Here is a 106,878-nt window from a genome sequence, read left to right as displayed (position 1 = left end):
GGAGTTCGGAACTCTACATTTTCCTACCTGTGAATGCTGTTACTCCCTTGGCATAATTTCCTTGCTCTTCCTACCCAACTCTGCCTTTCCTGAGGTGATACAAAAACCTCTCCTGCAATCAGGCTTAGTGCTCCCATCTGCATAAATCCATTTCCTCACTCAACAGATGTGTGATGTGTAAGAGTCACTGCAGACAGCAGCAAAATCTCCATTCAGCAAAAGTCATCAAACTTCTGCTTACAACCAAAAAGGCTCAGTTCTCAACAGCCTCTTCTGGATTCATACACAGCTGCTGGCTCTTACCACATCCTGTGTGCTTGGTTCTCGCCCACACACTACAAAAGTGTCAGCAAAGCTGTAGGCACTTGCTAAATCTTACAGTACTGATGTCCTGAGTTGATTAACAAATTATTAGTAATTGTTTTAGTAGGTTGATGGCCCTTGGCTGTTCTTGGCATGGAAGAGTGTCCTTGCTCAGGCAGCTAGGCTAAAGTTAAGCTCATACCAGTTTAACCTCTGTGTCCCTTTTGGAAAGAAATTTGTTCATTTATTTGGGCTCATCTTAACTTGATCATGTTTTTCACATTATCTGAGTTACTCCTGGCTTTGGGGCTTGAGTGCCTGTAATGGGGTCTTCATCTCTCTTTTCCATGCTCGCCCTTCCCATTCCATTTAGAGGCTGGAATGCTGTTAAAATCCACGTGTGATGAAATTAGGTCATCATCTTCCTCTCAGCTGTTTGTTTCTGGCAGCTGGTTGTCCACAGCAATGCACCAATGGGGCAGGTCAGTAAAAAGCTATGAGTGTGAGGAAAAGATGAGGAGAACTTCTGCAAAACCTGGGATGCCTCCTGGGGTAAGAAAGGCCCTGTGGTTTTTGTCATTGGAGCCTTTCTGAAGCAGAGCCAGCCACATCTCACAGCCAGAAAGCAAGCTGGGTCAGAAAGTTGGCAGGGCTTTTGGTTCTGTTTTGGTCGCTGTCCGAAGCTGATGGGCTGTGAATGAACTCTGAAATCAGAGCTCTCCTTCCCACTGCTGCGCTTGGAGGATTGAAGTGTTTATGGTGCTGGGTGTGGGATTGAAAAGGGTTTGGGTGGAAAGCTGAGCTACTGGGTTACACTGGTGTGGGACAAGCTGTAGGGATAGGAGGCCATGTCTCCTCCCTAGTCACAAGCTTTGAAGTGTGGGAGAATATCCTCTAGAGAAAATAGTTTTCCATGTGGTGTTTTCCTCACCATAGGGCTGCAGATGCTCACTTTCCTTGTGCCACCACCTGCACATGAGGCCAGACACCAACAGCAGCTAATTTGCAAACCCCAGTGGCTGAAGCGCAAAAGAAGGGATAGTATTGCCATGGAGATTTTCATTCTTAGAGTTCAAATGAAGTGGGCAGGATGCAGGGAGAATGTAGCTTAAGAACAGTTGTTAAACTGATATTTTTATAGAGTTGTGGAGGGGGAAAATATCCTTCTTGTATACAGTCCTAATTTATTGCTTTTGTCTCTTATTCCCATTTTTGTTTCTTGGGGTGACACTTTGAAGACATATTTCTCTTAATTAACATGGCTTGTTGTCCTCAGAAACACTGGAATACAATGAGCAGTTTTCCACTGCCATTGTGCCCAGTTAAGTCTGCATGTTTCATCCTCCTGCAGTAATTTCATCATGCACAAGTTTCTGGTATTTCCCTTTCTCTCCTCTACCCTCTGGCTTTGCTCTCTGCAGCTCAAACAGATATGTACATCCCAGACATTTGCATGGATCCAAAATATTTTGAACAAGAAGCTTTGGGTTACACATTCTTGTAATTTGCTCACAAATTAACACCTAGAAAACTCTGCTGCGATGTCAGTCTGGCTGTTCTTGCAAAGCAGTCCTCACACAAGGGCAGATTTTTATAGTCCACATTATTACATAGTTGAGCAGGTATCTTAGAAGTTCTCCTTTTATTTTAGCCCTCCCTTCAGCCTACTTGGCTTGGCTGTGACCAGCCAGGGGTTTAGGCTCTCACTGTTGTGCTGAGCCCTTCACCCACATCCATGGGAGCAGGCAGCTTCCCAGAGCCTCTAGCAGGCAGCTAATACTACCGAAAATTGTCTTTTTGTGCTTTTCCCTTTCCCACTCACAGCTTAGAACTAATTTTTCAAAGCAACAAAATCCTTTAGTTCAGCTGGACATTTCCTGTTTATGGCTCTTTTTGCCTTATTTTGACTTTATTCACCCTTAATGCTTTTCTTTGAAGACAGAAATATAGAGGGAGAAAAAAATGGGCTTGAATCAAGTCTAGTTTATTGATCCTTAGGAATATTTGCTGCCTTGCTGCACTAATGATGGCTGGTTTGTATGAGATATGATGTATTTCTGTGGCATCCACACAACCTTTGGGTGCAAAGGTTAGCCCAAACCTTTTAAATGCCAACTTGAAGGTAACTGTCTGCAGAGCTAAGACAGACACAATTCTCAAGAAAACCCTAGTACGAGACAATCTGAAACATTAAGAGCAGTGATTGTGACTGGGCCAAGAGAGAAGATAGAAATTGATAGATAGACAGATAGAAAGATGATCCGTCACCAGTGTCATGCTGCTTTCATATCAGGAAAAGCATGCTTGCTGCTCTGTATTTCAATTGTGAAGGGCTCACCAGGGCTTTGGCAGCATCTGAGTGTCAAATACACCAAGCCTCTCTCAGCACAAGCTTGGATTGCCCAACACATGCTGAATGCCAAATTATTTTACTGAAATTGGTAAAGGCTGCAGTAAATCAGGGATGACTGAAGAGTAACCACATATGAACTAGTTTGCCAGTGTGTTGTGCTATTAATGATTACCTGCCCTTCGTTAGAGAATAGCACAACCAGCACAGCTGGTGTATCTAACCATTAGCCAACTGATGTTTTTGCTTCTGTTCTGACTGAACCTCTGAGGGGGGAAGGTGCTCTTAGGGTTACACATTAGCCCCATTGTGCCATCAGTCCCTGGAGTGGGAGCTTGATGCCTCAGGGGAATTGTCACCCCAGCTCCAAACCAGTGCTGCTGGGGACAAAGAGTCACCCACGCCAGCTCAGGGAGGAAGTGAGAATTCTGGGATGGATGGGTGTGTGGTAAGACAGAGAGGAAAAATGCTTAGAAGAGAAGGCAGCAAGCCAGCAATGAATGGCACAGAGGCTAGGGTTGTCCTGTCCAGGCCACATGTGGGAGTGTTCAGACAGCACTCCTCAAACGTTTCCTCTCCTCTGCAGAGGCGCTTGGCTGGCGATGGGGCTGACCTCAGCTGATGGACACACTGACAAAAATCAGGGCAGGTACTGAACAAACAGGAGCCCTCCTGAGCTGCTCCTTGGCTGCTCCTTAGTGCTGGCCTGAAACCCAGGACAGGATCTGGAGGGTTGCCTCAGAAAGAGAAGCAGAAAGCAACAGTGGGGTGAGGCCATGCTGATGCATCCCTGGGCCAGTTTCTGTGCTGTGCCTGCTCTGACACCACGACTGACAGTCTGATTGCTTGTACGGGCTGCTCAGCTTGGAAAGGCGTTATCCCAAGGGTAATATTTCATACACATTCTTGTAATTCATTGAACCCCCCCTTGCTCTCATGGCAACAAGCCACCTACATGTATTTAATCCAAAAATAAGTGTTGTAGATTATAAATAGCTCCTGCACACACTAGGAATGTATTTCAAGGAAATATTTTGACAGAACGCCTGAAAGAAGAGTCAGTTAGGAAAAGCAGCTTAGTTCAGCTAAGTGCCAAGGTATGCATTGCTAATTTCCCCTGTTGTTCAGTGGAAATGAGTTACTATCATTATTGCTCCTTTGCTTGCTTTTTTTCCTGGCCATTATTTTTTAGACTGAAAAATAGATTACCTAACTTTGGTAAGTAATGGCTGCCAGAAGTATAATAGAAAAACATAATTTTCTGTAGTATTGAGATGCCCCTCATCTCTTTAAGAAATCAAACTAAACTAAATATCACTCCGCAGATACTTTTTTTTCCTCTGTATGTATGTCTTTTTTGCTCTTTGGGTTTTGTTATTTGTTTTGGTTTTGGTTTTTTTTTTTGACTGAAATACAGACTTGAAAAAAGCTATTGCTTCATATATGGTAAAAAAAAGAGAAACACAATTTTGAAATACAGTATTCTGGCTGCAAAAGAACATGTGTAAGTGTAACTTAATTCTCCAGTGTTTTAGTCCTTTGAGACCGCTGCTGAGAGATGCTGAACATTGTAAAGGACTTTCATAGAGCTGATTGATTTATTTTTTCTTTCACAAGAACTTGGGTCGCTGTTATCACAGTGCCCCAAGGCCTTAGAGACCTCACTGTGTATTTCCTTGAGGACACCTGGAACATGCACATCATGAATCACTGGGCACTGCCAGACATTTTGAGTGACCTTCTTGCAAGATGCAGGAGATCAAGCCCTGCCTACTTGCAGTATTAAAGGACCTGCAAAAGGGTAAATGTGGAAAGAATGTATCTCAGATTCATTGGTGTAAAGCACGCACAATTTTTCCTTGTGGCAAATCAGCCACCCAGTGACAGGCAAGGATTAGGACTCTTCTAGCCTGAAGTCAAACCAGATGTAAATTGCTTGTTTTGGAGAGAAAGGTCCTTCTCAAGGCAAAATTCTGTATTTATCCTAACAATTAACACCTCAACAAATGGACATCTGGATGTGGATTTTCCCCTTTTCTGGCAGGAAAATTATCTTTCCCAACATGCTCAGTTTGCTTCCTGCCTGCTCTTGACAGACTCTGAAATCTCCCACATCCATCACAGAAAACAGAAATTCAGCACTTTACAAGCTCAAAATAATAGATTTTTACAATTCTTTTTCATCATCGATTTTCTTCCCTGCAAGTGTCCCACACCACTGACTTAAACTTCTTTGTCTCTGGACATCCACTGCAGGGATCAGGCCAGAAGCAGTACCATTAATCATGAAATAAACACTGAGAGATTTAGATTATTTCATGTACATTTCACACAGCCATCCACAGAATTAAGAAGAATTCACTTTTAATCATAGAGGGTGCCTGGAGATTCATTTTCCTGCAATGAATGTGCCAGGGCCTATTTCTGAGTAATTTACTGCTGATTTGTCAGAGTGGTCAGTCCTCATAGAAAATAGTCTTTTATCTCTGACACAACCAGCACAGTTTTAATGGGAAGGGACTCTTTAGCTGAGACAGTTTAAAAACACTTGCCTTTTGACCCCTTTCTTTGAGATGTGATTGAATGTGTGGAGTGTTTTTGCAAGGAGTGCAGAATAAATAAGCAGTGAGTGAGCTGTCACAAGCTGTGGAGTGAAGGTCGTATTCTTCTTCTTCTTCTTTTTTTTTTGCTTGTGTTTTGCCAGATTAACTTCAATGAGAAGGGTGACTGGTCTGAATCAAGCCCTTTTCTGTGATGAGTTACATGTGTTGCTCTGTATGGCAGAATGAAACTCCTCAGTTGAAGCTTTCCTTATTTAGAAGGAAATAAGATGGAAAAAAATGTATCAGAACTAATAAGGCAACAAAACCATCATGCAGGAGATGAAAAGCATGAAACATGCAACCATGTCAGGGAAAACTGCAATGTTAGTGCAAAACTGTTGCTTCCACTTTATGTCAGGTTGATTTTCAGTTTAAATAACCTGTCCAAGTCTGTGAGTGTGGGGGGCTATACCGGTGTAAAGTTAATTTGCTGACTTATAAATTACATGCAAGTGAAAACATTCCTTCCTCGTTAGATTTAAAGGTAAGGGTCGTGGAGTTGTGCTTGCATGAATGTGTGACCCAGCTTTTCCAAGGAGGGCAGGTGCAGTCAGCCCCCCAGGAGAGGCAGACCTCAACCTGTGGCATACCAATCATCTCTCAAGCCTCCCTGCACCTGGCTTTGCCCATAGCTACAAGAACTATGATTCCCTAGCCATATGAACAAGGAATTTTTGCTCCCCAAGAGCACTCAAAAACTTTGGGATTTTTATCGAGTTGCATCTGTGTTAATGGATCTACCACTGGAGAGTGCCCAGGGCTCCACAGGAGCCTGAGCCAAAGAAAACACATCTGGGAGGAGATGCCACAGCAGGGACACGTGCACAGAGTCTCCAGGCTGCATTTGCTTTGGCACAGGCTCCAAGGATTGCCATGAGCAGAGCAGCATGAGGGTTGCTTTTCTTTCCCCTGTGTCACAGGCCTTCCTCAGCTCCCCTGTGCAGCTCCAAGCGTGGGAGCACTCCGAAGGAATGCTGCAGTGAGCTGTGGAGGGGCAGCTTTCTCACAGGTGTAGCTACAGCTACCTGAGCTGCCTGGAGCTGCATCAGGCCATAGCTGCAAAACAGCTGCACAGCCCATGAGATAATGTTTCCTGCTCTGCAGGTGGGGTGGCAAATCTGTGGGAGGCTCCATCTACATGGACCAGATACCTGAGCTGTCTGCAACTTGCTGTGGATGGGCTCACAACGGAATAATTTTGGTTTAGCAGCTAGGATGGGCAGTGTGCAGCACTCCTTGAAGAAATCTGCACTGGGGCAGGTAGGAAACTATTACTACATGTCCTCATATTCTATAGTGTGAAACATAACTTCTATAAATATCCAATATTTTTTCACTTTTAGAGGTGTCTTTTTTATTAACTAGATACTGCCATCAGAACAAATAAATACTTGAGAGTTTACATAAGCCACAGGTGTGGCTTGACACCTTAGTCATTGGAACATTTTTCCTAACATTTGCAAACCACTGCAAGAAGCTATATTCTTCTATGAACAGTATTCTATACTACAAAATAAAGGGTTGTCAGTTAATGATATATAATTAAAAAAAACCAAAATACCTCACCCTTTATTTGTAAAACTTCAGTTACCAAGGATTTGTCACTAAGGTTTTTCTCTTGCTCAAGTCTCTGTGTCTAGTCTCTGCAGTATTTGGTACAGAGTTTGCAAAATAAACCCCAACACCTTGCTGGGGACCCATCATAATCCTAAATAGGCTGATGGTGTCAGAGTCTGGCCATTTACAGGCTGTTTCCGTGGCAGGCACACACAGCAGTCTTGAGTATTGCACTTCCTTTGCCAACAGCTTGCATGCAAGAGCAGGGCTCCCACAGCTTCTTTTAGTCAAAGGACACCTTTGGCTTGTGGAAGGAATACTTCCCGGGACTACCTTCCTCCATGCACCACAATGTACCTCTGCAAATAAAAGAGCAAGTGCTCAAATCTTAGTTCAGTTTGTATCATCAGATCTAGTTTCCCACCTACTCAGTTTCTTCTACATACATGTGGGAAATGCCTGTTGTTAAAGAGTGATTTCTGGGTCAGTGACCTTCCTCCTCAACACCCAGGGCTTCTAGAACATGACACTGGCATGAGATGCTCATCAAAGGAGCAATTTAGGTGGATAACCTTGTAAACTTCAGAGGCACAGCGCATTAATTTAGACTCTTACAAAGACTAGGTAGAAGGGATCTGTTTATCTTGCTGTCCATGCACCTAGAGCAGTGTTCCAGGCCTTTCAAAGGAGCCCAGACTGAAAAGGAGCACACATGATCTGCAGAGGTTGATGGTGTTTGATAGCTGGGATGCCATGGAAGATTTCACATTCTTCAGCTCTAATCTCTTATAACAAAATGGAATTCAAACCTAACCCCCAAAAAAATAAGTCAGGTCTGGTTAGTGTGATGCCATGTCCCATGTATCTGCCAGGATTTGTTTTTGGTGGATTAGTGCTCTCATTTACGTGTTTTCTTCTTGGTCAGCAGTGTTATTGTTTTAGCTGATACTTTCAAAAGGTGTTTATTTTTGCTGCTAATCTAAGATGAGCCCTGTAATTATCTGTGAAATAGAAGCAATTCCTTTCTGTAGCTGTGATGCTCTCTGGAGGCAATGCCTGATGTTTTCTGTTTTCTGACATGCCTTTTTCCATGGCTATTTTCAAAACAGTTGCATCACATTTCAACTGTCTTGGTCCTTTGTGGATGTGTTTTACCAAAAATACCTCAGACAAAAAGCAAAGACTTTTTGTCTCCTAGATGGATTAAGTGCCATTCTAGTGTTTGTGATGAGAAGTATCTTTCTCTGCCTCAATATTTTTATTTAATACAAGTTTTGTTGGGTATTTTACATGTTGGGCTATAGTACAGAGTAAGATAGCCCCTTGAACTTACGAAGCAAAATAAATAAAATATTTTAATTTCCTCAGTTTCACACCTTTTCAAGTGGTAAAAGAATGGCTGGAACAAAGAGGAAAGAAGAACAGCCTTTCTCCGGTTTTTAGCCCTTTTTCACCTTCTCCTCTGCTCTTTACCTCCCAAACATAACTTGGAGTTGCTGTGGCTATGCCACTGTTTTCTCACGTTTTTGTACATTTTCCCTGCTCTGACGGATGCTTTGCTGGGTGCTCTGCCATCAGCTTTCAGGATCTAAACCCTGGGCAGACCTTATGGTTCCCTAACATTTCTTCAGCCTTTTTTCTTCCCTAGATTACCTCTTCTTCTTCCTCTCTTTTTGCTCACTTTCTCTCTCTTCCTTCCTGCTCCAGACCTGCTTCTAGGGGATCATTTCTGAGAGCTTTTGCATTCAGTCCTAGCTTTTGCCCTGCCTGTTTATTCCTTGCTTCCCACAGCCTTTTACAGAGTGGGTAACTGTTGATGATGTAGAGGTTAGGAAGAAGTTTCATCTCTATCTAGAGAGAGAGAGAGAGATAATCATTCAGGAATTTTTTTTACTCTCTCTGTTATCTGATTCTGGATGTTTTTCTGAGATGGAACATTGCTCTGGGTGCCTCCTGGATTTCCAATGGTGTGGGAAATTTTTATGCTGCCTAAGCTTGGGTGAGTGTGTAGCAGTTGAGCTTGGATTGTGCAATATTCCTTGAAAGTGGAAGTCTGGGTCTGGACTTCCAGGTTCAGTTCAGGCATTAACCTGGGAGGGAGCCTAATCCATGAATGACCAACGTGAGGCCTTTCAAAGTATCCATTCAAGATGTTCTCGCAAATCTCTGTTTTCTCTCTGTTTACACCTTCAGCCTTGCTCTGATGCCCCTGAACATGTCAGTGCTGACAGCTGGAGACCTGGTACTTGGTGCAAACACAATGCTGTAGTGGGATTAAGACCATTTACAATAACTGGTTACTTGCTTTGTGTTTGAAGAAGATGGAAAATACACCAATGAAAATGTCGTTTGTAAATGGATCAAGAACAATCACAGTGCATACTTCTGAAGACTGCAGTGAAACATCTTAAAAAAACAGCCAACTAATAAAAAAATCCCTGTGCTCCCCTACCCCCACCCTTCCTCCCCAGGCATCATGGTCATAGTTCTTTTAAAGGTGGGAGTAGAAAGGAGGTAAAATGATCTTCTGTTTAGGATCACTATCAAAGTTTCAAATCTCTTGCATGCATTTCTTGCATGTACTGAGCCTAATACAATTGCCCTGGTGGAGATCAATGATAATTAATAACAGCTCAAGATCTTCGTGCATGCAAATAACCTCTGTATTTCTAAGGAGTCAGGGTTACTCTGAACACTCTTCTCATCATGTTCAGAGGCTGTGCCTTTCCACTACAGAAAAAGCCTCTTTGGAGGCAGTAATCAAGGTTTGCTTCTAGGCTATTCCAGTTACCAGCAATATCCAGAAAGGAACTTGAATTTGTATTATTAATTCAACAACATCATTATGAATGAACTGCAGGAAACAATGCATCTTCTTCCTATGTAAACAGTGTAAATAAAATTTCTGATAAGCACTTTGCTGCATTGAATTCCTCATTCTTTCCTTTGAGAGCGTTCCAAAGTTTAGTGTGCAGCTTAATCAACTTCATACGTGCTTGAGTTGGGCAAGTCAAAACTAACATGACCCCGTACAAGAAAAAGCATCCCTCGCACGAGAAATCCCATTCTGCTTATTTACTATATATGAAAACAGCCCCAGCCATTCCTTCCCTGAGGCAACAGGAACTTTTCCATGTTTCCTTAACCACCATCACCCTTCAACACTTTTCAGGACGAAAGCCTTGTTCTCAGGATGACCCTGGCTGCGTGGTCATTAAAACTGAGATGGAGCTGATGAAGCAAAATGACCAAACCTCCAACTTTAGTGTATTCAGCTCCAATATAGTTACCAACTGCAAAGTACGGTGCTGTCTAACCTCTCTTTTTTTTCAACTATTGACCACATTAAAATTCTTTTGAATATGAAACTTTGGGCCCTGCTTTGGCAAAGAGTTGAGCACAGGATTAGCTTCATCTGCAGGTTACCATCTCTAAATTAGCAAGGCTGTTAGCATGGGTTAAATAAATACATATGTAAGTTAATAATAATATTTTTTAATTAAAAAGATAGCAGTGTGTTGATACAGTGCTATGTGGGTGGCAAGGATTAAAGAATAGGCAGGGAGAGAAGTAAAGTAGTTTAGGTAGTGAATCAGATCTTCACTGAGTGGCAAAAGTTCTGGAAGAAAACCACCTTTTTGGAAGCATACTTATGCCAGGCCTATATTAAGGCCTTTTAAAATCAAAGTTCTTCTGCATTCACGGCACTTGGGTCTGGGCTGGAAATCATCCAAAGGATTTCGGCTCTGTGCTGTGGGATTCAATCTCTTTAAAAAAAGAAGCATTTTGGGAGGGTCAGTGACCACTTCTGGAATGTGTTAAATTAAATCCTTTGTTATCTATAGACAGACATCACAGGGGTTACAGCAGTGCAAACCTCTCTTCATTTCAGGCCTTGTCACTGGATACTTTCTGCTTGGAGCAGGAGGGTAAGGAACATGGTAGGGAGACAGGTGTCTCCTGAGCTCTGGGGTCCAGGCACCCAGGTCCTGCTTTTGTTCCTGTTATCTCCAGATCAGGAGGGGCTGCCTGGGAGAGGTGAGGGCTTAGCCCTGTGAGAAAGACCTACAGCTTTCTCTGGCTTCAAGACAGCGAGTCCTGCCTTTGCTTACTCATTATTTGTATAAAGGAAAAAGAAGTAATTATGACAGAATAAACATCTGAAACATCCTCTTGAGAGCAAAAGCCAAAACAAGTGGGGGAAAAAAGTCTGCCATGAAGCACTCCTTTGCTTAACTGAGCACAGGAGTACAGACAGTGTGCAGTGTTGCCTAGAGGAGAGAAATACCTTGAAGCTGGCAGTTCACAGCACAGTCAGCAGACCATGATGACAGTGGGTGATGTGAAACTCAGGAAAAACTTCTGAACAATCCAATAATTTCCCAGTTCATCTATAGTTAGTTTTTTTCCGGACAGCATACCAAAGGGATTAACAGTTTAATCATAGCTGGTTCATGTATGGGGATCTGCATTGTTTATTTATTTATTTTGTTATCAGGAACTTCCTCTTAGAGACATAGAAAACTGAGGCACAGAATGGTGAAATTACTTGTTTAATTGGTGCCTGTGGCAGGGGGAAAAATAGAAGTGTGTTTCTCAATCTTACACCCTTTTATTACTCCTGTGCTGGTTTAACAGAGGAATTACAGCTCCTTGCATAATCCTGACTCTTCTGGCTACAATGATATATGAGTACAATCCATTGCTCACATTTCCCTAGTTTTTCTGACTGCAAAATGAGGTCTTTTATACTGCAGGTGAAAGTGCTGGAAAGGCTGATTAGCATCCTGTCATGTCCCTGGAGCTTTTGGTACTTGTAGGAAGTTACGTGATGATCAAAGCTAGTGCATCTGCCCAGGATATTGCAAAGGCACGGTGGTTCTGCAGGTTTGCTCCCCTGGTCCCAAGCAGTTTAACCGTGAAAGCAAGATTTGGTAAAGTGGGCCGGATCTGATGCGCTGCTTTATCGGAGTCTGCTGTCATTAATCTCCGTCTTTATGAATGGTAGGGAAGCGGCAGCTGTACACAAGGATAAACAGCCGTCGCAGCAGAGATGCTTTGAACTGCTCTGCTCCTTTGGGGAAGAGATTTGAGATAAAGCCGAATCTGGAAAGCATCAGTGGTGGTGCGCCGAGAGCCGCTGATCGCCCCCGCCGCTCCGGACCTTTCCACCACCTTCAGCCCCCTTCACCCTGGGGAGGGCACCCTTCTCCCCCACTTCCCTGCGCTGCCCGCAGCCGGGGGGTCGGGAGAGGAGCGTGGCTTTGCGGAGCTGTGTGTTGATGTCCCCTCACTCCCACCGCACATCTGCCGCGACCCTGACACATCTGGCTGCCGCCCCGCCGCGGGGCAGCATCTGCCGGCACATCTGGGCGCGCGTGGCCCCTCCCCGCGGGCACATCTGTCGGCGGCGGGGGGCGGCCCCGCGGCGGGGCGGGAGGAGCGCGGGTCGGCGCAGCCCCGCCGCCGGCCGGGGCGGGCAGAGCCGGCGCGGCGCGGAGGGGAGCGACGGCCCGATGGGGCGGCCGACCGGCAGCCTGGCCCCGCTCCGGCTGCTGCTGCTCCTGGCTCTGGGACACGCCTGGACCTACCGGGAGGAGCCGCAGGACGGCGACAGGTGGGTGTTGCGATAGCGAGGCTGCCTCTGTGCGTGTCCTCCCCGTCTACCACCTTCTTTTTCTTTTTTCCCACCCTTTGGAGTCTTTTTTAACACTCCGACTCCCCGCCTTGCAGGGAGGTTTGCTCCGAGAACAAAATCGCCACCACCCGGTACCCCTGCCTGAAGCCCACGGGAGAGCTCACCACCTGCTTCAGGTGAGCGCCGCAGCCGCGGAGAACGCGGGGCAGAGGGGGCGCGGGGCTCACGCGTGTCCGCGGCTGGAGACTCGCTGCCCGCGGGGAAGGCGGGGGGGACACACGCGTGTGGGTGCCAGGCGCAGGGACGGCAGCTGTGCCAGCTGTTTGTCTCCCCCCTGCTCTGTGCTAGCCCACCCCGGCATTCCCGCGACCCCGTGGACCGCGGAGCAGGTAACTTGGTCACATCCCTCCCGAGTTCCTCATCTCCCCTGGCAAATCCTGCAGTTGTCCCAGGGAAGGGTTTCGGTAACTCGCTGCAAACGCCACCCCCTAGACATCACTGGAGAGAGAGGGCGCGTGTGGTTCTCATTGCTGTACCGAAGCCACCGACAGTTTTTGATACGGTGAGAGAGGCTTCCTCTGACCTGGGTGTCCGGGACCACATTGGAGCTATAGCTGCATCAGTTGCAGGATAATTAACGAGATCATCTGGACTTCTGCTATGCAAAATATATCTGAAGTTAGGTAGATGATTTGCTCTCAGAATTGGTAACTTCAGCAACCAGCTCTGGGGGAGAAATTCAGCAGAGGCCTCTGAAATTAAGTAAGATGAATCTAATCTCGAGTTTTCATTTTTCAGCTGTGTGTTTGAGAAACATCATCTGTTTTAATAATGACAGCTGTCCCGAGCTGTCAGTGGTTGACAGTAGATGTGCTTTTTTGAAGAGCTGTACACAAAGTACGAGCACACACACATCCCTTCACTGATGCCCTCAGGTTAGCTTCGTCCCCACAGACGAGATGTTTCATGTATGAAAGCTGCTTCTTATGAGAGGCTGCTTTGTGGAGGCAACTGTGTGTGTATGCTTGCATGTGACAAGGAGCCACCTCTGTGTACCAAAATTACAGTAATTACAGTAAGTGTAGAAAGTGTTACAGAGAGTGTCCACTCCTCAGAGAGTCCATCTCTTCTGTTTGGCATTAGTTCAAAGAGCTGTAGACAAATGTTGCAGCAGCATTGTCCCTCTCCTCCTATGTTTTCAGGCTTGTTCATTCCCTCTGGCAGCCACAGCCACCTGGGACAGTGTCCTGCCACTGCCCAATTCTTAGGAGCATTAGCTTCCTCCCAGTCCTTGGGAAGGGCTCTGCAGGAAATGAAGACCACCCTTCCCTGCATCCCTTATCTTGTCTCTCTCCTCTCTCTGTGAAGGTGAGGCAGAGCCCTCTTACAAGCAGTTCTGTAGCACCAGCGGCAACACATTTTGGAGAGGGACGACAGTGTGCAGCTTTTGCAGGTTCTTGGTTGAACCTGCAGTATTTCTCTGGTTTGGGGGCAGAGCACTGGGGGCGGACAAGACTGTTCTGAGTGGGAAGTTACTGAATGAACAAGCCAGAGTGGGAGCTTTGTAAGGCAGCACACACATGACCATCCGGCTCCTTTGTGTATCCCAAAATCCATCTGAGGAAAGTGATTCTGCTTTGCGCATGACAGAGGAGGAACACACAGGCTCCACTGGCTGCTATGGACCACTGTGCAAAGAAAGCAGGACTCTGTCCAGCTGCCAAGTCCCACTTGTGCCTGTTTCATCCTTCCTGAGGTATTTCTGACCTTTGGGCTCTGGTTGTGATGAGCCTTCCTCCCCAGCTCCCCCTCTGCACAATCACAAGTGATATTCATTGTCCCAAATCAGCACAGTCTGTGTGGATGAGAATTTGGACATTGCTGCATCGACCTCTTGATTGTTTTAGTTCAAACATTTTCTGTATGACTTCTAAGTCTCCTTTGCTTTAAAAAAGAAAAAAAAATCCATTTCTGTGTAACCATGTATTTTTAAGGTTTTACCTTTAGGCTTGGGTGAGGGCTCCATTCCCCAGCCTGCAAGGTCTCTTTCGTGAGAGATGCACAAGAGCAGGGCAGCAACTCTGAGGGGGAGCAGTTCTGCTCAGCAGAGCAGCTCTGCCCTGTGCACAGACCTGAGCTGCAATGTGCTGGCAGTCCTGCCCCTCGGAGCTGTGGCATGCTCTGGCAAGGACCTGCAGCATCACCCACCCGAGGTGTTGAACCCCAGGGGCAGAACACCACCCCCATTTCTCCGGGTAGCAAGGTGTGCTCTCAGCAGGCACATGGGATTACCCTTGGCAGAACACATTTTAACATAAGATTCATTAATATTTTGAGGTTGAGGCTGTTAACAAGACCACAGGAAACTTGCAAGTGTTGACTAATCCTGTGGTGCCTCAAGGCGGATTTTGTTTCATAGGACATTCAGGAGCTTAAGGATTCAGTTTTCATCTCTGGAATGACAACCAACTCTTAAAGAACTTCAGCTTGGTGGAAACTCAGCTGTGGCTTTTAGGAGCTTTCACTCCATGTTTCAGATAAACTTGATTTTGCTGTTCTATAGTTTATTCTTACAACACTTCATTTTTTATCTTCTACATATCTTTATCACAGTATTTCATAATGACAATAGTTATGTAATTTATATACATCGTTAGAGGTAGATAAAGGGATAGTTAATGTCAGCTCCTATTTACTATTAGCGGACACACCTAACTTCTTTTCTAGGTCAAAGTACCATTTTGTAGAAATTATACAAACTGACACAAAATTTATCTTAATATATTAGGCGTAAGGCAACATGCACCACTACTGATGATTTGTTGTGAAATATGTTAAATAAAATAAGGAATACATATGAAGCTAGACATCAAAATTCCTGACCAAAATGCTTGATAGAAAGTAATATCATCCTTTTATTCCTCCTGCTGGAATTTGTCATGAAAATCAGCATGTTTTTAGAGCACTTCAGTAAAAATAGCATCTTTTCATCACAAAAAGTATTTCTTTATTTTATTTTTTTAAACCAGATTTACTCATGATTAAAGATGATCCAAGTGGAGGACCAAGCCAGAAGTGGGGCCAAGCACTGAGAATATACTGGCTTTTTTCCCTGTGGTCATAGCAACCACGTACACAATCAGACGTATTTTTTTGCTTTTGAATGTGTGCAGTCTGGCCCTTGGTTTAGTTTGATTTGTGATTTTTTTTATATGTCCTCTGTATTTGTTTTCATAAGAGTACAAAAGAACAGATGCAAAAAGAAGAGGGAGCTTATACAAAATCTTTTCTGTGGAAATCTCATTTAAACTTTTGTATGTAACTGCACAAAGTACCCAGTACTGGTGTCCTCATCAGGTAGGTATGGAGAAGAATTTCTGCAGATTTGTTGATAGTGGTATGGTCCAATAAGACTTTGAATTCCTACTGTATGCCAAAATTCATCTAATTTTAGGAAATTTGGGCAGCATGAGAATATGAAGTCCCAGTCTTTTCTTACTGTCTTCTCCAGTTGTTTGGATGTGATGTTAACCTGTTTCACTCTCATACAGACTTCTAAACACTTTGTTGGCATGAAAAATTACACAAATGTTGCATTTTTCTCCAGTGCCTGTGGCAATTCAGTTTGTGCATCCTTGCAGCAGTCCTTTTCATTACAGTCCTTCCTTCATTTCCATTTTGAACAGTGCTCCTGTATGGTTTTTGCTCTGGTCCAGAAGGAAAAGCAGCATCTGGGACAGGTATCCCCTTGCTTCATCCTGATTGTGGAGCTGGTTATGTCATTCTGAGTTCAGGAGGATCACCTCTAATTTGGTACAATTTATTAATTGGAGTTTCCCCCTTTTTAAAAACGAACAAGCTTGATTGCTGCAGTAACTGTTGTATATTAGGAGAGCTAAATATTTTACTCAGTTAGAATTCAGAGAGTGTAGTGAATTATCCAGAATTATTCAATATATGTACTTAGAAATGTTTTCCAGTGGGAAGCTGTTAGAAGTTGTAGGAAGGTTCAAGCATGAAATGTGGGAAAACAAGAATATTTTTATTACCTGACTGTGCCCATCTCTTTGCCTACTAGACACTTAAATATTGTTGTAAGTTGGCATGAAAGAAATAATCTTGCTGCTCCTCAGAAAAATTGTATAAAACGTTAAATTAAGGAAATCAGCAGCTGTAAGTCAGGGAGCTGCTGATTTGAACCTGGATCTGCACATCTGGGAAGAACACTTTAGCCATTGGCTTCATGGGTGAAGGGAAGATTTGGGGTTTTTTTCTTTTATTCAGATGAAACTGTTAGTCTAAATTAGTTGACAAAATTGATTATTTTAAAAACAAGTAGACAATTGATATGTAAGATAAATTATCCATCTTTCTCTGGCATCACCATAAGTAGTCTACTCCATTTTTTGCTGAAGATGAAGCATGCAAGGACAGGTTATACCCTAATTTTGTATTCAGTGATGGAGACTTCTCCTGGTCCTTCCTTCTGCAGGACCAGCAGGGAGTAAACAGTTTAGAGTTAGGGTGCTGAGCGCAACAGTTCTAGCTAATGATGGTGAAATCTTTGGGAAGATGAGCCAAGTCTTTATATATATCTCCAAGCAAGCTCCATGTTGTGGAACTTAAATCTTGGCTAAGGACTCAATCTGTAACTTCGTTTTTTTTTTTTTAGTATTTTGCAAGAAAGATCTTTTAAATAGGATGAACACATTTCAGTGTATGTTGTCAGCTTCTTCATCTGATAGTTAGCAGCTACAAGTATTTTGCATAAGCCCTTCCAGCACTTCAGGTTTCAAATTATGCTGTAAAAAATTGCTTTGCACTTCCTAACAAAAAGAAAATTCCAATGTATTGGGAAAGAGAATGAATATATATTTATACCTTACTTTGTTCTGATACTAAACAGAGATCACAAGCATTTCTTTTTACCCTCTTCAACGCCGATACTGCTGGTGAAGCCTACTATTTTTTTATAGACTGTATAATTTTGCACATTCTTAAAAGATAAAAGTAATTGCAAAGAAGTTGGGTTGTAGCTGTTTCACAAAGAGCAGCACTTTCACTAATATGCCCTTGGGGACCATATGCAATTCTTCGTTCCCAGATACTCAGAGAGCATGTAGCAGAGCTTTCCAACATGAGAAAAAATTGCTGTACATAGTTTTGGAGCTTTCAGCTGGAGCAAGCAGGGATAATCTTTGGTCATCTTATCTTCTGACTTTACTTTTCATAAATTTCTTTTTTATAGTTGCTATTGCATTTCCTCTCTAAAGTTTTGCTGACTATTCCATATCATTGAAAGTCCCCCAACTGATATAATGTAACAGTTAAACAAGAAACTAACCTGATTAGAGCAAACTTCTGCCTAATCTCCTGTTATCTTGAAGGGAAATACACTCCATAGCAGAATTTTGCTGAAAATTTAGAGAGAATATGATTTCAAACTTTGTATTGGTTTCAGAAAACTAAACATACAGAATATGCATATATATTCACATTTAAAAAAAAAAGTCTTCCAGGGAATTGTCATTACAGGTAGAACTTTGTGCATATCTATGAATAAAATTTTCTTCAATACAGTACTTTTTTTACAAAACAGTGTATGCTACAATGGTGCCAAGAGATGCTTCCTAACTTTCCTAGATTTTTTTTTCACTATTGCTTTGGAAATAGCACTTTCAAGTTGTATGGTTCTGACTGCATTCAGCCCTGAGTTTCATTCATTTTTCTTTGCTGTGATTGCCAAAGGAGCAGATTGCTCATAGCTACTGAGACACATTGTGAATGTCTGCTGGTGAAGAGTAACACCAAGGCCACACAGTTGCCTTTAGGCTTCCATACTATGCTTGGGTGCCTGTGACTTTCTGTGTCACTTTTCTGTCTCAGGTGCTAAGAAAAAGAAACCTAATTATTTCTGGGTTTTGGTGATGTTAGGGACACCTGAGGGCTCAGAAAATGTGGATGATACTGGCTGCAGCAGAGATTCCTGCAGCAAAACGTGGTGCTCCTGTGGGTTTCCTGTGCAGTGTCTCCTCTGTACAGCCAATTCACTACAAAATGAAACAATTTAATTGATGGTCTTAAAGAACGTTGTGTAATTACTGTGAGTGGTGCTCTCAGGTACGATGTGCTAATTAAAGGATGAGGTCAGGCAAGTGGTCGTTCACGTAGTCCAGGAGTTTTTGATGTTCACATCAAAGCAGTTTGGAGAATTTTAGAACTGGCAAGCCAAGAGCTTTATGATAAGTGCCCTGCTTGGTGGTTTGATTGATAATGAAACCCAGGTGCTTTGCATTATGGTTTTCATCTACAGAATATAGGGTTAAATATGAACTGACTTTGCTGGCCATGTCTCTAGCTCAGAGACTCCAGACAAACAAAATAGTAGCCCCAGGGCCTCCCATGCCTGATACGAAATAGGTAATAAAAATAGGCCGCCAAAGGGAACATGACATTTGTAATTATCTTAAGTATTGTATATGTTCCCTGAGGTCAGGCTGTTTTGTCCTTAAAAAAGTGATTGTAGTCTCTCCTGCTAACAGCAGGATGTTATTAATACTTGTATTACTGCTCCCATTGTGGTAGACACCCATTGAGCTGAGTCGTGCTGTACTGATTGCAGACAAAACAGGCAAGGCAGAAAAGGCAGGAATGGAAGGATAAAGATATGGAGCAGCAGTGAAGAGAAAGGACAAAACACCCAGGGGCATGGAGCAAGCAGAAAAAAGAACTGATACAGCCATAAAAAGACAAAAATTCTGTCTTTGTGGTGGTTTGTGTGACAGATACGTGTGTGACAGAAGGGAGGTAATCACTCCCCAAAGAAGTATAATTTAAATGCTTCCAGGCTTCTATTTAAGTTGAACCCATAAAAACAAAACGTCAGCCAAAATCAGACAAAAACCCACACGCACGCACTCCTGGGAGGATTCCTGTTCTCCCAGAAAGACTTGGAGCTAAGCTACAGGCCCTGATGCATCTTCCCTTGACAGCCTCTCCCCTTCCTTCCTTCCTCAGTCTGGAAATCTCTCTCCCTCTCTGTCCCTCTCTGTAAAGTGTGTGTCTGTGCAGGGGCAGGAGGGACAACTTACAGGCAGATATTTAAATTTTCCTTCCAGTCCTTACTCTGTTCAGATTGCCTGCATTCCTTGTCATAGCAAAGAGTTTTTGGGAAGAAGTTAAGCATGAAATATTTAAACTACTTGGGGAAAAGTAGATCAGGCTTGCTAAAGATCCCAGGTAAGACAGGATTGCCCATATTCTGCTGTGAAAGCCATTGCCCAGTACAAAGAACGTGTGAACAACAGGTCTTTTGAGACCTCTGCTTTTCTGCCATTGCACATGTGGAAGGGAAGTTACTGCATGTGGGGAGCAAGGTCACACGAAGCAGGTATGAGGGAGATGCCTGATGTTGATGTACAGATAAGCAGTTACCCTGTACCTGGGATAGATCTCATTTCAGATTTCACTCCCACTTGGGCAGTGCTGGTCATTTTGGCAGGTGTGATTTTGGGTTTCGTTGAGATTGTGGTGAATTCTCACAGTCTTGAGTTGAATATTTTGGTTTTGCCTCCACCTCAGTGCCCTGAGATGACTTTTGTCTCAAAGTGTGAGTCACTGCTAAATGCTCAATACCCATGTCACTCCAGCTGGAGCTGTTGGGGATGGCACAGGCCTTTGTCTAAAGTCAGTGACAGGGAGATGGGTCTCTCCTCTCTGAGACCTTGTGTTGCTTACATCTTACACAGACCACATGTATCACTCCAGGGTTCCTCTTTTTAATTGTGCCCACCACCCCAAACAAGCAAAGCTGACTTTGATTTGCAGTAAAAAAATGCTTTCTCCAAAGTCTGCTCAGATTTTTTTTCTCTGTGTTGTCCATTTTCTGTTTGCTCGGCTTCGGTTTTCAAACTAATAGGAGCTTCTTTTGTAAACTAACAGTAGCAAATGTCACCCTGCTGCTCAACTTCACCAGTTCTTCTATGTGGTTCCAATTGTAAGCAGAAACAATGGAAAGCAGAATCCATGCAGTGCTGACTCGATTTCTTCTTGGCCTAGTTAATAAAAGCAATTTGTTTGCATCTCCTCGAGAGTAGCTCTGTTTAACAGTTGAGGAGAAAAACAATTTCAGTTTTAGACAGTAATCTCAGAGCTTAATGTTTGGAAAATCCTTCTCCCTTAAAGAGTGTTTTCCATTGTGTTGTGTTGATTTCATTGCTGATCCTGGTTCAAAAAATGAAGTACAAGACCATCAAACATTTAGCATACATCCAGCTATTGTAAATAATTTCTTCTGAGTTTCTTTGTTAGTTTCAAGTTCTAACCACATTTGTTTTAATTGACAATCTGTGCTGTAATTAAAATGAGGTGAAATACACAGTGTTTGTACTAACTGTATTAATTTTAGCAGCCATTCAGTGGTAAACACACATTAAACAGAATTCTTCTCCTTCCTTTTCAAATGGGCTGGGAGATAAAGTGGTGCAGACACAATGTTTCAAGTGGGAAAGAGACGCAAAATCCAAGTTTTTAAGTGGATCATTTTTGGAAAAATGAATAAGCATATTATAGGTCAATAGCAAGTTGTTGTAGATCGTGAGTTTGGAGAAATATAAAACAATATTCATCTGGGCTAGAAAACATATTATTTCTCTTTCTACAGAAAAATTATTGGTTCATAGCTTCCACCATAAAGAAGCAGCGTTCATGTTGGCTTCATTATCTCATTATCAACCCTCAAGGAGGAAGGTTGACCACCTAATTCTCTGTAACAAAGTGTGCACATCCAAGAAGTCACTGAACAGTGTTCAAAATGGATGAAGAAATACATAAAATATTATCATAATATCTCATGAGAAATGGATGAATGCTGAAAATATAGAAATTTGTGAAAGTACACCCAGAAAAAAAAGTGTGCTCAGAACTCTGTATAAGAGAGAGAAAATAACTTTATTGGGTGCATTTTTGCTTTGTAAATAACTTCCTGCCCAGAGCTCCAATGTCTCTGTGGAATGTCAATATTTCTGCGATCACATTCAACGCTTTCAATGTATGTTGTAAACTGGACATCTTGCCTACTCAATAAGATGTTATTATCATACTCAATTTTCACTAAAGAGTTTATTATTATAGCTTCACTAAAATAGTGGTGTCATTTCCTAAACACTGCTCTCTGGAATTCTGACAAAACCCCTTAGTTTAGAGATTATTGCCTTGGAGAGTTGAAACAAAAATAGCCAAAGGGAAAATTATTTAATCTTTAAAACAGCATCTGTGGGAAGAAGAAAAAAACAGGTGAAAACAGGTGTTTTGGTAGTTTTTAGATAGTTCTTGGTGGTTGAAAAGTGGAGAGTGAGAAAAACACTTGAGGGACCAGGACTAGAGCTACTGTTTGGTAAATGCTTAATCCTGCTGGGAATATGTGCTTTTAACTGCAGCTTCCTAAGGCAGGAGTAAGGAGCAGTGGCAGACAGACAATGCTGGCAGCCTGGGCTGATCTTTGGAATTCTGTAGCATGATGAACCCAGCTGCTGGTCTGCACAGTGGCCTGGGCAGTCTAAGGGGAAGGGCTCCTGTGGTGCCTCAGACATTGATTTCTTGATGTATTACTTAGTGGGCTGCTTGTATGCAAAATACTATGTATGCTTAGGCAGTTGTATGAAGGTTATTTTGATGCATATTTGGATTTCGAAACCTTATTAGGTTTTTTTTATTTGTTTTGTTTTCCCCAAGGAAAGTATATGTCTATTCTACTGGACTTGCCTGGAGGCCTGGAGAGATAAGGATCCTATTGCAAATAGGTTATTGGGGGGGCTTTGTGGCTTTTTTTGTTGTTTGGTTTCGTTTGGGACTTTTTGCTTCTTTGGTTTTTTTTTTGTTTGTTTGTTTCTTTGTTTTGTTAGTTTGTTTGGCTTGTGAGGGTTTGTTCATTTTTAATTTAATGGGCTTTGGGAGTTTTTTTAGAGTTTTGGTGCAAAAGTATTCATTTCAAGCTCTCTCATTTTAAAATTAAGAAACATAAAATGGAATGGGAAATGTAATTAGAAATAGAAAATGTGGGATTTGTTTTTATTCTACCTTATCCTGCTCGCCTTCTAGTTTGTCTAGTAGCAAACCAGAAGATGCTGAACATGCTACTTCAAAGAGTGTTGCCCTGCCCAGTGTCACACTTCAGTTCCCTACATTTCTAACTTCCATCAATGCACAGTAAATTAGGGATGACAGAGGGAATTGGGACAATCTGACACATCCCAGTTTTCAGACATTTCTGTTCACAGTCTGCATCAGGAGTTCAGGCACCAGTTCTTTTGACTGTATGTGGTCAATGAGGAGAAAGGGAAAGCTTGCTTCACAGCAAGCTAACATGATATTTCCTCTTAGTTTTAAAATTTAAAGAGAAATGGAAATTTTGCTGTCATATAACCTCAGCAAACAGCTTTATCCACAAGGCTTTTTAAAGACAGACTTGCATTCCTGAATCTCCTCTGGGTTTGAAGTTAATACAAAGTGCAATCAAACCTTCTCCTTATGTTTGATCTTAAATTAGGCCCTTTTCCTGCAGAAATTTCTCTGTGCGGCACAGGAGCTTAAGAACATTTTATGATTGTGTCTGCAGGACTGGCCCCTTTTCGATTTTTCTTGGAAGCTCACCTCTGTTAAAAGATGTCTCTCTTGGTCCCTGCATGGGTACTAAAGAGATTATATGAAAAGGTTTGCAGAGATTTGCACTTCCATAGCTCTGCTGACTTCCCTGGACCTACACCAAAGTAAAGTGCGTCAGTTGGGGAATTCTTCATAATTATTCTTAGCATTCCATGAAAAAAAAAAAAAAAAAAAAGAAGAATGCAGAAGGAAGATGTTAAAGCAGATTGAATGCATCTTACCAACGAAGCAAATTCTCTGCCTGGTTTTCCAAGCTGAGATTCTTGGCCAGAGTCCTGTTTTTGCTGTTTGTTGTCCTCGTGCTGACCCATACTTGAATTTGCGGTTTTATTGACCATGCCCGGAAGGGTCCTGGACTGTGCCCCTCCAGATCTACATCAGTGGGAGCGCTGTGATCCAGGGAGGCAGAGGGGTTTAACCTTAGGAGGGCCTTGCCAGGAGTCGAATTCTAGGTCCTAGGCTTAATTTCTCTGCTCCTCAAGGAGCTGTATCATGCCAAATTCTGCTTTCAGTTACCCACTAAAGTTCTCTATAAGATGTCAGTATTACCTAATTCTCTAGCCATAAAATGGAGGGGAAAGCCTAATTTATGCCTCACAGGAAGAAAGAGAACCTGAAAGCTTATGCTGAAGATGTAGCATTCCTATTACAGCAAAGAAGATTGTTGTAAATCAAATGTTCAAATAACTTGCTAGACTTTGTTTACTTTGGTGATTTGCTGTCACTCCAGTTCAACAAAATACTACTGTTTGAGATAAGAAGAAAAAATGCACATTTTTAAAAGTATATTTTTTCATATCCAACAAGAGACAAATTAGATTTTTGAGATGTTTTCTTATGTTTCAAAAGTATCCAGAGTATTTCCACAGTGGGAGTAAGCTAATGGTACATCACTGGAACATCTCCAGTGAAAATAACTGTGGCAGAGTGAAAAGAGCAGTAGAAAATAAGTAGTCAGGAACAACAATGGCAAAAATACACATATATTTATTTATACATCCTTGTTTGCAGTATAGACCTCTGGATATTTTTAAATACCAGTAAAAGTAGACCTCAAACATTTTCATTGACCTTACAGTCATTACACTTATAAGTAGTTCCAATGAAAAGAAAACTCTTCCAAGAAATTTTCCTCAAGGACTTGACAAAGATTTAATACAGGACAAATATATATTCAGGATGGAATCAGAGGGAAAACTTTCCTGTGTTCAGATTCCTCTTAATTGTGTATTAGGTCTGAAGATCCTGGCTGTATTCCATATTGTTCCATTTGTTGCTTGCCTCTGTAAGGCTTCTCTTTTGGAAGAAAGAAAGAAACAAATCTAGCAACCCTTTTATTAAATGCCATCTTGACCTTGCTTCCTGGAAATATAATGGCCCAAAGGATGAAAAATTACAGCAAGTGTTTATTACTGAAATCCAGTCTCAGTTGTGAGAAGATTAAGTGTTTCAAAAGATTTAATATCCTGCCTACTTCAATGGGATGCATGTGGAAAAGAGCTGCAAAGCATCAGAAAACTGGAAATGGCTGTGTGATGTCTTGCTCTGTAGGCATGTGGTTGATATTTGTGGGAAATGCTTGAGAACATGAGTTTTAGAGCTGATCCTAACCACATCCTGATTTCCCTATCAGGCTGCTGTGGGGAAGACTTGGACCATGTATCCTTACATCATCCCAAACTGTCTGATGACAATGCAGAGATAAGAAGAGACTCCCAAAATATGGGTTTGAAAGTCAAGTGTCAATTTGGTGTTTTGCAGCTGGATATCAACAGCTGAACAAAAAGTAACCTTAATCCTGATTTTTTTGTTGTTGTTGTTAAACTGTAGTACCTAAGCCCATTTGTATGTATAAAAAAGTTTGTCGATGAGGAAGGTTTATTTGGAGAAGCAGAATCTTGATAAATAGAGAAGTAGATGCTAATTTCTATTAAAAATAAATTTTATTTTTAAATGGACTAAACTGCAGATTTTAAATAATTCCAAGTTTTTCCTTGTTCCTGGAGACAAAATGAAGTTGTTTGTCTTTGGAGATCCTTTTCCATCTTTTACTGCATTGTAGGAAAACATTCCCCATTTGAAAGACTCCCTGAGACATTTCATGATACCTTTATGAAATGTAGCTTAGCTGATTGGGCAGAACATTTCTTTTGCAGCCCTTCCTGAAATACAAGTTTTATGAGCAGATGGAAGATGTTTTTCATTATTTGGTAGCAGATACACAGAGCATGGCAGATTATCTGCCTGCTTTACTCAGACTAAATGCACATCTTTGAAAGACTTTGAGAGGCACAGACACCTGCTGCCTTTGGTTTGCATTTTTTCATACTACTTCATTTTATAAATTTCCTTCTTAAAGAGTAAATTTTCCTCAATGTATTTTTATGTTAAACTGCTCTGAGGTAATCCATAGGCTACATTTGGATGTTTCACCATTCTCTTTGTAAAGTCAATGTTTAGAAGGAGGATTAGCCACCCTGAGGTTTTCTTTTACAGTATAGGGTTGAAAACCATAACAAAAAGAAATTATTTATAAACTTACCGTCTCAGCTCTTGAAGTTAGAAAGGTTCTGACAATCTTTTAGCTGCCTGCAATGGCAAAGTATGGATTCTCTTGGAAGAAATTTAGGCTGAGATATGACAGCATGTACACATAAAAATGGTGCATAAATTACTCTCTCATCCAAGTGACCGTGAATACTTTGTGTTTGGGTTTAATGCCTGTGTACAAAAAAATTAGCTAAAGTCAAAACCTGTTTTGTACCACTAGTGCAAACTGGATATAGTTCCACTGGATTTGATTGAACTTCTCTAGATTTATGCTGCTTTAAAGAATGCTGAAAATAAGATTTTGTCCCTGAAATTCAACTTTTGTGAGGTCTCCCAGTTCCCATCAGGATGAAGCAATTTGATTGTATTTAACAATGAATCATCTAACTCAGCAATTGCTGTGTATGAGCAATTAAGTTCTGGTTTTTTAGAACTCTTCTGTCTCACCATAGATTTTTAAAGTTATTTTTGATTGTTGGTTATGCAAGATTAAAGGGAAAAAAAACAGCAAGAGAAAAAAACCCCAACAAAAAACTAGAAAAACCCAGGTTTCTTGCATAATTTGTTTGGCTGATCAGCACTTCTCACTGCTTCTAAATAAATAAATAACATATATGCAATTATTCTAAAAAGTTGGAAATCCTCAATGAACTAATGTATCTTCTCTAGAACAAATGAGACTTTGCATTTTTAGTCCTGTCCTGTCAAGATCAGTGTAAGTTTATTCTTAGCCCTGTGATGCCCTAAGAGATGGATGATCAAACCATTTGGATGCTTCAACCCATTGAGTTTGGTAGGAGTCCAGTGCCTATGTCTCATCTGCCTGTGATCAAGTAAAGAGTACTTGGAAGTAAAGTATTAGGAGGGAGCAGTTAATTCTGGTTATGTGGTAGAACTTTGCAGCTTGCTGATGTGAAAAACAAAACAAAACCAACAGGTCACAAATACCATTTTAGAATGTGGTCAAGTCTGTGTTCAATATTTTTGTCAGGTCAAACAGGAGGATGCTCTGTATTCTCTCACCTTCACATCACTTTCTTGGTTCTCTGTATTCTCCTGCATTTATCAGCATCCCTGAATTGCAGAGAGTAGAAAAGATAATTGATTTTAGGATTGAGTCTGCTCCTTCCAGATGCCGAGGCAGAGCATACTCTCTCTTTTCCCTTGTTAATTATCCAGTAGGCTCAGCAGTGGTTTTTGTTATAGGTCTGGTTTTTTGCCTTCCTAAATGTGTCATTTTAACTCATGAAGTTTTGTGTAGATCCCTGCAAAGTTACCTCAGAATTTTCTTTTTCATTTGCTTGCAAACACCATAAGTTAGCTAGAAAAGTGCTGCAAGTAAGCAGAGAGATGGAAAACACTTCAGCCTTATCAGGAGTCTGGGGAGAGTGTGTAAGTCTGACAAAGCAGGAATTGGATATGCCCAGGAGAGAAGCCCCGCCAGCATTGGAACATGGCAGGATTACACTGTCCCTGTTCCATGCTGTGTGACATGGAACCATGCAGTGAGTCTGAGAGGAAATTAAAGACATGGATCTGATCACAAATGTAAAACTGCATTTGCGATCTTGATTTTGAACAGAAAATTAATTGTTGGTAATTTTTCTGGGACACATAGATTTGGAAATGTAGAGATGCAGGACAAGCATCCCTGAAACCACTAGTCTGTCATGGCAGTGACAAGGAAAAAACCCATTAACTTGAATAAATAAGGGGAGATTTATGTCTTTGAAAACTTTGGACTTCTTGTTAGAATTCAGAGAAAAACAGAGTGCTTTCCCTGGGGTACCCAGGACTGTGAGGAGGTGGTCCTTGTTCTGTCATCTGAGAAGAGCCAAAGTATATGCATCACAGGCAAAACAACTGCACGTTCTGTCTGCTTTAGAGATGTCATTCTAGTCAGACTTTCTTTAGTGTTTTCTTAGAGGAATATATGCAATCGCTGGAATGTTTGTGCTTTTCTAACACTCTTGCTTGGTGGATCATCGCCTCTGGTACTTAACAGTCTGGAAATGAGAGAAAATAAATAGTCGTCTAAACTTGGCAGCAATTGATCCCCAACAGGGATTACCTAAACTATTTGCTGTTCCATGTATCCTTCAAAGAAGCAGCCTGTTGTAGGTAAAATAAATTAATCCTCTAGTGGGAGTGTTGGGGGCAGTTGTCTTTTTAAGGAGATGGCACTGCAAGTGAGAAGCTTATCAGCTGGACAAGGCACAGGAGGAAAGGTTTGGTTGCTGGACTACCAGGAACTGGAAATAAGAAAGTCAAGTGTGGTGCCACAGTCTGCATGGTGAAGTCTTTTCAGAAGTAGTGAGAAATTTTTAACACTACTGTACAAACCCTTGACAAGACCTTAGCTGGAAGAGCTGAGTAATCCGGTCATTAACTTGCGAGGATGAGGAGGCATACCTAGCACAAGGCTTTCAGAAACAGAGACAGCCTGATGGCAAGAGGGAAGTGGTAAAGTGATAGAAAGAAGCAATAACCCTCTTGGAAAGGTAGAAGGCACTCCTAGTTAAAAAATGATGTAGTTATTTGAGTGATGATGAGTACCAAGCTTGAAAACACGGGTCTTGTTAGAACTAGTGCCATATTAATGTGAAAAACATCTTCTGCATTTGGGACTGGTTTGCATGGGGAATCCTGGACATGGTGACAACACCTTGCAGGCATCTTTATGCAAGCACCCAGCTTAGAGTTGCCTTCCTTCTACTGCATAGCTCAGATGCTTTCACTAGCCAGCAAAACTGTACCCTTATTTGTGTCATGTAGCAAACTCTCTAGTGGCCACGCTGAGCCAGCGTACTCCCAGCTCTCACGGGAAGTCCCAGTGCCACCTTCATATGTCAGAAACCAACAGCCCCCTGTGGTTCTGCTTGCTCCAGCCTGGAGGTGGTTTGTGTCAGCACAGGTAGGGTGTTTGGGACACAACCTCAACCCTTCACACTTGCACCCGTACCTGTTGTTCTACCACTGATTACTTCAGCAGGATGGAAGCCCTCAGGCTCACACAGTCATCATCTGGTGCCTTAAAATCATGGGCTCCTTCCTTTTTGGCATTTTAGCCTTGTTATTGAATGTAGTGAATGTGGGAAATCTTATCTCTTGTCCGAATGACTTCCATGGCTGCCCTCAACATCCTGTGATGGCGCTGCCTCTTTATGAACGTCTCCCTTGTCATTGTTAGCAGGGAACAAATATCCCTGGAAATAAACAAAACAAGGAAATATAGAAAATACTTGCTATAAACCAGAGCTGTGTTTAAACTGAAGGTTTTCCCAAGGAGCTTACTAATTCCCATTTCGAGCAGAGCATTCTTTGTCTAGTCCTGAATGTTGACTTTTCGAATCCTAGCAGGATAACATGGGGAGTTTGAAATGTCAAGAGTCTCTTTCATGGATGTAAATCATGACAAGTCTTTTGTACAGAATTATTTAAAACCTGAAATGGAATTAGAGCCCTAATGTCATGACCATGAACAAATTCTTGAAAAATTAATTTTTTAATTAGAAATTGAATTGTATGACATTGCACTACTTTTTGAGGGTGGGGAGAACTTTTCTCAGTACCTGATCAACAGATTTTAACAACAATTAAACAGTATCTCCAGGGACACAGTTTTGGGTAATAGCCATGATGTTGTTCAAAGAACAGAACTTTTGCTCTTTATGTTGTTGTTCCAAGTGACAGTTTTGGGATTAAAAATCACATGACACATGTAAAAAGAAAATTTTTGTATGCATGCTGCCTGCTCAAATCTAGTCTGGAGGTTGCTGGTACACAAGCTGGAATAGTTTGCTTTGCTGCCTTCCATTAGGAGAGTGAAGAAATGGGCTGTCTTGTTAAGGTGATTTTCAGAGATTCTCGTTACCAGATAATAAGAGAGAGAAGACTTAATCTGGAGGTTGACTCTCCAGTGACCCTTAAAGTTGGAATAACTGAGAAAGCAGCAGTTGCACCAGTAAAAGCTGGAAGTTAGTTGAGGGCTAAGAAAAGGGAGATTGTTGCTGTAAGAAGAACTGAACCGATGCCAGCAGAAAGCTGATACAGCAGCGACGTGGGCGATGTTATCTCCCCAACAGTCGTGACTGCATTCCAGAGGCTGCAGGGTCAGACCCTGGGTTTGCTTAAGGCTACATGAAGACAAAATACATCCTTTCTCTATGACTGTAAACAGGGATCTGAAACAGGATAATTAACATTATTACAATGAGCTCTCTGCTTTGTTGGACTTCTTAGTGCATCTCTCATCCAAGAAGGACAGAAGAGTCTTTGAAAACATAATTTCCACCAAGTGTAAATGACTCAATGGCCAGAAAGAAAGTGGCTATGGCTCAATTTTCCATAATTTGTAGAAATTGCTCTATCTAGATTATTTTTACCATGGGTAGGATTTTACTATTGAGCGAGGATTTATAGGATGAAGTCAAGGCAAGCCTGTCCCAGCCATCCAATCAACTTTCAACACAACATTTAGAGCTGTTTTCTCCCAGCCTTCTGTATTTAAGGGTCATTACCATAAATGCCAGAGATTTGGGGGCAGATTCTGCCCTTTTTATTATTTTTTAGGTCCTTGGGACATGAATGAAGAACAGTGCAATCATGAGTCATGGCAGCAGACCACCACCAAAAGCATTATGACCACTTAACAGAAAGAAGGCAAATATTGCCAAGCTTGCCATATTTCCAAGTTACTGGCACAGTTTAGTCCTAGGCAGAGACATGGCTAATTCTTTAGAAATAGCCACCACATGAGCTGGTGACTAGCTGCCAGGAGGACTCAGGGTGCTGGAAGATACTGGAAGAATAACGCTGCCTCACAGGTGCTTGGTTTTGGCACGTGCCACATGGTGACAATGCTGTAACTTCATATATAAAACAGACAGAATGGAAAAATGCAAGTAAATAAACAAAACCAAGGGTTTGGTTTTTATCGTATCCTGATGAAATTGTTAAGTGAAATTTAATATTCTGTGTGAATTTATCAACCTGACAAGTCTTACACCAGGAGATACAATGAGCTAAATAAAAAGATTTATAGAAAAGCAAAGCAGTGGATTTCATCTTGAGGGGATATTTTGGGTTTTATGTTTACTTTTCAAAAAAATTAGGATGCTAATGTGATGAAGTTATGTGCTGTGGGTCAATGTGTTCCCAAATGCAATTTTGAAATAAAACAAATCCCACGCCTAAACTCCCTGAGTTTGGCCAGAGGAACTTGTGAGAATACCAGCAAGATTCACTGACACCCCAGTGCCACTGAGGAGCCAAGCCACCTTTTCAGATGGGTCAGGTGGCTGGAAGTGCTTCCCACAATTGTATCCTATCTCATTCTCCAATTTTGCTTTTGCAGTTTGATTTTTTGTTGTTTCTCAGTACAGAGATACTTTTTTTTGCGCGTCGCACCTAGAAAAGGAAGACAGAAATAAGCCAAATATTTTTTCTGCCATTAATTGTTACAGGCTTAGAGCAGTTACTGTGTCTAGGTCAGGATCTGAAAATATAGTTCCAGTTCTAAAGCCAATAGCTGTATCTCATGCTGTTATTTTGGCAGGGATTTCCAGAGGGGGTACAGTTTAGCAAAAATGGGTGGAGATCTCAAGAAACATTAACTTTCTTGGAAAAGTCAAAAATGAACAAACAGTATGGGAGAAAATAGAAGAACATGAATTATTGTCACTCTCTGGAGAGGTATCCATAATAAGGTTTTCTCAGACAATATATGCTCTCTTTTATTTATCAATTGAAATGAAAATCCAAAGATAAAATCAGGGCTGCAAAGGACTTTGTAGGCTCTGACACCCCCCAATATCTGTAATTTTTACCTGGGTTATAGGAAAATGTCAAAGAATATTTTCAGCTGTGACAGATGTAAGCTTGCTGTAATGTTTAAAAGAGCAAAGAGCCACAATTTTAATAGGTTTTAGGATCTCTGTTCCACTTGTCTTGAATATGATCTTGAGTCACAATGCAGAGTAAAATCAGCACAGGAAACACTGTTTTTTAGAGTAGAAACTGTGTACATTTTCTTATATCCTCAAGCCATGCAGGATTTTGGGGGGAAAAGAAATGACTGTCGCTAAGTGATATAGAAATTGCTTTTCCTCTGATATAGATTGCTATTTACATCTTCCATGTAGAAGATTTTCAGACACTCGTGGCATTTTTTCATTTGTTGGGTTGGTTTGTGGTTTGGGGTTTTTCTCCCAATCTAGGCTGGTGTTTTTAATTTCTGTTACATAGCAGTGATGAGATAAATGAAGCACCACAGGGGCCCTGAGGATACAACTGGTGTTTCATATTCAGTACGGAGGCGGAGGAGCTGTAAATCCTCTAAGAAGGATGCTGTAAACACAGTAACTTGTGAGGGAAATAATCCTCAGCCTTCCTCTCCCCACTGTCCCAGCATCCTTCTGGCTGCTTCCCAAGGGAAAGAGTTGTGGGATGTCCATGTGGGGATGAGGCACATCCCACTTAGGACACTCTCAAGAAACAAGTCCAAACCATATCTGTGCCTAATAAAATAAGCCAGTTCCTGCCAATATCAGCATCTCCCATCAGCTGGCATCAAAACTGACTGGGTGGGGAAAGGGTAGGAGGTTTCATGAAGTGCCCACAAAGCTCCAACTGTGATCTGTTTTCAGGAACATTATAATGATACTGACTGTGGGATAGAAACCTAAATTGCTTGCGTTTTTGCTGACATTTTGCCAGTGGTGTTTTAGAGCTCAAGACCACACAAAGAAAATGGTGTTCCAGGATATATTGCCTCCTTAAGGAGAGGCTGTGAGACTATGACCTAATGTTTATAATTGTAAGAGTTATTGAGAGTCAATTGAACACGCAAAATTCCCAAGTGACTGCATTTAGCACTTGTGTGATTAGCATGCTTGTGGAGTATAAACAGCTGAACAGATCCAAATGGTTGATGAGGTTTATCAAGAGAAAGAAAATTAAAAATATGTCAGGTGTTGTTGAAAATATAGGTAGGGCATGATTTTAAACCATGCTTAGAAAGAGGATGATCAAAGGATTTTTCAACGGGCTTTACATTATTGCTGGTCCCCATAAATGTTTAGGCAAATAGAGTTTACTTGGAAGATGATAGGAATAATGATAGGAATAATAATGATCGGTCTGCTTCACAGGGTTTTACACATTCAGATATGAAAGCTTGCATTATGAATTACACCCATGAAGGTTTGGTTTTTTGCAAAATGCTCCTAGGACGAGCTTTACTTTTAGCATAAATATATCAGAGTATGTTAAATATATAGCATCATCTTTACTATGCTCATAATAAAATTTATATAATACATATATAATCTCAAATATTTATGGGTTTGTATATGTATTATTTATATATATATAAATCTCTTCATCATTCCCTAAGGCATCATTTCATGCATTGTACTTGCATAAGTGTAGCAAAGGTTTCTTTAGGTGAGTTTACAGTTGAAAGTCTGCAGCTTTTTAAAAATTCATTTTTGATTAGGTTTTCAGTCTAGGTAGTTGAAATCATAATGTCTTAGATGACAGAAGATCAGATATTTAATACAAATTGTAAAACTCTGAAGATTTGTTTTGTTGCAGAAGAAACACAATGATTTTTGAATTCTAGTTGTTTCTTATTTTTAGATTTTTGTTGGCTGAGGATAGACCATGAAATTATTTTTATTTTTGTTGAGCTTCCTTTCAAGAAGATTTATTATTTTGCTTTGGCTAAGGTTGGAGTTAGGGATTTTTCTCAGAATACTCCATTTCAATATGCATCCTGGAGAGGGAATCTGGGAAAAGACAGGACAAACTAAAAATACAATTACTGAAAGTACGAAAGTGCAGTTACTAAAAATGCAGAAACTGAAAACTGCAGATAAGTTTAATTGATTTCAAAACAAGTTTTACTTTGCTCTTTTGCCCCTTGTTGTTTATAGGGTTTTTTAAGGCATGCCAATGATAATTTAAAAACATAAATCTTTTTTTATCTCTTTTTTTTTATTTCACTAGGCAAATGGAGACATTTTTTAAAGCATTCATTTAAAAAAGAATACTTTGAAAGGTATATTATTGGTGGTACCTACTACCAAAGTTATTATCTGTAATCCTCTGACAATATTTCACAAGTAATACCTTCTATATCTTCTATATCTATATCTTTGTTCATATGTGTAGGTAAATTCTGCTGACCCAGAAAACTGCAGAGATCTCTACAAGAAAATCCAGGCTGGAAGGTGTTTGTTGAGGGCACAGCTTCAAAACAGATTTATGTAGCTTTCAGTTCGCGTGAGATGGAGTTTGCTGGGAGGTTGGAAACAGTGTTTTTATTGGTTTTGTTCTGCTTTTTCTTTTGGCCAACTTTGCCTGTATTTTTTTCAGTCAGCCCCGGGAGTGTGCTGTGGTTGGGACCCTGCACTTAACTCACATCAACAGTTTCAGTAAACGCTTTGTTAAAAAAAAAAAAAGTTTTGGAATGCACTTTTATACAGCTTTTACACCTGTATTATTGACATTTTTAACAAACACTGTAGGCCCTCTGACCATAATCCAAGAACAGACATGTGTTGGTTCTGGAGAAATAAACACTTGCAGACCAAAGGGACCGTTTCCATCTGCTCCCTTCTGCTGAGCATCAGATCTGCCCTTTGGCACTGGTCATGTTTTAGATGACTTTGTCATAAAACCCAGGGTGATGGAAAGTCAAATGCTTCATGGAATGTTGAATTTCTATGGTTGTGGTGGCTTGAGGTATGGGGGCTGCCTCTAAATCCACCCTCTTCCACCAGCTAGGTGTCTCAGCTGGGCTCTACAAATGTGGTGGTTTTCTCAGTAAAGGCCATGACTCACATTTTCTCTGCTTAGTTTATGATTTATTTGTCAAAATGGCCATAACGCGCATTTCTTGTAAATGGCCCGTAGCCTCGTGAGAGAGGCTTGGCTCATCTGCTGTGGCTTTTGAAATCCTAATGACCATTTAATCGAGTAAATGTGATATAAGCTGTGAGCTAGGGCTGGTTTCATGGCTCTGCTTGCATTTAACACTGTCATGGTCTTCAAACAATACGTATCCTAAAGCATGAAACCACGCCGGGCGCTGATGGCATTAAGCTGTTTTCCATACCCACAGCCTCGCCGTGCATCTGCAACTCGGTGTGAATTGCCCCACAGTTGGGGAAGTCACAAATACCCGTGTACACTGTCTTTCATTACACAGCTTAATGAGATTTCCACATCCCCCGGGAAACCAGCATGTCCCGCAGATGGGTGGTATCCACATTAGCTTTTTCTACGGCCGACACATCTCTGTACTCCTGAGACCCTCTCCAAAGGAAAGACATGATTATGCGTAACAGATTGTAAAATAAGAGGTTAAAACAAATGCCAGTATTTCAACTCCATATTGTTAGAATGTATTCTAAACAATGGAAGGAAGGAATATATTACAATTTTGGTTTTTTTAGTTTGTTTCTGTATGAATCTTCAGGTAATGTTGGGCGGCTGGTTTGTAGCTTTTGTGCTCCTGGCAGATACCCAGCAGGAGATAATTATTTTTCAAGAGTCCCTGGCTTCTTTTTTAGTAATTTAAAATAACTGGCCAGCAGAGAATAAATTGTTCCAAAGTTTCATGCTTGGAAAGAGATTTCCCAAACTACAAAGTTTTATCAAGAACAAATGAGATAGTAAACGAACGTGCAGGCAACCACTTAAGATCTGACTAAAGGAAAATTCTGCTCCAAACAACACAAAACTACAGGAATGTGTTTTGTCAAAGTCACAATTCATTGAATTAAAATTTCTCAGAGCTTACTGCTCTCTCCTTCTCTTAGAGCACAAACACAGAACATATTTTTCCATTTTCAAACCCTCTGGGTCTGGAGCTGACACAGCCATCAGAGAGAGGGGAGCTTGGTCAAGTAGCTATGTTGGAGAATATGAAATTCCTGCTAAATATTAATTTTCTGTTAAAAATTCATGTCAATTTACATGTGCATTGTGAAAAATGGGGTATCAGATTAGACAGAATTGAGAATCAACCAGATCACAGAAATAAAAAGTTACTTTTATCTTCATATTTGCAAGGAGGTATGAATAGGTCCTTCTACAGTCACTAGACTGCAGTCTGTATTTTATCAATCTTAACAGAGCTCTTTCTACTTGATTGCTATAATGCGAGTATAATATTCTATACTTTGTATTTTATATAATCTCTTTTCAGTAATGTTCCAAAAACATTACTGAAAAATCCTTCAAAGAAACCATTATTAAAGTTACTAAAGAGTTAGTAAAAAAACCTCAAGTAAACCATAGACAGATAAATGTCATAAATTCACTGAAGATGAAAACAATTGTACTCTTCAATACACTTTTTCATTCTTCAATACACTTTTTCATGTTTGATTGATAAGAAAACACAGCCTACTTAACACTAAAATCATCCTCTGAAGTTATGTAATTTCCAAGTACTTTAAAATGAAGAAAGGTTTAGAGTAATTTCCTGTTTCCATAAGATGCCATGCTCAGAAACAAGGGAGAAAATCTGTTCCTCTACTTGAATCGTGCACATCCAAAGGACAGTCCCAGGCAGCCAAACACTGTCCTGGGCTGTAATTAAAGTGATACTGATATCTAGTACAGGTCTAATATATTGAGTATGTTTCAAGTGTCAATAATGAAACCAAATTTTCTCCAGACCTGGAATGTGCCTCGCTATTAGCGAGATTTTCTATGGAATTTGTGCTCTTTTTAAGGTGGCAGCTCAATACTTTTACAGTCTGCATAACATTTTGAATATAGCTGTGTAAAGGGTATGTGATTTGATTATTCATTCCTGGCCTAAGCAGAGCCGGTGTTTTGTAACACCTGGCTTGGTTTTGTGGTGATAAATGAATGCTGGGCAGACACACGCAATGGGAAATGCCGTTGTGTCCCAAGACAGGACATCTTCCCCTTGGGCATAAGCAAGAGTCTGATCTTTTCTGGTAGTGCTGAATTAATACAGAGAAAGTTCTTAACTAGGAAGTTTTTGTATGCGCAAGAACTTTGTGGTTTTAAGCATAGCCACAGGAAATTGAGCAATCATTAATGAATTTAGGGTAGATGAGCTGGCAAACTGAAAATGAAGAGGACTCCCTACACTTAAATGTTAGTCAGCGTTGGGTGAAAAACCCTGTTTTGTGAGATCTTCAGTAGGAGTGGGTGCAGCAACGTTAATTTTTGGTGGTTTTTTTATTACCAAAAGACTTGCTAATAGCACACAATTAACTAAGGATGAAAATAGATCCATAATCCTCCTGACAGAAATGCTGCTTTTTAAAACTTTGCCTCCTGTGAATAGTGTTAGCCTTTCCAGTTTTGGACAAGAGTATGTCCATTCCACAGTCAATTAATGTTTTTACTATGGCAGGCGAATCCTCAAGCATCAGTGATCTCCTGGGTGTTATTTCTCATGCAAATTTAGATTTCAAATTTCAAGAAATTTTTAGTCTTTAATTCTGATGGTGTTTGGTAAAATGACACTGCAGCAAGGAATACAACCCATTCAGCGCCTCCCTTAAGCACCTCTCCCACTGCAGAGATGACTACAAGTTATTTTCTTGCATACTTTCCTTGCCTATGGCCTCTCTTTGCTCTATAAGTTAATTGATCCAGGATTTTCTGATATAATTGTCTTAAGCTGTTGACAATTCAGTTAAGAAAGCAATTGAGCATGTAAATAAAAAATAAACTCTCTATGCTTTCATCACTCTTGCAATTAGGCAGCACTACTGATGGTTAGCTTATCAGGAACAACAGTGGGATTTTTTTTGTTCTGTAATTGAGGATGAGGTTGCGCCTTGATGACTGACCACCTGGGACTTCAAAGCTCTAGGAGAGAGACCTCAACTGTTATCCATGCTGTGATCATTTGGTGCTTCTCAGTGATGGCCAAAGAAAACAATGGCACCCCCGAATTTAACTAGTTTGTGTGATGCTGAGAGAAAGGCTCATTATGAAGTTCAAACCAGAAGTTTAACTTGCTTGGCGGGACAGAACTGAGTCTTTGGCCTCAGTGATGTTTTCATGTCTTTTTCTTGTTGTTTTACCATAGGGCTGCATATTTGACATTGTCAAAGAGGAGGTTGCAATCTGTCTTCAGAAGAGATCTGCAAGGGCAACATCCTCACTGCTGTGGGCTTTTTTGCCATTTCACATTTAATGTAAAGAAAATACATCAAAAGAACAGTAAATCAATTATTTCTATAAATTAGAAACTACACTTTGGTTATATTTTAGTAGTGGTATTTGCACCAAAGTCATTTATCAGCCTGTAGTGGCAGTGGGAATAGCCATCTGAGTATAATTAAACTCCATTTAGAGGGTTTAATTTGTCCTTTGGTGCTGAGAGAGTGATTCCAAAGCTTAGAGTTATAAAGGGGATTTAATCACAAAAGATTAAATAAATCCCTGTTATATTTGACAAGCCTTTCACTCTTCAGTAAGTCATATGATCCATAATTATTCTCCTAAAGCCTAATTAGCTCTGTTCCTTATTTAAATCATATCTCTTCCACAAGACACTTCTGGCGTGGCTCGATCTTGCCTTTTTGATGCACGTTTTACCAATCGGGCTTTTCATCCACCCAGTTAATCAGCCTTCCCTGCCGTGGAGCCCAGCTGCTGAACTCCCTCCCTGCTCCCCAAGAGGCTTTAGATGTCTCATAGCCCAGCCTCAGAAAGCTTGTGTGGCCAAGTGCCCTGGGGCAGATGATAGCAGGAGTCAAAGGCCAGCACGATAGAGAGCAGTGTGATTTAAACCTGTCTGAAGAAACCTCTGAAGAGATTTTTGCTGGAGGCTTTTGTTCCACCTATGACCTCCTCCACCAGGACAGGCACTGGCTTTATCCTCTTCATGGAAATTTTTAGTTTCTTCATTTGAAACAATACCATTTCTATTTAGCTTTCATGGGCTTTTTCCAAGCGGGTCTTCTTAGCTGCAAAGAAGATCTTGCAGCACACTGCCCCAAGATGAATACAGTTTTGGTATCACACTGGGCATGTGTCATTCTGCCAGTGTGCATACTTGGCTCAGAAAAAGAAAAATCAAATCTTTTATCTAATCAAAAATTCCTCAGACAGAGTGCATGAACTTTTCCAAATACTTGAAATTATTAATAGAGATGCCTTCTGAAGAGTAATAGCAAACCTGTATGTTCCTGCAAGCAGATATGTAATCTGTTCACATCTGTATGGTGTCGGAGAACTTTTGTCAAGGTTCATTTGGCTACAGTTATCCCTTGTTTTTCCCCTTTAAAACTCAGCTGCAGAATTTCCAAAGTGCTTTCTGTTGAACAATAACAAAGAAATGAGGGAGCTCTCATGAATACTAATGGCTTGCATGCTTTGCCTGAAATCTTTAGTGGGTAACTGTGCTGTGCAAATGCTGTCTCCTCTGAACCAAGACCTGGTTTGGAGCTGGAGGCCAGATTTCTGGAGAGTGATGTAACGCTGCCATATTATCTATGGCTAAATTCCTAAAAAATAGGCTCAAACATGCCCATCTGTGTGTACTTATCACTGAGCTAAGTGACCAGACTACCTGGGAGCTCAGGTGTATAAGCTCTGACACAGGTATCAGAGCAACGCCTTGCAAATATGTCTTGATTCCACAGATCAGTCATGCCATGCTGATTATTGTTATTATGTTGTTTAATTTTATTTTATGGTGTTTCAAGTGGATAGCAAAAAAGGTAGATGTCTAGGAAACCAACCCAAACTGCGCTGTGGGGAGGAGAGCTAAATGGGGAAGGAATTGATTTGTTGGTCTGATATTGGACATCTCTTTTTCCATTTTGCTCGGTAATATTGCTTGGTGAGGCCAAGCCAAAGCCCAGGCAAGGTGTGCATTCCTGTCCATGCTCACACAGCGGTGCAGCTGGCCCCTCTGCTGATGTGTGGGCTCAGAAGGGAATTAATGAGCCATGCTTAAGGAAGGCAGCGGGTCTTGGGCTCAGATTGCACCATCCCCACCCTAGAGATCATGAGATATCTGTCTCCAGCAAGGCCTTTGGGGTTTGTTACACTGCCAGAGCTGCTGCTGCTGCAGACACGGGGTCTTTTGGACTGACTGGAGCTCTGTGCAAACCGCCAGGAGCAAGAGTAGCCCCATGGGATGGCAATCACCACAGTTAGGACCAAGGAAGGTAAAGCTTATTAGCAAAGGCTGGGCAGAAGGACCCTGGCAGCAGTGGTTTGGCAATTCAGAGCTGCCATGTGCATAGCCAGCACTCAGCTATCAACTCCTGATGTTTCTGTCCCAGTTTCTTCCAAGTGACATAAACTCTGCCAGCAAAAAATCTCATTCAGTATGCAGCAAATCATTCAACACTTGAAAGACTCCTTAAAATCATTCGATGCTCTCAGACTTTTGCACAGAGAGATTTCCCAAGTGGTCAGAGCAGATGTCAGATGTTCTGCTTCTAGCATCTTCCCAGTTTCACCCTTCCTTAAAGCAGAGGGATATACTGAGATATTTCTCAAGTTGTAATCCATGGGAGATTTGCTGCATTTCTGCATCCAGAATGTTCTTCTGTGAAGCTATAGTATGAAATCAGTTTTAAATTTAAAGAAAGGTAATACTTTAGAAGTGAGAAAGCCTGAGTTCTGAACCTGAAGCAGTCAATGGTGCATGGACTTTTTTATTCTCTTTACTCAGGCTCTCCTTGTTATCTTGTCATATCCTGTTGATATGGGTCTGAAAACAAGTTGTGTGGCCAGAGCTGAAGATGAGATGTATCACCAAGGAAAAAAGAATCTTGGAAAATTTATATGAGCATAATTTAGTACAGGCTTTTCTAATATCAGCTTTAAACAAAAGTGCTAAATTAAAATTAAGAACACAATTTGATTTTTTAAAGGGATTTAAAAAAAGAAAGGAAAAGAAAAATTTGCCCAAGGAAATATCCTGTGTGTATAAAAAACTACATTACTGCAAAGTGCACCTCTTGTTGTGCCAGCTCCACTTCCTTTGGACACTCCTCATCTCCTCATCTGTCCCGGAGGCTGGAACAGTCTGCATTGCTCCTTTTGGGCCTTCTCCCTCTGGCTGTGTGGACCATCTCCTTCCTTCCTCTGCACTCTGGGCTCTCAGCAGTACCCAGCAGTGAGGAATTTCTTATCCAGCCTGAATTAATGCACTCTGAGTCAAATGTGTCATCACACTCAGCCCGCCACGCTGCCACTATTATGTGTGTGCCAGGGCCAAGCAATTCAGGTACAACCTTTCAAAGAAGATGGAGAGGAATAGGGGCATAGTCTAGGGAATGAGGACAGCAAAGAGCTTAAGAGACAGAGAACTGGTAGCAAAACATGCAAATTCCCACCTCTGAAGAGCCATCCCCTTGAGAGGCACTTTGCTCCTTCACACTGTGTACCTTAGCAGCTGCAGTCTAGTCCCAAATGGTGGATGAAACTGCAAAAAAACTTGAGGCCATTCCAAGATTTCAGAGCAGCTTTGTAAATGCACCAAAGCCTTTGTTTGACCTTTCCCTATAATCCCATGAGTGAAGCATTGTTTAATCAAAAATAATCATATCACTATTTTGTGAATAGTTACAATAATAATAATAGTAATAGTAATAGTAATAATAATAATAATAATAATAATAATAATAATAATAATAATAATAATAATAATAGCTACGTGATTTCTTTTTCATAATTTTTATAGCAGCAGTCATTTACCAAAAATAGCTGAGGTGTTTACATAATTGAGAGCTTTTAAAAAGATGTTTTCTACATTGTCCTGGTCCATTCAAATTTTGAATAAATCCTGCGCCAGAGAAGGCTTTGGGATATTTGGAGTTGTTTATGGGGGTAAAAGGAGATGAATCTCGCTGGCCTTAGAGAAGCCAAGATTTTCAAAGGCAAATTAATTCTGTTTACTTAATTTTTTGGTTAGGAGACTGCCTCTTCTGTGCTGGATTGGGGAATATTTTGAAAGCCAAACCAAGGAAGCCAGGACACAAAGATGTCTCTGTTCCTCAGCCAAAGTCTTTGCCCAAGAGGTGAAGAGCTGGCCAGGTCCTGGATACTCTGAGGGTCAGTTTTCCTGCTCCATGAGGAACAGACAATGAGTTTATTGGTGGATGTGTGGGTTGACTTTCTACCAACCATCAGAGCAGTTTAGGGTGCTTTAGGCAGACAAGGATGCAACTCCCTGGGCAGCAATGCCGGCCCTGAGCACAGCATACAGGGGCTGCATCTCGGGCTGGAGCAGAGCCCACTGCAACTCAAAGGTTTGCCTCCTTAAAACACCCATGTTTGGCTGGGATCCTGCCAAAACCCCAGCTCTGTTGGTTCTGGCTACTAGACTCCACATTGTGTAGGTCACCTCCTTGGAATGCCACCTTGTTATTGCTGGGACAGGGATGCAGAAGGAAAACCATGCTGTGCTTGACCATTTCTATTTCCATTTCTAACTCTTTAAGCTATTGCTTAAAACAGGGCTGGGATAGATGGGCTTTTGTTCTGACCTACCTATGGCAGTTTTGTGGCCTTATCATCACTGGTTATTTATACTGCTCTTTTGTATAATAATTTCCAAAATAATCTTGTTTTACAGTGTTTCATCTTTCTGGGTATTTGGAGAACACATGCATGTACTTAGTGAGGTGACGGGCTGATTTAGTTTCTCAGTAACTTGAAAATAAAATATGTCTCTTAAAAAACCATGAAAGATTTGAAGAGCCAAAATGCTACACTCAAAAATGACAAAACACTCTGAAATTTGTTTTAACAGTTTGGATGCACTAATACATTCCTTTTATCTCTCCTAAACTTCTTGGCTTACTAAAAAGATTCCTATCCAGATTGTCTCTAACAAATTCATCCTACACATGGGTTGCACAACCAAAACCAATCTTAATTGTTCATTCTTAGGCTTTCAGTGGTATTATCAAATTCTGGATTGATTGTTGTTTTCTAATCTTAATTACAGTGTCATTTAAAGTGCACAGAGGGGCTGTAAAAATAATTTGAGTTGGTATCATGCCAAAAGCTGCATCTGGATTCCTGGAGGATGAGGGAAGCTTCAAATCAAATATCTGGCAAGTTTGCTGGTCAGAGAAAGGCCAGCACAGTGCTCTCAACCTGTGCAGTTATCAATGGGAACTCTTGGCTGCTGTGGCAGAGTTGCTCAGCCTTTCAGTTTCTTTGGGAATCTTGTGTCGTGCTTTACCTGAGCTGATGACTCCTGGCTGTCCCAAGAAAAAGCTGTTCTTGTGGGGTGTAGGGATGGATTCCTTGGTGATGGTGGTTATATTTTATACTCTTTTCTGTAGAGGGACTCAAGAAGATAAACAAACAAACAAACAAACAACAACAAAAAAAAAGAGCCAAAAACATCAAGTGAAGGATCCCCAAGGTATGCAGTATCCCTGTACCTGCTGTAAGCTGCCTTCCTCAGCACTTCACACTGGTGGCATCCCACCCTTATGGTACCACATTCCTGTAGGCCCAGGTCAATCCTCGCAGATTTAGGGTCCAAAGAACAGCTTTGAAGACCACATCCCTCTCTATTGCTCTTATTGGACGTCCTTGATATGACATACAACATGTCCTGACTTTGGTGCTAGGAAATACCAGTGATGCCATCATCCTGAGTGCCCCACTGGAAATGCTGTGTTTGTTGTTCTGGTGTTTTTCAAGCAGAGATTCATCCTCAGTTCTGTGGTGCAGAGTCCTTGCTGGCACTACAGGTTCCTCATGCCTCCCCATCCCCTGGTGCTTGTCCCTGTACTGCTCTGCCTGCGCAGCAGCTTCAGGCTGGCACCAAGAGTGTTCACGAGCAAATCTGTGCTTCCAACCTCACCCACAAGTTCTGTTTGTTTGTGAGAAACCAAAGCGTTTGCAGGGACACTGGCGACCACAGAGTCCGGAAGCTCTGTGAATTTTCCCTTAAATGATTCAGGTTTGATTCTACCCTTCATATCTCAGTCCTGAAGTCAGCACTGTGAGACAACTGAGTAAATTTCCATTATTGGCATAAGGGTGAATATTATCTTGCAGAAGAATTAAGGTTACTTGTGTTTTGTGCATGAACATTTAGCATGTTGTGTGCTAATGCCAGAAGGTATCCTGGAAACTGGGTAAACTTGGTGCTCTTCATGTCACCAAACTTAATATGAAGAAGTATTCTCTCTTAACTCCAAATAGCAGAAGTGTCTATTTAATTCATTTGTTTTAATCATTAGAAGCAAATTTAACTTCAAATTTCTTATTTCTGAAGTTGGATCTGAAATACTTTCCAAGCTTAAGAAATAATTTTGATGTCTAGAAATAGGAAGAAAAATAGTTTGTGTCCAATGATGCTTATTTATAAAAACTTTAAAAGCGGGGAAAAGAAGAAACAATGTAGTTTTTGTGACCTGAGCCTTTGGCACCCACCCAAACGCATTTCCATGCTGAGTCCGTCCATTATACACTTTGTCAAATCTTTCATATAATCCCACTGTCTCTGCTCTTAATCTTAAAAAAATAGCCCTTTGTTTTGTGTATTACTCTGGAGGGTAAGGAATAGGAAACTGTCTGCAGTGTTGTCAAACCTGGGTGGGCATTTTAATGTGTCTTAGGCATTTTTTTATTGTGTAAGGGCATTTGCTCGGTGTGCGTGGGTCCATTGGGTGTCCATTGTTTATATCCTCTGCTGGTGTTATCTCCAAATTCCTCCCCTTCTCCAAGGGGAGTAGATTTCCCCACAACAACTTCTCTTCCAGGCTCAGAAAAGCTGACTTTGTGGGGCCACTGGCAAGGCAAGCAGCTCTGCTCGTGGTCTGCCAGAGGGGTGAGTGCTCCTGCAGGGAGAAAGCCTGTATTAAGTTTTTTTTTTTTTTTTTGAGAAATAATAGGAAAATTGCAATTCCTCAGGAGGCAGGGGGATGCCTGGCTGCTCTGCCAAGGGCAGATCATGCACGCCAGGATGTGCAATTGGGAACCAAGTCTCTGAACAGATTGAAATCTGCAGCCTCCGCTTCCATTATGATTTTAACCCGTACTTTGTGAGATTCCTGGTTTTCTGTTAAAGAGAACTTTTGTTACAGACACTGTAACAGTGTTACAGCTGTTTGGTGCTTTGTGTGGATGCAATAGGCGATGTCAAGTCCTGGTCCATATCTTTGCATCCCTCAGGAGAGCGTGACACATTCAGCTGTCAAAATATCACATTCTGGTGAGAAGGGAAAGGAAGACAACTTTAAGTCCCGGATTTGTTGAAACTGTGTGTCACCTATCCCCTCCATTTTAGCTCATGGTTTGAACAACCTCCCTATGCTCCCTGTCTTGCTGAAATGCTGAAAAAAATACAGGACCTTAGACACTCTGTTATTTTAAGCTTAAATCAACATTAAACTCACCCACATTATGCAACTAAGAGCTGCATTTCATGCCTTAGTGAGTTTGTATACCATTAACCTTTTTCCATCTAACTACATTCTTCTTTTTTTGCCTAATATCTGTAGTTCCAGAGTTATGACTGCTGATACTCCATAACATGGGGTAGAAAATATTTGGAATTGTGGTTGGACTGTTATGGAAGTGATAAAAGGATGGGAAGTGATAAAAGGATGCTGTGTCAGCATTTGTCCAGAAAAGCAAAAGTTATCAGCTGGTTGCCTGCAAATCTCTTGTCGACTCATTTTACATTTCTTTTTCACATAGTTTATTTTCTGGGTTTTTTCCCCAGTAATGCTATTGTAATTGTGCCAGCTGAAAATATTTTATATCTGCAGGTGCAGCTGGTCCCTGGGATCATTTGAAGCATTTGTCTAACAACCTCCCTGTAACTGGTCATGCAGTGCCAGCATTTTGGTCCCATGTCCCTGTCTTTCCAGGAATGCCTTTTAGAGGATGGTTTGCTTTTTTGAGTCAGCTGATGGAACAAAACAGAACTGCAAGCCACTGCCAGAGTGTATGTGAATATTGAGACTTAAGCCACAAGAAAGCCAACCCTTTTCAAGCTGCAGTAGTGGAAGCTCTCTGCGTTTCACCCCATGGGGGCAGCTGAGGTGACACCACGGAGAGTGGACAACACCTGGTGTGGGCATGGGCTTCAACTGTGGGGTCTGTAGGAACATGGTGTTGTGTAAAGGTGTTTTCACTTGTTTAACTGGAGAAGGTTCTTTGGTTCCTGGGCCCAGAAATCACCTGTGCCTGTTTTTTGGTGGGTCCTTCCCATTCCTGTCTGATATGACAGGGGCCTGGGTGAGCGGGCTGCAGATGCTCCTAAGAGGGCTCAGCAATGACAGTACTTCAAAACTCAGCATTTCTGGCACCTCCTGTCCACCAAGCTGCAATGCCACAGCCTAAAGTGCTGCCTAAAACCACCAGTATCATCAACTTAAATGGTGCTGATGGTCCATCAGTTCTGATGTGTCACCTTCATGAGTTTCCAGAGCCATTCTCCTCAATACTCTGCTGCAGTTTTCTGTAATTTTCCTCCAGTTTTCAACCATTTCCAGTCCAGGGACTTCAAGAGCAGAAGACATTTTTATAAATTCAGTTACATTTAATCAAAATAATGGATTACTCTTGCGTGACTTAATTCAATTTCCCCTTTGAAGAAATTTTTATCATCCCTTGGCAAGTAGTTTTAATAGCCATTGTGTGGGTAAAATTTGTGTTTATTTCATTTGTACCTGCAATGAGACGGTGATTCAGCATCAGATAGTACAATGCAATCACACTTTTTGAGACTTTTCAGCCTGGCAGGCTCCAGAATATTTTACAGACATTTATTTGGCAAAAGTTACTCCATCACAAAAGGTTCTCCTATAAAGTCTCTGTTTCTAATCCCTGGTATTCCTTCAATCTGATTTTTGGGACAAACATCTCTTAAAACATATTTTCTGTTAAATAAAATGTTTCTCATTTGTAGTGAATTAGGAAAGAAATTATTGTGGGATGTACTTCCACTGAGATTTTCTGCAGAAGCAGGGAGAAACTGTGGCCAGATTCAGCATAAGCCGGTCTACACCAACAAAGCCTGGGGCTGTTTCTGCTGGCACAGGGTTGGTTGACCTCTCATTTGGCTCCCCAAAACCTCCTCACCTGACTGGTATGACATTGTTATGGGTTTGTGGCTGATTTCCAGCCTTATCCTGGCCACCTTTAACCACTGAGGTGATGCATTTCTTTCCTCCAGCCCTGTTGCTGGTTTCTGGGCAAGGACTGTAACCTGTCCTTGATCTCCAAAGGGCCTCACTTTGGGTTGTGTGTGTGCTTTGGATTGATCTGTGAAAAGCTGTACAGGGCCAACAGCCCAGCTCCAGGGATGGATCCCAGCCTTGGGGCAGCACTGCCTTGTGGTCATGGCTGGGGCCAGTTCCCTGCATGGGTTTAACCCTGAACATCCTGACCAGGATCTTCCCAGGGGTTCCAGGAAACTGTTTCACCACTCAGCTCGTGCAAAAATTTTATCCTCAATTCCCCTTTTTGCCCAAAACACGTCCAACAGGTAACCTGCAGGTTGTTTGGTTCTTATCCCCACTGCTGTGCCTGACATTGCTGAGGCCGAGGAGCAGCTCTTCAGTTACCCATCTTAGGCTGGTGTATCACCATGCTGGGGCCAGCAGAGAATGTGGAGACTTCTTCCCTTTGTCAGCTTCCCAGAGAAGTGGGAGCCCACCAAAGCAGCTGCTGGTCCAGCATCTATCTGGGCCGGGTGTGCAACGGCCATCCCTGGGATGGATGCATATGGAGGTTAGGAAGGAGGAGGTGAGTATGCTGTTAACTCTCCATAGATGTGTTCTCTGGCACAGGCATTTCCCACAGGTGGGAAATTCACACAGAACAGAGATCAGGGGATTTACTGATAAACTGTAGGAAAAGGGAGAGCTGGTGAAATGAACACTTCTTATCTCTGCATGATGTGGCATGCAACCCAGGATATAAATTACGGTTTTCACCAAGTACTACTGGAAAGGCTGGTCCTGAAAAGCAGAGGTAAAGCCCAGGAAGCATTCTAAGCAGCTGTGAGCTTTTTAACTAAACTCAGGATAAGTGGCTCCCCAGATAACTGCTTCGTTTGAATATCTGTCAGCTGTGGATGTAATTTGGGTGGAACACTGGAGGCTGAGAAAAGGGCTTATTTCTGTACTTTCTGGGATGTCCTCAGGGTGGCTGTGAGAGGCTGGATGCTAATGAGTTCAGCAGCTGCTGGGAGTGATGTTTTCCCACTGTCAGCATGGATGCTCTGTTACCAGGGTGGGTGTCTTTAAAATGAAGGATGCCTATGATGGATAACAAAACTCCTCCAGTCTTAGTGGGCTTTTTTTTCTTTGTCCCTTCTAAGATTTAAACCATGCTCTTACCATCTCTTGTAATTTTGTATGAGTATTTGACCTCACAGACATAAACTGCATATTTTTTAAGCTCTTGGAAGCATTTTTAAGTTTTGCTAACGCCAAGTATTGACCTTGCCAGTGGGTTGTTATCCCGAGTGCCACAGACATGGGCTGGTGTGCCAGCAGGAATCTGCAGAGCAAATCTCAGAGTGCCCACGTATCAAAGGTCTCCCTCTCACGTGGCCATCCCCTCTTGTGATTACACAGAATTAATAACCCTCTGTACACCACGTTTTCTGAGTGGTTCAGAGTAGGGTTGAATAATGTTTTCCCCCAAACAAGAGTTAACTTTTATTATTTCTAGAGATTCAAGCTTATTGCTAGAAAATTAATGCTACTAGTTTATCTTTCTTGAGGCGATGTAATATTTTCTTTGCTATGTAACTTATCTTCCTGTGCAGCAAACAGATGTTTTCACTGGATTCCTCACATCTCTGAGGTCTTTTTCCTGGATGTTTTACATTCAGTTAGAATTTATGAATGTGTAGAAGCTCCTTCTGGGATATGTTGTGTTTCTTCCCATCAAGTTTCCCAGGGCACTGGGATGTCTGTTGGCTTTCTAGTGTCTCTTGGATTTGTGTGAATGCAGCTTTCCAGATCACTTTGCCTGCCAAGGATCTTTCCACCTTATGCAGCTGGTAATTAAGTTGCATTAACTAATATTAATAGCAAAGGTGGGTCATTATCCTACTATTTCACCTAATGTTGGAAACTGCCAGCATTGTCGTTCTGGATGTTTCTCTCTATTTTTTTACTTCTTGGCCTGTAACATAATGTCAGAAATGACAATGAATCATTAATTTTTACATAATAGTGCATGTGACATAATGAGAGGTGGTGGTTTGCTGGTCCTTAATCTTTCAGCTTTGATATGCCAGGGTTTTTTGCAGGCACAAATATATGGCTGTCTCTCTGGGTCAGTTTTAAGTTACTGCACTTTGCTTGAAGTTGTAGCTTTTTGAAGTTGAGCATCTGCCATCTGTACTATGACAGGCCTGACCTGCCTACACTGCTCCATGAGCAACAGCAAGTACAGCTAATCCATGCCATTCCTCATACGCTTTTCCAGTTGAACATACACAAACAATTTGAACAGAAACTTCAGCTTGGCAGTATTTTGGTAATAGCTCTGTGCATGGGACAAAGCAGTCTTCTGCTATGGGATTACCTCATGGGAGAAGTCCTTTGTTTCATTCCAGTTTGGCCTTAGAAATACGCTTTGGTTTAGTTGGTGAATTTCTAAAAATGAAGCTCAGACAAATAGAGCAATGGCTTAGACAAATGAGTTATAAGAGTTACAGTTGTTCCATGCAGCTTCTTCATTATCTTGGCTATGGAATAAAAAAAAAAAACAAGCAACCATTTGTATTTGTTTTGGTTTTATTTACAGCACATGCCCAGAACTAATTCTTAAACCTACTAATTTAAAATAAATGTTATACTCATGTGTTTGCAATCAAATTTATTATTTTAGACTGTAGCGGGGTTGCCTGTCTTCCCTGTCTGTTTTCTCTTTGCTTCCCCTCATGTTATCTAGAGAAGAGTGCGAGATGTGTTAAGGAAATCATTTATCTACTCTAAAATATTAAGAAAACTTGGCAAAGGGAGACATGGGCTGCCTGCACTGACTGCATGCAGAGGATGTGCACTGGGCTGTCCCCCATCTCCCATCTTTTATCTCCCCTGGTTTGCTGCACCAGCCCACATCTCTCAGATCATGAGCTTTAAAGCCATCATCTTGACACCTTTTCAGGCTCAGACTTTGCATTTCAGTTCTCAAAACTTCTCAGCACTTCTAAATCCCAATTTGGAGTCAGGAAGAGATGTGTACGCTCAGTGCTGAGAAGATAGAATGCATCTGGTTTCTCGTTCAGGAAAATGCTGCATTACATCTCTTAGAAAGGAGACTCTTTGGTTCAGGAGTGGGTCTTTCAATCTCATTTGACCATCTTGAATCCTTCTGGAGTTAACTACAGCTGCTGGGTGTCATTAGGCATGTTGCTTTGGGCTAATCCCAAAGGGATTTTGGTATTGCAGTGGCTGACTTCTAGGCACCTGGCTACCTAATGAATTCCAGATTCCAAAGTCAGACATCCAGAGACACCGAGGGAAAACAAAGGAGCTGAATGAGGGAGCACCATGGAAGTTCATGAGATGGAGAGGCTGCCTGAGCAAGCCAGTGGCAAATTTTAAGTTAAGATGTTGCTCAGTGCTGCAGTGTTTCCCTGGAGCCCTTTCCTGCAGCTTTGGGACTCTTCAGGATTGCGGGCACCTTTTTTCAATGGGGAAAGTGGAAAGATACTTGTGATGAGCCTTTTTTGGCAGTGAGAGCCTCAACTCAGGCATTGGGTGCATGGGCAGGAACAAGAGGCTGGTGGCCTTCTGCTGTGTGTCTCTGGGGGCAGACAGCAGGATTGGTATGGGACTTGTACCCTTAATCCCAAAATACATCTCAGCTTCAGTGGGAAGATTTGTCCAACTGCTTTTCAAAGGACTAAGCTGAGTTGGAAAAAAAAAATCCTCATGGATGCTGGATATCAGCAAATCAACATTTAGACACTTGGCCTGTGAAGCTGTTTTGCCATAGCCATCCCCAGTGCATAATACAGCCCGTCAGTTCACAAGGCTGAAATACCTCTGCAAATAAAAAGCAGCCATGCTGGCAAACAGTCTTCAAAGGTAGCGAAATAATCCCTAAGGGGAGATCTGCTTTTGTGTGGAATTCCCCAGCAGACGGCTGGGAGATCTTAACAAACAAGGCCTTTTAAACTGCCATGTACTTTGAAGCCTGAGTGAGCATTCATTCATTCGGCACAAAAAGCAATAGTAAAGGGGAGGGGTGGGTTGGGGGGGCGAGGGGTGGAAGGGCTTAGTCAAGGTGAAAATGAAGTTGGGTCTTTCCCCAAAGCCACTATGGGTACAAATGAACTGCTTCACTGGAGGTAATAAAAGATACGTTATCCCACATTTAATAAAAAGCAACAGTGAAAATACAAAGAGATCATTTCAGGCTCCAGTTATCTGACGTTTATTGCACACAGGCCTTTCTCCAGGACAGAGACCCAAACAGTGTATTGCCCTTTGAAGTGTGGGCTGTGTGGCCACTTGCCCATTCACTGGTTACAGCTAAATCTCCTTGATATCACCCACTTTCATCTTTCCAGTGCTGGCAGGGGCCTCTGCAGAGAGGAGAAGGCAAGTAGGGCTCTGTATGTGCACTGGGGACACGGCAAACTGGGGAGTGCTTCAGCCTTGGAGCGGAGGTAAAAAAGAGGATGCAGCAGGAAGTAGAGGCTGGGCTCAGGGAGATGCAGAGCACACACAGCTTTGAGAAGTTCTGCTGGAGGTAGCAGGACTGTAGGGACGACAGTGAAAAGTGCTGAGCAGGACTATTGTGGCATGAGTGCCTGTTCCTTTGACAAGGAATAACACAAACTGGTCCTAATTTTTGCTTATCCCGCTAGTATTTTCAACCCTGGTTAGAAACCCTTGAGTTATCTCTAGTGGTTAGATCATGGTATTTGGAAAAACAAGTTTCTTGACGGTGCACTTCCTGCTAACTAAGATACTAAACTCTGTGTAAGAATCCCCACTGACATCAACAAGTTTTGGACTGGGGCCATAGTCCACTTCCAGGCAGTAATAAGCTCTGCACGTTTCTTATATCAAAAGCAGTTATTTTACTGATGAGATGCAATAAACTGTGTGAAAGTTTACCTTTGTAATGCCATATAGGCAAAAAACATCAGCGGACTCGAATTACTGTAATTTTTAAGTTTTCTTGTATGAAACAGTAATGTACTTTTAAACCTTATAATGCTTTTCCTTATGCTAAAGATTTTTGCACCAGCCTCATGTTTGCCAGCAAGCCCAAAAATTTCCAGCAAATGGAGTGGATTAAGATAGTCTTTTTTTCAAGGAATTGTGCTGTGAACATTCTTAAAATAACATCTTTCTTTCCTCAAAAAATGGATTGGTGTGCTGTGATATCATTGTGCAGTCATGACTTTGAGAAACAAACTTATTTATATTAATAAAAAAGTGTTTCAGTTGAAAGCGCTGTCAAAACAATCTCCAGGAAAGTCATTGTTGTGGACTGGAAAGAATGCTACTTCACATGTGTTTAATTATTGGGGAGAAAAAAAATGAATCTTGCCTTGCATCACAAAAATCAATCTGCAATAACAGGAAATCCTGAGCCATTTATGCTGAGGTTCCTCTTTCATTGTAACTGGCAATTGGTTCCAGCTTCTAAAACCTGTCTAATTCTCAACTGCTACAAGAATACTGCCTCAGCTGGATTATACACAGCAATGCTTTGACTGTGAGTCTGTTTTAATGCTGTAAATCAAGACCCCCAGCCAACAATGGAAATCACTTGCTGGTTTGCAGGGATGCTCTGTGCTTTTAGCTTATGGACACATATGTCAGTTGAAATAGTAAAAGTGTCCAAATCCATGAGCAAGAGGATGATTATCATCCTTCCTTCCTCAACCTGTGCATGCCCATGTTTGCACAAGCAAAGGGAGTAAAAGTGAGGTCTGGATTGCTGTTATTTGTGCCATCCCAGCACCCTGTATTCCTGGCTCTGGTGGGCGATGCTTGTTCAACACACAGCAGGAGGAACAGCCTCCTTGCCAAAATATTGTGACTTTTGGGGTAGAAAGGCAGCAAGATGAAGATAAAGGACTTTGGGATAGTGCAAGAGAGCCACACAAAGGTGTTGATGGCATGTCACCAGTGAGGCCTTTCAAAGTTTTCTGTGCACACAACAGCAAAGGGATCAGCCAAGGGGCTAAACAGCAGCTGCTGCTTCCCAAATATAAGACACAGGGATTTAAACCAAAACTGTGCAGGGTCTCCCTGATAGTGAGTAGCATCAGCCCTCTCATCAGCCCTCTCACCTCTGTGTCTATATGACACCTTACTTGTTACCAATTTATGCAGTGTCTGAATGACACCTTTTTGTAACCTCTATAGGTCATTTAAGGAGGAAGTATCAGCGGTTCTTCTGCATACCACGAAAGTCTAACATTGATGTGTGTATCTTGGCATCAATGCTTTTAATCTGCTCAGTGGATTTGCTGTATTCTTTTAGAATTCCTCTGTGTGTTCCTTGGTTTTCTCTTTCTGATCAGTTCTCTATAATGTGTGGGGATTTCTCATCCTCTAGTTTAGTTTTCTACCTGTCACAAACACAGAGATAGAATACTTCCTTAAAAGAGTTCAAAATACTAAATTACTGGGATCTTAGTGTAGCATAAATCTTGCTCAGGGAACCTCTCAAGCAGAGTACTTGATTCCTGCCCAAAAGTTGTCAGGAGGCACCATTGCCCACATGCCTGCAATAGGATGAGGTGAGACTCCCCAGTCTGCTGTTCTTCTCATTTCATGCAGTGGCCCTGCGCCACTTCATGATCCATTGCCACTAATTATCTTAAAACTACTTCTTGCTGCCCTAAAGATATACAGAAGCTCTCCTTCATGACCATTTCCACATCTTCAAGAGCGATTCCTACTGTCTATTTGTCAGTATCTTTCCTGAATTCAGCTTTGGCTGCCTTGGGGAGCCTTTGGGACAACCAGATCCTCCACCCTGATGTTAATCAGCACATCGAAGCACACAAGTAGGGGCTATCAGCTGGCCAGTGCTTCTGGGGTATACAGAACCCCACCATGGCTGCAGATACAAGACAAGCTTGAATTTTATCCTTATATCAAAATTACAGCTTAAATTCCATAGATCTTAACCACCTTCTTTGCAGCCTGTGGATTGAAGGGCAAGCACTGGCTGCTGTCTTTCAGAGCTAAGGCAGATGTCTTCTTTATCGCTGTTTGATTGCTAGCTGAAAATTAGAAGAGAGAGTAAAGTCACCCTCACAGGTACTCGAAGTGGCTCCAGGGCAGGATGATCTCTGACTTTCCTTATGAAAGGCCAAACCTTGTGCACACTGCTGTGTACTCTTCTACACTCCCTAAAATTCATGCTTTACTGCCTTTGTGATTTTGAAGGATCATTTTCCAGGCTGTTACATGACTCATGTACAGTTTCTACTTCCTTTGCCTGACCCAGTTCCTCAACCTCAGTGTTTGCTATTCATTTCCTCTGATGATATTCTCCTGTATATTTAGAGAAGAGCATGACTGTCTCTTCTGTGTCTGCCTGTGAAGGCATGCTCCTCATGCAAGGATGTCGTGAAGAGCAATCTTCTGCTTACAGAGACATTTTCTCTTCCTACACTTTGCCAAGGAGTTAATAGTCTCTGTCCAAATGCTGTCCTGCAGCTCCAGCATCAGAATCCACCACATCTCCAGGCAGATCAAACCATTGCCTGGCACAATTTGGAGAGTTAAACTGCAGCTATAACGAGACCACAGCAGGGCTTGCCTGATGTCTTTATTCATCATTCAACTACAGAGCCCCCTTTCTGATATTTGGATTCTGAGCCTGTTTACCCAGGGATTTATTGGTTTATCTGCACTGTGAGTCACTGCCTTCTGTTTGGAAAGCAGATGTGTGATGCTGCCCTGTGGTGTTCTCAGAGCTGGGCAATGGGGTGGCTCCACACGGAGCTACACCAGCAGCTGGTGGCAGTCAGATGCTCAATGCTTTTTTAATGCAAATGTTCACAAAACTACTTCACCTCACGTCTCAAATTGCACCCATGGCATCTGTCTATATTTACATGTCATGTCCAAAGGCATGGGGAGGCCTGGACTGTTGCCATATGAACTTATAAGATGAAATTGTCCTTTCATGAGCTAGATTGAAAGCTGGATACAGGTTTTCAGTGTCACCCGTTACCTAGCTGATGTCCCTAATGGGCGGCATTTTTGGAAGGGTTAGCGTTACCATTCTGCCACGTTTGAAAACCAAACCAATAGTATGAGCATGGAGAAAAATTACTGACTGAAGTGTGTAAATGAGGCTTTGCTAGGTCAAAAATAACCCATGGAAACAGAACACTGTTATTTGCAGTGTATGTAAAAGCAAATCACAGCAACCAGTCTGGTCAAATCAGTGCTGGAGAATGTATGGATGGTTTCTCTGCTGAGATCTGTGGGTGAGCTCAGGGGTAAATTACAGGCACTGAGAGTAGCAGGAAAACAGGCTTAAGTGTTTTATTTGAAGGGAGAAAAAGAAATCTCACCTTATTCAGACAGATACCCATTTTTAAAAGCAAAGATTTGGCATTCAAGCATAAATTAATCTCTTAGCCACTGCGACCAAAGGTCCCTGAGTTATTTGGCAGCACCACAAGCCTGGCTGTGGTTTGGCAGCACTTGTATGTTCTCAGTCCTCTGGAGGGCAAGGCCTGTCATGCACCCTGCTGGGAGCAAACCCAAGGGATCTGGGATTGGTTGAGCACCGCAAGTTGGGAGCAGAGGCTAATTGTATTAAAGAGTTCACAAACAAATGTGTCAGAAAAACAGGAAATAACAATACTTAGGGCGTGCTATCTCCTGATTTAAGGGCTAAAATAAGAATTTTAAAATATTTTGTTGCCTGAAATATTTATGTGTAAGAAAACTTGAAATGCTCTTCAAATTATCTGGGATTGTTTTCTATTGAAAATGTCATCAAAATTGATGCAGTCATGGAAAACACTTGAATTACCATTAATCAGCATTTTTCCTGTCCTGCATGGGTTTTCATGTCCTGCCTGGAGTTTTTGACCTAGCCTGTTCAAGTCCGAGACAAGCTACTTAGAAGGGAGCTCATGAGAAATAGTTTTAAAAATGGGATTTAACTTTCAATGGATGTACATGTATATAGATTTATTTACGTGACACTGGGATCAGATTACTTTGAAAATTCATAGAGCTGAATTAATTTGCTTTATGTTATAGCACAGAATAAAATCTCATTTCTCTGCGGACCACAATCACAGAAAATACTTCAAGCAACCCCATCCTCTCAGTTATTATCTGTGATGTGATTGTGTAGGTATTCATTTTGTGAGTAATAACCAGTTGGGATCAAGTCAGAGATAACACAGTGGTTAGGGGAGACTCTGGAAGATGGCAGGAAGGAATAGTTTGGAGTAAAACAAGTTGCCCAGCACCGCTGCTAAGCTGCTGAGACAGAAGCCTGTGAATGCACCCTGCCTGCCTTACTGAGCAAAATCCAAGATCTCAGCATCAACAAAGTACTAATAATAGTTTTCCTGGGAGCCTGGAACACACCATTGTTGTACATAAAGAAAGGAAAAGTAAATAAAGTAACTCCTATTGTAGCTATTTTAAAATGCTCAATCTGGAATGCTACTTTTCAAAAATACTCTCTCTTGGATTTTTGCATGCGTGTGAACTGGTTCTAGCACTTTCCAGCATTCAACCAAAAAATTGGTAAGGTAATAGGGGTAATTCCTTTCCTGCTGTAATTCTACTGGTAATAATTTAATTATGTCAAGAATAGGTGTTTTAATTATTGCATAGTAAATGAGGCATTAATAAGTCCCTGAACATCCTGGATTGTGGACTCCCACAGTGCATGTAAGATTTTGGTTTTTTATTCTTTTTTAGTGGTAGTACCTGTTTGGAAGCAGGGTGGTTCTGACAGCTGTGTCAAGAATCCTTCAGATGAAATAGGGAGGTATATTAAAAATGCACCCTACAGTCTTTGAAAACAATGGTTGTCCACAGCATTACTGGCCTTTATCACACTTTTTGAGGTGTATGTGAAACTCTGGATGGGTGGCAGCTAGAGGCACAATAAAGTAGCATTTTTGGCAACATCTGACATGATTGAAGCAGTCTATGTGTTCATGAGAAGCCCAATCCTTTTTTATTTACTATTTTTCCTCTGTTATTTATAAAACATTGCAGCAACATAAATATCCTACAAGAGGAGCTTATTGCATCCTGTTTAAAATACTTATTTTGCTGTGTACAAGCCTTATTTCCTGGACACTCAAAACCAAATTTGCCGGCCAGATTTGGCCCAGTGCTTATAGGAAGATTTACACTGACAAGTGCAGATTAATGCATGTCTCTTGAGTGCCCGTAGTGCCTGACCTTGGGCTGCAATGCACCTTTGCTGGGGGTTCCCTCAGGGATGCTGCTAGATGGGACTTCTGATGGATGCTGCTGAGTTGTACAAAATTGAAGCATCTCCATCACGAGGGGCGCAGTAAAGCTGCCACGGAAGGCGTGATGTTAAAGGATTACCAAAGAGCCTTCCTGCTGGCTGCGGTGCTCGCCTGCCCACCTCCTGGAAACGAGCACAAACACATTTTTTTGGGAAGGGAAAAGAACAGAGTGTTTCCAGTGAAGTATCATAATTTGTCCCCTAAGGGTTCATTGAAGAATATTCTTTGGAGTAATTATTTTTCATTGGGATAAGAAAGGCTGTAGAATTTTAGATGTTGTGTGGGTTCTGGAAAAACCCCAGCTAGTGAACAAACTTTCTTTTCTCTTTGTAGCAAAAGCTTATTATTCACAGCAAAGAATTCAGCCTGACAAGAAGCTCAGATCTGACTTCCATTTTAATACCCCTCCTCCTCCTGCCCCCTGCTCTAATCTGGCAGACTTTCACGTTTGTTGCAAAGATTTCCATTTTACCACAAGCGTAATTTCAAGATGCAATAACATTGTTCTCTTTATTGGGTTGTTTTTGGTTGTTGCTTAGCTAGCAACGCAGGCTGGCACTTCTGGTCCCTGATGTGACTCACTCAGGAGGAATGCCCTGACTGAAGATTTGCCCCAGGCCAGCAGTGGCTTTCCAGCCTTGCCGGGTCAATGCAAGGTGTATTTGTGTCCCCTGCATCCCGCTGCCCTGGCAGATCAGTAGCTGGCTTTCATGGATAAAGGACAACAGGAGAAAAGTACCTTCAGTGCTAGAGGAGCACTTAACCCTTTGAATCAGAAAGCAAGGTAGAAATGAAGGTGAAAAGAGATTTGTTTGTCTTGCGTTTCCACGGGCACAGTCCAGGCCGAGGTGAAGTGGGCAACCTGGCAGTGCCGGAATGCTGAGCATCCAAAGGGCAAGGGTGGGCGAGTGCCTCTGCCTTCCTCCTGCCCAGGGCTCCCCACTCTCCTCTCCCATCAGAGCAGCTTTGGACTGCCTCCATCCTTGCACAAACACAAGGCCTTCTTGCTGGCATGTCACCCTCAATTATGGCCATGCAGCTGATGGTCTGCACTCATTAATCATTGCGGGGAGGAATGCTGGGGAGGCAGCTGTGCAGTTCTCTCTCTCGTGTCCTTGCTGATACAAGGTCTTCTCACATTCTGGTATTAAAAACATGACTCCCTCTTTATCACTGTCTGCAGACAGGGCACAGCTGTGGCCAGCAGCACCAGTTATTCTGAGGTTCAAACAGGCACAGCCTTTCACTACCCCTCTTCCACATTTGTGGGTGCCCAGGACAACCCAAGTGGAGATGTGTTTCCTACACCACCGCAGTCATGGGCATCCCAGCCAGTGGCACAGGCACAGAGAAAGCCAAGGTGAAAGCTTCAAAGGAGATACAGGTTTCTGTGCCTTAAGAAAAACAAGCAGAGGTGAGCTCTGCGCAGGACCCCGAAGATGGGTGAGCACCATTGTGTCCCCTCCAGCCCACCAAGGCTTGAGACACTCAGCTCCCTGCACGACTAGCCCTGCAGCTAGTAAACACAGACAGTAAGTCTTGGGTTTCCCCCCCTTCCTCTAGTGTTTTCACTGCCAAGCCCAAACTTTATGTGCAACAGATGGAGCCAGTCTGCAAACTCATAGTGCCTGCTCATCTCCCAGGCTTGACCTTTGCATGTAGAAAATGGCAGGGAATTCATATGAGCTATTTTAGCAATCTCTGGCAACTTGATTGATTTTTAAGAGCTGAAAAACATGTTTTGCATTTAAAGCAGAGTTCATTAGAATAGCTGGGGTTGCTTAGCATTGCAGTGATGTGTTTAAAAAGAAAACCAAAGAGAAATCTAATAGTATAGCTGGCTTTCTGTGTTTGCCAGAGATTTGAGAAATATATGAAATAATATTTCAGCACAGAGTCAACTACGGGAACTTCTTAAAACTCACTTTGGAGAAGTGGCAGTGTTACTGATGTTTTAAAGTAAAATGAAACAGAGATATCTGTGACCTGGCAATATCATCAATGTGAGAGCTTCCTGTCCTGTGGTTTATGTTTCCCCTGTTATCCAAGAAACTGGGGAAGAGAAAGGAGATGGGGAGCAATGCCTGACAATGTTCTGTGTGCAAGTGTGTGACGCAGAGAGGGAAGAAAAGGCACTGCAATGTACCAGGAGGTACCCAGGGCTGCAGACCCCACACGTGATGGCTGCACAGGACAAGAAGGTCCTTCGTGGAGGTGGTGGAGGAATGAGGCCATGCCAGAACAACTCTGCACAAGGCCAGCATCCCTAGAACCCAGCAGAGAAGGTGGGGTGGAAGGTGAAATTCTCTTATATCTCCCTTCACTCACAGAGAAGATCGAGAGGTTTTTTTCCTGTACAGCCATTTGCATTTTGGAATGCTGGAGAAGAGCATGTGGAAATACAGCAAGGGCTGCAGAAGGCAAAGCTTGGGGAGAGCTGGAGCTCACCTTCCAGTCCTTTCTGGTGCAAAAAATATTTTAAGCTGTCTTCTCAGGTGATGCCTGGCTTAGGGCTTCGGTTTGCATTTACTGTAGTAGGGACTACTCACACCTAGACCCAGAGTCAGTGGGAACCAGGTTTCCAACAGAACAGCACAAAAACTGAAAAAGCAGCCTCTTTTGAGCACAAACCACTCCACAGTAAGTGGAGGTTTTTCATTGGGTTGGTCAGGGGTTTTTTGTGTCTCCCTGCATTTCAGCTAACTACCTGGCAAAGAGAGGAGGAAACTCTCCACAAATTTCACAGAACCTGCTTGTTTCTGTGTGTATGTAGAAGAGTGTGTGTCTAGCTGGATACATAAAATTTGTGATATAAAATGAACTGTTGGAAAACAGCTCTTGGGCAACACATTCATCTTTTCCAACTTCTACAATCCTAATTCTGACTGAGCAGTCATGTTTTTACTTTTGTGCTAAACACAGGTTTTTAATCCTGTAATCTTTCCTTTTGGCTGCAGTTGCTGATCTCCAATCTGAATCCTATAAATTGGTTTTTGGAAATGTATGCATGCTAGTAAATTTTCTTTATCTCTCATAGCAATAATACTTTCAAAAAATGCTGCAGCACAGATAAGCACGTGCTGCACATGAATCTGTCCTTAGCTGACATGTGGGTTTGAAGTGTTTTCTTAGCCCCTTGGTAAGATCACTTCCAGTGTTTCCTTTGCATCTCTTTGTGCTTGCATCAGTCAAGAATTTATTGCAAAAGGTGAAATGTCTCTTCGAAAAATACAAAACCACAGATCTCCAGTCAAATGCTCCAGGGAAATCTGCAAGTTCCATGCAGACCATATAACTGAAGAAATGAATGAATCATTTGAACTCAGTGAACGGCTTTTCTGATCAGTCCTGGGGTCCTTCTCATCTGCACTGGGTTATTTCTTGTGAGTTCTTCCCATCTCCTGTCTGATGCCATTATTGTCACAAATGTCCAGCAGTGAGGCAGGTGCCTGCAAGCACCTAGCAGTGACTGGCAGCACTCCTACCTCCCTCTTTCCTCCTGCAGATCAACCCTGTCTTGTTTGTCCTGGTCCTTTCTGAGCTTTATTTTCATCTTGTGGGGCAGATAGAATAGTCTTGCAAGATATTTTCAGCTTTGAGAAAAAAAAATCAGTTCCTGTCCTGTGTAGCACTTTCAGCCTGCATTGTGTTGTGGATGCCACCGTGTCTCCTGCAAGCTGCTGGGATCTCTACAGATGCTCTAACCCCTTGGAAGAGAAGAAAAAATAAGCAGCACCTGGAACTAAAAACATGCTGGTTGTGGCATGGCTGCTACCTGTCAGGTTAACACATTTTTCTGTTTTTTTCATCTACATGAAGGACAGCCTCCGAGCAGCCCTGTTTTCTTTGGCTGCTGTGCTATCACAGAGCTGTGCTTCTCACCAGCATTCCCCCCTGTTCCTCTTCTGTGTCTAATGCTTCTGTCAAATGCTTCTTCACTGCTGATATTTATGTGGGCCAGAATGTGCTTAGGAGAGGCCCACCAAAATTTATATCCTATCATCTATAGCATGTTTTTGGAAATAACAGCATAATTAACAAGGAAAACAACTCCCTTCTGCAGCAAGCCAGCTTGTCGTGATGGTTAGCACAGTGACAAGCAGCCCCTGGTGAAATTTCAGCTCTTGAAAAATGACTGCTGTATTTTTGATGTAGGGAAAACTTGGCATGTGCCTCCACTCAATTATCAGAAATATGTTGAGGCATAACCTGTGCTTAGCTAGAAAAGGGTGTCAGTACAGCCATTAGCTCCTTGAGTTATTTGGTTTTGGATGATGCTTTAAGGATTATTTCTTGATTTTGGTTTCTGAATGTGATGCTGCTAAAAATATCAGCAGTTGTTTTGGAATTTGCAGCGTGTTGAGTTCTCAAGTGAAAGCTGAAATTTGCAAATTACTTGGGAAAAACAGCAGTGTCTTGGGGATCTGAGCTGACTGGGGTCTGGGGTTGGGCAAGCACTGATTGCAGTGGTTTTTCAGTCACTTCAATGTGAGCATTTGCCACAAGAAGTGCTGGTCAGAGAGAATGCTGTGGGTTGCAGGCACCGCTGCTTCTGTCTGCACTGCAGTGCTCAGCAGCGTGTGGTCACTGACTTGCTGGGCTGTTTTGTTTCCCCACAGACCGAGACCAGCGACCGTGGCTGTCAGGAGGCCATGGCTGTGTTTGAGGGTAAGGACTTGGTGCCAGCGCCTGCTCTTTTTATGTGCGGTGATCTAGAGCAGGGGAGGTCCCTGCTGATGCCAGGGCTTTGCAGTGAGCCCTTTCATCGTGCCCACCGTGTGGAAACCCGTGAGAATCGTGTTGCAGGGCTGTGCAATAGGGTGCTCAGCTGTGCGGGTACAAGAGTGTCTGTCGCTGGAGTTTTCCCAAGGAGAACAAGGGCTTGCCTGTTTCCTTACACATTTTACTGTGCCTCTGACTGAATGTCCTGCGTCAGTGCACACTGCTGCCTCCTTTTCAGAGCTGATGATAAGGGCCTACTGACTCAGACCTTGATTTTGGTCTTTAGAGGCTGTCTCTTATTCCCTGCTAGTATTACTCAGTGTAGCAAAGCCACTACCCCATAATGTTTTCTCAGTTGCATTAGAAATCCTGGCTGGTTTTTAGACTTTCTGCCAAACCTACATTTCCATGGGTGCCATGCAGACAGGGGTTTGGAGGAGCTCAGCCCTGGAGCTGCTCCACATTCCAATGGCCAGAATGGAGGGGCAGAAGCTCCTGGGTGGAATCTCTACTCTGTAGCTCCAAAGCATTAAGAGCCATTCCGTTAAGGCTTGTTACTTGTAGAAGCGCTGGTTTATCCATCTGTATCTGCCCAAGTGCACATGTGCAGCATATGCTGGCCCCTGTGGGCCCCCTCTTGTGCAGTCCTTTAGAGCAAATCCAAACCTGACCCGTGGCTCAGCTGGGATGAAGTACAAACTGAAGTCCAGGAATTGCATGGAACATCTGCTGGTAGAATCAACACTGCAACAGCCTCCTCAATCCGCACTTACTTAGCACCTATAGGCTGAATTATGAAATGTGGAGAATCCCATCACATACTTCACACATTTCCTGTTGACAGTGAAGCTGTGGAAGCAGGCTGGTATCCATCCCCACTGGAAACATTCATGTCAAGGTTTCATTCCAGGAAAATCATTTGGGTTGTTCTGTAAACTTCACTGAGCTGATCTGTAACCTTTTGTCCAGCTGTGCCAGGGACATGTAATGCAGCTGGGGGGAGGCCTGATCCCCTTCCTGCACTTCAGAGCACTCTCCAGGTCAGGTATGATCCAGGAATGCCGTTGTAATCCTCCTTTGGTTAGAGACCATTTAGCTTGCTGTGTGACACTGTAATTATTGCTCCTTTCACAAGAGAGAGATTATGGCCATGTGGTTTTCCTTTCAGATTTGGGTCTTGGTTTCCATTTACAAGTGGTTCTTGTAAACAGAGTCTCCCTGCTTCATTTTGTTGAAAAGCTTCTTGTCATAACACTCAGGGGGCTGCTTTATCGCTTTCAAACTAGCCCAGGTAGCTGGCTAGGCTGAGAGTAAGCTGCTCTTCCTCAGCATTCCTGCTTGCAGCAAGAGCTTCAAAGTTAAGGACCGAAGGAAATGGCCTCAAGTTGCACCAGGGGAGGATTAGTTTAGATAGCAGGAAAAATTTCTTCAACAAAAGGTTTGTCAAGCACTGGAACAGGCTGCCTAGGAAAGTGGTAGAGTCATCATCCCTGGAGGCATTTAAAAGACAGGTGGATGTGGTATTCCAGGACATGTTTGGTGGTGGGTTTGACAGGACTGGGTTAATAGCCTGACTCACTGACCTGAGAGGGTGTTTTTGTATGAGCTTAGATAAAACGCTGGCAGGTGACAGCCCAAAAGCAGCACAAGGCAGGATTGGTGCTGTGCCTACCAACCATCTGCAGCTGGCAGCATCTCTGCCTGTCTGTGACACTGGGGTCAGGCAGGCTTGTACCTGGGGTGCTTACCCAGCCCTAGCCCTTCCTTGTGGGTTTGTCTGAGTCCTGTGTGAACCTCCTTCATCCTCTAGCCTCCTTCTCACCCCAAATATTGCAGCTTAGTGTTGCATGAAAAAGTACTTGTTACCTGGTTTATTTAATTCTGCTCCCTCATCATTTCCTTGGGTTATCTTTGGGCTTTATGAAGTGAGACATGGCGCAGCAATGCTCCTTATCTGCCTGCTCCGCACCATTCTGGAGTTTCAGTCCATTGTTCCAGCTCCCTTTCACTGTCTTTTTTTTCTTTTTTTTTTTTTTTACATTGAAAACCTCTTGCCTTATTTGCAAATTTTCTTTGCAGACTTCCATGCTTTTGAACATGGAAGGACATGCTCAAAAGCATGGAAGTCTGCTAATAAAAAGGACATTCCTGTCCTTTTTCTCCAGACATCCGAAGATCTCTCCCTCACTCCAGGATCTTCCTCTAGGGGTGTCTTCTGGTGAGCTATTTGGGAGCTGGGAATGCAACTTACTTTATGTCTACAATTGCCTTCAGGTGTTTTGTCCCAGTCCTATAGATCCTGGGAGCCCCTTTCACCTGCCTGCAAGCTGGTGGTTAGACCATCAACCCCATAGTCTGTTTAGGGGCTGCAGTGAAGGGAGGGCTGATGGAGCCTCAGTTTTCTGGGTGATGCTCTGTGCAGGACGTAGAGCAGCCAAGAGGTGAGGAAGGGATACCTAGGATTAGCCCTTCTCTTAGGGTATCCCTGTGCCATGGCTCTCTGTGCTGGCTGGGAGAAAACTGCTGACTCCAAATGTGTTGGTGGCAAGGGAAGCAGGTTCCTTCAAGGAGGGAGCAGCTCTGGGGTGTCACCCCAGTCACAGGGCTGCCTCACTGTTCTCCTGCTTTCATATGACTGTGCCACTCTAGGTTCTTCAGAAATGCTAAAGCAAAGAAAGTGGGTTATTACCTTTTGGGGCCCCTGTGCAGTCTTGCAGCAGGGAGATGGTGAATTTCCCTACAAATCAAAGCCTGCCTTTTCAGGTCATGCTGCATGTGTTTTCTGGCTTTCAGTGCAACAGAAAACTTAAATGTTGCTTCTTAAAAATATTATTTCCCCCACACCAGACCTTATTTCCTCACTCTCCTTTCTGCTTGGTGGCCTGCAGAGACAAATCCATGTAGACTGAGGTGGGGAAGGCAGATGGGGTCCTGCAGCACGTTCTCATCTTGGTGCGGTTGCAAAGCCCTCCCTGCACATCCAGAGCACACTGGCTAACCCAGGCTCTGTGGATGCAGTGGAATTCTGGCCATGATTCCTCATCCATGTAAATAGCCCAGATTTTTGTACGCCCTGCTGCATCCAGGACAGGCAGGTCTCCAGGACACCATGTATACAGTGCAGTCCAGCACCACAGTGATGGTTTTGTTTTTAACCACACTGACAATCCCATTGTGTTATATAAGGGTTCTGGCCATGTGCTTTCGTGTGAAATGGTGCCGTTCTCTCGCCTTCCTTGTCTGAACTAGACATGCCTACATCAAAATCTGTTTGCTGAGTGAGAAGTCATTAGCATTTCTAGAGATGATCCTCAGTGCATTGCTGGCTGATGCGTTTGTTCTCTTCTCCTGTGTTTCTAAGTAGCAAAGAATGTATAACTAAATAATGATTTGGGGGCGAGAAATTGGTAATGGAAAAATTAACGATTAAAAAAGCACTGCTCTGATTCAAACTCATGGGTTACAAGCATTTCCTGCAGGCCAGTGGGAATTGGAAGATTGTCTTCGTAGGTCTTTGAAATCTTAGATGTTTTGAAAGTGAGACAATCTCTGTGCCTGTTAGAAAAACATTAGGCAGCAATTAAGCTGTATTTTATCAAACAGCTCTTTTAGGTAGTACAACCAGCAGAACAAAATCCAGCCCCCAGTTTACAGATAGGCCGCAGCGCAAGTGTAATTTTTTTTAATCTGCCATGGCGTTGCACAGGTTAATACATTTTTAACTTGTTGATTTTGAACCCATACAGGGATTACTGTGATCTCTTAATAAGCCCTGTTGACTAGAGGAGATTAACCCCCGCTATTATAAGTTGAGCTAAATCTCTGGTGAAGGCAGCAACCTGAACCAAAAATCTGTGCCACTGGCAGAGTCTGCAGCTAGCTTCCTAACTGGCAAAATGCTTCATCTTACTGGGCTTAAAACAGACCTGCTCTGAGAAGGGGTGCTTATCAGTCCTGTTTTCCCCTCACTGGTTGAATGATGGACTACAGCTGCCAGGCCAGGACCCCTGGTGTTCTGGGATGAGGGGTATGAGCTGGGCAACCCTGGGTGTGAGCGCCCAGCCTCAGCAGCTGGGCAAGCTGCTCCCTTGGTCCAGAGCCCTTGGTGCGTGTGGAGGAGGAGGCTGTGAGCATGGCTGGGTGCAAGGCTGGCTCGGGTGGGAGCACCCAGCTCCAAGCTCACTGAGCCTGGCTGGACCTGCCATCATCACAGAGATGAGACTGAACCAGAGACAAACAAATGCAAAGGCTGAACTGAACTCCAAAGAAACCCCAAATAATGCAAACTGTGCTTCCCCCAAAACACTAGGGCTCGGGGGCTTGTAGTTTCCTTTTTGCCTTTGTGAAGCAGTCAGTCAAGTCTGACCTGCAAACCACTTTTTGGTGAGGAACTGGAATGCCTTGGCCCTCAGGTCCCTCTTATATTTTTCTCAGAATCAGTCATTTCCTGACACAGTGCTGTAGTTCGGTTTCTCCCTTGCCCTCCTACAGTGAACAGTTTGTCATCCCACTAAAAAAAAAGAAATTACCCAGCTCAACACCCAGGGATCCTTGAGGCCAGAGGAAGAGTCTTGAGGTTTGCTGTAGCTCTTCAGCCTGGGGAATGCACTCCCAGATCCGCTGGGTCCAGCCTGGCGCTCCCAGCCATGCTTAGTTGCTAATTAGCTCCTCCAGCCTTTTCTCTGGGAGTCATGATAATGAACATAAAGAACTGTATATTCTAAATGAGACTTCCCAAGGGTAACAGCCTCCTCAGTGGCTGTAGAAATGGAAGGCAAGCCTGAGGAAACACCAGGGTGCTGTGGGTTTTGGCAGCAGTTGATAAACATTTCTTTGTGGATGGAGCAGAGCATGTAATTTACTGTCCAGTTCTAATAAGAGCAGATTTGGCCCTTTTGCAGTTCTTTTCCATTGCTGTCAAAATGCAACAGCTAAATCCCAGTGAGAAATTGAGCAGTTGACGTTTTTGTAGGTAGCAGCATAAAACTTACTGGACTCTCTGTGGAAAGTGAGTTCATCATTTTTATAAGATCTCATACATTCTTTTAACTGCTTTATCACTCATGGAGGGGCAGACCAGTCCTGCCCATCCTTCCATAGAGGACAGTTGTGGTGGGATCAGAAAACACCTAAACAGTTGCACAGCTTTCAAGGGCAGGAGGCTTCAGCTGGACTTTGTGCTGGTTTTGCATTGCACAGGTGAGAATAAAGGGAGTGATCTCAAGCCATGAGCTTGCTTCTCAAGCAAAACTAGCAGCCTTTTTTTTCAATCCTCAGCAGCCTTTACTCCAAAGATCATACCCTGGCAGGAACTAATCCAAGTGGCTGCTTTACTGTGATTGTTGTGATAACAATAAAAGCAAAATAAAAATCCTATTGTCCCTGTTTTATCCCCAAAGCCATAGAACAAGGAAGTACATCAGCACAGAGCAATGCCTGGGCAGAGTGATGGATTCAGGCAGCTGCCCCACTTCCAGGCCCACACTAGCATGTTCAAAACTGGCTTGGGCACCTTTGAGCACTACTGCACTACACTGTGTGTGAACAGTGAATCCAATCAATGAAAATTCAGAGATTCGAGCTGTGTGCCAGTGAGGCCAGCACCCATGTCATCAGGTAGTGAACAGAACAGTGCTTGAAGCTTCCTGGCACAAGCTGTTGGAGAAGAATCAGGCTAGTTAGGGTCTGTGCTTGGGGATGGAGCACCCTCAGCTCAAGGTGTTAATTCATGGACCCTGACATAGGTATACACATTCCACGCTGGGCTAGAAAAGATCCAGACATAATGACCGGGGAGCCAATTCCCACAGTTCTTCACCCCAGCCTGTGTTTTACAGTTGTCCCCCCTTAAACATCCACCCGCACTCCTGGATGGTTCAGAGTACCATCTCAGGGCTGGCACTGAGCTGCTGTAGCAGCCCTTGGTGTCTCAATGTGGTGCTCTGACCCCATCTTCTGCAGGACTGCATCGTTAAAACATTCTGGCAGATGAAGTAGTTAAGTTGGACATTGGCTGAAAAAGTGCAGGCAGACAAGCCTAATCTCTGATGGCTTCAAGCAGCACTGAAAGGGAGTTTGTTGTTCAGGGAGTGGTGAGAATAAAGTCACCATTGCACATGACAGTGACCTTGTGAACATACAAAGGGTTTTGGCACTCACAGATTAAGAAAAGCCAATGTTAACCACATGCCAGCATATTTTTCACTGGGCTTCTGTGGTTCTCTGTTGTGATTCAGCATTTAATTGCATGATTGTAGTCTGGAGGTTTTTTCCAGTTCCATTTCTGGAAGGGTTTCCTGAGAGGTCCAAATACAACGATGTTTTAGTATTGCTCTCTCCCTGGCTTACGAAACAGCTGAATCCACAGGGAGAGTCAGAGGAGCTGCACAGCTGAGGGGGCGGCTGCCCTTGCCTCCAGCTCTGCAAACAGAGTTCCCCTAAGAGCTCCCTCAAGGCTGACCCCTCTCTGGGGGAGCTCTGGGTTCACAGTGCTTGGCTGTCAAACCACAGACACACACCCAGCCTCCCACATGGGGTGATGCATCTGCGCACAGGGTGCTCGGGGTTGGGGAGGTTCCTCTGTGGGGTCTTCCCACCCCAGAAGGGACGTGGCTGGAGACTGTCAGCAGAGTGAGCAAGGAGGCCATCTCCTCCTCTTGGTTTTGGTGCAAATTTCATCATTTCATGGCCTTTGACCACCTTCCCTAGGAGTGGGGCTCTGAAAGAGTTTAAAGAAATTATTTGGCTCTGGTGAAAAGTGTGGCATTAAAGCACAGGTTTTCTTTGCTTACATGTATCAAGCAATGTGCTGGGCTTAGGAGTTTTGCCATGCCCCTGTCAGGCTGAGATACTCTCCAGAAGCATTTGTCCCTCCCTGAGAAAGACAGAGGAACCTGCACTTGAGCAAATTTCTCCCTGTGCATGATGTCATGATGGTTTTGATACGAAAATCATCTGTTTCACAGGAAATTGTGTACAGTTATAGTAAGGAATGTGATGGCTTTGATTTTTCTGCTCTCACAATGTGCTAACATGGAGAAATGTCCTGGTCCTTGACTCCTGTCATAGCTGAAAATATATTCAGTCAGAAATTCTTGTTCTGATCAGGGTTTGCATAAGGATTTGGGATTCTGATTCGTGACAGGCTTTTTGATGCCAATCTACTGTAAGCATCAATAGTTTTCTTCTGTGAAAGGTAAAGAGTGGTGTTTCTTTTGTAGCAAATTGAAGGAAATAGAATCATAGAATTATCAAAGTGGGAAGAAAAAAAATCGAAGTAAGAAACTATCAATTTTCTTTATGTTGAACTTAGTTTCTATTTGCAGCATTCATACCCCAGTGGTTAACATAATGGGAAACACATTATTACTACTACCACTGCTAATTACGAGTCTGGAAAGGTCCAGGAATCCGAGTCAGAGCAAAATAATAGAGACACATTTCTAAATGAATATGTCCCTTTTATTTTGTGCCAGCAAACACCACGCAAGTTTTGAGTGGAAGCTTCAAGCTCTGTGTGCAAGCAGGAGAGTGTGATGCTGCTTTCAGGTTATGAACCCTGCCCACACACATGATGGCAATCCTCACTGCAGAGCACCAGTGCACTGGGTTTTGCTGAATCCCGAAAGGAATTAACAGAACTTTGGCTTCGGGTTACCTAATGTCCTGGCATTGAATTGTTTCTCGGTGTCGTGCATTGCTTCAGGATCTCTGTGTTAGTAAAGATTGTGCATTTTTCTTCTGCTTGCAATAGAATCTGAAACTTTACCTATAGTGAACTACTCTTCTTAACATTGTGCCTTAACTTTCATTCGATTTTTATTATTGCACTTTAGGAGATTCATTCACAGAAATGTCTATGTGGGCAGCAATAAAAAGCTTGAGTTAAATTTATTCTGAGTTATTATCTGCAATTGTGACAGATAATAGATACTGGATTTCTGTTAGTATTGTGATTCATTTAAATAAAAACCATATGTCTGAAGTCAGCGCCTTGGAGATAAGTCAGACATCTGGCTGAGATTCCACATTTGGGAATGTAAATGATGCAGATGGTGAGATTGTAATACACACTGTGCCCATCAGGCCGTAACACTGATGAACAAGCACTTCATTAGTAGAAAAGGTGGGAAAAAAATCCAAACCAAGATGAAATTTCTCAAGGAATGCACACAGTATTGATTTCACTTCGCTGCTTACACTCATGAGTTTGGGGGAGTCTGCTTTACACCACATGCCAAACCTTTATTCCAAATATCTTAGAGTGAGCCAGTTATATTATAGTGCTTTCAAAGAGCCTTACAGAATCAGATTGATATCTCAGCCGGTAAAAATGCTGGGTTTTCTTCCTTGGAGTGTCTCAGAAATAAAAAACAACTTGTGACAAGACTAGGAAAGCAAACAACTAGTTTGTGTTATTCTGCATAAAATGCTACCTCTATAAAAGTATTCTAGTGTGAACAGTGCACCCAAAGATAATGCACAAGTATTGCATGTCGATAAATAAGTGGTAATGTAGAAGCAGTACAAAGTGACACAAAATGTATATTCTGAGGGGAACAGAAACACAAAATGGATGTTCTGAGGTATGAATCTAGCAATTATAATCTTGTTTTTACTGATTCTAATTTAGCCCCAGGTCTAAATTTAGCATTGTCTCTACAGGCTAGCACAGGCAGATGCCTTGGGTGTACAGTGTGCTTACCTGCAAGACCGTTTTTTGGACACAACTCCCACTTTGCAGGAGGAATTAAATTTAACTCATGGAGAGCCAAAGTGACTGTCACCCACAAGTACACCAGTCATAATAAGCCAGTAAGAAAGAATACACTGCTCTCTTGTCTCCTACACTTCCTTAGCAGTCACTCTGTATTTACTTATTTAAGTGCAACATCAGCTTGGAAATTTCTGGAAGTTTAGTAATGACACAGCATGAAACATGTTAGAGGAGAATAAACTAATAGGAAGAAATCACCCAAACTTTCCCTGGTGGCTTGCTTTAGATGAAGGTGATGACTCTTGTCTGCGGCTATGGTCATGGTTTTTCCTGGGCCTCCTCTCAGCCATGACTGCTGTGACATGAAAAAGATGTTTAAATGCTGTATAGAGAATAAAGTAATAGCAATGAAGGCACATATTATAGCAGTCGTGTAACTTTTGTGTTAACAACACCAAATGTTCAGGTTTATGGTGCCATTCCAGTGAGGAATGGGCAGGCAGGTTCAGGTTCTACCACAAAGACCATCCTTCCATATATATCCTAGGTATGAACAGGCATTACAATAGCAAGATATTCATGCTGTAATACCTTAAATATACTAATGGTAAGGGAAGAACCAGAAATGTGGCACTGAGCATTGCCAAGAAACAGCAGCCTGACCCAGACCACAAAAATTAGCCATCAAAAAAGTGACATCGTGAGAGAAATACCAAAAACTGATGGCAGAGTAATGGGGAGAGAAGGGTTCCCACAGGCAAACAAGAACATGACCAGCAGCAAGCACATCTTAACACCGACACCCAGCAGGATGTTTGCCCTCATTGTGGGTACGGAAATAAGGCAGACAAAGCAAAGTCCCATCACTAGAAGAAAACAAACGTTTACAAGTGAGTTGAAAAGACCTTGCAGTCACAGACAAAACCATTGAATGTTACAACTGGGCTGGTGCACAGGGCAGTTGTCCAGGATGAGCTGCAGGGGGGGAAACCTGATGAAATGAGACAAACTGAGGGGCCTACTCAGTCTTCCTGGGTAAATTAGTCAATAACCCTGACTCTGTTCTCACTCTGGTGTCAGGTTTTTTCACTTCTGAGCCCAAATGTTGAGCCCATTTTGATGCTTCAAATGCCAGTCACTCCAGCACTTGCAGCTTTGAATTGCTGCCTGGAACAGGAACTCCTTCATCAGCTCCAACAGAGTCATCCCCAGTGTGCATTGGAGATGGTGAAGTAATACAAATTTGGTGAATGCCTGCAGGCATCAGTATCTGAAAACATGACCCCATTTTAATGGGAGATGTAATTAATGCAAGGGCAATTGCACAGTGTGGCAAGCCATCAGGCTTCCTCTCAGAATTCATCATGCTTGAGGCTCTCCATGCATCCATCACAAGTCACCCTCACCAGCTCAGGACCACATCTTCACTGCCCATCTGAGGATGGGAGGATCCAGGTTTGGGTTTGTGACCTTTTCTCTCAGCTCCCTTGCACATCCCAAAAGGTTTTGCCTTCAGCAAAAGTCTCTGTCCCAGCAGCAAGGTTTTGCCCCACAACCAGTCCAGTTTTCTTTGGCCTATTTCTGCTTCTTTGCTCTCAATGTTTCATAGCTGTCCAGAGCAAAATGCTTCTTCATCCTGCCTCTGGCTGCCTGGGTACCATGCCTGGAAGCAGACCCCATCCTTATTTTTGAGGCAGTGGGTTAGAGGGGACTAGGGGGAGGAGAATCTTTCAACTGAAACATGGCTGCAAATATCAAGTATACAGAGTGAAATGCAGGTGAGTTTTCTCCATAGCATTTCAGCATCTTATTGAAGTCCTGTGTTCAACCTCAGTAGGTTATTCAGACTAAAACCACATTTCAGCAGCAGGATGTGAAAGCAGAGCAGCAGCCAATGCCAATCCCATTAAATTAGGCAATAAAACTGGGAGTGGGGCTGTGGGTTGATCAGTTAGGGCACGTTGTGATCACTCCTGCAATTAGTACATGGCCAACAGGCAATTGGCCCAGGCTGGATTGAAAGCTGAGCCCTGTGTAGGACACAGCATGGCAGGGAAATGTGGGGAAGATTCTGAAAATAGCTTTGCTTTTTATATTTAGAACTGTCTTAGTGCCACTCATTTGCTCATAAATTAAAGAGTGGGATGCACTGGCTTTGAGGGGGCACCGCACTCTGCGCCAAAATCCCAGCAGCCCTTGGCTGGATGGCATTCCTGCTCCTGCCACTTTGAACAGAGGAGCTGAGTGCCACATCAAAAAGCTGTTTTGTGAACTTCCCACTCTCTGCTGACTGCAGTAGTCTCAGCTATCCAGGCAGCTCTGACACCACTGTCACATCCCAGATACCAGGCCTTCCAGTGACACCATATAAACAACTGCTCGTTCCAGTAATGCTTCTTTACTTAGGAAATTGTTTAAGGATTCACTCCATCCACCCCATCCTGCAACAAATAACCTGCAGATGTGTGGCTCCAAAAATAAACCTTGGCACTGGGGCCGTGGTGCAGCATCACTACATAATTCAACAAAATTTCATACTGCGTTGTCTTAGAAATTAATCTTTTCAGTATGCTGGAAGTGGTTCATGGAGAAAGATTCTATCCTAAAAGAGATTACTCTGTGCATAGAGAGTATTTTGCTATCATGTCCGTTGAGAATAAACATAGGTCTGACTTGTGAACGTGTTATGTTAAGAATTATTTCTTCCCTTGTCCAATTCATTAAGTCTGTATACTTAATAAGCAGTTTCAGCATTTATAAGGTCTTCTCTGGGAACAATAAAACAGAGGGGAAAAAGAGAGAAACATCTGGATCAGTGAACACTCTTGAAATATTATCTTTTTAGTATCTTTATAGATATTTCCAAGGGCTTACACTAAGAACTTAATTCCATTGCTGCTATTGATGTTGAAATTATATTAAAAAAGCAACTTCAAGTTCTTGTTGCTTAGATAGTGATGATGACCGGCCAACTCTTCTGTTGACAATACTTTAATGAAAAAAATAATAATGTTTGTATTTCATTCAAATTTTACTACCTTTTTTGTCAGTTTTTCTTCTTTTAAACTCCCATTTGGAAATGAAGCGGCAAGACAAAATAGTGATTGTGGACCAAAGCTGCCATTTAATTGGAATTTAGCAGATTACCGCTTTTTTCCTCCCCTTTTTAGAAGCTTTTTTTAGTTTGTTTGTATTTTTTTTTTTTTTCAAAGAATACCTGCTAGTGTTACTTTTTGACTTGGTTGTGTGAAGTTTCATACACTCACCAATAAGCTGGAGACAAGATGCTCAGGGGCTGGAGCACATTGTATTCAAGGGGAGCCCAAGGTATTTGTGTTTGCTCAGTCTGGAGAGGAGGGAGCTAAGGGTGAATTTAATTGGTGTCTCCCACTAACTAATGGGGAGTTACAGGGGAGTCATGCTGGGCGTATGGAGAAGGTGAAGACAGACCTTCATCAGAGGTGCACTGCAAAACAACACAAGACAAGAGCCACAGGTTGCAGCAGGGACGTTTTAAGCAGATACAAAGGAGAAAATGGGCAATGAAGTGGTTAAGCACTCAGAAGAGGGTCCCAGAGAAGTGATGTAATCTCCATCCCCGAAGACATTCAACACTCATCTGGGCAAGTCTCTGAGCAGTTCTCTGCTGTCAGGTGCACTTGGATCACAATCTTTCCAAAGGTCCCTTGCCACACAAATTATGCTGGGAATCTATTTTTCTAAAATTATGGGGGTTTTGTTTCTGTTGCTTGGCTGAAACCTTGCCTTGAAAAGTCTCCTCAGCTGTGCTGAAACAGGGTCATGCCCCAGTGACTCTAAGTTCTGGAGGGATAAAAATCCTTAGGCATAAGGAGTTGTTAAGCATCCTTATGTGATTCACAATGTATAAAATTATATTGCTTTGTGCCTTTTGCACAAAGTGTGCTCTGAAGAGAGGGGCCATCACATACCCCTTATCTGTAGATGGTGTGGAGAGTGACCATTGAGATTTTCACATTGTCCCAGAAATCAGGAGCAATCTACACAGACCTCTGTGCCCTGCATGCCTCTTGTCCTTTCACTAAGATCTTTCCACAGAGAGGCAGAGTATGCAGATGCAGACATCATCCTCCTCCTGTCAGTTTCCAGCCAAGTGCTGGAAACCACAATGTTGTCTGAACATCATGGAGAGCCAGTGTGCAGAGCACAGGACTAATCACAGCTCAAAGGTGCTCAAAGATGTATCTTTCTTCAAGTGTTTTTCCATGCTATTTGATTTCCTTAAAAGCTGAAGGCTTTGTGTTTGGCTCTCCCCACTTCTAGACTATTTAAGTTGGAAGTGTTAGCCTGGCTGGACTTATTTACTTACCTTTTTCCTGGAGTGGAATTTCAAAAACCATGCAAAAAACAAATTAAAAGATCTATTAAATATCTGGATTAAGTGTCTGGGCCTGTGTCTAGGGTGCAGATGGATGGTTTAAGGTGCAGATAGATGTTATGCTCGGGGGGGAGTACAGGAGCAGTGGTACATGTCACATCCCAAATCCATCAAAACCAAGATGAGTCTTGCAACTGTTTCAAAGACAAATGTCAGCAAGACTTGATCAAGTTTATGTCCAAGTGATTTTCTGGAACTATTTTTCCAAGAAGTCCAAGTAGCACACCCTCAGAGCTGAGCATGTCCTCACCCACCATCCTGAGCCTTGGTCAGAGCCTGCTCCCAGTCTGACACATGTTCCTGTCAAAGCTGCCAGGGATGGCAGCAGAACCAGGATCAGGCCCTTTAATATCAGCACACCAGTAAGCAAATGTAGATGGAGTGACTGGCTTGTCTCTGAAGGTTAATTGGGATTTATGTCCTGTTTGGAGATCCAGCTTTAGAGATCTGACTTCCTGGCACAGTTTTTGTGTTATGTATTCCTGTGCATGTGTGCGTAAAAGGCGCTTTCCTTTTGCTGTTTACCTAAAGTAGTTTATTAGACATTGCTTATGCAGCATTTTTGTGATCTTGTTGATGAAAGATGCTATATAAACAGGGCTGCATTGGACTGGATTCAGTAAGTCTGAGAGTTTGCCAGCAATTAGTTGCTGTTTGACTCCAGCGACCGAGCACCAGCACAGCAGCCAGACCATGAGTGCAGCTTCTCACAGCACTGCTCTGGCTCTTCCTTCCCTCATGAAATGGAATTTATTGCTCCCTATCTCACATGGACACTTGGTAGGAAATTTGAGCTATGAAATGAAGAGTCATGGAAGTTTAAAAAATCCAAGAGACACGGCAGATGTGCTGTGATTAGTCCTGTACTCTGGCTCACCTTGGGTTAGATAAATAATTGAATGTGGGCCATCAGCAAAACGTACTACTTACAGACTTGGAAGGAAATTTGGCTTGCAGTCCTCTAATTGGAAGTCAGAGATGGTGGAAAAAAAGACTTTTGCTCGATTCTCATGCTTTAGATCTCAAAGCAGTGAGTTATTTTAAAACTCAAGCTTAATCTTGGACCACTTAAATTGATATTTAGTAGGCTACTTGTTCATAGAAATGGCTATATATTTATGAGAATGCATTATACTTTGCCAGTTCATTAGATCTTTTATTAAATGCAAACAGTGCTATCATTGTATAAAATTCCTTTTTTTCTTCCCCTCGGATTTCATACCTGTCAAACATTGACTTGATTCTGCAGAATCCATACCAGCTTCACCTGCAAAACTAAACAAAATCATTTTCTTGGTACAATGCCAGAAAATAAAAGAAATTTGTTAGAAAAGAGAGCAAGACAATGCTGACAGCTGAGTCTAAGCAGATGAAAACAGTCAAAAGCTTTTTATTTAATCATTCTGCTATTTTTGACATGTTGTCTAGTGATAAACCACATGAGCATTCCCTTGTGTTATGAAAAAAACAACTATGAAATAAAAATCCAGGAAAGAGCGGAAGAAAGTACAGTCTAGCACTTGAAGGGATCTCATATGTGATTTCGAGGATGATGTTTACATGCATGTAAAATATCCAACAAATGGCTTTTCCAGTGGTGGCTGAGGTCATTACCTTTTCAAAGTTGTGCAACATTTTCCTGCTGAGACTTTCCTTCTTTGCTAAGGGGACATTTGCAGAACGACTTTTATTTAGTCATTTTTGGCCACTGGTATGCTAAGTGAGACGCAGGCCCTGATGGTTACCAGTGCTGCCAGTTGGTCTGCTCTGCAGAAAAATCTGCTGATTAGCCTGTGCTTGGTTAAGGTATTTGCAGCCCCATTGCTCTGGCTGGGCCAGGAACCAACCAGGGAAAACGTTGGTTCTGGCCCTGCTGCACAGAATCATTGCTTCCCCAAAAGCATGGAACTCTGGGTTCTGTGGCCCATGTGAAAATCCCAACAGCAACTATATATTGCACAACAATGGCATCTTTAAGTTACACTTTGAAAGGGAGGATCACGGGAAATGTTTCCAAAGGTCTTTTTCTTCTGCCCAAAAGAGAGATAGAAAGCTGAGGTTTAGTTGCCAGTTCTTTCTGCAATGAACAGAAGCTCATGAGAAATTTTTCTGTTGTGGCTGCCTGCAGGGTTTTCACATCAATCCCTTTCTCTGCATCCCAAAGCCCTAAGAAAGTCCAAAAAAGATGGTCTCCTGGGAGTGCTGATCTGCTGATGCAGGGGGATGTGTTGGGAGAATGGTTTCCCTTCCTTGATGTTGTTTGAGACCACTACTGAACACCTCACCACATCTCATTTACTTAAGTAAAACCACAAACCCCATTGGGAGAGGTGTCCTGCATTGTTCCCGTGGAGAACAGAGGCCCAGGGTGTCCTACAGAAATAACATACTTTTTATTGGTGGCTAAATTTGCAGGACCTGTGAAGTTTTGTTTTTTGTGCGTCTTTCAGTTTCATGCAGGTCGGTACCTCAAAGCCCTGCTGATACTCGTGTTGGGTAGAGGGCTTCTTCCACACCTCAAAGTGTTTTTACTTTCTTTATAGAGGAATGAACTTCAAGCATTCACAAATATTGTGCTCAGCAGAGGCTGTAAACCATCACATTCATTTGGAAGGTCTCTTCTGAGAAGAAGGAACTACAGTTTATGCTCTGCCACCATAAAAATCCTTTTGGTCATAAAAAAGATGACATGAAACAGCGCTTGGAGGAGGGGAGGGGTCAGTTAACAGTAAGGAGCAGCCAAGGAGCGTGTCTGAAAGCTTTCAAGAGCATCAGTCAGGGTCTCCCAGGCTAAGCGCTGGCACGGTTCCTTAGAGTCAAGAGAGGTATGTGGCTTTTTCCAGGGGAGGATCTGGTCCCTGGCTTGCATTCACAGAAGAGGAGTCCAGGAACTGTGAATCTTATCAAAACCTTCCCATTAGCAATGACTGGAATGTGATTTCATTTCTGGTATCTGTCTTAATAGCCAGAGTTTAGCAAAAGAGCAGATAGCAGGGTGCTGCTTTGTTTTTTCCCTGCTAAGAGAAGGAAAACCATTATATGTGGGCAAAATTATTTGACTTTAATAGCTAACAAAAAACAAGACTTAGTTTCAGGCAATGCTTTTTCCCCTGAAAATTTTACTTCTACAGAAATCGGCTAGTAAATTGCAGTGACTTGCTCTCAGAGGTCTGAATTCCCTAGGGCTGTCCAGACAAATCCTGCTCTGATCAGTCAGTTAAGAGAAATAAAGAAGCACACAGGTACATAGGTGCTGCAGTAATGGAAGACTTCAATGTATTTGGGTTATTCTCCCTCAGCTGGGATGATGACAGGAAGGGCTTGGGCTGGCCTTGGACCTTGCATTACACCCAGTGTGAACATAAATTATCTCTTTACAAAACTGTGAAAAAGGACTAAGTCTGGAAATCATGGCAAAGTGTATGCTGAGCAAGTGTCTGCAGGGAGGCCATCTCCTCTTACTCAAGATTTCGGTATGTGTCCCACAGAAAGGCAAACAAAAATAAAGTGCATTGCTTCAGTTTTACACCATGTTGACATAAATCTTCTCTCCATGTGAATTACGGCGAAACTGTGCACAGCTACTGAGCTGCTGCACTTGTGCTGCAGATGGGCTTTGTCTGTGCGTGCTTTGGCAGACAAACCTGTTGCTCATTTGGATTTCATAGAGAAGGAAAGTGATTTTGCTGGTTGGTTGGGTTTTTTTAGGCTTGTTTTTAGCGTACCTTGCTGGCTTGTATTTATAGATGCCTAATTATTTTTTGTACATTAATTTCTCTATTTTATATTTGCATTTCTGCTGCACCATTTATTTCTCAAAGCCAGAGTGAACAAAAAAGAATCACTGGGCAGGAACAATAAGGAGAGGGAGCTAACAAAGACCCTTTGTGCAATTAAAAACACCATGCCAGGTGTAACTGGCAGGTCTTCAGAACAGAACACAAGTTTTTCTAAATTGAAGTTATGATTTAGGCTGAAGAAGTCTGGTATTGAAAAAAGTCCTCTCCTTTCCCAACAGGAAATCAGTTTTTTATTAAAGGCATTTCTTGGGTGTGTTATCGTTGCTTTCTGCTTGCACCAACTTGAAAGAACTGTGCTGATCTATTTAAATCTGTATGAAATCCTAAGCATCTCTTTTGCCCCCTAAATTGCAACTGATCTGAAATTCATAGATCAGAAAGAGGGTTTTGGAGAGGAGGGATTTTACCTGCCTGACCACTTATAGAGTTGCTGCATCTTCCAGCGGCATGACCTTAGGCCTCAGCTGAGCTCTAGAAACTGTTCGTGAGAGCTCTCCTAGCCCCAGTTAATGGGAGGTAAAGTTCCTTTTCTTGAACTACCTCTGTCTGGGAGGAGTCAGCCTGGAGACTGACTGCCTGGCAACATTTTAGGGATAAAGCAAGGGCAATATTTTATCCTAAGGACTCACTTTCAGGCTCAGCATGGAGATTTCTGTGTCTGCTTTTCTCCTAGGAGGATAATATTTCTTAAAGCAGACTCTTCTCTTTCTACTTTTGACATCTTTAGCAAGAGCTTCCTTAACATATAATGTTTAGTCTGAAACCGGTATAAAACTTGTATTTTTCATCTACTCTTTGCATTTCCCCTTTGTGTTCCCTTTTTTCAATCACTAAATGATGACCATGTATCTTTTTCAGCATGACTCATGGCAGAGATTTAGAGCTGCCTCTCCAAACCTCAATAACTGCATGGAGCAGCTGTTGTTATAACCCAGCTCACTGCCATGTTACCGCAAACAGATGCAGGTTAATTATAATTTAAAATGTTTATCCTGTTATTGTTTGCATTTCTGAAGATTTTCAGCAGCTGTAGGACCCTGAGTGACTCCCTCCCCTCTCACACAGTGTATTTATTTTCTGGGTTCAGCATGCCCTGGTTGGTGTCTCTGGCATCGCTGCGGTGTCCCGTGCAGAGCAGGAGGTGGGCTGGGGTAACGGCAGCTCTGCGCCAGGTGGAAGCAATTATGGGAAAAAAAACATGGTCCTTGCTGGATGACTTACTGCTGATAGCTGCCAGATAAGCTAACTTAATAAAGCAGTGGCTTAATTAAGCCGCATTCCTCCCATCTTGCCTCTCGTCCAGCCTGTCTGAGGCGGTGCTATCAAGCAGCTACTGCTTTGCAGGATGGGGCAGGGGTGCTGCTGATGCACCCCTGTGTGCTGGGCACTCTGGGGGGCCTATGGGTGATGAGGACACAGGGGACCTCCTGGAAAACTCAGCTCCTCTCTCAGTTTGCAAGGTAATAGGCCACAAATCCTGGAAAAAAAGACAGATCTGCCAATCTGCCAAATGGATACATTTTTTCGTATGAAATTTTGACCCTAAATCCCATCTTCTGGCATTTAGTCTTCTAGAAGCATGTCAACCTCCAGAGCAGAGGATAGCAGCACAATATCTCCCTGTTTCTCCAGCAGGGACCAGCCAGAAAAAATAAGGGGTGACTTGGTTTTGGGGTGTCCCTATCACTATGAATTTTCTTACAACCACAAAAGCTGGTTGTAGCATTAATCAAAATCATGGTGCTCCAAATCCTCTGTCAGTTTGAGCTTGTTCTTATTCCTGACATACAGACGGCATGAGAAGCAAATGTTGCTGTTACTTTTTAATTGCTAAAGTACCCCATTTAAAGCTGCAACAGATAAAAGTCTGCCAGAAGCTTCATCCTTTGTAAACCAAATTTCAGGTTAACAAATCAACCTAATTTCCCCAGAGCTCCAAGTTTTAGTGGTGGAGCTTCAAACACAGAGCAGTGTGTTTGTGTTTCATGCATGGGCACATGTACAGCTGCATAGCAACCACCTTGCTGAAAGTTATCCAGTAGCTAAAATTATCAGTAGGAGCCCCTTCTTACGTCTCATTATGTACAATGAGATTGCTGCTGTGCAACGTTGATTAGACATGTCAGCCTGGACCTGGACATCTGAAAATGAGTGTTGCTATTAAAATGCCTTTGCTAATGCTCATGTGTCCATCATTTTGACGGATCTCACTTTAAGAATGTAGAAAGCTAAAGCATGCAGGAATCCCAGGGTTGCAATGTAATGTTCAGAGAAACAGGTATTGTATTGTATTTCCTTTGCATTAACCCTAAAGTAGCAGTTTCCCTGGCAAAATCATGCTGATGAGAGTGCTGTTGAGTACAGCTGCACTAATGCAGAGATCTGTAACTTTCATCTGGGAAGAGATTATCATGTGGAATGTGGACTGAAGGCATGGCATCCTTCTTCTAAACACTTCTTTAAGTATAATTTAAAACTTCCACAATGCAGAAAAATTTTCACGTATTTAGAGAAAATATTTCAAAATCTCCTTATCAGTAAGGCTTGGGAAAACTCGAACAAAAATTTGAGAGAGACACTGAAGACAAGGAAATTGTTTCTCAAAACCATCTCATCCCACTGTGGAACCCATTGCTGCAAGAAATTGCTGAAGGGAGGGATTTCAGCAAGCACTTGGATATCAGCCAAAGGAACAGGATTTTCTGGTTGTTTTAAGTGAAAGCTAAAGCACAAGGCTGTGCTTGCTTTGGGGCAATATCAGGGTGCCAGGGCAGTGCTTAATGGCTGTAAGCTGGCATGTGATGGGTTCTCAGTGCATGGCTGTGGGAGAAGGGTTTGATCAGGGCAAGTGGTTTGGCTTTTGGGAGAATCCAGCCAGGCAGATAAAACCTCACTTTAGCCACAAGAAAGCAAATGAATCCAGCCAAAAGCCATGATCAGACAAGCTGAGAGCAGAGAGGCAGCTCCTGCAAGTTTCCCAGCAGGCAGCCCCTTAACCAGGAGCAGGTTATCACATCATCTGCTGACACAGGTCTCATTGGTCCTAAACCTGAAAATAAGGTGGGAATTCCATGGAGAAGGGTACAAGTTATGGAAGTTGCTGCTCCCTGTGACCAGTTAGCTCTGGCTGGTACAACCCCACAGGTCAGCATCTCATGTCGGGGATGTCCTCCTCCCCTTGCTCATCTCCCAGCCCTCTTGAGCTGTGCGGTATCTTCCTCTGAAGAGCAGCTACAAGGAAGCCTCTTTTCTTTTGCAGATGGAAGGAGATCAATGTGCACTTGGAAAGCCATCGGCAGAGCTTGCAGCATATGAACAGGCTCCCCAATGCACCTTTGAACTCATTCCTCCTGCATTTGTTTGTCTTGCAGATAAAACTTCACAGCAGTGTTTGGAGAGAAGTCTAATGAGGCACCACTGTTTGCATAACAAAGCAAGACTTCCTCTTCAGATGTTCAACGCTCATTAGCCATAATTTATATTCCAGCTAATCTTAAGGAAGAGGGTAAAATAGGGAGCCAAAGTTTGTTTTTACATTGTTTGTAGAAATGCATTGTTTGTTTTAAGCCATCAGTTGCAACTGATAGTTAATTTAAATTCAACATAATGATGATTTGTGATGGCTACATGTTGTCTAGGGGAGTGTAGTGTCAGTGACTGACATGGCTTTGGCATTCTACTGCATTAGTTATTGAATCAAAGGAAAAGACAGAATGGATGATTTCCCAGTTTGGGACATATTTCAGTATGTCCACAAAGCATTAAAAAACTGTGTATTTGTAAAATACTGAGGGATTTCTTCCCCTCAGATTCATGCACACTTGATGTAATAATGCAGTGAACAGCAGTTGCTTCAGTTTTTTTCAGCAGTCCTAGTAGTCACCAACATGGGACCCTTTGAAAGTCACAGGGTCCCTGCAGTGAGAGACTCTCAGGATGATGAGGCACACAGCCATTTGTAAAGGCTCCTGAGGGCTGCTGGGAGCTTTGATGACTAAATGTAGTTTGCTGCCTGGAGAGAAAACCAGCAGGTTTAGCTGGACACCTAAATGTCATTATAGGCCAGTGTGTCAGAAACAGTAATTTCTCAGCACTCAGACTTTGTTCATATCATAGGCACATAAAAAGTGTCTGATCCTATTGACTCTACACTGCAGCTTTGTCCCTCCAACTATACAAGATACTCTCCCTCACTCCAGTTGAAGTACCCAATATATTGAGTTCACCTCCTCCAGGTTTATTAGAAGATGAGAAATGACTGATAACATTTATCCTCTGTGTACTCCTCACTGAGGCTTACCCCTTCATGCAGGTTTACATTGTAGTGACAGATATTTGAAAACAGCCTCGACTGTACTGTGAAAATGATGACCTGGGTTGTGTATTTGGACAGCACTGAGCTGTCCAGACAACAGCCAGACAAGAAAAGAGAGCAGGATTTTTGGAAATTACTTGGGATGTCGGGTGGGTCAGTGCTGGGGTACTCTGGCCCAGGCTCCTGAGGTGGCTGGACATGCTGCCAGGGGCCAGGTGGTGCATTTCCCTGTTGTGTTCTGTAATGCTGAACTCCAGCTGCTCAGGATCTTTGTCTTGTTTGATTCATCACATCCACAATCCACTTATGGCTGTTTCTAAAGGCAGCACCAATCTACAGAGAATACATTTATTTATTCATTTATTTATTTTATTGTTTTTCAGGAAAAAGTGCTGTAAGGGTTATAAGTTTGTTCTTGGACAGTGCATCCCTGAAGGTATGTGATTTCACTGTTCTTACACATCATGTCCCCATGCATTTGTCTTTCCCCATCTGCCTTCTTCTCCACATTGTCTGTTTGGAAGAGCAAGCTGACAGAAGAATAGGCTTTGCCATATCTCATGTATCAGTGTGGGGAGGAGCTGTTTCCCAGAAATTGTTCGGAAAATAAAAAGAACAACAACTTCCAAAAGTGCTGCTTAGCATGCCAAGCCTTGATCCTCCCCTAAGTACACATGGCTGCACAGATCTTGTGCCAGATCTGCTGCTCTGCAGACAGAGGAACATGTTCTGCCCTTGGCTGGTAGTTGGGAGCGCTCTGTGCACCTTTCATGGATGATGGCTTTCCACATTTATCCCTTGGATAAGTCCCCTCGGCTGACTTGATTTGTCAGTGCATGGGAGATGGTGAGTAGGTGAGTCAGTCCTGCCTGTAATTTCCCATGGGCATGGCTTCCTTGCCACCAGGGGCCAAGGAAGATGCAGATTTAATCAGGATAGTTCAGTATGCAGTAGTAAAAATGAATCTAATTTGGATGAAACTGGCTCTGAATTTGTTGGACTGCAGGAACTACCAGGCAGGAGCAAATGCTCAGAGACGACATGCCAAAAAACTTTTTTTTTCAAGAAGTAAGTTAAAAAGTTGATCTGTGGCAACATATTCTTCTATTTGATGATATATGCAAAGCCTTGATTTGGTCTGAGAATTTTCTTAGTTTGCAACTGTGATGTTTTGGGGGAAAAGTGACAAATCAACATACTGGAGAATCAGCTGGTTTTGAGTTGCAGTGTCCAGCCAAAAGGGATTATAACCCAAACTCTTATCCTTGTGGGTTTGTTGCTGTTGTTGTTGTTTTAATTTGTGTCTTCTTTGCTGCTGGCTAGAAACACTAAAACAATTGGTGGGTTGATGGGGGTGGAGACAGGGAGAAAAAACAGCTCAGGACGACCCTGTGCCTGGAGGAGCTGGGGAGGGTTTAGGTGAAATTGGTGCTCACACATAATTTCTCATCCCATGGTTTTGCTGTGAGTTTTGTCTCAGGATGTGTGATACAGGTGACAACTCCAGTGTGAGACAGGCACTTGGAAGAGGCAGTTGTGTGTATTGGAGGCAGAATTCCTGAATCCTTTCAGGGTGGAAAGAAGCCAGGACTATGCACTCTGGCCTCCAGCTTTCCTATGGATTTAAGAATTTTATGTACTGGCTATTCACTGAATATAATGGATACAGCAAGAGAATTAATAGGAGCAAAACCAAAATGAGAGCCATGGCAATTTATTACTTTGGCTTCTAATTCTCATCTCTTGAGATGTTAGGTGATTATGAAAGCAGCTTTTATTATGCGCCCACTGACTTTGTCCAATCCTGTCTTTTAAATGCATTTCAGTAACATGAGAGTTTCTGCCCCTAATTCAATTCTCTGCTTCTCTCCCCATGTTTCTCCATTCCCCCTTTTCAGCTTTATCTGTACTTTGCCTGGAACTTCAGAGGCCACAGCAGTTGTTATAACATCCAAGACAATCTCAGGCCCTTCGTGTAGGGACGAGAAACATGATTCACTGAAGTATTCATTTCACTTACTCTGTTACAAGACATCACTTGGCTCTTCACACATTGTTTTGGCATAATCTTGACAGAGTAGCTGTATGAAATCCATATCTCCAAACAGACACATAAATGCATTACAGATGTGAGTTTATTAGAGCACATCTGCACCTTTTAATCCAGTACTGGCACATTGAAACTGTGAGAAGTAGTTGCAGCCCTGTCTCCTCTATGATTTAGCAGTGGCTGCAGGGAGGAGGGTTGACAGAGGTATAGATCCTCCCTTTTCCACCCTTGTATAGCTGCCTGGGGAACACACCAATCTCCTTCTGGGACAGCTGTTCCTCAAACACACTCTTTCCCAAAGGCTTGTGTCTTTGTCCACGTCCCTTATTGGTTTTCGTCCTCATATTTTTCATCTGCCCTTGAAAAGGAACAGAAATCAGTGTAGTACAGGATGGGTCTATGCCTCCCGTTTTTGCATTTTGTCTGTTTTGTACTCACCTTCCCACTGTAGCTTTCAGCTGCAGGACCAGGGATCCTCAGGAAACATTGAGTGGAGTTACTTCCGTGTGTCTGATTCTCTCCATAGCATCTCTTCCTGCTCCACCTGTTCAGCAAAGTGGATAAAAAGAACAGCTCCTCACCTTTTTCTCCTGTGTGATCTCCTTTTTCTTTGCTTTGGAGGCTCACTGCTCCAGCCAAGTCCAGTCTTGGGTCCTGTCTCATGGTCTCATAGAGGGAAGAAGGGAGAGATGCAGTATGGAGCAGTTTATTTTGGAGACCAACTTTCCTACTGCTGGTTTGTTTCCTGAGTTGGCTATGGAAGAATTCAGAGTAAAAGACTCTGTTACAGGCCAACTATAGTCAGATCTGGTCTTTCCTTAGTAATGTTGTTTCAAAAATTTCCTTGGTAAACTTTCCGTGCTGTATTGTCATTTCTGAGTTCATTGAAACTTAAACAGAGACATTTGTTATTCTGTTTTGGCTTTTGCATTTTCCTGAAGTCTGGAACAGCCTGATCCTCATTGTATGGTTTTGATTCATCCTCAGACCACATTTCTTAGGCTGGCAAACAAGGGGTTTGAACAGAGGAGGGAATGTTCATCTCCAGTTCTGCCGAGCACACACAGGTGGTGCAGCAGCTTTTGCCTAGTTTCATCTCAGTTGTGAGAGCTGTTTCTAGGGAAGTCATGATACCTGGGACCAAAGCCCTGGGGATACAGCTCTGGACCTGAGACCTGCCTACCATTGTGTGATTTGGGTTGACTGTGTGGGACCACCAGCAGGGATATTTGTCCTTCCTGGACCCTTCCGCAGCTTTGTGTGAAGGTAAATGAGGCAATAGACATGACGGAGCTGTGCTGAGGTGGACACGTTCAAAGACTGGTTACATTAAATTTGGCAACAGAGGGATAAAAAGAACTGGCATTGTTTAGTCTAGAAAAAAGGAGGCTGAGGGGAGACATGATAAGAGCTTTTAGGTATGTGAAAACTTGCAGCACAGGGGAAGGTAAACAGTTCTTTATGGCAGAGGAGAAGAGGACAAAAATAATGGGCCTAAGTGTCTGTAAGGGGAGTTTGGATTAGATATGAGTAAAAAGCTTTCTGTCTGCAAGGATATTTCATCTTGGGACTAGACTACTAGGCAAGCCATATCCATCCCTTAGGGAAAAGGAAAACTAGGCAATGTTTATGCATAGCTACTCCTGCTTGTAATGGGCCCCTTACAGCATTGTTTTTTTCTGATTTTGTTAGAGCCCATCTATTCCTGGAAGCACAGGAAGGCCAGAGCTTGTTTTACCTCTGCTCTGGATAGCTGAACATGGCACAGGCCAAGTCCCCCACCTGAGTGGGTACACTGGGTAAGGAGCAGCACGTTCACCCCTATGCTGGACACACTATCCTGTTCTCACTCTGATTTTGTTTCAGTGGAAAACAAAAATTGCAACCATGTCCAGAAAAATACCAGCAATGCTTTAAAGCTGGGACTATTTAGTAGTGCTAAATGTAACAGGGGTTTACAGCCCAGCATCACCTAAAGAGTCCAAACTACCCCTAGACTGAGCAGTTTGAAAGCAAGAGTTATGGTTTCTTTTCATGGCTCTGCACTGTTGGACACTGGTTGCTGCAGGGGGTCCTAGCATTGCCATTCACCACCACAGCACTGTAGGCAGACTTCAAGTTGTGAAGCAAGAAGGAAAGAAAGGATGCCTGTTATTCAGGAGGTGATAAACAAAATGCTTGGCACTATTACAGTAGTATGTCTATTACAATAGTACAATTTTTTCTACAGGGTTCTGGTGTGAGATGCATCATCTTGTTAAGTTTCATTTTGTGCTTTTCTGTATTTTGGCACGCTGTAACTTTTAACCTCAGTGCTAGGCATGTCCTCGATATATTTCCACAGAAAATGTGTTTGTATGTCTATTACAATAGTACAATTTTTTCTACAGGGTTCTGGTGTGAGATACATCATCTTGTTAAGTTTCATTTTGTGCTTTTCTGTATTTTGGCACGCTGTTACTTTTAACCCCAGTGCTAGGCATGTCCTCGATATATTTCCACAGAAAATGTGTTTTTATTTACTTTACCATCTCTTAGCTCATTTTAATTGTTTGGAACAATCATCATACCCAGAGGTATCTGCTAGTCATTAGAGTGAGTCAATAATGAGTTTTAATTATGTATATGGAAACACAGTGCTTTGATGGAAACTTGCTTGAACCACTTAGATTTTGTTTGGACAGGTTTGGTCTGGAGCATGGATGAGATGTTTCTGCTGTGGCCCCAGTGCCCACTCACTGGATTGTCACAGCCGCCTGGATGCTCTCTGCAGGGTGATGGTCTCTGAAATGGACACAGAAACTGCCACTTGCTTTGGTGTAAAACCTGACCTTGGGCAGGCTGTGCCTGAGCTGCTTTTGAGACCAGATGCCGCTTGAGGTTCTGGTGTCTCCTGGCATGTTCCCCATGGTGCTGCAAAAGCCTCACACCCATAGCCCTGCCACCAGCACCATGCCAGGGGCCACATCCAGCCCTGACAGGACAGGGATGCAGATGAGATCCCACTGTGTTCTGGTGTCCATCCCTGAGGCTTCAGTTCTGCTGCTGCACAGCAGTGAAATTAGAAACAGATTTTCCCTTCTTTGGGTTTCAAATAGGGACTTCAGTCTTTTGGGATTTCACTGACATACCCGGATCTGCACACTGCAGCTATTAAGAGAGATGATGGGTTTGTAACAATGCACTACTTGCTAGAAGGGTTATATCTGGCTTCAAACAATCAACATGTGATGTAATTAACTTTTCCTTGTGATACACTTTCTGCCTGGCTTTGGCAGTTAACCTCGTGGTTTTTCACAGTATTCTGCATAGAAATGTTGCTATCAGGCTTAAAAATCTGTTGAAGAAAGCTAAAAGAATGTTTTAGGTAATTTAATATTTCTGTGAAAAGAACTCCTAAAATCTGCCAAATGCAAAATGACTCTTGCTTAAAATACAGCTTTAAGAAATAGTCTAACTACTGTAAAGCTGTGAATAGCAATTACAGTTTTAATATATTCCTTTGCTCATGTCTCATGAATGATTTTTTATATCTAGGTTCCTTCAGCCCTTAAAAACAATGTAACTCAACACGATACCAATTAGCAGAGAGGCGAAATGTTTTCAATCTAAGTATCATCCATCTACTGACTTTGTTATTTTTCCTAACCATGTTTTCTTCTCCCTTAGACTACGATGTCTGTGCTGAAGCTCCCTGCGAACAGCAGTGCACAGATAATTTTGGGAGAGTCTTATGCACTTGCTATCCTGGATACCGCTATGATCGGGAGAGGCACAGGAACAGAGAGAAGCCTTACTGCCTGGGTGGGTAGATGAGCATGTTGAGCTCCTCCCTGGTTAATGATTTATCCTGCTCCCTGCAGTCTTTTAGGAGCCAGTTTGAATCTGAAACCTTTCTAATTCTCAATATTATTACAGAAGAAATGTGGGTGTTAAATATATTAAGAATTGAGAGATCTAGATGCCCCTGAAATTATTAGGAGGTATTACCTACAACAAGACTTACACGCCCAAACACTTTGAAGTGTTGGGTTGATGTAATTTTTCCTTTAATTCCTCCTGCTGGTTGTGAGCCATATATACTGAATATTGAAGCATTATCACTAGGCCTAATTACTAAAACTAATCCTTGGGGTTTGACTCAGATGGCCAGTACATAATTCAGGACTAATCATTTACATGGGGTCCTGCTGTGGCTAGTCCTGCCCTGCCCTGCATGGTTTGCCATGCCCGGGAGCCAAGGTGTGCAGGATGGAGCTTTGCTTGTGAGCTTTTCAATGCAAGGAGACTTTCAAACAATATTCACTGATAAAATGCCAGGTGTGTTAATAATTGTAATAGTGCAGCTTGCCCAGAGCTCCAGACCAAAGGCTCCACCTTCAATTGCAATTGTGGTGCTCTAATTACTTGTTTGTTTAACCACAAAACTTCTTTTTACCTCTAAAGGAAGTCTTTTATTGTGTTGGAAGTCTGAAACCTCCAGCTACAGGACATTTATAATTTCTGCTTTTCCCCAGATATCGATGAGTGTGCCACGAGCAATGGGACTCTGTGCTCTCAGATCTGTGTCAACACCGTGGGCAGCTACAGGTGTGAGTGTCACGAAGGCTATGTCCGGGAGGAGGATGGCAGGACATGCACCAAAGGAGATAAAGGCAGGTGCTAGTGCAGATTAAATGTCCTGGGTCAAATGGGTACCTAAAGGGTTGGTCTGTCATGAAGAGGAACTGCTCCCAGTGCTACGGTTGGAGCTGGAGGTCCAAAGCCGGGAGGTAGCTGATGGTCCCGGGGCAGTTCACTGTGCACCTGAACCCCTGGGGAGCAGCCCTGCCAAACTCTCTCCTCCAATGCACAAGTACATAGGAGGATGTGGAAGGCATCTTCTCCTAGGGATGCAGAATGGCTGAATAATGAAATTTACCATTACAGCTTCAGTTAGATCATTCCTGCTGGATCCAGTTGCTAAAAGCTGTAGTTTGCTCCAATACCAGCCTGGATTATAATTTTTTTGTGGTCCCAAGCTAAGGAGACATAGGAAAAAATCTTACCAGATGAAGAGCCTTAAAATGTTTCAATGATTTCACCTGTAAATTAAATAATTTCAGTAACTCTAATTTGTATTTACACACCCATATCTGAGATTAGCAAAAGGCCCTGGGTTGGACAGTTAGTGTCTCTTGGCCCTTAGAGGCTCTAAAAATGTGTGCTTGGGGATCCAACACATTTTTCAAGCCTTGCTTAAATCAATTTCTAAATTACATTGACCAAGACCAAATGCTGATGACCTGCAATTATGTCAAATTGCATGTCCTGTGCCTGGGGCCTTTTTTTTCCCTTTCTTTTTTTTTTTTTTTTAATGGAATGTAATGGGAAAGGGGTAAATGTAAGGGATTGTTCTTGCATCTCACTGTTGGTTCAGAGTGCATACATGTGCTGTGCACAAATTATTTTAAAGGTTTGACCTCATCCTAGTTATTAAATTACAGCATTTAGAATTCTACAGAATAAATACTGATATGAAAATTTAAGAAGAAAGGAGGAAGAGAACAGTGGTCTGAAAAAAAAACCCAACAACTTTTGATGAATGGTGACTTACCATAGGCTCATCAATTAATGCCTGAATGTGGTCTCACAGTGTGATCCAAATCCCACCGGATGGCCAGAGCAATTTATAATTTTCATTTTCATCTGAAAATGTGTAACTGGAGCCACTCCATTAACTGTAACTGTTCCTTGTAGTTTTAAATTTTTTTCCTTATCAGAGTGTGTGTGTGGATGTATGTGATAAGTAACCTAGATAGTCCCCCTACAAATAGGAGGGTTTTTTTAAATATTCCTCTGGGTAGTTCAAATTTCTTTATACATAATGTCCAAAGCATTCAGGATAACCAGCCATTCAAAATATTCAAGGCTATGGAAATTATTCTACTGTTTGAAAACCACCATTTTTACACTGAATGGACAGGGCACATAAAAATGTCAGTTCCAGCAGATAATCTGGAATGAAATACCCACCATCTCTCCCGATATCTCCCCTGCCAGCTGTGCGAAGTAAGGAAGGATGCCTTCTGGTCAGTTACCCCGCTGTACTCCACATAAAAGTTACGAATTTTCAGGCCTCGGGTGAAAACGAGGAGCCGTGTCCCTAACTCCTTCCGAGGAGAACGAGGAACCAGCTGTAGCGCCGCTCCACCCCGCGGCCAGCCCCAGCCCTGCACCGCGCCCGTGCCAGAGCGGCTGCCTAATAAACACATCATTCGCTTTTCATCGCAGCCGGAACATTCACATTTTATTTCAAAATTCAGTGGGAGAGGCAAAACCACGTTACGCCTCTCCATTTCTAACGAGGGGGAATGTTTTCCGGGAGATACAGTCGTGTTCTCATTGTTCCATGCCCAAAGGATGCGATTCAGACACATTTTTGGCTCTGCAAGTGGCTGTAACGTGGTCACCTTTTTTTTGGTTCTGTAAGTGTCTTGACAGCGAGCTTTGTGTTGGTAGGTGGATGCAAGAAGAGGGAGCATTTTTTCTTGCATCCACAGTCGCAGTTGATGGAGACATACAGTTACCCAAGCAGGAGCAGGCAGATGAAACCATCTCAGCAGGCTGAGCCCAGGTAATGCAACACAGATGATCAGCTTAAGAGCCTCCATGCAAAGACCTCCTGCAGAAGAGCTCCTGCAGAGCTCTCCCCTGCCAGCATCTCCTCCTCTTCCAGCATCAGCAAGGCACGGCCTCTGAGCCCCTACACAAAGAAAACACAGCACTGCCCCAAGCAGATCTCAGCAATAGGTGCCACAGGGCTCACCAGCATCTCACCAAGACTAAAGGGCTCCCATCAGGTGTAAGCTAGACTTTGTGCTCTGAGAGGCTTTATAAAATGGGGCTGCTTTAGGCCTTCTTCAAAATAATTTCAGTTTCCTTGAGTAGGTCTGTGCAATGGGAACAAGTTATGTGCTCAGTGTTGGCCCAGCTGACCCTGGTAGGTGACCTTGGCTTCTGCACCGTGCGTGGGTGGCTCCATCTAAAATGGCCTTTTGCCTCTGCTGGCCTGTCCTACGTGACTTCTGGCTTGATCCACACTTTATTCTGACTTTACTCGTAATTTGGTCCTGATACAGGGTTGGATGGGGGTAGAGCAAATGTTTGATGGATGACTCTTTCCCCGGGCAAATCATCACCTCTGTCTGGTATGAGTTAGGGGGATTCCACCTCTCTCCTGAGATGCAGCTCATGCTTGCTCATACAAGGATCTTGGACTTCTTCCTCCGACAAGTCAATCCTGCCGGCTTTGCAGAAATCTCACTGGTATGACATTTCCCAAACATTAGCTGATCCCCCCAGCATTCATCTCCGTGGATTGTTACAGCCCTCTTTTATCTGTACTTGTCAGCCCCATGCGTCACATCCTTCAGGAAGATAAACTGGGTTTTATAATGAAACACAAGGCCAAATTCGCCGCTTTTTAATCTGCATGTAATTCCACAGATTCTGTCGGGATTGCATTAGGTTTCCAACAGCAGAGGCTCTGGCAGTTTCTCCACATGATTGTGTGTTGCTTTCAGCAACGTTTCCTAACACAATGATAGAACTCATTTGGTGAGAAAGCTATAAAAAGAAATTTTAGTTGAGACCAGTACAAAATCCAGGCTTTATTGGTCTTTGAAAAAGAAAGAAAGAAAAAAAAAAGTTGGATTTTTTTTTTTCATGTCTCCGTATACATCTCCCTGTAACTCCTACACAGGTCCAAAAATGGGCATGTCAAGACGCTGGGATTTTCTAAAGGAAGATGAAAAATTGGAGAGGGAGGAAGGACTCCACAATAACTGACTTGTGGTCAAGGCCAAATTTATTTTACAGAAACGTGAAGTGGTATCTTTATTACAGCACATCAATTTCCTCTTAAGGAAAAAGAAGCCCTGTGTAGTGCAGATTGTTTCATCTACAGGAGAAAGGTTTATGGGCAAAGAGGTTTTGAAGGGAATCAAAGGCAAAAAATTATTAGCATTAGGAATATAGGAGAGAAGAAGGAAAGCAGCATATACTGTGTATTCCAGTATCTTCACAAAAATGCTGGAGTTCCTCTGGGAGGTCTTGTGGCTAAATAGTTTTGGATCCAGCATAGCTGAAGTTTGGTGAAATTCTATTCTGTGCTGTATAGAGTCCATTGGAAAACACCAAGTACGTACCCATCTGGTCTTAAAACTTGGAGCCATCTGAACACTGCACAGAAAGATGATCAGGTACCAGACCTCTGCTGAGGAAAGGGCTGGGAAGTTCAAACAGCAGTGTGTGCCTGCTGCCATAAAAATGGTAAATAATATGTGTAATATAGTACGGCTGTTGGAGTGCAGCCATGGGAACAGGCAGTTCATGACTGGGAAAAAACCCAGGCCTTTGTGCCCCAATTTTCCAATCAGTTCAGTACTAATAGCTGTCCTAATGCTCCTGGTTATTCCCACATCTTGCCCTTACATCTCTCTCCTAACTGATTAGCAGATAAGCAAGATTAAATTTTGTCTTCTAAAATCAATATGTCAGTATAGCCAATGGAATAAACATACCTTCCTAAATATGTGCATAGGTGGTCTGTATACAACCATCAGATGGTTGCAGTCTTCCATACTGGACTTTGCAAATATTTAAAATCAAGTAGCACATAATATTTTTTGTATTAGAAGCTTCAGGGTTCATTTCAAAAGACGCAGATGTTTCAAAATAAATACACATTTCTGCAAAGATGAAGGGCATTTGATTCAAGAGACAAGTGTAACACAGTAATTCAGCACAATGCAGTTGATCCTTCTGGAAGACTTTGAAGATTCCCTGGCTTTAAAAAGAGCACCTGCAGAGTTTTTGCATTGTGGGACACGCTCTGAAAGGTCAGTGTTCAAACACACCCAGCAGCCCTCCCAGGTAACATCACACAAGGCTACACATCATATGCAAAGCCTCAATAGACTTGATATTTCTCAACAATGTTGAAGTGAAAAAAACTCACCTAGAGTTTGCCAGTAAGTGTCATCCTGTGGTTTGGAAACCAGATTTGTCTTTAAGCAGACATCTGTTACAACAATGCTTGTTTGCTTGCAATGCAGAACTGCTTGACTGTGTACGGTACTGGGAAAAGGACAAAAATAACATTTGCAATATCTCTCACAGTTGGAATAATTTAATGGATTCTTGAAAAGATCCTATTCATGCATAGTATCAACAGATGTGACCCTTCCTCTTGTGTGGATTTAAATCCCTGTCATTAATCTCAATCCCCATCTCTGCTCAGGCTAATTCCATCACATGGAGAATAACCCATGATGATAAAGAGCAGTTTGTGCAAAATGAGAGAAATAAGCATATTCTGAGGGATTTTACTGTAATTTATAGCATATGAAAATTTGCCCTTCAGGGCACTGTAAGTCAGTTCAGATCTATGGGGTTAGTCTACCCTAAACAAAAAGATAAAAGAAGGGGTGTGAACTTTTCCAGGTATTAAACAAATGAATCCTCTTGGGACTGTTAACTGGAAACAGCTGCTTTAAAAATGTGCTCAGAGCTGTCCCTGCAAAGTTTCTCAGCCTTACATAGAAATTCACAGTCAAAGATTTAATAATGGCAGGATTCCCTGCTCTTTTCACAGTCTGGGGAAATATAACAACCTTCAAGTTGCTTTTGCTATCACTTTATGAATTTCTTTCCTTCGGATCTTTACATTTATAGTGGAAACTGCTTTCTTTCAGTTGGGCTTCCTGAGAAATCTGAAAATGCGGCAAAACCGGGGACATGCTGTGCCTCTTGTAAGGAATTCCATCAAATAAAGCAGACAGTTTTACAGCTGAAGCAAAAGGTATGAACACTGACCACTCATGTCTTTACCAGACCTGTATGTTTTACAGCAACTCAGGTTAATTTCTATGTTTGGAGATGTCACTGAGATGTGGTTCTTGCACATACAAAGAGAAGAGCAATATATTTTAAAATCATGTGGGAATGATATCTCTCCCTTATGCTCCTGTACAATTTGCAAGCAGATTGCTCCCTAAGTTCATGGAGCTGTGTAACCAAGCTCGTGGTAACAGAGTCTGACCAACACCCATCCCAGACTGAGCCCAGGTTTCTTGGCAATCTGTGCTGGCCTGAGCTTTTCATTCACTCTGAATGCACTGGATTTTGGACATGATCCACCTCAAAGTAAGCACGCGCAAGTTATTTTATAGATGTGGGAACATGATTTTTCATTAAGAGGGTGCTGGTACAGAATTCTTGGCAAATAGGTGTGGGACTAAACAAAAATATCACTAGCTTTAAATATGACTTTCCCCTTAAAAAAGAAAAACCCTCCATCACAAACCTTAACCTTTTTTTTTTTACCTATTCCCTTGCTAGCACAGAATAATGCATTTAGAAACTTTTCTTGGGCATTAATTGCTCGCATATGTAGCTTCATTCTGCATTTTAGTAGTGCAATAAGGAAAAGAGTAGTAGTGAGATAATGCAAAGACAAAGACACAGCCTCAGATTTGGAGAGCCATACGCAGGGATGCAGATGTAATGCCTTTTCTGGTGGCATCTCCTTTGAACACTAAGGTTCCTTTAAATTGAAGCTCTCTGTAGGAACATTCTCAGCAGATCATGCTGACAGGCTGTAATTATTTCTCCCAGGGTACTCAATTAATTTCTTTCCATTGTGTCAAAACACAATTTGGTGTATTCATTCATTGCATTTGATGTTACTCTTAAATATTAGGAAGAAAGAAATCTTCCTTATTAAAGTGAAATTCACTGAGGTTGGAGATATCTCCAAAATCTCAAAACATCATGTATTCCTTCTGAATCAGTATGAACACAAACATGGAAATGACAGAATTTCATGTGTGACGGAAATTCTGTTTTTCAAAAAAATGGTAGCAGAGAGGTTAAAAAAGGACCCATGCCTTTGGGTGGCTGTTTCTCCAGCTGTTTTCCATGATGCTGAGCAGGCTCACACTGACCTTCAGGGAAGGATCTGGGGGTCACATTGTCGGCCACATTGTTTGCTCGAGAATTGATTGATGGGATTAATGGGAGGTTTTTGTGTCTAACTTCTGCTGTTAGATGCTTCTGTTCAAAACTCATTCCAGGAAAACTCAGACCATTGAGACCTGTCACTGTAGGCATTTGTATAGTAGCTGTGGACGAATTAAGCAGCTCACTCTTGCTTCATAGCTTAATCCTGTCACAGTCCCTAGCTTATTTCCCCCCCCATATGCTCCTAGTGAGACTTGATTGACTTGGCATCCTCAGAGGGAGCCCACAGGGTTGTGCTCCACACAGAAGGAGCTGAAAGAGAAGGTTCCCAATACCCTCAGCAGCTGTTACCCTAGAGAAAGGAGAGTTTTTGTCTATGCTGAATGAAGACCTGGCCCCATGGTGCTTCTCTGCCCAGGGAGACATCAACCCTCATGTTTCACCAGCCACTTCCCATGGCCAAGTTCTCCTGGGGAGGACATCTCTCAATAGCTGTGGTTAAAACTGCTCTGTTTTGGATAGAAAAGTTTATTTCTATCTGCCAGGGAGATGGTTTATGAAATGAGTCTTCAGTCTTGTGGTTAAGGCTTTCAGATTTTATGAACTTTATCCAAAACTGTGGTTAGCAGAAAAGCCTGTCATCCAATGAGATGCACTGTCCTGATAGACTAGAGGTCTGTGGGCAGTCCTACGTTGATCTAAGACCTTGATGAAAGGAAGAAGAGAAGAAAGCTGAAAAACTGGGGGAAATATATCTGGCATGCTGACACACAGCCAACAATTAAAAGAAGAAAAAACTGAGTAAGCTTGGTCCTATTGCACAGATGTGTTTAAACATCTTAATTAGAAAGCCATGTTCCTCATCACCCCTGACAAGCACTGTCCAATTTTCTAAACCACAGACCTCCTAGAAACTATGCAAAACTCCAAATGCAGCATGCAACACAGCACATGGAAGACTTATTTCTAGAACAGCCTTTCTTTAGAATTTACCCTTGCTAATATTTGCATGCACATGGTAAAAATTACCAAAATATTATTTTCCAAGGGCCATTAAGATTTGGAGCTGTAGATGGAGAAAGCCAAGGTTACCCTGGACTAGGATGCCGGTTCAGTTAAAAGGTGAAACAGAAATTAGGCCAGTGAGTATATCCAATAGCTAAGAGGATGTGAGTCAACAACAAAAACACATGGTTTGGCCCAGTGCATGTAACAACCATTTTCTGGCCAGAAGATATCAAAGAGCAGTGAGCTAGACCAGAGCCTGGGTATTTTGGCACTCCTAGTGTGTACTTCAAGTACAGCTGAGTCAGTGGGGAAGCATGCATAGATGCTTTCACAGCAGCTATGTGATCTCTTTTCTAACTTACTCAGTTGTCACAACAGCCTGGCTGGCAGGAACAAGAAAATATTTAAGCATCAGAAGGGAATACACTTCCAAATACACTTAATGATGAGTGTTTGCCACTTAATGCACAATTTTACTCCAGTCTGACCATTTGCAGTATAACCTGAAGAGTATTCATGGCTGGGTCTATGTACTAAGTGACACCTATTTATCAACTGATATAGCTATAAAACCCCAGAATGAGATATTTACATGCAAGCTAAAAAGAGGACTTCAAATAATCTGCTGGTCAATTGTGGCCACCCCTAGGGAGAAGCACTCACTGATGACACTGAAAATATTCTCAAAAAACTACTTTAAAAATATAATACTCTCAGGATTTGACTTTTTGTCTCTGTTCTAGCTTGACAGCACTGGAACCACAGAGTCCTTGATTGATTTGTGCCATGCAGGGGAAGTTTGCACCACGGTCCTTGCAAGCCTTTCCTTTGTACCCAGCCAGGAACCTGCTCTGGATAGGACACACATCTAGGAAACAAAACTTTGCTGACCAGAGCAGCCAGTAGATCTTCTCATGCTGATCCCTGGCCAGTGAGGCTGTGAGAGCCCCCAGCCACTGAATTTTCCTCTTCAGCTCCAGGGGTAGGGTGTTGTGTACCACAGAGTAGCCCTCTCTGTTCAGCAGCCCCACAGTTTGGTCTGTGCTGCACTGGCTGGGAAGCTGCTGAGAAAGCTGCAAGGTCACTGGTAAATAAAGCACGTTTTCCTTTGAAAAAGCAGAGATGACAGCTCACCCCAGAGCTACAGGTGTGCTGAATCCCCATTTTCTGTGTGAAAAGCAAATTCATAGGTGTGTGTCACCAATATATTTTATGAAAAATCCTTTCTTTAGGATTTTTCCTCCTGAGAAGCTGAGAGGCCTCAGGAAGAAAATGTAAACAATGATTATCTGCTGCTGTGGAGTGCAACAGGTGGTTCTGTGATTGGTCTCATCTGGTTGTTTCTAATTAATAGCCAATCACAGTCCAGCTGTCTCTGACTGTTTCAGTCAGTGTGAACCTTTGTTATTCATTCCTTTTCTATTCTTAGCAAGCCTTCAGATTAAATTCTTCCTTCTATTCTTTTTGTATAGTTTTTAATATAATGTAGATCATAAAATAATAAATCAGCCTTCTGAACATGGAGTCAACTTACTCATTTCTTCCCTCCCCCTGAGACCCCTGTGAACACGGTCACAGGAGTGAGAATATAAGAAACACACTCTGGGATTTCTGTGAAAATATGATCTCATCCAGCCACTGATTTCTGCAGGGGTGGAGTGAATCTACCAAATTCTTGTTAGACATAGATCATGATTCTTTATTTGCCTATAGTACAATCATCTGGTCTTTGGAACCACAATTCTCTCCTAAACCTAACTCACAAATGGCTGATAAATCCTTGTGTTCCTGTCAGCACATTTTGAGCTTCAGTCTCAAACTGGTGTTTCAGAAATGCTACCAAGAACTATCTCAGCATTTTGAACTTTTTTTTCCTGATTTTTTTTTTCTTCAGAACTGTCCTGTGCATTCAACCCCAAACTACAAGCAGCACAGGCTGCCTTTAAATTGTAATCCTTAAGCAATAACTTGTTTGCCAAAGGAAATTTTCCCAGTTCCAGTAGGTACTGCAGGTGCATAACACTGTGGTTTTTCCCTGTGCATGACAAACATTAGGTTTCCAGTAATGGCAGAAGAATATATGTCAAATAATTACAGAAACAGGTAGGAGTCTTAGGAACAGCCCAGCTCAAAGAATTCCAGATAGCTGATGAAAAGCTTTGTCAAATAGCAGGAGTCATCACCTATATTATTCAATGCAGCTCTCACAGGCAAATGCTGCAGAATTCAGCATCATATTATCCAATGAGTCAAATTCAATCAAGAAGCAACAAAGTTCACCCAGGGGTAGGTCTGCACTGCTATTGCTGAAATAGTTTTCCAGTTCAATTTGGCAGCGCAAAATCCCTAAGTCTACATGCAGCCACTCACCACTAATAAACTTCTTTCTTCGCTGCACATCAGCCTCTTGGCTCCTCCAGGCACCCTTCAGCTGCCTCTTAAGAGACTAAAGATTTGCAGAGTATTTCTAAATATGTTTAATTATTAAATATATTCAACTGGATAGATTAATATTTCATGGATAATTAAACAGGTAATGAATAATGACAGTTTAAACTGTAGTGTGCAATTCTGCTTGCATTCTCACTTACTTTATCTTTGTGTCATTGTGCAGAGCAGATCCAGACATCTGATGGGTTAAAGTGTGGTTACTTTCCAGGGCCAGATTCACAAAGGATTTAGGGCTCTCATTAAAACCTATGGAAAGTTAGTGGCTTGTGCAGCAATTCAGGACTTAAATATCTGAGCAAATGTTGCCCTGAGAAAGGCCATAAATGAATAGAGGAACTTTCAAATAAGGAAAAAGAGGTTTCCTGAGAAGCAGTAATGACACTTAAGGTTTTCAGAACTTGTTGCTCTATCTCTCCTGAATTTCCTCTGTCCTATGTTGGATTGGCTTGCAGTATTTCCACAGTGACTTGAAAAGTGAACAGACTCACAGAGTAACAATGTTTTTCTGATTATATCAATCAAGGATATGAATAAACTCATTTTCCTGAAATATTTAAATAGCTTTTTGTTCACATGAAAGCTTAAATAAGAACGTAATTTTTCTGGCTGAACAATGAAGGTCTTACATAGATTTTTTTTTTTTTTTTTGTCTTGGCAGGTTGCTTTGCTGCCAAATAATGCTGCTGATCTTAGCAAGCAAATCACTGGTGAAAAAGTGCTTGCCTCTAATGCATATATCCCTGGCCCCCCAGGCCAGCCTGGCCAACCAGGCCCTCCAGGTAATACCAGAGGGGTGGAAATGGGCAGGACTGCTGTTTAGGAATGTTTAGGACTAAAAAAGTAAATTTCAGTCTGCCAGCATGATTTCATATTTTATTTCATAACATATTATTTCATATATTTCATATTTTGATTGATCTATTATGTTTGCATTTGTACTAAATTAAAAAGACAAAGAAACAAGCAAAAAAACTCAATGAGTGTTATGGTCAGCCTCTCCCAGCTATCTGTCATCATCCATTGTAACTCCATGTGTTTCTTGGCATGCAAGGTGTGTTTGTCCTGTACGTGTTAAATTTCTCCCTCTCCCTGGGATATCTCCCCTGCTTCAGTTGTCATTTCCTGTATTTTAACTCTGTCTTAAAACTCTCTCTATTTCATTTCAGGAATATCTATTGTTTTAGCTCACAGTCAGTAGTGGAGGAAAAAAATGTGCTTTCAGTTTGTAGGAGTTTGTGCCAACTCTTTTATTTTTCTTTGTCTGATTTGCAAGGATTCATCTGTTGGTTTTATGTCGTATCCCAGATTGAAAGGAATCTGAAAATAAAAGCATAACTCCACTCACACCTACTTTGCTAAGTTACAGATTGAAACACAGTGAAAAACAGAGAAATCCTAAAGCCCAGACTTAATCCAGACACCTCTCATCTGGTGGCCATCAATACCCAAAATTTTGCAAATTCTGTTGAATGCAGACCTAATTTTGGGTCAGCAATAAATCCAAGCATTGTACTGGATTTCATCAGGATTTTTACAGAGTATTGGCAAATATTCCTTATGAGGATTGATTTACTCCCTCCTGAACTGCACCCCGCCTTCCCATTTATATCCCCTTTTGCAATCTTGCTTTGTTTCTGAGTCATTATCTCATTTTTGGTCTCCAGTTCATCATAAGCACAAGGACAGTATGTTTAGAAGTTCTGCAACAGACTCTGAAGCGTAGAGTGGGCTGCTTTGCAATTCCTCCAAGGAATTGCAAAGGCCTGACCCGGCAGGTCTCCCACCCACTGGGCTTCCCCTTGACTGAGCTGTCCGAGGTACTGTAGAAATCTGAAAACCACCCCTTTAAAAAACCTTTAAAACCCTTGGTCCCCTCCTCTGCTGTGCCCTCCAGGGAGAGTCCCAGGGAGTCATCACTGAACTTGAGTTGTCTCCTTTTGAAAATCCTAACATATTTGGTCCTGCTGAATGCTTTTTACTCTCTGCCTTTTATTCTCTATGTTTTTCATGTGCCCTGTATGAAGAGAAGTGTTTCCTCCTCCAATCATGAAGTGTTTGAGCTAGTGACACTTTAATGGTCTTTATTGTCTGCAAATGTTGTTTCAGGTGCCTGATTTTCTGTTTTATGTTTTCTACTGTTTTTCTTGAGCTAAACATATGTTTTGTTGCCTGAGTGCTTCCTGAAAAGTAGCATGCTCTGCTGAACCAGCAGAAGCTGAAAACCATATAAAGTAAAATGGAAGAACAGAGCCTCTTTTTTTCCTAACACATTGGCTATTGCACTGGGCAAAAGAGAGGTGCAGCCCCCCACTGGAAAGAGCTTGCTTGTGTCAGTCATGTAGATGTCCATGACCCAATATTCCCATGAGTTTTCTGAGGCTTTCTTTTTATGACATGCTCCTAAATGTGATTTGTTCTTTGTGTGAAAATGAGGCATTTGTGCTTTTCTTTTCATTCCCAGTCTGTGTCCCTAATCACCTGGCAGACTCAAATTCTTGTTATACACAAGATTTAATTGTTTGGTGATCATCTCTCTTTTGTCCAACTGGGACAAAGGTTAGTATTGTCTCAGATGGCTGCTGATGTGCAGATGCAGATAAATTGGTTGTGTTGTTGTGGATTTGGGTGTGTTTAAGTAACCAGCCCATTGGGTCTTTAAAAAAAAGTCATTCTTCACTTCTTGCACTGATGAAGTGTCATGAAGGCTTCTCCTGGCAGGTAACTTTTGCTTTTGATTTCAGGGGCTCCAGGACCCAAGGGGAGTCAAGGAGCTCCTGGATTACCTGGACCTCCTGGCCAGCCAGGCCCTCGTGGATCAATGGGGCCAATGGGCCCATCTCCAGACATATCGCACATTAAGCAGGGCAGACGGGGCCCTGTGGTCAGTATTCCTGTCTCCTGCCATGCACTGCACAAGTGCCCTCAGCTCCGCAGCTTCTCACACCCTTGTGATACTTTCTTTTCTCTTGCAGGGCCCACCTGGAGCCCCAGGGAGAGATGGTAGCAAGGTGAGGAGAGGTACTAATTTCCGTATCATGGGCACATGCACATGTGAAGTGCAGGCTTGCTAGAGAGACTCTACTCATTTGTAGTCACCCCCTTTTACTACCTCATTTCCTTTGTTAAGATGAAAGCATCCTGTTTTCCCACTCCTTTGTGTCATCCTTCTGCTATTTTGTGTTTGCCATTCCTAAAGTCTTTCAAATAGTCCTGCCAGGCTCTGTGCCACACAGAATTATTTTCTTTCTCTGCAGCTCTGTTAGCTTTTCTGTGAAGAAATGTTGATGCTTTAGCCCTTTTCATTCATTGTGAATTCTTCCTGCTCATTGATTCACTTGTTACTGTCCAAGAGAAATATCAGAAATTCCCCACTCTGTTCCCACTAGAATCAGCAGCAATTTCTTTTCATTCCTCCTTCACTTCCTTTTCTTTTTCCAAACAAGCATCAGCTAATGGTTCTTGATCTGTGGGCAGTAAGTGAGACTGTACAAGCAAACTTTTTCAATTTGCTTTAGCCACAGCAAACTAACTGAGGTGGTATTGATTACAGGGGGAGCGAGGAGCACCGGGACCAAAGGGGATACCTGTAAGTATTCCACACAGGAGGAGTTTCCACAACAGAGTGATGTTGACTACTAACCACAAGTCAGCCAAAAGTTAAAGAAAAAAAAACTCCTGTGCCAAGATAACAGATAATTTACATACACAGAAAATGTTGTTGGAAACAAAGTAATTACCTGTTTTCATCCAAATGTTTTTGGCTACAAATCTCTTCCTTTGCTGAGTGTGTGACCAAAGGCAGTGGGTGACACCCTTAGAAGGCAGAACCATGCAGGGTGCTACTTAGTACAGTTCAACCTCTACTCCCAATGGGAATTTGATCCCTGGAACCTTTTAAAATCCTGCCCCTCACTTCTCTCAGATTTGGGAAACTAGAGGTTTTGAGTTCCAGAAGAAGGAATGAATATTGGAGATCTGTTTTCAGGTGACCTTTTTTAAAAAATCTCTGGGGTCCCCAGCAGAGGAAGGACATGGACCTGTTTGAGCAAGTCCAGAGGAGGCCACCAAGCTGATTAGAGGGCTGGAGCACCTCTCCTATGAAGAGAATTGGGATTTTTCAGCCTGGAAAAGAGAAGGCTTCAGGGTGACCTAATGGCATACATGAAGGGAATCCACAAGGAAGATGGAGAGGGACAATTCACAAGAGCATGTAGTGACAGGACAAAGGAATGGCTTCAAAGTGAAAGAAGGCAGGTTTAAATCAGATTTTAGATATTAGGATATCTCCTGTGAGGGTGGTAGACACTGGCACAGGTTGCCAAGAGAAGATGTGGGTGCCCTATCCCTTCAAGTGTGTAAGGCCAAGCAAGATGGGGCTCTGAGCAATCTGGTCTATTGAAAGTGTCCCTGCCCATGGCAGAAGTGCTGGGAATACATGGTCTTTAAGGTCCCTTCCCACCCAAACCACTCTGTGATTCTATTCACTTATTTATGGTATCTTCTCATTGGTGGAGTTGATCTTTAAGAGTGTGACCAGTAGAGTGTGCTCAGTATTACCAGTTTATTTTACTGTGTGAAGTCAGCTAAAAAGAAATAATGACTTTATAAAATCAGATACCCTCTGCATCGTAATTACCAATACATTTAGAAAGTGATGGACAGCAGCAAGGTTACCACATTGAAAAGACACTTGACAAACAATAGCAGTCTTAAAAGAATTTGTTGATTAATCATTCTAAGAAGGTAATTTATGTCAGTTTAATAAGCAAGAAGACAAGAAATCAAGATTGATCTCCTCTATTCCCATGTGGTCTGAAGATATTCTTATGAAGCAAAGGAATTGTTAAATGACAAAAGGGCTGAGCATCTTGTTAAGCTCTGTCTGCAAAAACTTTTGATTCTTTCAAAAATTGTTTCCTGATTAGAGGTGGTTAAAAAACAGACCATTAGCTTTTGGCAACTGATACAAAGCAGGATTTTACTGAACAACCCCTGCAGGAGTAATTCTATCAGCCAGTTTGAAAACTGTAAGAGCAAGGTGGATTGTTATTAATGGCAGTGCCTTGTGACTGCAGGGCCCACCGGGTTCATTTGATTTCCTATTGCTGATGATGGCAGACATCAGAAACGACATCGCTGAGCTGCAAGAGAGAGTGTTTGGACACAGGACTCATTCATCAACAGAAGAGTTTCCATTACCTCAGGAATTCACAAACTATCACGACACAGTAGACTTTGGATCCGGAGAAGACTACAAACCACGGGCAACATCCAGAAACACCAGGATACAGAAGGCAGACCACCCTTAGCTATTCCTACTGAAAAACAAAGCCTCTTTAGGATTCTTCAATATTAAAAAATGCACTGACAATGTAATATATATATATATATATATATGTGCGTGTGTGTGCATGTGTGTGTGGATATATACATATATATATATATATATATATATATCTTATTTCCCATTTTTCTTTCTGCTTTTCCTGAACCATGCTGCCTGTACTGTAGCTTTCCTGGTTCATGGTAGCCTCCTTGCAGAAATTCCATACCGCCAAGCCTGCACTGTGCATTGCACCTAGACTATCAAAAAAAACCTTCTTAGCATATATTATGATTAAGGCATGCTCTAGCTAATAACACAGACCACAGCATTCCATCTGCCTACTTTGCATTCTATGTACAAATGACCCAGTATACAAATTTTGTCAGGGACAAAGGATTAGCTGAACATCATCCTTGAATTATATTGATGATGAACACCTTGTCCACAGTTACTTTATGAATGCAAATGAATTATACCACTAAACTCAAGTCTCCAGCTACTGTCCCCAGGCTTAGGAGAGTGTGAGAAGTGGACCCCTGTTTCACAGCAGAGGCCATCTGTAAGTGAGACATGCCTTCTATTATGCCTCATCAAGGCAGAAAAAGGCAAAAAAAAAAAAAGTTGAAGGGTGCTGCTGCTTGATCAGTAAATTATTCAGCTTTGTGTTGCTAGAGTATTGTTCAAAGACTGTCAAAAGATGTGTGTGTCCTAAACCACTTTAGGACACACACAAACACTACTTTTTCCTTACCATTGTCCCACTGCTCAGTGTGAAGGCCAGTTAGCTTTCTCAACAGATTCGTGTTGGATACATTACACAAAGATAATCAAGATAAAGGGGATGTTTAAAGCAGGAAACCAAATCAAAAGTGAATCAAGCAGGCTTATTGGCAAGAATGAAATCTATCCCAGCCTTGCAGAAAGAGTCAGGTTCTGACCTCCTGCAGGTGCATATCTTCCTTGGTGAAATTCTGAAGTCTGAGTGAAATCAAGACCAGAGAAAGGCCTCATGTTTGCAAAGAGCTTCCACCCATTTTGTTCCTCTGCTGCATGAGACCAACCTAAATGGCTTTCACCAAACTGGAACACAGAGTGGCAGTGTGTTTGGCTGGGTGTATGAGGAGTGTGAGTATGTGCAGGAGTGCACATGACAAAACATTTCAACTGGTACGAGGATGGCTAAGGTGAGGTACTGCACATGGGATCCTATACTTGTGAATGGGGATAAAAGGGAGTGCCCTTTATTTACACTGGAAAATTGGATGCACAAGTTATACCATACCTCATGGATGATGTATGTTGCCATTTCTTTTGGATTACTACAGCTGCTGAGGACTTTGCCATGCTTAGACTATAAAGGAGTATATTAAGCACAAAATTTCAATGTTGTGTCTGTGTAGCTGCTACTTCTACAGTATTTGTAGTGTTTGGTAGTGTCCATGTCACAAATGCAAAGAGAAAGTTTTACTTTGCCATGTTTTTCAGGGCCTGCATGTTCTAGTAGAATAAATACAGGTAAAAATATAAGAAGGGCTTTTTCAGATAATACATAAAGGTTTGGATTCCATTCCATATTCTCTGGGCTGAAAGACAGTTGGTGTAATGCTGACAGCATCAGTACAGGTCACACTGCATAAACAGCTGGCTGTCTAGACTTTTCCATAACTTCTCTGTACTGTCTTAAGAGGATGTGCTCATTCCTGTAGCCATTTCCCAACGTCTCGCTGCCACTAAGCCACAAGCCAGGGATTTAGCTTTTAAGAACACGAGTGTTCTGCATTTCTTTTCACATTATATCTGTATCAATATTTACAAAGCAACGCCTAAGTCATGGGGATAGCCGAAAAAAAATTAGTAATCTAACCCTGTAGTCCTTGGGCTTCTCCTCTGTCTGGGAGGAGGTCTGACAGCAGCTGCAGATCCAAGCAATCTTGTGAA

The 106,878-nt window shown here is 42.4% G+C and overlaps 1 protein-coding gene across 1 annotated transcript; it reads left to right on the top strand.

Moving 5' to 3' along the window:
• Nucleotides 1-12,324: 12,324 nt before the first annotated feature.
• On the top strand, nucleotides 12,325-104,923 carry CCBE1 (collagen and calcium binding EGF domains 1; the record flags this gene model as incomplete). The annotated part of the gene is made up of 11 exons (XM_084225276.1): nucleotides 12,325-12,430; nucleotides 12,547-12,627; nucleotides 83,485-83,537; nucleotides 88,821-88,955; nucleotides 89,669-89,806; nucleotides 94,889-94,995; nucleotides 100,273-100,393; nucleotides 102,356-102,495; nucleotides 102,587-102,622; nucleotides 103,165-103,200; nucleotides 104,690-104,923. The coding sequence occupies exons 1-11, from the start codon at nucleotides 12,330-12,332 to the stop codon at nucleotides 104,921-104,923; spliced, it is 1,182 nt and encodes a 393-aa protein (XP_084081402.1). The 5' UTR covers nucleotides 12,325-12,329.
• Between the last annotated feature and the right edge of the window lie 1,955 nt (nucleotides 104,924-106,878).

Source organism: Fringilla coelebs (genome assembly GCF_963513975.1).
Source record: "Fringilla coelebs genome assembly, chromosome: Z".
NCBI lineage: Eukaryota > Metazoa > Chordata > Aves > Passeriformes > Fringillidae > Fringilla > Fringilla coelebs.
Note: the sequence above shows the minus strand (reverse complement) of the source record. Positions and strands in the feature narration are given on the sequence as shown.